The sequence below is a fragment of the Cryptomeria japonica genome, chromosome 1 (genome assembly GCF_030272615.1).
Source record: "Cryptomeria japonica chromosome 1, Sugi_1.0, whole genome shotgun sequence".
Taxonomy (NCBI): domain Eukaryota; kingdom Viridiplantae; phylum Streptophyta; class Pinopsida; order Cupressales; family Cupressaceae; genus Cryptomeria; species Cryptomeria japonica.
Window position 1 is genome coordinate 332201750 of NC_081405.1, and position 144179 is coordinate 332345928.

Below are 144179 nucleotides of genomic sequence, written 5' to 3' on the forward strand. Positions count from 1 at the left end.
GTAAAATATTATCAAGGATTATTCATCAAGATGATTATATCAGTTAATGACCACGAGAACATGTTAATGACATACAAGATTCAGTGTTTATATCTTGATTTTATTGCTAATCATGCACTCTATGTGACTCAAGGATGTCAATGACTAGAGAAGCTATGATGGGGCATGATTATTTTCTTTTGTTTGTTGTATGTGGTTTATCTCTTATTAAGGTATGTACTTGTCTAAATATATGATCGGCAAAAGATCGAGGAGGACGTTCTGAGTCATGCATGAAAGGGGATAATCCTTGTTTGTTCTGCAAGAAATACTCAGGTCAACTTGATTCATTATATCAAGTTGCTTGTATTAACTTGCTATACCAAAATCCATGTAAGAAATACACAGGCCATCTTGGATCTTTGTGTCAAGTTGCTTGTATTTTCTTACAACGTTTTAAAAATCTCAATGATGAAATCAAGCACTGTTACAAGACAACATATGAAGAATGACAATATCATTTTTAGTTAGATCATTTTAGATTAGCTCATTATTCATCTACATTATAAGCATTCATTGTTGGTTGCATTATAAGCATTTCATTTCATTCACAAATCAACGGTCATAAATAAAGATTGAGTATACTTGGACAAAAAAAAAAATTGCATTTGATCATTGTAGGTGCATTCATTTTTAGAATCATTTTAATCATCATCCATTTCATTTAGTTGCATTCAATCATTGCATTAGTTTACCTTCCATTAAGTGCATTTTATTAATCATGTAGTGTATCATCATTATTATTTGCATTATCATTGAAGTTCATTAAGATCATTTAGTTGCATTTTTGCACTTAGATTCATAATCATTGGAAGCATTACATATAAAAATAAAAAAACATATCATGTAGATCATTTGCATTTACACTATCCTTCGCATTAAAAAATAAATAAAATCAATCATTCATTTGCATTCCCTTATAGATCATTGCATTTGCATCATTTAAGTTAGTAATCATTTTCATTTGCATCCATGATCATCAAAATCAAAAAAATCAAAAGCATTCATCATCGCATCATATAGAACATCATCATCGTAAAAAGAAAAGAACATCATCCATGTAATTGATGCATATAGATCATCATCATATAGAGTAACATGCATCATAAAAGATAATCATATAGAGTTCATGTCTGCATATAGATCATCATAAAATAAGAAAATGTCCAAGTATATAATGATATCAGATCCTCATCAATATAAATCAAGTCAAGGATGTCCTGTACCACTACCACCTAACTCTGTATGTCTTTGTGGCTGTGGGCAAGAAGATCCTCCAGATGCCTATCTCACACGATCACCACTCCTCTAAGGAGGTCCCATGACTCCACCGCTGCTAGTATCCATCCTCACAGTGATATGATAGCTACTTGCCCTCTGGCTCTCTGTGACTAAATCCTCATATAATCATCGCCAGTGTGATGTCTCCTTCCTGGCTCGAAATAGTGGTCTAACGGTATCAACTGAGAGAGTGCTCAATCCAACCTGCTGAATGTGATCAAGGAGACCTTGAGTATCCTGAGTCTCCTAACAACCCCATCTCTCTTTGTCATGAGTGTTTGTACTTGTGCTCTAAGCTGCTCTATCTGTTCTCTGAGACTTTCCAAGGTCTCCTGCTCTGGCACATCCTGCTGAGGAACATGACCCTCAATTCCCTCATCTCCACCTCCCTGTCCACCTGCTGGAATCTCAGCCCGAGTAACTCTCAGAACCCGTCATCTAGTAAGTGGAACATGATCCTCTGGATCCTCCTACTCTCCACCATGAGCTGCAATAACCCTAGAGTCTGGCTGAATCTGACCAAAATCAATGCCTCTCCCGTAACCCCCATCTAGTCCAGTAATCCTACCTCCTCCTGTAGAGGGTAACCCTCTCACTAATCTCACGCCTGCTCTACCAGTATCCCTCCCAATCCATCCTTCATCTCTCCCACCCATGAGAAGTGGTCTCCCAATCCTGCCAACCGGTCCAAAAGGTCCTCCACGGACTCTCAATTGACCTCCTCTCCATCCGGGTCTCCTACCGCCTTTGCCTCCATCTCCTCCCTCATCTCCATCATCTTCGGCCTCCTGAGCATCTCTAAGCTCTCATCTCCATCTCCATCTCCTAATGATAGGATCATCTGAATCATCCTCCTCATCTCCTGAGCTGGGAGGAGGGTATGTTGGATCGGTAATACGAGGAAACGGGTGTGCAAGCATGTACTGAGCATAATCCACAGTCACCCCAGGATCTAGAATGTGTAATCTCAAATCATAAGCCACCCTAGGAGTAGCCAGAAACTCTGCGTGTGCTATCTCAAAAGACAAAGATGGTCCCCAATCTCGCCTATCCTTATACCGTCGTGCATATATCATGACACCAATAAGCATGTGCTGAATGATACCAAACTATCTCAAAATGCGACTAATCAAATGCCACTCGATAATGTATGGAGTCCAACCAATGAGATATCTACTCTGCATAATATATGATAATGTTCGTGCATCATCCATCCATGGCTCACAGTCGATATACAGTCTCCAAATAACACTATCCAGTGAATCCAAAACCCAATGCCAATACTTCATCTTACCAAGCTTATGCTGAGTAAGGATACTTGCATATAAATAGACATATGGCTGCCTCTCACCATGAACTCTATGGTGAACAGGGCGAGTAACAGTAATGTGCTCCCAACACTAAATCTGTAAAAGTGTGCATCCTATAGACAGACTAGCACTCTCATTGAAAACAACCTGATGAAGATCATGATACAAATGAGTGAGCATACAAACACCCCACACATATCAAGTCTGTTGCTGCATCATGCTCTGAAGAATCTCATCCCAACCAACAACAAAACCTCAAGATCTCCTGTCTGGACAAATGAATCTGCCAATCAAACTTGCAAGAATCACTGGGAGAGTCTCGTAATACATGATCATATCCTCCCATCATATCTCCCCTCTAGAAATGCTCTCATCACCAAATATGGCTCTGCAAGCCTCTGTCCCTCCACGATCCTAAAAATCATACTGGACTAACTCACCAATCACAAGGATGTGAAGAATCCTGTAGACATCGTCAAGCGTCACACTAATCTCATTAGTGGGCAGGTGGAAAGTGTTATGCTCGCTATGCCATCTCTCTATTAAGGCAGTCAACAATCCCCTATTATGGGTAATATTAGGCATATATTACAAATGGTGTAATCTGTAGGCATCTATGTGTCTAATCTCAGCCTATGTAAGCTCTGTCACTAAGTGGCACATGACCAAGAATTTCTTTCGACACTCGAGAACATCGAGTTTCTCCTGTTTAACAAGAGAATTTGATCTCTATCAATTATCACTCATCTATCTATCAAATCAAAGAGATCACTAATCTATCACATCAACAATTGTTACACTTTTTCAAATGAAGCAAATCAGGCTATCAAATCAATCTAAAACTATCAAATCATGGTTTTCTATCAATCAAATGAGTTCAATCAAACTCTGCAATGCTCTTCATCAGAAACTGCATCGGTTTCTTAGAGCTAATCTATCAATTTATCAATCAAATCAAATCAAAACAATCAATCGTTTATCTTATCAATCAAGATTATCAAATTTATATCAATCAATACATTAAATCGAATACCTATCAATCACAAATGCGCATCACAGTACATCAATCATCATCAAAATGAATTTTAACATGAACAACACCAAACAAATTCATTTAAAACAAACGCGCTAATCTTTTTAATGAAAGTGCTATTCTATTAAACACAGGCCTTGAAACATACATATGTGTGAACCTTTTTCCCAGAAGCGCTAACCCTTGGAACAAAAGCGTGAAACAGTCAAATGCGCTACCCTTTTTAACATACGTGCGAACACTCAAAGTATAAGCACTGACTTAACAAAAGCGCTAACATAAATCATAAAGGTGTGAACAAAACAAACGAATGCGCTAAATCAATCAAAAGCGTTAACATCCAATGCAAAAGCGCTAACATACAAAACAAAAGCGTTAAAACATAAAGCCGAAAATTAAAAAAATTCAAAATAGCCTCACACGCGCTGAAAAACATGGAAAATCGTACGACAAGTTGCAAAATAGCTCGGGATAAGGTACATACTGGATAACCATAGTCAAGAGGTCACTAATATCGTCTAACACACTCAAATCGATGGTTCTCGAATGAGATCACCATTTTGCCACCTCACCAAAGACAATTCTCTTCACAAGCTGACAAGGATGCAAATGAAATTAAAATTACCTTTGGCTAATTTTATATTTACCATTTGGAAAGGTAATCGATGCTTTTAAATGGGGAAATTTTATTTATTTTTCATAAATGAATTTAATTGAAGGACTTTTTCAATTATCATGAGATCAATCGCTTATCCAAATTTTTCAATAATTTCATGATATCTCCCAAGGGGGCACACAATCAGGATTTTTATCTCTATCAGGCACACTCGAGACTTGATTTAATCTTTGAAACAATGTTGTCTTGACATCATTTCAAAGAGGGACAAAATGTATACACATAAAAATGGCTATGAGCAATTAAATAAATATTTTATATTTGTTTAATAATTATTCTTCTATTAAATAGTTATTTGAAAATATTAATTTATTCAATCCATTTCATGTATTTCTATTAATTAATTTAATTGAAATATTTTATTAATTAAATATCTAATATTTAATTATTCCTCTAATCAATTAATTAAATATCTAATATTTAATTATTCCTCTAATCAATTAATTAAATATCTAGTATTTAATTATTTCTCTAATCAATTAATTAAATGTCCAATATTTAATTATTTCTCAATCAATTAAATATCTAATATTTAATGGTTATTCTTCTATCCTATAGTCTCAAATATTAAATGATTTCTTAAATTATTTAATTTCATTTCCGACTCATCCTTCCATCTCCACTTCATCTTTTCTTTGCTAACTCATCCATCATGTGGCTAAATTAATTTAACAAAATCTAAATAAATAAACATTTATTAGCCACTTATCTCTAGCTTCCAAAATAAATGAAATATTGTGTACGTACACATATTTCTTAACCTTCTTCTATATTCTCTCCAACATCCCTATATCTTAGGAAGGACTTTAGTCCACTTGTCCTCTCATGCCTAAATCTTCTCCAACCATCTCTAGATTTCCTCAGTCAACAACCCAGTCAAGGTGAGATGAGTGACACTTGTCTTCTCCTTCCCCCTTTCTCTCAACCTTCACCTTTGATCACAGCCATCCAAATCTATAGATTTGATCATGACTGTTGATCTAGGCCACATCATCTTATCCTCTCAAAGTCTATAAATGTGCGAGTTTGAGTCGAGAAAGAGTTAGTCTTCAAGTGAATTTTCAAGTTAACAATTTGTGAAAACTTATGCATCCGTGAGTTCTATCTTGAAGTGATTAGCAATTAGCAATTTAGCATAATCATTTAACATTTCTCATTTAGCTTTTCATATCATAGTATCGGTTATCAGTCCATTCTTCATATGCCATCTTGAAAGCTATCAGTGTTTTTTTGAGAGCACATCATCTGCAACCAGGAACAGTGGAGTTAGGACACAATGAGACTTAAATCACGAAGGTAAAAATAGTTTTTATTTTTATTTTAATATTCATTTCATGTAGTTTCATTGGTTGAGTTTGGATTTCTTGTAGTATTTCCTTTGTATTTTGTGAAACTAACATGTTGTGGGTAGTACTCTGATGATGAAATTCAAGTCGACACATTTCTATGATATATTATGGACAACTAGTTGAAGTCTCAGGAGCTTTCCTTAGTACAAAGTTTTACCTACCTCCATCTCATTAGAGAACATATTCTATCTTGAAGGAAGCATGCAAGATTTTCCAATATCTTGTACAATTTGATTGCAACAATGATAATCTTAATGAATACAAATAGTGTGATGATACTAAATTGCATAAAGAAAAGCCCAAGCTAATTTATAGCTCTATGAACAAAACCATCGACATGACCATACACCAAAACAGATGTCGAAATAATGAATTTTTTGATAAAGAATGGACAAAAATCTTTAAATTTCTTTGGTCCAATGTGTTAGAACCTAAAAAGGCTTGTTTTAAATTGTTGCTTATGTTGCAAAATCTACTTTGTTCTCTGTCCTCTTCTATTTTAAATCTACGTGTTATATTTAGGACACTTGAAATTATTAAACACATTTTTTTTATCGCTTTTATGCTAGAGAAATTTGAAACTTGTTTTGTTCAGACCTAGGGGGTTGGGGGGACGAGTATAGAATTGGGGATAAGTATAGACTTAATTGGTAGGAATTTTTATTTGGCCATGTGAATAAATTGATTAAACCTTTTAATTTATTTTGTCTTGTGTTATCTACTAAAATTTTGTGATTCTTATAGAAAGCTATGAATGAGGATTGGTTCTAGGACAAAAGGAGAGTACTTAACAAGTCTGATAGAGGACTCATTTATCATGACTTCTCTATACAAGTTATCATTACTTTGGACATCTCCAAAGAGAAATTTCAGAAGCTATTGGATATTGGGCAAGCGAACATCAATAAATCAAACATCAAATATGTAAGATATTCATCATTCAATAAAATAAATAACGAGCCTTTTTTGAGAGGCTATCTAGAGTTCCAAATAATATACAACAATAAATATGTATTTGAAACCCAACATAAATATTTTGGTTTTTAGGGAAGAGTGGTATATACTACAAACCAAGGGGAAGATCTTACAACGGAGATAGTAAGATCAAATGATGACATGTCAGAGATCAATCCACCAATTGGGTGGAGTGACTTAGATTACAATGAAAGTATTCATTTTTGAAAGTTCTAATTTGGATATTGTATATACGTGAAAACTATGTATATGATATATTGTGTTGAACTTATACAATTCCTTTTAATGACCTTGCATGGCCTGGTTGGTTTTGTTTCATAATATGTAGGAATTGCACATTGCCGAAACTTTGGTTTAGATTTCTAATGTGGATATCCTTTTTGTGGCCTTGCATGGTCAAGTTGGTTTGGACCTAACATGGCCAATACAACTTATCCAGTCATGATGTCTTTTTTGGTGACCTTGCGTGGTTTGCTAGTTTGGATTGTAATCACATCGACATCTTTGTCTTTATCAATGATGGATACTAAAAATATTACTCTTTTGCTATTGGTAAGATATACTCCATAGATTTTTTTTTTATTCAAGCTCATATATCAAACTTTTATCTTTCTCTCATTTTTCTAGTTATTTATTTATTTATTTATTTATTTTAAGGTAAGTGCTATCATTAGTGGGGATAGCTCCCTATATTGCAGAAATTTTAGAAAAATTACATACTTTTTCCTACATTAGAGAAGACTAGCCTTGTCTACCTTACACTCCCTGCACATTTACATCATACTGATAGCCATTAACATCACACTGATACAACCCACAATTACATTTGTCCACCAATAGCTTGGTATATCACTGCTGCATATTCACCAATGTTGATAACATTACGAGTGGAGTTCTCAGGGAGCCACCAGTCATCTGATTCAATCAATCTTCGGAAAGGCTCCATGTTTCCATTAAATACCACACATCTAAGCACTTCCCATGCATTCTCCCCAAATATCTTCAAACGCTCTCGTTCCTCCTTCCAAACCTCCCTTCTAGCCATTTCGCGTATGACGTCACTGTCGACAGAGCCACCACTGTCCTCATCTTCAGAATCCACATCTGTCTCTAAGGGTAGGTAGTTTTCGAATTGAAAATATACCTTAAATATGCTTACTTTGACAACCTCCTCCAGATTTAATATGACATTAGCAACGTTGTCCGCAATGAATGGCTTCACAAATCCAGCAAAGAGTTCAATTGCGTGTTTCCCAAAATCAATGATATCAACCAGAGGCAAGCAGACTGCATCACACTAATGTCTCTCGAAGTTGAGAATGATGCCCCCGAGCCTGTGAATTGCATCATAAACATGGTCTTTTGTGATGAACAGGTTCCTCAATTGCCCTCCCAGCATGCCTTTACAGTTGACACAACTGATCATTCCAAAATGAGCCATCGGACCCAACTTTGTCTCTGCAACACTACCAAAATGGCACTTACGACCACTGAGTAAAACATCTTTTGGAGAGTCTTTATAGAGGGACGCGGCTTGTAGATAGTAATCATTCCTGCTCTACTCATATCTAGTAGGATCTACCTCTGAACTGAAGCACATCCGATGTGATGATGTATTCCAGGCAACATAATGAACTACTCAGGGGCAAGCCACGACCTACCCATGTGATTCTACCGCCAAAATGGATGTATTGTCTGATCAAATATATCTCCCATCCTAATAGTCAGAGTCGTACTCATCCAAGGCTTACATCGGTGCCACCACCACGCCCAAGTAGATACGTAGATCCAAATGTTGTAGGCATGCTACCCGATACCAACTTGTCATGGCGATCTTTGGCAATCCATTGCACATTGTCCTTTGATATCCTCTGTAGTCGATGCTTGGCTAAAATAAACAGGGTCATCATTCCTTCCAACCCCAAGATTCACAAGGTAATCGGCCACTCGATTGCCTTCTCTATAAACATGCCCAATCTTGAAGCACTCGATTGTTCTTAGATGGTCATTTATCATTGGTAACCATTTATTAAGTTTCCAGTTATGCAAACTCGACCGAATGATCCCATTTATTATAATCTGCGAATTGCCTTCTATTATGATTCGAGAGAGTCCCTGCATAATACAGAGACGAAGTCCTGCCTCAAGTGCATAGATCTTAGCTTCATTGTTTGTGGCAACTCCAATGCCACCAAACATACCATAAAGGATATTACCCTAGTCGTCTCAGATTATGGCACCAATACCGGATTCACTAGGATTCCCCTTACTGGCACCATCAAAAATTAATTTTGTCCAATCCTTTGGAGGGGCCATCCATCTGATTGCGTTTCTATCTACATGCTTTTTCAGTGGAACATATGATTGAGGTTCTTTAAGAGCCCACTATTTTTCCATTAATGCATCCCAATTATTGTATATTTTAGGCCTACCTTTAAGTTTCTTTCCATTTAATACTTCCTCTATTGCAGTTTTTATTCTTTCCACCAGCATGAGATTTGATAGTGATGCTTCTTTGAAAATTCTTCTGTTCCTTTCCTTCCAAATGTGCCATACTATTATGGATGGTCCAATCGTCCATAGATCACTCCATTTTGACTTCTGTTTGTTTGGCCAAGAAAGAATGAAGTCAAAAAGTCTTTTGTTTTTTACTATACCCCAATTTATTCTTTAAAGGAACCAGTTCCAATAATATTCTGCCACCAAACAACTAAATAGAAGATGATTTGTCGATTCTTCATCCACACAACACATAGCACAACGATTGGGGCTCGAGATGCCAATAGTTTTGAGTCTATCACCCGTTAGGATTCTACTATGAAGAGCAATCCGCAAAAAAACCCCAGCTTTTGGAAGTATTTTGTGATTCCAGCATAGTTTATGCGACCAAGTATTGTTGGAGCCCCTTTGTCTTTGAACTTCATACCCAAGTTTGGAGCTGTACACCCTCGATTTCGATGCACACCAAATTATGTTGTCTTCTTCGACAGATTCCAGTATTTTCCCATCTTTTATTGCTTTCCACAACTTTTCACATAATGAGGGATTTCCAACATTGATTTTATTCCATATTCTCAGACCATTCTTATCAATTTGGTTTTCCATGTAGTTGCACACATGTTGCCCTATGCAATTTTCCACCATGTCTACCCACCCCTTATCTTCAAAGGATTCCGATAGAGCTGGAAACCCGTCCCATGAGTCTCTCCAAAACAACGTAGTGCTACTATTGCCAATTTTCCATGAGATATGGTCTATGATAATATGTCTGCAATCCCATAAGAAGTTCCACCTAGCCGAGCCCTTTTCAGTATTTGCCATAGTGAGAATTCGGTTAGTGTCTTCTGAATCTAGATACTTATTTTGGAACACCCTGCACCACATTTTTTGAGCCTCCTTACACATTTTCCAGGACAACTTTGCACCAAGAGAAGAGTTTTGTAATTCCATTTTCCTAAGGCCAACACCCCCATCTTGCTTAATAAGGCATAGAGTGTCCCAATTGATAAGCGAAATTTTCCTACTGTCTTTAGCTCCTTCCCACACAAATTTCTTTAGTAAATTATTCAGACTTTTTCCAGCAATGAATGACATTTTGAAACATGACATGCTGTATATTGGAATGGCCGATAAGACTGATTAGATCATGGTAAGTTTGCTTGCTTGAATCAACCATTTGTTTTTCCAATTTTCTGATTTAGATTGGCACGATTTAATAACATCTTCCTAGATTTGGGATTGCCTGCACCCTTTGTTAATACAAACCCCTAAGTACTTGATCGGGAGCTCTGCAATGTTTATGTCCATGAGTTGTGCAATTCTGCCCTGGGCCTGCCTATTGGTGTTAAATAAAAACAACTGGGATTTGCCTTTATTCATAACTTGGTCCGAGGCCATTGTGTACTCCTGAAGTGTGCTCTTAATGCCTGTAGCTTCCCAGATGGAAGCTTCACCAAATATGATGGTGTCATCAACAAATTGGGAATGTGTAATTGCCTCAAATTGCTCATGAACTTTGATTCCTTTCCAAATGCCTTCATTATGCCTCTTTTTTATTAGTCTCCCCAACACTTCCGCCATGAGAACAAATAATGAAGGGGATAAAGGATCCCCTTGTTGTAAGCCATTTGTGGCTCCAAAAAACCCACTTAAGTTTCCATTAATAAGTATTGAAAATTTAACAGTGCTAATGCAAAATTTCGTGCATTCAATCCATTTTTCTGGAAAACCAAATCTGACAAGGACATGGCAAAGAAAATTCCAAATCACCTTATCATAAGCTTTGGCAACATCAAGTTTAATAATCACACCTTTTAGTTTTTCTTTGTGGAGTGAGTGTATGACTTCCGATACCAGGATGATGCTATCCACAATTTCCCTACCCGGAGTAAATCCATTTTGATTTTCAGAGACTAGCTTTGGAAGCAATACCTTCAATCTTTCAGCCATTGCCTTGGATATTATTTTGTAGGTGGTGTTGCATAATGATATTGGGCGATAATCAAACATGGTGTCGCAATCCAGTTTTTTGGGAATAAGATAGATAATGGTGTGGTTAATCTCTTTCACAAACTTATATTTTTTCCGAAATTCTTCAACCACATTCCATATATCCTTTCCCATGAAATCCCAACATTTTTAAAAGAGCTCTGCCGTAATGCCATCAGGTCCAGGTGCCTTGTGTGGATGTAGTGTGAAGGTGGCCTTTTTAATTTCATCCAAAGAATAAGGAGCCAAGAGCATGTCGCATTCAGAGCAGGAAATTAGGGGGTTAATGACTTCCTCAATAATTGGAATTGTGCCCCTATTTTCTTCCACAGAGCTGCCCAAGATTTCCTCATAGTACTTAAAGAGCAATTCAATCCAAATCAGTGTCCGAGGTTTTTAAATTCCCATTCTCATCCTTAATTGAGCATATCTTATTATTGATCCTTCTAGTTTTTGACGAAGCATGAATTTTTTTGGTATTGAGATCCCCCTCGGCAAAAGTTCCCTAGATTCGTCTTTCCAATATAGTTCTTCCCTCTTCAAAATTTCCAAATACTGTGCTTTCAGTGATTTCTCTAATTCGAACTCCACATTGGTCATGCCAAATTACATTACCTTATTACCGATCTCTTCTAGTTTTTCCTCGATTCTGCCTTTCTTAGCAAAGATATTTTTGAATGAGTTCTTATTCCAGCCCTTAATTTTGTTTTTTAGGAACTGAATTCTTTTGATAAACTTAAAGCTAGGGGAGCTAGAGTATATGTTGCCTTCCTGCCACCAGTTTTTTAGATTGAGAAGGAATGTTTTATCCCTCCACCACATGCTTAAGAATTTGAAGTAGTTCTTATGATTCTGATTTTCTTGAGCAATGGATAATGACAGTGGTAGATGATCCGAGCCAAATTGGGGCACAATTTTAGTTTCTAGAGAGTAGTCACCATTTATCCACCATTCCCCCACTAGGAAGCGATCAAGCCTTTCTGATATATTGGCAAAGTTTAGTCTTCTGTTGGTCCAAGTGAATCTTCCATTCTTCGGTATGATATCTACCAGTTTGCAATTAGAGACAAATTCTCGAAAATCATCCATCACTTTTGAAGGCTTCCAAAGACCTCCCACCTTCTCATCAATGTCCAAAAGAGCATTGAAGTCACCCGTAGTAATAACCTTACCACAATCCAACTGGCTAGCTTGATTGAATACCTCATTCCAAACTTTAAGTTTTTCCTCCATTTTACTGGGACCATAAATGTTAAACAACGAATAGGAGATATTGGATTGCTTGCAGACAATGATGCACACCATCCAGTGATCAAATGAGGCAATGGGATGCACATCTATTTTGGAGGAGTTCCACATGATTCCCAAGCCCCCAGCCGAGCCCCTGACATCGTGAAAAATACCTTCCTACTTATAACAATATTTGATGAATTCGGCCGCCTTTTCCTTACTCAATTTTGTTTCATGTAGAATATAAACCTCTAAATCTAGCTTGGCTAAAGTTCTTTTGACCAGGCATTTTTTGTCAGGAGCTGAGAGGCCCCTGACATTTCATGAAGTAAGCCTCATCTTCCCCCAAGGGAGAGCTTGCCTCCCTTGACCGGATTCAAGAATTTCATCATACTAACAATGCCCTTCTCATTTGCCCTATGCTCCCTAACCGTTTTGTGACTTTTCCTCCCTCTCGTGCCTTTTGCTCTTCTAAGGATGATATTTGCAGATTGGCTGATGTATCTTGGATCCATAATATTTAACCCATCATCATCACTACCCGACTTAGCAGTATCCGAATCCGACTCCTGCAAAACTTCCTCCGCAATGGGATCTTCAATTGGATACACCACTGTGTCGTTGTTTGGGATTAGGTTACCATCCAATGGGATGTCTTGATTGGGAGTTTCCGAGCTTACATCTTGATTAACACCATTTTTAATGAATTTAGGACCTTCTAAGAGTAGGGTTTCAGGTTCCTGAGTTTTTTCTTTAGCCTTCCATACTCGTTTTGGTTTTCTGTGTGGGTGCTTAAAGGCCTTTCTTACAGACAATCTACATTTGTCAGTGCTGTGAAATTTGCTTCCATATCAAGAGCAAACACCAATTTCTTTTTCAATTTCTATGTGCTGTTTCCAACCCCCATCCGCAGTGAGTAGCATAACCGAAGAGGGTATTGTCTTTATGGCTGCTAGTTTGAGTCTAGCGTATGTGTATAAATCTCCCTCTACAATCTCTTTGTCATTTTCCAATAACGTGCCAAGGGATCTTCCGATCATTTCCAAACACGCCTCGCTCCAATATTCTATCGGAAGGTTGTATAATCGGATCCATACTGGTTTATCATACACCGCCATTGATGTGGGGTCAAAGTTCGGGGTCCACGACTGAATATATAAGGGAAGCTCATCCCGGAACCAGTTTTGAAGGTTAATGACGTGGTCTCTATCACCTTCATTGGGAAATATGACAACAAAGAAGCCCTTGGGTAGGAATTTTATCATTATGTGCCTCCCCCAATGTTCCACTACCCAGGCATGAATTTTTTTTCTTGATAGTTTTGGCCCTAAAAATTTAGCAATAATCGCATGTTGGTCGAAGATCAACTTCTCATTTTCGATACTTTCAGTTAGGTCAATTTCGATACCACCTGTAAAAGAGCCCTTTCCTACATCCATGCAACGGTTCAAATTTCCGCCGATGTTAACATTGGTTTCTTCAGATTCAGCCTGTTTAATGCCATATTCATCCCAATCGACTTCCAGTGTTCGCCATTTGACAGGTTTTCTCGGGCTCGCATCCTCTGCAACAGCCTTCTGCTTATCGCAGGTGGCCTTCTGCGTATCACTTTCCATATCCTGCTTTTGTATGTAGTTTGTGTATATTCCCTCTCACTTCTCTAGTTATTATTGCTGTTGGTTGTTATTCATTATCACTGTCCTTTAATAGATTGTGTCTATTTAAACTACCTATCATCATGATTTTGGAATTTTATTTTCTTAATTCAATAAAAAACTTATTTCTCTCTCTAATTTTTTAATTAAATTTTTCCCCATTACAAACTATTCACACATTTTATATTTAAATATTTTTCTTTATAACATTCAATTTTTATTATGCTCATATAAAGGTGTGAATATAACATATTCTATGGGGCTTTTATTCTCAAGTTTTGACACCTAAATTCAACTTGTTATAGGATCCATTATTTGATGGTTGTATTATTTATTTGAGATAAATTCCCTCATGCCATTCTTGATATTGAAAACATTAAATATATTTGAGGAGCACATCAAGAAATCTACAAGGATAATTTCTTACGTGTATCAACACAAAAAGTATAAAGGAAAACATTTAAATGTAAATGCTATTCATGTAGGATCAATTACTATTTTGAATTACTTAAGAACAACGAGAAACACATTTTCATGTTTAATGTAATTAAGAAAGCGGTTAAAAAAAAAACAAAAAACATACATCAACTAGTTTATAAATTATACTCTTGATTTTTTCTAACTATTTTTTATAGTTTCAACTGTGTAAAAAATATTATCACTATCATATTATTTCACACAACTAATTATAACATAATTTCTTAATATTTAAAAAATTAAAAATAATTTTTTTTCTAAATTATATTTCTTATAAATAATAAATTGAATATAAATATTTATAATTTTCTTATAAATATAAATATAAATAATAAATTGAATATAAATATTTATTATAATCTTCTTGAAAATATAAATATAGAGTACTTAGCTGATAATACTATAAATATTTGTACTTTATATTTGATGCATAATTTTTTGAATGCTCCCCTCCATGAAACCGTTAGTTAGACAATTTCCTCCATGGCTACCCAATGGGATAATCGATAACTTGATCGCAGGTCTTGAACCCAATATCGTTTCAAGCCTGCAGTAATATGCATGTCCCTTTGAATGGCGCCACATAGGATGGTTGGAGTTCGGAACCGCAATGCCACGTCAGACACTGATGGTACGAGAGAGTTTCGTCTTTAGGCAGCTCCGGGGAAAAATTGTCGTCATATTTACATCTTTCATCTGAGACTTTTTTTTCAGACTATCCTTCTTTTCTTCTCTCTGCACATTCTGCGAGGCTTCACAGAGTAACCCACTGCAGATGCGAATAGTTCGCGAAACTCGGATGTTTGTTATCAGGCAAGCATTTTAGAGCAAGGCTCTATGTTTTCTTTTGCTTTGATTTGCACCGCCATATTTGTTTTCCTGTTGTAAATGTCCATGAATTTAACCTACATTGTAATTAGAATGCTATTAATAGCATAATTGGAGGTTGGGCTAAAAATTATCTTTTAATTGTACGCCCAATTGAATTTTAACTGTAGAAACCAATGATGCGGAGCTCCACATTGCAGCAAATTAGAGTGCCCAAGTGCAAGAGGAGTGCGAGGGTGAAGCGGCGAAGACAATATGCGGGCTTCAGTTGGATTAGCTTTGGCTCTGATCTACTTCGACGAGGTTTGCTTTATTTGTTTAAACATCCTTTTTGCTGTTGGGATTTGTTTGCTAGGGTTTTATTATTTTTTCTGTGAATTTTGTCGTCGTATCTGTTATAAGTGCATGCAATTATATTGTAATTTGGTATCTGATTTGGAGACTTATTCCCTTTCCTCTTCATGGGAGATTTTGGAACAAATGAGGAGCCTAAGCTGAAGTTATCAAGATCCTATGATCGTTAATGACCTGTGCCTAACCTCTACCAGAGAATACCCCTACAGCCATGCTTTGATCTTGAACCTGTCTGTGCTTGATAGGTGGAAGGTGTATGTTTGGTCTATCCAAGAAACTGGAAATTATTAGTACCATTGTTGCAAGTCAGTATGAATGGATGTCCTGGCAGCAGGGCTTAATTCCTGCCAGTGTCTAGTTCAATTCCAATGGAATTATCAAATGGCTGATTTAGATTCTTGTTCATTTTGTTAAATTGGGTACAATCCTTCATTATCTCCATTTAGGTCAGGTTTGACTCTGGTAATTAGCACCTTCATTGCTTCATCCAACATCATGTCAGCTTTTACTAGTTTGCTGATTCAGGTTAGCAGCCATACTAAATCTGCCTCTTCTCTGTAAAGTCCAGCTCGAGTGAAGGAGACCATTTGGGGGTGCAGGATTCAATCTGTTGACCTCTAACTGACAAGCATTCAGTGGCTGCCAATCAGTCTACTGGCCACATCCTTGATTTAGATTATTTTCTGAAAGGATTTATAAGGACAAATATGTTGAAAAGGCCACCAATATTCTCCAAGGTCAATTGTTGCTTTCAGATCAATGACTCTGGACAAACAGATTGCTTTTGGACAAGGGACTGCATAAATTGAGCTGTTGATTTGAAGCGAATAGTTGGCCTCTAGGCCAAGGAGTGTAGTGGCCTGTTGGAAATATCATGAAATAATAATTAGGGTTGATGCAGGTACATTGTGAGGCATAACACAGGCAATTAACCATTTGTCTTGGCATAATAGTACATTTTTTCTCAAAGTGATATGTCACTTCAATGCTTCATTGTGAGTTGAAATATCAAATAGTGAAGTATAAGTTGAGATATATTACTTAATACAAATTACATCAACAGGTTTAATAGTGTTTAGGCTGCAGATGCGTTTAGGCTGCAGATGTGCAAATGTCATCCTTTATTAAGATGTTCAATTCTTAAAACATGGGATGAGGACAATCAGTACGATTGCTGTTGGATTTCATAAGTATTATCTTATCCATCAATGATATTTACATAATTATTTCTTTGATTATCATTTGGGAACCCTTGTACACATATTTTTGTTTTTGATAAATGAAAGTGTGATCAAATGGGGGGCATGCCCAAGAACAAAGAACAAAGCCTCAACCGCACGACCAAGACAATGATGGCTGCATAGACCATCCAAACTCATCGCCCTGGATCCCAAACCTTCCGATCAAATGGCACCCAGCACGAAGACAAGTCATACAACTAGATCTCTACATCCATGTCAATGGCACGATTTGCTAGTTTATTAGTCTCCTGGTTACATTCTTGTAGCACATGGAAGATTCTGACATCTTTGAAATTTGAGATCTTTCCCAGATTCTTGAAGTGCAATTCTTGAACTTCCAGTTGGGGTAATCCTTCTATCTGAGTGCATTGATGACAATTTGTGTGTCGCCCTCTAGATGGATTTCGTCATAACCACCTGCTTTACAGGCTTGAACACCTAACCAAGCAACTTGGAATTCCGCAATGTTGTTTGTAGTCTCCCTAGGTTAATGGCTCCAAGATTTAGGATCTTACTATTCGAATCCTTGATGATGCAATCATGCGACTTGCCTCTGAAGGGTCAGGGTTGCTGTTGTGACCATTTCACAACATCACCCCATCAAAATGGGGACCCAATCTTTGCTTCAAGCTTTGATGTCTTGTAGCATTCCATCTCTTGTAATTGAGTGACCAGGGTTAACATGTGATGATTGCTCCAATTGATCAAAACCTAAGATGGCGAAAAGGTGTCAAATGGTGTCAATTTGAATAGGGCAGGTAAAGAAGTTTGAGGGCAAGTCACTTGGGCAAAATTTGACTAAGTATAGAATAACTTCCTTTGCCCTCTCAAAAGTCTGATTTCCTTCCTTTGCCCTCTCAAAAGTCTAATTGTCTTCCTTTGATACTTAAAAAGTCTGAAAAACTTCTATTGACTCTTGAAAAGTCCGAAATATTACCTTTGCTTTCCATGGATTGCAAGTTATTTTCTTTGCTGAGTGATGTCTTCCAATCATTAACCTGGCCTAGAATATATTTTGACGCCTTAGAGGTCTGATTTGGACACAAAGAGTTGTTTTGAAATGGAAGAATTTGAGCAAATGGAGCAAGAATCTTGAGCATTGCTTGTGCCTTGTCACACATACAACCTTTCCTTGCTCATTGACATGGATGATTGGCACAAGGATTGAAAACAAAGATCGAATTAAGGAAGATTTGATGGGAATGAGCTGGAAGATAGCTATTTAAAGATGACTTCCATTGCCATTCAAGAAGTCCAATGCACTTCCATTGCCATCCAAGAAGTCCGATGCACTTCCATTGCCTCCCAAATAGTCTGAAATTTTTCTTTTGCCACTTCAAAAGTCCGATGCACTTCCTTTGCCCTCTCAAAAGTACAAAATACTTCCTTTGCTATGTAAAAATTCTGGTTTTTTTTCCTTGTGATCACGTCAAACGACAATAAGAATGAACATCATTAGCGCCAAGGGTTTAACTTTAAAAGGAAATTGTTAAAAAATGCAACTAAGTCGGCTTCTTAAAGGACAAAAAGTTTTATTCAAAATGCAATCAAGTTGGCCTAAATGGGGAAGAGATGCACCCCTTCCCTTAGAAGCCTATAAAGGGGCATTTGAATCATATCATTTGATCACAATAAGCAAAGCGGATTTTATCTTAAGCAGTAGAGCAGCGATCTAAACCCCATTGAGCAGCGAATTTGATCAGCAGTAAGGCGATTTCATTCATTCATCTTCAGCATTCACCGAATATACTCAGTCATCTCCCTTGTTAGATGCATCAATATGTTGATTGTAACTAGGTAGGATGCGGATTCCAATTGCCTTAAGGCAACATTGGAATCCAGCAAGGGCTGGGCCCTTCTCTCCCCTCTCACACACCACTCAAAGGGAAACGTGTTCCCCCTAATATGGCCGACCCTATAACCCAAAATACATATCGCACAAAAAGGGATAAAATAAATAAAAGAATTGGTGCCAAGCCGACCCCAAATAGGTCCCGTGCCACATATAAAAGAAGAACAACTTGACCTCATTAATCACATAACATCTTCCCTCACAAATGCGAATTAGCTCTGAAGTTGAAGCGAATTTAGTCAGTTATTTGCTGTGCATGAATGCAAACTACATCTGCTGCCAAGGTATAAACATTAGGTGTGGATATCTCCATTGAAAGGGGCGAACTGCTGTCAAGAATAAGGTGTCAAAAGTGCAGACCAGGTTGCTGGTTGATGAAGACAAAAGTGCAGATCTGAGGTGCAGACCTGATACTAATTAGCCTTCTACATCAGCCCTAAGTGTGGTCATATCAGACCTCCTAAAGAGATAAGTGTTGTAATCAGAATATTGTGTATAATTCATAATCAGATTTGAGGATCTCTTCTTGCTGGGTTTTTCCTCCTAGGAGGTTTTCTCAGGGTAATGCTGTCTTGTCTCATTTTGTTTGCTTTCTGTCATTCACTAAGTTGAAAACTCTAACAGAAAATAATCTAATTCTAGTTACTAAATCTATTTTCTGAGTTTACTGTTAATCTGAAAGTAAAACTAACATAGTATCAGAGCCCTAGGTTATATATATTAACTTTCAGATTTCAGTAGTCTTTTATTCCAGTTGCTGTTTAATTTTCTGTCTGGACAATGACAGGACTGAAAGTTGAAGATAGGCTTGAAGGGGCACTTAACTTTGCTGCCTGGAAGGTCCGCATTTTACTTGCTCTTGACGAAGATGATCTCCTTCAATTTGTGCAAGACAAAGAGCTGACTGTGCCCATAGATCAAGAAGAACTAAAGCAATTTAAAAGAAATGCCCTCAAAGCCAGAAAGCTCATCATTGACTCAGTTAGAGATCACCTTGTCACCTCTATCTCCAAGTTCACTACAACCAGAGAGATATTCAAACATCTAGAAGGTATTTATGAGATCAATAACCTCAGTAGAGCAATTGCATTAAGACAACAATTACTTCACATTAAAATGGCAAAGGAAGATTCAGTTATGTCTTACTTCATGAAGATCTTTGAACTAAAGGATCAACTAGGCACAATTGGTCATGACATAGAAGACAAGGACATTGTCATGATCTCATTGAATGGTTTCCCAGACTTGTGGGATTCCTTCATTCAATCCATAAGTGGGAGATCTGAATTCCCAACCTTTGATCGTCTTCGGAACGATTGCCTTCATGAGGAATCTCGCCTTGCCACACGAGGAAAACTCAAGAGTTCTCAAGTGGATGATCAACATATGCTTGCAACCCAATGCAAGAAAGGTGGTAATTGGAAGAAGAATAATCCTAAGAGGAATAAAGAATTCAGACCACCCAGTTCTTAGAATTCTTGGAAGAAGCCAAGATATCTCTCTCGTGTTCGATGTTTTAGATGTGACAAATTTGGTCACTATGCGAAAGAATGTCAGAATGAACCTTCGCAAAGAGAAGCCAACCTAAATGAGGTCCCAGAACAAAATGAAGACTTATTCATTTCTGCCTTGTCAAACAGCATACCCTCAGATAGTAACACATGGTTGATTTACAGTGGTGCTTCCAGACACATCACAGGCTATCGTGAGCATCTTTCAGACTTAGTAGAAAAGGATACCAGTTTACATGTGGTAATTGGTGATGATGCTCGATATTCGGTAAGAGGTTCTGGCACTACCACTTTAGATTTAAATTCTGGTATTTCACTTCACCTTAGTGATATCTTATTTGTTCCTGGAATTAAAAGAAACATAATTTCTATTTCTGCTCTAGAAGATAAAGGTTATCAAGTAGCATTTTCTGAGGGTAAAGTACTTGCTTGGCCTAAGAAATCTAGTTTTAAATCTGCTCGAGTTATTGGAAATAGATATGATAGTTTGTATAAGCTCTCCACTAACCCTGTTGAAGCCCTCATTAATGAGGCCCCTGAATCCTGTGAGCTATGGCATCGAAGGCTTGGACACTTACACTTTCAAGCTCTTTCTTCCCTCGGAAGGATAGTTAAAGGTATGCCTAAATTCAATCAATTTCATGATGATACTTGTAAAGGTTGTGCTATGGGTAAAAATGTTAAAAGTTCTTTTCATAGAAGTGAAAGTAGAGCTAAAGAAAAATTAGAATTTGTTCATTCTGATTTATGTGGACCTATGTCTGTAGCTTCTCCTAGTGGATGTCTCTACTATGTAATATTCATAGATGATTTCTCTAGGAAAACTTGGATTTATTTCTTAAAGACTAGAGAATCTGATGAAGTCTTAAGTAGATTTAAAGAATTTAAGGCATTGGCTGAAAACATTTCTGGTAAAAGAATTAAATGTTTAAGGTTTGACAATGGAGGTGAGTATACCTCTGGCAGTTTTTATGACTTCTGTGTTGAGTTAGGAATTAAGAGGGAGTTTTGTGTTCCCTACAATCCTCAGCAAAATGGAGTTGCTGAAAGAAAGAATAGGACTATTGTTGAGGCTGCAAAGGCTATGATCCATGATCAAGACTTGCAGACTTTTCTTTGGGTTGAGGCTTCTAGAACAACAGTATATATTCAGAATAGATGTCCTCACTGTGTTCTAAAGAATATGACTCTTGAAGAAGCCTTCACAAGATCCAAACCTGACATCAGCCACTTGAGAATTTTTGGAAGTCCTGTATATGTTCATGTGCTTAAAGAAAAGCGAACTAAGTTGGAGCCTTCTGGAAAGAAGGGGATGCTAGCTGGATACAATGAATCCTCCAAAGCCTTCAGGATTTACATTTCAGGTCAAAGGTATGTTGAGGTAAGTAGGGATGTTATGTTGGAAGAAGATATTGCGTTTAAGAAATCAAAAGGTTCACTTGTTGTCGATGAGGTTAATAATAATCAAGATATGAATATTGATACTAACCTTGAGATTCAGAGGGAGTCTATTGAGCCTCCACCTCAAGAAGAGCATAATGATTCACCTAAGCCCATGAATCCCACTGATATACCTAGTGACATTGTTGTTAGCAAAAAGAGGCCACTTTGGGTGAGAAACACCATTCAAGAAGCTGAAAGCTTTGCAGCTCCTAGTGGCACCTTCAAAGAAAGCAAGAGACCTCAAGTATTCTCCAACTATGTTGCATTGATGAGCAATCTCATTGAGTCTGAGCCATGCAATGTTGAAGAAGCCTTGAACCTTCATGCCTAGAAGCTAGCTATGGATGAAGAATATCAGTCAATCATCAAGAATGATGTTTGGGACACAGTGCCTAGACCCAAAGGTAAATCTGTTGTTTCCTCTTAATGTTTATTTAAAATTAAACATACCGCTGATGGTAGTATTGATAAATATAAAGCTAGATTTGTAGCTCGTGGTTTTTCTCAAAAGGAAGGCATAGATTATGAAGAAATATTTGCTCCTGTTGCTAGATACACCTCTATTAGAACTATAATAGCTATTGCTGCAGCTAGAGGTTGGAAGCTACATCAAATGGATGTTAAGACTGCCTTTCTTAATGGTGTCATTGAGGAAGAAGTCTATATTGAACAACCTGAGGGTTATGAGATTCATGAAAGAGATACTCATGTGTGCAGATTGAAGAATGCTCTATATGGCCTCAAACAGGCCCCTCGTGCTTGGTATGAAAGAATTGATTAGGATTTTATAAGAATGATGCTAACATTTATTTCAAAATATCTAATGATGAAATGCTAATTCTGGTTTTATATGTGGATGATTTATTTCTTACTGGTAAAGTTGAACTTATCATTAGATGTAAGAAAGAATTAGCTTTAGAATTTGAAATGAAAGATTTAGGTCTAATGCATTATTTTCTAGGACTAGAAGTATGGCAAAGATCTAATGAAATTTTCTTAAGTCAAGGAAAGTATTCTATTGATATTTTGAAAAGATTTAGAATGATGGATTGTAAACCCATGTCTACTTCTATGGAATCTAACTTAAAGAAGTTGAGGGTTTCTGCAGCTAACTCCGATTTTGCAGATCCATCTGAGTACAGACAATTGATTGGATCCCTGATGTATCTAGTTAACACTAGACCAAATATATGCTATGCAGTGAATGCTCTCAGCCAGTTCATGAGCATGCCTAAACATGTTCATCTTGTTGTAGCCAAACACATCCTAAGATACTTGCAAGGCACAGTTGGTTATGGGCTGAAGTATCCACTTAACACTCCAATAACCTTGGAAGGTTACTCAGATGCAGATTGGGTAGGAAGTGTCAAGGACAGGAAAAACACTTCTGACATTTTTTTTAGCTTAGGATCCACAGTGATCTCTTGGGCTTGCAAAAAACAGTCCTCAGTAGCACTAAGTACAACTAAAGCTGAGTACATTGCAGCAAGTGTTGCTTCTAGAGAAGCGGTGTGGCTTTGTAAGCTCCTTGCTGGGTTGTTTGGACAACCTTGGGAGCTTACAGTTATTCATTGTGATAATTAGAGTTGTATAAAGATGTTTGTCAATCCGGTGTTTCATGACAGGTCAAAACATGTGGAGACTCATTATCACTTCATTCGAGATATGGTGCAAAGAGGCGCCATTCAGCTGAAGTATGTCAGTACTGATGATCAGACTGCAGATATTCTTACCAAGCCCCTGTCAAGAGTGAAGTTTGTGTACTTGAGAGATAGACTTGGTGTTGTGGAAAATGAAACATTGGTTGAGAAGAAGTCTCAACCTCAGTGATACATTGTGTTGTATCAACCACCCTCTGCGGGCAATGCAAGGTGGTATTGTATTCTTCTCAGGGAGAAGAGCAAATGTAACCATCCTCTGCGGGCAATGTAAGATGGTAGAAAAGATCCTCTCCACCCTCTGCGGGCAATGTAAGATGGATCCATTCTATGCTTGTGTGCAAGATGGAAGATTATGTTATGTAATTCCAATCTATGCTTGTGTGCAAGATGGAAGATTATGATATTCTGATTATGTAATTATTTCCTCCCTAGTTAAGAGGGAAGTGTTGATTGTAATTAGGTAGGATGCATATTCCAATTGCCTTAAGGCAACATTGGAATCCGGCAAGGGCTGGGCCCTTCTTTCCCCTCTCACACGCCACTCTAAGGGAAACGTGTTCCCCCTAATAGGGCCGACCCTATAACCCAAAAGACATATCGCACAAAAAGGGATAAAATAAATAAAAGAATTGGCGCCAAGCCGACCTCAAATAGGTCCCGTGCCACATATAAAAGAAGAACAACTTGACCTCATTAATCACATAACATCTTCCCTCACAAATGCAAATTAGCTCTGAAGTTGAAGCGAATTTAGTCAGTTATCTGCTGTGCATGAATGCGAACTACATTTGCTGCCAAGGTGTAAACATTAGGTGTAGATATCTCCATTGAAAGGGGCGAACTGCTGTCAAGAATAAGGTGTCAAAAGTGCAGACCAGGTTGCTGGTTGATGAAGACAAAAGTGCAGATCTGAGGTGTAGACCTGATACTGATTAGCCTTCTACATCAGCCCTAAGTGTGGTCACATCAGACCTCCTAAAGAGATAAGTGTTGTAATCAGAATATTGTGTATAATTCATAATCAGATCTGAGGATCTCTTCTTGCTGGGTTTTTCCTCCTAGGAGGTTTTCCCAGGTTAATGCTGTCTTGTCTCATTTTGTTTGCTTTCTGTCATTCACTAAGTTGAAAACTCTAACAGAAAATAATCTAATTCTAGTTACTAAATCTATTTTCTGAGTTTACTGTTAATTTGAAAGTAAAACTAACACAATATAGGGTCAAAGTTATCAAATTCAGAGGTATACTTGATATTTAGACTGGTGAAAGGTTTGTCCAGACCTGATAAATAGTAGTCTTTGATCATTTTAGTGAAATTAGACCCTCTTAGCATCATGAATCTAGAATGAAGTTGCAGATAGCATACTGAAAATAAAAAAATTTATTGGCATTTAAGTGATTTTTCCAGATTTGCTTGAGTTTAGATTGTGTTTTAGTCAAAGGTATAGCTATTTATTATTGATTCTAATACCTCATAGGCATTGAATCAGTTATTTAGGTGCTTTTCACACCATGATTCTAACTTAGACAACTCTTTTAGGTGAAGCATGGCAGCACCAAAGGCTGGAGCAGGCACATGTCAAATCCTCATCAAAGAAGATTTGAAAGGTGAAGTGCTGGAAACTAAGATTACTTCCTATTGGAGCAACGTGGGAGATACTGATCTTGGGCGATTTGATGTGAAGAGATTTCATAGTTCACTATACGCAAGCAAACCTTCAGCGACAACTAAGAAGATAACGAAGAGCAGAATTATCAAGGCTGCTGGTTTTCCTCCGGCTATACAATATTACAAACTGATGGTTGAGTGCGCTAAACACTATGATTCCCACACAAGGACGATAGTGGCACCCGATGGAAGATACTTGCTTATCTATTTGAGGCGGCCATTAGTGAAGCTTTCCACATACATGAGCCGAGAGATATGATTTATAGAAGCACAGAAGGAGCTAAAGCATTCTATGATGATGACCCTGAGACATGTCTAGGAATCATTAATAAATATTGGATATTGAAGAGTCGACCTGACAAAAGCAAACTTTCTGGAAGACTACATAGAGTTGATTTTAAGGAGGAATTTGGTGATCTAATCACCTTACTCAACCGAGTCACAGGTGCTCCTCAAGCATTCTACTTTGAGAATTGGATGTTCTTCATAGAATCAATCACAAGGGAAAGATATGATCAATTGGGCAAGGATCATCAACAATAGCCTTGATATACAATTGAGGAGGTTCATCCGTACTAAGACATTTTAAATGGGCTCATATATCATATACTCTCTTGCCCGAAATTATGAGTATGCTGGATTGATGTATAGAGGTATAGTTGGAAGAGGATTTGGAGAAATAAGAGTGTGTGAATCATACACACAGTTGCAACATCCTAGTAAGCCACATTATAGAAGAGTCAATGATGCCTTCACTATGCATATCAAAAGAACCTTACAAGGCGGAATTCATCAAAGATTATCTCCGGAAGCATAGGAATTGGTCAAACAATTTGTTGCTTGGTTCATTCAATTCCCAAAGTTAACATATAGAAGAATTCAAGGGTGCTCTTGCCCACCCTACATGTTGCCATGCTATCCTACGGATAAGATAGTGTTACTATAAGTGGTAAGGCAGTTGGTGGCGTATGATAAGGTGCAAAGGAATAGACACAAGACTGGCATTGCTTTTCCTATTTCACTTGGAGAGTCCATAGAAGTCTGCCCCTCTCTACAAGCAGCTGACAACGCCGAAGAAGAATTGTCATCCTACTTCCTCACACAGTATGTTTCTAGAGATAATTTTGTTCCTCATGGAAACATAAGAAAGGCCGATGGGAAAAAGCATAAACACAAATGGCAATTGGAGGATTATTGGATAAATGCTCAAGATGATTTCAAAGTAAGAAGGATGCACTCTAGGTTACCCATTGACGTCATTCGGAGATGTAAAATCTTCAATATTGTTGATCAAGCACAAGGCAACGGTAAATGTCTCTGGCCTACCTACGAAGAAGAGAAGGACAAGGAAGTAAAGGTCAATTGGATCGATGTAGAAATCACAGATTTGAAAGATTTGATGAAGCCAGTCTTAACTTACACTTGTAAATGGGTAGATATCCAACATCAAAAGTTGAAAGAACAAAATGTGCAATTAACTTTTGACTTAGTGGGAAGAGTAGACTTGTCAGATGACAATGAAGAAGGTACAAGTGCAAGTGGAAGTGTCCCCTGATCAACCCATTCCAAAGGTTCCAAGAGAAAGGAGAGTCACGAAGAAAGAGGATCATCAAGAGGCATAAATCAAATTCCAGTCATCCGTCAACTAGTACCTCTTTCAGGCACAAAGCAGAGATGAATCCAAAAGGAGGCTATGAAAACCAAAGATTCATAGGAGACTTGACTTGTGGAGTGAATGAATCAATGGAATCTACAATTCAAAATGACAGAATTGAGAAACAAAACAAAGGGAAGCAGCCACAAGATCAAGATAATCCCGTTCCCCATATCCAAGTAAAAAATGAGGATGAAGGAGAAGATAGTGATGAGGCAACCTCTCCTCCTAGAGATGAACAATTGCCTGAAGAAACACAAGTAGGAGAAGGAAGATCCTCTATCCCGACATGGCTCAAAGGGAGGCTCGCAAAAGAAGTAATAGCAATGGATGAAGAACCATTAGCCAATTTGGATAGTCTTCTAAATCAAACTCAAGAAATCACTGAAAGGAAGAAAGCAACAAAGATGTCTGAAGTGATAAGAGATAATACAGGTTCTCGAGTCATACAAATTGCCACCCCAAGGGTAGTGTTGATGTGTGTTTTATGCACATGCAATCAACATAATAAAATACCAAAGTACTTTACCCTGTCTTGAACAAAATCACCTCAGATGCTAAGGGTAAGATCAACTAAAATGATTCCAAGGTTTCTAGTTTCTATAGTCAGGTCTTGATGAGTGGGTAACTCAATGGTCAATGTGAATTGTTGTTTTCACTTGGGGATGTACACAATTGTTCATGTCAACTTTGCTTATTCTGAATATGGAATAGGTGTGCTGATGACTTAGGATTTGACAATGAAGCTCTTGAAACTATTCTAACAAGAATTTCTAAAAAAAAAGGCAAAAAGGGAATAGGGTTAAGGAATTCTATTCTAAAGCCTAGAATGCAAGAAGTGGTGAACAAACTCAGTTGAATTGAACTAGGCAAGGTCTCACCATCAAGTCGAACAAATTTTGACACTAGCTTAGTGCAATCATCTAAGGTATATCTCAAAGATGTTCAAGTTATTACCGTCAAACATTGATACCATTCAAGTTAATGCATAACAATGGACGTATACTAATTGAAGTTAAGCTCCTATAAATTTCTAGTTGACCATGCAAGGCACACTTACAATCAACAAGAGGCTAGTGGTATGGATAAATGGATTCCACACAAATACATTCAACAAATTCTTTCTTTCAATCTAACAATACTTGAAAGAAAATTCTAATCTAATTTGGAGGAATTCAGAACTTTGAATGCAAGACAACACTTAAACAAAAATCACCATCAATTCGAACAATGATTTATATTCAAATTTGTAGCATCTACCAACAATTCTCAAAAATCTCTCTTATAAATGAGAGGAAATGGGGTTTTTATAAAGTCTCAAACAAAATGGATGGCCAAGATTAAATCAAAATCAAGGGCCAAGATCATGCCAACACAACCCTAAAGTTGCCCTAATTAGGGTTTACATAAAAAATGGAGCCACCAACATATGGCCCAATAGAAAGACACCTAATTCTTAAATAGGGAATCTTCTAGAAGATTCTGTCTTGCATCTCTTTCTCTCATAGCATAATCCAAGAATCTAGCTACTACAGAATCTAATTCCTCCATGGAAATGCTAGGTAAGGCATCCTGCTACAAATCAATCACATCCAACGCATTCGAGCAAGCGTCCAAGGTGTTCTCCCAATCTGACATGAGCTTTTGCCAATTGTGGACATGGATCAACTATGAAACCAAATTATCCATCTGACTCTTCTTCAAAGATTCCAACTGATTGTAGTACATGAACTTCATCTTGTCTCTAAATTCTTCTAAGTGTAAACCATTGGCTTTGCTGACATTCACTCCCAATAATTCCTCAATTGAGGCAAGGATCCTCCATTGAATATCGTGAATTGATCCTTCCATCTCTGCACAATCCTTTTGTGCGTTCTCATAAGTTGATTTCTTCATGGCTAATGAACAATACTAGCCATGGAAATCATATCTATCTCCATTATGCACAATATTCTCCCTGATCAATGTGGACATAGGAATTCTCTTCAATATTCTGAGGCGTGGAATAGTCTTTTCCTGAATAGGTCGGAATTCCTCCCAAACTCCCTCAAGATAGTGTATCTTGAATTTGAGCGCCGTTTTCCTGTCAAAAGCCTAGACAAAGTAAGGAAATCATCTACCTGTCTCTTTGTATCTTCAGTCCATTTCTCCAATTTTGAGAGTGTCTCTCTCACTGTATTGTAATTTGTATGTAGTCCTTGATCAATTGCAACAGGGGAAATAAGGGTGGGATTCTCACACCTTATCCCTGCAATGTACTCTCTTGATCAATTGCAACAGGGGAAATAAGGGTGGGATTCTCACACCTTATCCCTGCAATGTACTCTCTAAGTCCGATATTTTGTTCCTTATACTCCTCTTTCTTCGCTATCTCCCTATCCAACCTTGCATTGATCGCCTTGAGGGTATCACCAACTTCTTGGATTTCCTGCTCCTTTGTAGTATGACCGAGGGCAATTGAAGTAATCTGGATATCCATAGGAGTAGCAACATCTTTCGTCACATCTCCAACTGGAACAGCCACCTATGCAATCCGCATGCCAGTTTCATCTCTAGTTATACGTGACAAAATCTCAGCCTTGTTTGGTTCTTTTTCCTTGTTGCTCTTGGCTAAGTAGTCATCAATGTCATCAATTGGTTGTGCCTCTACCATCTTCTTACTTTCTCCATACTCTTCATTAGCCAATTAAGAATAGCGGCCACCTCCATACCATCATCGAGACACATCTCTCGATCAAGTTCCCTCAATGCCGAGATAATATCATCATCGTCATTGGGATTATCCCTAGTCAAATCATATACATTCTTTCCCAAACTAACTTCCAAAGGGATGGTAGGAGATCTCGACTGATCATCATCTTCATTAGGTGGAGTAGATGTAGCTATGGCATACAAGTCCTGAACACTCTCTGGTAATATCACCGTGTTGGAACATTGTTCAATCTCTTTGTTCTGTTCTGGCACTTCAATCTCCTTGATTGATGAGACACTAAGGGTAGGTGAAGGAATGATACACTTTTGCTTCTTCGTCTTAACCTCCTCAATCTTCTTCCCTCTAGCCATGACTTCTCTTGGTGTGTTCTTCCTTCGCTTGGGGGCTTGACTTTCCTCATCCGCATGAATCCTTATGTCGCTGATAGTTCTTTGATCATCTTCGGAAGAGGATTCCTCCTGTTTCATCTTTTCATATGTGAAGGTAACACCCATAACAACTAACTTGTTCATCTGATTGACCACCCATCCTCGAGAGAAACTCAAGACCTCTCTCATCAATACACTCAAATCTGTCACTTCTTGTTCTGACCAATTAGGCAATAGAATCCCTTTCTTCATTTCATTCTCATATTGTGGATGCGTATGATCCTTGTCATCCAATATCTGATCAGGGTTGAGGAAAAGTTCACACTTCCTCATGAAATCCATGGACATTGTGGACCACATTCGTCTTTTTACTGCTTGCTCATCCATTGGGTTGGCCCAATAATCTTCTATGTCCACCTTGTGTACGAACTTATCTCCCCCGATCCTTCCAACTTTCTTATGTGGATCAAATCTTTCTCTTCTTTTGTATGTCACAAGGTGATAGAATGCAAGTTCCTCAATAACTGTGTTAGCTACAGCGGTGGAATGGCAAACCTCCAATGTCTTCCCTACCGAAATAGGAAATGTCATCCCTGTTCCATGTTTGTCCTTCTGGATAGAATTAACTCCAGAAGTTGTCTCACCACCTCAAGTAATATCATTCTGTTCGTAGGATACCTAGGAAGCCTGTAAGGTTTGGATTGAAATCCATGAATCCTTAGGTATTTGAAGGTGGGAAACTGTATGTACCTGATCCATACTGCTCAATCAACTCTGTTGCCTCCTTGGACAACCTCTTGTGGATTCCGTCTTGCAACATCCAAGTGATATACATAGTGAATGCATCATTCACTCTCTTATAATCTTCAATTTGATACATGTTTAGCTATGGATAGCATTCGTAATTCCTGTATTGTCCTTGTCCATTCCCGACTTCACCTCTGCATATCAATCCTTTGTAAGCGACAAATCGTGCAAGTATATACACGAGGTAGGAAGTCATGGCAAATGATTTGGATCTCTCCACATTCCTTAGCTGAAAATCCAGATTGTCACTTGTGATTTTTGACCAATTGATCAATGTTCCCCTTAGACAATCCTGGATAAAATAAAACATCCATCCATGATATAATGCACCTTGCAACATCCCCATCACCCGGTTAAGCAGGAATACTAAGTCACGATATTCCCCTTTCAAATCTGTGCACATGAGTGTCTTGGGAGCCTTGGAATGATGAGCCCTTGGTTTGATCTTCCACTTCTTGTTTACTATGGTTTTACACATCCATTTTCTTCTTGTATTTTTCTTCATATTCATCCTTTGTCCTATCTTTCATGTCTGGTCCACGTGGAATTCCAAACACCTCAACAATAGCATCCTCAGCCAGGAAAGCAATGGTAACACCCTTAGGAGTCTTGATCATTCGGGAGCGAGGATCATAACATCGTGCACACTTTGGGATTAGCTCGCTGCACTGTATGGACTGTGAAAATACGGCGGCCTGGTATTTACCACTCTTCATAATGTTTACATAAGTAGGAGAAGGAATCTGGCTTCCAACTCCGAATATCCGCTGCCGCATATGGTCCATATTCAGGAAATGCATGTTCGTGTCTGTAATCTTCTTACATCTGGATGACATCTTGGATTCCAGATAGAATCCTGTCTCAACTATCCTCTGTTGTTCCTTTCGAACACTGATTCCAGATTTTGACATTGTACCTATACGAAGCTAGAAGTTCGAAAAATTTATCCTGATAACTATTTTCAGAATTGAATAAATTCTGATTTCTTGATGATTTAGACAATTTTAGGGATGAAAATCAGAAATTTTATCCATATTCTCAATGAATTCTGAAAATAGAATGAAAATATGACAAGATTAGGGTACGAAACCCTCATGAAATTCATAAAAATCATAAATTTTCAGACTTAGCAAAGTCTGAAGACACCTCTTTATACTTATAAATTTTATCAAAATTAGAGTGCAAAGGAGTATACCCTATCGGGAAATGAACTAGGAAAGGTGTGAAAAGTAGGATTTTCACTCAAAAATTGTTTGAGAACACCTTCCCAAGATCAACAATGGCTGCCAATAAGTCTGAAGACAACCTGCAACTCTACAAATTACTCACTCAAATCATGTTGCAATCACCAAAAATATACAAGTTTGACGAAAACAATTTTCCCATGGTGAAAACAATCAATTCCGGGTATGTATGTATGGCTGGTAAAAGGAAAGTTTTTTGAAGACAAGTCTGAAAATGTGTATTTCAGACTTACTAGCACTTTGCAAAGTGATAAGAAACCCTGGAAATGATCCCAGAATGGTGGAAAAATGACCTCCAAGTGAAATCACCAAAGTTGGGAAGTGGCTGGAAATGAAGTTTTCCGAGACAGCCCCTAGCAATGGTGTCTCAGATCTGCAACAGCGATAAAAGCTCTGAAAGTGCACCTGAAACTCCTCCAAACAACCCCCTAGACAAAATTGCCCAAGGTAGCAATGAAGTGTAGTTTTGAAAATTGAACTCCCAGCCAACAATGGAGGTAAAAAATCTTCAGCAACGAAGAAAAATATGCAGATATGAAGGCAACAACAGCAAGCTCCCAGCAATGGTGCCAGTAATGATGAAGGAAATGCACCAAAAATGGAGGAAAATGACCTCCCAAAGAAAATTGCCCAACTCCACAAATGGCGCGACCCCAATAAAATCGCCAAAATTTGAAAAAAGTCTTCCAAGCACACTCCAATTGCAGCCCAAAAATATTGCCCAACTAGGAATAGGCAGAAAATGAACAACAAAGCTAATTTTTAGCCCCAATGGTGTCAAAAAGACACTTCACCAAAATCGCCCAAGTGGAGAAATTTGCCCAAATCAGCAACTTAGCAATCACACTCAGCAAATATATTAATAATATATTGCTGGCCTCCTCTTCTTAAAGTAGTTTTTCACCTCAAGTTTTCACCACACAAGCAATCTGGGCTAAAACTTTGGTACTTATACTTGCTTGGGGAAAATCGTTTTGCTTCTAGAATGTAAAAATCATTTAATGTTTATTGCAAATCATTAAATAATTGTTTTTTATTTTTTAAATAATCGTCAACACTTGTAAAAACAATTAAATTTGGGTCAATTTATTTAAAAGTTTTTAAAATTTGGATCAAAATTGACCTTTAGGGGAAAATCGTCCCACATTGGGATAAAAATCCCAATGAATTTTTTTATTAAAATAATTAAAATGCCATTTGGGGGAAAATAGACCCTTATTGGGATAAAAATCCCAACAAAATTTCATCAAACCTTGCACAAAAAGCCTCCATGGGAAAATCGATCTCAGTCGGGAGTCAAGAATCAACTTACTTCGCCATTTAAGTTCAAAAAAATCACTTAGGGGAAAATCGACCCCTATCAGGATAATTTTCCAGATCAAAAATCATCAATACTTGCAACGGTGGAAATTCGCCTCATGTCAGGAATCATTATCTGCATTAAAATCCTTGAAATCTTGTCATGAAAAGGTCTGGTGGAAAAATGTGGGTCATCAGGAGGATTTTCCAACGCACAGTCAAAATTTTACCTCCCTGGTGGAAAATCGCCCCATCTCTGGATAATGAGTGGGGGAAAATCATGGGTCATTGGAAATGTGAGGGGAAAAGCACCTCCCATCAGGAATTTTGACATTTTGACCCTTAAAACGTGGATTTTCATCAGGAATTTAACATTTTAACCACTCAAAATCATTTGAACACTTAGAATTGTCAATAAAACGCATTAGGATTTAGGCAAACTTGCCAAAATTTGAGCGTAACAAAAGGAAACTTATTGGGATAATTCGCAAAATCAACTTGAATAACTTCCTAGGAGTGAGAAAACGACTCCTAAAGGTCCTAAAACACTTAGGAACTTAAATATCATCGACGAAGATGTTCAAAACCACGTTAACACTCAAAAGGGTCTACACTTAGACAAAATTAGGATCATTTAAAATCTGAACTTTTACGCACTTGATCCTATAACTTAAAACCCTAAAGATACTCAGGCATGATCACAATTTTGAGACTCGGGCATAAGAACTTAAAATTGCCCACTATGCTGCCAAAACCCTAAACTAACCAACACAGAAAGCAGGAGAGAGGGGGTCCCCATTTGCAACGGGGCGATGTGTGAAAAGGTCACAACAGTTAGATAAATTTGAAGGTGAGATCACTGCAGAAGAGTATGATTTGGAAACTATTGATTTGGGTCCACCTACCACTGAGCAAGCATTGGGTGATATGAATGATTCAGTGAAAAGAGTCCATGATATGCTTAGGATGGAAGTAGAAAAGAATAGAAAGTTGGAGAGAGAAGTAAGTGCATGGAGAAATTACTTATAGCAATTCAAGGGGCCATTAAGGCAACATGATCCATCAGCTACACTACCACCGCTACTTCCTCCAGAATTAGTGGATCACACAAAGAAAGTAATAAATTCAGCGCATCTAATGGATGCTTGGGTAAATAAATCCCTCAAGAAGGCTAACAAATTTGTAAGAGATATATGAATATATTTGATAGAGCTTGTTGTGACCATTTCACACATTGCCCCATTGCAAATGGGGACCCCTACTTTTTGCTTTCTAGGGTTTGGTTTCTAGGTCTTTTAGGGTTTTGTCTGTTAGCCTTTAGCTTTCGAGTGTCGCCAAGGGGATCACCTGGATAGCAAGTTCTGCTTGAGTTAGGTCAAGTTGGTGAGTGGCTAAGTCTGGAAAGTCCTGATCTTGAAATTTGGCTAAGTCTGGAAAGTCCTGATTCTGAAATTTGGCTAAGTCTGAAAGTCCCAATCCTGAAATTTGGCTAAGTCTGAAAGTCCTGATCCTGAAATTTGGCTAAGTCTGGAATGTCCTGATCCTGAAATTTGACTAAGTCTGGAAACTGAAAAACCTCCAAAAACTAGATCTTGCAATATAACTCCTGGAGATTTGAAACCACTCTCAAACATCCTGAAAGTATATATGGAATATAACTTAAAGTATAAGAACTTATATTTAAATGTTATATTCCATAAAATTATCCTGACGGACAGTTCAAAAGGTCAAATTTCGTTCTTGACCCTTCCTGAGGGTCCAAAGCGAATTTCGCTCTTGACCCTCTCAGGAGGTCCAAAGCGAATCTCGCACCTTACCCTTGCTGAGGGTCCAGGGCGAAAATCAATCTAGGACTCATTTCTTGCCTTATTTGACCAAATTTTGACTTGCAAGGCATTTTGAAGGAAAAGTTGGAAATGATTGAAAACCTTGAAGAAAATGATGAATTTTGGCCAAGATTAAGAATTTCGCTCCTGATCCTTGTTGAGGGTCCAGGGCGAACTTTATCCTATGTGCAATTTCTTGTTTTTGATGGACTTGCTAACTGGTTCCTGGCCTTGAAAATGACCCGACTTTGCCTTGTGAAGTGGTTTGAGACTTAAATTTTGAGCCATCTAGCATAAAAAGAGGATTTCGCTCTTGACCCTTGCTGAGGGTCCAGGGCGAAAATATTGTCAAGTCATATTTGTCACTAACTTTTCTAAATTGTTGTGCAGGGTCTCCCGGAAGGATGATTGGACGTCACTTAAGGCGATTGAAATTTTGAAGACAAGAAAGGTGATGAATTTTGGAGACTAAAGGGAAAATCGCTCCTAACCCTGGCTGAGGGTCCAGGGCGAAATTTTGATTTCCCTCATTTTGCAGTGAAAAGAAACCAAGCTTTGAGCATGAAAGGGAAATGAATGACTTTCTCCACCCACCTGAAGGAGTTTTGACTTGAAATGATGGAAGACCTTGTTGAAAATAGGAAAATCGCTCTTGACCCTTGCTAAGGGTCCAGGGCGAAAAATCTTATGGAGATCATTTCTAGCCTTGTTTGGTCGATTTGAGATGTCAAAGGCATGGTGGAGGATGAAGTGAGCATGTTAAAGTATCCAGACTTGATGAGATGAAGGAGTTTTGCCCAAGAAAGGTAAATTCGCTCCTGACACTCTCTGAGGGTCCAGAGCGAAATTATTTATATACACATTTTTTGGACTTTTCTTGGACATGAATTTTTATTCATAGCATGAAACAAGATGAAACCCTCCTTAGCAAAAAGTTTCAAGGTGAAAAGTGGAGCATTTTGGTCTAATTTGCAAAAATCGCTCTTGACCCTCTCTGAAGGCCTAGAGCGAAATTTTCAAAAGGCACATTTTCTTGCAAAGTCAAAATGGTTTTTATGGTTGGAATGGATGTAAGGAAGTGTGTTTTGCCCATTGAATATAACTTGGACGATCAACGAGGAAGCAATCAAGCTAAGTTTGAAAAATCGCTCCTGACCCTCTCTGAGGGCCCAAGGCGAAAAACCTAATGTTGGACATTTTTCTCCAAGTTTGAACGAATCTAAGCCTAGACACAAGCTTGAAATGATGTTTAATTTGCCTTGAAGTGAAAAGGGATCGTTGAAAGTGAGGATTTTGAAGGCAATTATAAAAATTGCTCCTAACCCTCTTTGAGGGTCCAGGGCGAAAAAACTTGAAAAGGGATTTTCTTGCTTATTTTGGAGGCATTAACACGATCTAGCTAGTTGAGAAGGTGTCTTGATAAGGAAATGAGGATTTGTAGTCAGTCAAAAATGAAAAAATCGCTCCTGACCCTTGCTAAGGGTCCAGGGCAAAAAACCTCAAAATCACACCTTTTCTCCAAAATTTGATGGAGCTAAGTTTGCAAGTCAGTGAGAAGGCCTAGTTGGAATGTCTGGAAAAGATTTAGAACGTTGAAAAATGCTAATTTTGAGCAAAATTGGGAAAATCGCTCCTGACCCTTGCTGAGGGTCCAGGGCGAAATTCCTCCAAAATACATTTTTGCCTTCAAGATTTTTGATGAATTTACTCAATTGTGCAAGGAAATTGATCTTGGAAATAACGATGAGGGTTCAACAATCAAATTTAGGTGGATTATAAGCCTAAAATGGAAAATCGCTCCTGACCCTCTCTGAGGGTCCAGGGCGAAATCATCATGAAGTTTCATTAAGCCTTGTTTTAAAAAGTGATATTCTCCAATTTGCATTAGATCGCCAAAATTGCTAAAGTTGAAGCATTTGGAAAATTAAAATTAAATTCGCATTAAATTAAAAGCATTTTGGCATTTAATAAATTAATTTTAAGCCTTGAGAAAATCGAAATTTTACTTCGGAGGCATTTAAAATTAATTTTTTATTAAATTAAAATTCATTGGTGAGTGCTCAAGGCATTATTTTGCTTTTATTTTACAAGTCGGCCCCCCTTTTTGGAGATTTTATTTATTTTTTAACCTCCTTTTTGCCAAGTCGGCCTAGGGCAAGCAAGGGGTGAAGCGCTCTATATATTGGAGGAGTTTTTCACATTTCAAATCATTCAATCATTCCTTTAAGTGCAAAACTGGAGGGCAAATTGGAGGTGCGAAATATAGTTTGCTTGGAGTAAATTTCTTCTAAGTGTTGAAGGCTAAGGAAGGTGGAATTTATTCTTTTGAAGACTAATGGAGGCGTAATTCATCCAAGGGAAGACTATAATCTAAACCTTGTCTAGCAAAATCCAGTTTTTCTTTCATCATTGTCAAGTTTTTTGAATACTCAAGAGGAGGTATGGCGAAATTATCCTAATATCCTTGTTCAAGACTTGATTTTTGGGCACTTTTTTTTAGAAAAGTCTAAGTGTTGATTAGTTAATTAGGAAATGATAACTCTAGATTTATCATGAAGTTTCCTAATTAATATCTTAAATCCTTCTTTTTGAGTCTTAATTTCTACCCTTTAATGATCAAGGACTAACTTTAATATTTTGTGTAGGCATCAAATGGAGGCCCCGGAGTTGGAAAATCAAGCCAGATCAAGGACGGTCTCCTCCAAGAAGATCAAGCAAAGATAAGGGCGACCTCCTCCAGTCTAGCATCGACAAGGATGGCCTTCTTCGGACAAACATCATCAGGAATAACTTCTTCCAATCCAGCATTCCAAGGCGAGGTACATCAATCATCCTGCACATCAAAGACAAAAGAAGTTAGAGCAAGGGTTCGTTGAAGAAGCAGATAGGTTCAGAAGAGTTAATTAAAGCTAGCTTCTCAACAACATCAAATTGGCATCAACCAAGTGTCGGACGAGGTGGCATCCCAGTCATCACTTCTCCAGTCGGTGTGGTCCACCTCAGCATGTCCAGATTCAATGTACCTAACTCATGGGAGATGGCACAAACTTCGATGTACCTACCCGAGCTATCCATTGGTCGAATTTTCCAGAGAAGACATGTGTCCAATTAATACAATTATTTCATTGGTCAGAATTAAGTTTGTTGTAACAAACCCTAATTAGGGTTTTCATTGTAGAATCTTGGCCATTGATCTCAAATTGATCTTAGCCATTGAATTGCATTAAGGGTACTATATAAGCCTCGACTCTTCATTTGTAAAGGCTAATAGGAGAGAGAGAGTAGTTAGAAGGTGAATAGTTAGCTAATAGTGGATAGTCAGTTGATAGAATAGCAATTAGAGTAGAATAGAAAGAGAAGGCAAAGATTGTTGCCAAGACGTTGTTGTAAAAGACTTGTAGAACTTCATTGAAGAAATGGTGAAATTTATGGGTCGATTCAACAATTTGCATGGTCTCTATACTTCTCATATTTGATTTCATGTTATTAGATGAGTGGAAGAAATGTGTTTGATTGATGGTGAAATTCGTATATCCATACTACTAGCAGTTTGTTGATTGCAGACTTGCCTTGTGTAGTCAACTGGAATCATTCAGCTTAAGCTTAACTTCAATTGTCGCTTCTTCATTGATATGCATCAGCCTGATGGTGCCTATGCCTATAGTGATGATCTGAACATCATAAAGCTTTCCTTCGAAGATCGCACTAACCTTGTGGAGATGGTCCTGGGATGTCAAAACAAGACTTAGTTAGAATTTCATCAAAGATCATTCATTGCTCCTACATTCTTAGTGTTAGGATTAGATCCTTTCCTCGCTCTCGTCTTTTTTCCTTTTTTTTTTTTCAGATCTAAGCCGGTAAAATCTTGTGATTCCAGCAAATCAGATGTTTAGGTTGTCAAGTGTAAGTCCCCTTGTGATTCCAGCAAATCACATCATACCACATAGAGCTTATCCACATGTAGAGATCCTACAATAAAGAACCTTGAAGTCCATCCTGATTGATCCTTTTCGCGATATCTTCAGCATTCGGAGACTTTATTCAAGAGAGGATAAGATACCTCTGGGTATTTTATTCTGTGTTTGGTCGTGTACAAAATACACATCAACAGAGCTGTGAGAATCCTTGGAAGAACTCAAACTCTCATGGCAGCATTTGACACTTTTGTCTATACTAGGGGCTTCACTATCCCTATTTTGGAAGAAATAAGGAAAACGCCTAAGCAGATTTTGGTGAAAGAAGGAATATTGAAAGATGGACAGTCACGGGACTTCACTATCCCTATTTTGCAAGAAATAAGGAAAACACCTAAGCAGATTTTGGTGAAAGAAGGAATATTGAAAGATGGACAGTCACCGGACTTTCTGCATTGGAGCAACTTGCTTCGCATGAGGAAGGTTATCTTTGGAGATATCAACAATGGGTGCAATCAACTTGATGAGGCAATCCATCTGATCCATGACAAGATCGTGGAAGTAGCACAAATCATTCTTGAAAAGAAGATAGATTCCGGGACGCACATAGATATCAATGAGTTGGAAGAAAGAGTGAAAGTCATCTTCCATGGAACTGATGGGTTGATAACAGAAAAGCAACTAGATGACATTCATGCACTCATGGTACTTGTTAGCAAAACAAGAGATTTCGGGCTAGGATGGGAGACTACTTGTTACTTGAAGAACTTGCCAGCAGCTCTTGTAACTGAAATTGAATGCATAACGACCAGGTTCATTGAATTTGCAAAAAGGGAAAAAGAAAAAGGGAACAAGATTCTAGATGACAATTTGTTATAGTCCTATGTGGCAATTAATTTTCTTATTGGGGGATTCCTCCTCATAATTTGTGCCAAATGGATGTCACATTCCCATTGGCTGATGTTTTGATGATGTTTATCTAGATATGTTTTGATTGTAGTAAACCCTAATTAGGGTTTAGGTGGCGAAATCTTGGCCCTTGATCTTCATTCAATCTTGGCCATTCATCATAATTGGGAGCACTATATAAACCCCACTCATTTTCATTTGTAAGAGATTAGACTTGAAGAATTGTTGCTATGTTGCTGTTGGATTAATAAAGACATTGAAGTGTGGCGTTTCTATTCAATCCTTGAAGCATTTGCATGATTATTCTTCTCAATTCAAGCTTAAAATTTTGTTTAAGTATTTAAGTTGAATGATAGAACGTTGCGTATAATTCATGGTGAAACTCCTAATCCATACCACTGGCAGTTTGTTGATTGCAAATTCGCCTTGCGTGGTCAATTGGAATTCTTGAATGAGCTTAACTTCAATTGTTATTCAATCATTGATATGCATTCAATTAATGGTGTCTATGCTTGGTAATAATTTGTAAATCATCTATTTTCCTTAGAAGATTGCATTAACCTTTGTGGAGTTGTTCTTGTATGTCTAAGCAAAGACTAATAGAGTTTCATTAGAATCATCCTTCCTCCTTGCATTCTTAGGAGTAGTCTAGTATCTTTCAACCCTCAAATTTTGCATTTTCTTTATCAAACTTCTAGTAATAATAGGAAGTAAGAGAGCTATATTGCATATCATTCGAAAAGCATTCCTTGAAATTGGGACATCTATCTCTTAAGAAGTATGTAAGGCCCCTTGGATTAATAGCAATCACAACAACCAATTGGCTTATCCACATGTCATGACCTGACCATAGAAACCTTGGAGTTGTCTTGGTTGATCACATAATTTAGAAGCCAAGAGATTTTGATCAAGAGAGGATAGAATACTTTTGATATTTTATTTCGTGTTCGATTGTGCATAAAAGCACATCAACAGTTGCCTTGGCAAGCACCATCAAATTAACGTTGGTCCACCCATTGTTAGGAGGCACCCATTGAGTATCTGCTCTCTGCTTAGCCTTCAGTGTAGGCTGATTGATTTCATACACAAAAGGGATCACCAATCCTAGCTAATTCCAAGTCATTTGATCATCCCATCTTGTAAACGTGCTTTTGGAGAGGGATTGATTACGAGTAGTATTATGTACTACTTCTTTGATAGCATTCTCAATTTTAGCATCAATGTTTCTATAGGCAATTCCTTATTTTGAAAGAGATGACGGTTTCTTTCTTTCCAAATTTCCCAAATAACAATTGACGGGCTGATTGTCCAAAGGCTTCCAAAGATTGACCCTCTATTCAATGTTGGCCAGTAATTGAACATGGCTAGAAGGTCTTGGGGTAAGGGCGCTGACCATTCTAGCTTTTTTGTGACTTTCTTTGAGTAGTGATTAGCAACCTCACTAAGTAACAAAAGGTGGTCAACTGTTTCAATTTGGTTCTTACACAACGGGCAGTGAAACTGGCCTTGAAAGCCGAGTTTGCTCAGCCTATCTCTAGTGAGAATTCGCTTTTGTAATGTTGCTTGTGAAAAGACCCCAACCTTTGGTAGGCATGCCTTATTCCATATTAAATGTGTGGGCCAATCTTCCTTATTACTTCCTCTTTCAGTTTGATTCCATCTTAACTTTATAATTTCCGGATTTGTCGGGACACCACTAAAGTTGATCCTCCCTTTCTTCCCAAACAATCTTCCTACTAGCCAGAATCCTTTCAAGAGCCTCAACTTGCTCCCTAGGGGCATTAATCTCCCTTGTAAAGAATGCTAATGCTTTTCCCCAAATTCATCACGCTCTCAGACTTCTACACAATCAACCACTTGATGGCCCCAGTGGTTAGAAATCTAATCTTTGATTGCAGCAAGGTTTTGATAATTGGCAAGAGTCGGGGAGCCTTCCCATGAGTCCAACCAGAAGTTTGCCGTCTCCCCATTTCCAATATCCCAGGTAACATTATTGGCAATGTATCCCTACATGCACAAATGAAGTTCCAAGTTTTCGAACTTGAGATAGGGTTCTCAATCGAGAAAATCCGAGTGGGATCTTGGGAGTTTAGGTACTTACTTTATAGTATCTTGGCCCATTTTTGGTCTGATTTACTATATAAAGTTGACACCAATTTAGCCCCAAGGGCTAAGTTCATAAGTGTCCACTGCTTGAGTACCACCACACTAGCCTCTTTTGGACGACAAATCTTCTTCCAAGCAACCAAAGGTATTTAATGTTGGTCCTTGCTGCCATTCCAAAAAAAGGATCGCATCCTTTGGTCTAACTGATCACAGATACTTTGGGGTAGTTTCATACAAGACCTTGCATGAATAGGAATAGCTTAAACCAATGTTTTGAGCAACATGATTCCACTGGCCGAAAAGAGCCATTTCCCTTTCCACGGATCCATTTTCAACTTGCAATTGTAAAGAATACCATCCCAAAGATTAATTTTACTTGCATCAACAAATAGAGGAAGCCCCAAAAACTTACTTGGGAGCTTACCAATCTTGAATCCCAACATGTTGGCAGTGTACCTCTGCTTCCGAATGTCTGTATTAGAAAAGAAGATATCCAACCTTTTTCAATTAATGTTTTGCTCAGGAATGCTGCAATATTTGTCTAGAGTGGTCTTAATACTTCGGGCCTCTCTTCGGCTAGCCTTCCTAAAAAGCATCGTGTCATCTGCAAACTGTAAATGAGTGAGGGGCTCAACCCTAGGAGCCACTTTGATTCCCTTCCATCGAAGCGATAGTTGTGCCGTTCAGATGCTTCTGCCTAGAGCCTCTACCATGATAATAAAGAGGAAGGGGGAGAGGGGTTCCCATTGTCGTATACCTCGGGATGAGGGGAAGAAGCCTTGTGGACTTCCATTGATTAAAATTGAGAAGTGGGGCCTTGAGATGCAGCTCCTGATCCATTGGGTCCATTCCTTACTAAAGCCAAATCGCTCCATAACCTCCAAGAGGAATCTCCGATCCACCTGATTATAGCTTTGCTAATGTCAAGTTTCAAAATCCTCCTCTCTACCTTTGCTTTCTTCATAGTGTGAATTGCCTCATGAGCCAAAATAATCCCTTTAGCGATTGATCTCCCAAGAGCAAATCCGCTTTTCTCTTCCGAGATGATTAAGGGAATAACCATTTTTAACCTGTTTGCCATGACCTTGGTTACAATTTTATATACTATGTTGCATAATGAGATAGGGTGGAAATCCCCCATCACTTCCACTTTCGCGTTCTTTAGAATGAGGGCAATAAAGGTATTAGTCAAGTCCTTCAACATAGATTCGTCGAGTCTCGATTCCTCTACTACTGCAATAATATCCCCATTGATTAGGCACCAAAAGTGTTGGAAAAAACGTGTAGGAAATCCATCCGGCTTGGGGCCTTGTTTGGGCCAAGTTGGAATGTTGCTGTCTTGACTTTGCTCTCCAAGATTGGATGCATAAGCTGTTCATTTAGACCATTATCAATTAGTGGATGTTGCCAAGAACCTTGCTCTCACAACATCATCAACTGCAACTTACCTAGTTAAAAGAAATTGAAAGAAAATGACGGCCTCATTACCAATCTCTTTTGTCAACAACTAAGGGAACTCCATTTTCATCCTTAATTTCAGCAATCCGATTTTGCAATATTGTTTAATTGAGGACCAAACTGCAGACATTCTTACTAAAAATAACTGGACTTATATCTGATGATTTTTTCTTTCATCTCTAGTTTCTTGTTTCTTATCTAGTGTTTTGAGCATATTTGGAATTTGAGTTTCATTCTTTTTAATCCTGAACTCTATATGTAATAGGCCACCCCCTATCTGAAAAAAGAATTGTGAATTTTTTTCCCTCTGCTGTTTTTTTTTTATTGTTTCTGATTTTTGTGATTTTAGATTTTTGCTGATTTTTTTGGGTTTTCTTGTTTTTTCTGAATTTTTTGTTTTTTTGCTTGAGTTTTGGCAATGAGATGAAGAACTATAATAAAGTATGATCGAAATAAATAGAGCAACAAATACACACAACCAATGATGAAAATTTTATAAACTTTATTGAGAAGAATTTGCCAAGTACATACACCACAACTGGTATAAGTCTGATTTGATGACTGATCTGTGTTTTCAGACTGTTATCAGGTCTGATCTGCTGCAAACAGTGGCTGTAAACCCTATGCCTCAAGTTGAGAATGCTGCAAATGGTTCCAGGAAAGTACGGTCAGCTATGGGTGTTCACAAAGTGCTGGTAAATGATGCCACAATCCCCAGATCTGCTCCTTGGACTGGTTTTTTGATGTTGAAACCCTTCTCTATTAGCTGATGCAACCTGATTATGGTTCTTCCCTGTTGATTGTTACTGAATTAAATAAGAGATCAGACCCTTGGGTGGTATTGCACTCCTGCAGGCCTCCAAAATTGTGAAGAATTTCGTCTCCACAACCTGCAAATCTGCCCTGGATATCAGAGCTCTCCAATTCCCCAATCTTTCCCTGTTAAAATGAAGCCTAAAAGATGCCAAAAGCAGCCTCCAATGTCACTTTATTGGTCTCAAACCCTAATTGAGCTTTTTAGGGTTGTGTTGACGTGTTTTTTATGCACATGCGAACACAGAATAAAATACCTAAAGGTACCTTATCCTCTCTTGAATAAAGCCTCCGCATGCTGAAGATGTCGCGAAAAGGATCAATCGGGATGACTTCAAGGTTCTTTGCTGTAGGATCTCTACTTGTGGATAAGCTCTCTGTGGTATGATGTGATTTGCTGGGATCACAAGGGGACTTACACTTGACGACCTAAACGTCTGATTTGCTGGAATCACAAGATTTTACCGGCTTAGATCTGAAAAAAAAAAAAGGAAAAAAGACGAGGGCGAGGAAAGGATCTAATCCTAACACTAAGAATGTAGGAGCAATGAATGATCTTTGATGAAATTCTAACTAAGTCTTGTTTTGACATCCCAGGACCATATCCACAAGGTTAGTGCGATCTTCGAAGGAAAGCTTTATGATGTTCAGATCATCACTACAGGCATAGACACCATCAGGCTGATGCATATCAATGAAGAAGCGACAATTGAAGTTAAGCTTAAGTTGAATGATTCCAGTTGACTACACAAGGCAAGTCTGCAATCAACAAACTGCTAGTAGTATGGATATACGAATTTCACCATCAATCAAATACATTTCTTCCACTCATCTAATAACATGAAATCAAATATGAGAAGTATAGAGACCATGCAAATTGTTGAATCAACCCATAAATTTCACCATTTCTTCAATGAAGTCTTACAAGTCTTTTACAACAACATCTTGGCAACAATCTTTGCCTTCTCTTTCTATTCTACTCTAATTGCTATTCTATCAACTGACTATCTACTATTAGCTAACTATTCACCTTCTAACTACTCTCTCTTTTTATTCGCTTTACAAATGAGGAGTCGGGGCTTATATAGTGCCCTTAATACAATTCAATGGCTAAGATCAATTTGAGATCAATGGCCAAGATTCTACAATGAAAACCCTAATTAGGGTTTGTTACACAAACTCAATTCTGACCAATGAAATAATTGTATTAATTGGACACATGTCTTCTCTGGAATATTCGACCAATGGATAGCTGGGGTAGGTACATCGAAGTTTGTGCCACCTTTAATGAGTCAGGTACATTGAATCTGGACATGCTGAGGTGGGCCAACCCGACTGGAGGAGTGATGACTGGGATGCCACCTCGCCTGACACTTGTAACTTGGTAGATATTCAACTTGATGTTGCTGAGAAGCTAGCTTTAATTAACTCTTCTGAAACTATTTGCTTCCCCAACGAACCCTTGCTCTGACTTCTTTTGTCTTTGATGTGCAGGATGATGATGTACCTCGCCTTGGAATACTAGATTGGAAGAGGTTATTCCTGATGACGCTTGACCGAAGAAGGCCGTCCTTGTCGATGCTAGACGGGAGGAGGTCGTCCTTGTCCTTGCCTTGATCTTCTCTGATGAGGGTCCGCAAAGTGGTCGATCTTCCAACTCCGGGGTCTCCATTTGATGCCTACACAAAATATTAAAGTTAGTCCTTGAGCATCAAACCTTAAAGCATGAAATTTAAGACCCTTCAAGGGTATAACTTAAGATATTAATTTGAAAAAGACATGATAAATCAAGAATTACACATTTTCAAATTAATTATGAATGGAAATTGGATTTTCAAGACTTAGATTTTACAAAATTGCAATGAGATCACAACAAGTCTTGAATAAGAACTTCAAAATGATTCTTCATACCTCTCCCTTGAATGCTTAACTATAAAACCTTTAAAAAATGATGAAAGAAGACCGGATTTTGCTAGACAAGGTTTAGATTATAGTCTTCCCTTGGATGAATTACGCCTCCATTAGTCTTCAAAAGAGCTCCACCTTCCACTAGCTTCTTCAAAATCTGGAAATTCGCCTTCAAATACCTTCCAAAATATGGAAATTATCCTCCAATCTAGCAAGAAATTCGCCTCTCCAATTTGCTCCTCAAATTCGCACTTAGAAGGATGAATGAATGATTTGAAACTTAAAGCAATACTCCCCCATTATATAGAGCGCTCACCCTAATCAACCATGAGGCCGACCTAGCAAATAAACCTTAAAATAAAATAAAAACCACTAAAAAGGAGGCCGACTTGACAAATAAAGGCAAATAACAAATATTGAGCGCCCAACTTAACTTTTTTCATTTTCAAAATTAATTTCAATGCCTCCAAGGGGAATTTTTCATTTATTTCAATGCCTAAAAATTAATTTATTAAATTGCCAATGCCTTTAATTTAATGCGAATTTGATTTAATCTTTTCAAATGCTTCGAAGTTAGCAATTTTGGGGGATTTGAGGAATATCAATGTTTGATTAAGGCCGCAATGAAGATTGACAATAATTTCACCCTGGACTCTCAGCAAGGGTCAGGAGCGATTTTCCAAATTAGGCCTTGAATATCCTATTTTCGCAAATCCAAAATATCACCAAGGCACTCCAAATGGCATCTTTTACTGGAGTTTGGGTTTGATTTCACTTGAATTTTGGAAGAAAAGTGCATTTAGGATTTTTTCGCCCTAGACCCTCAGCAAGGGTAAGGAGCGATTTTTCAAATTTGCTCTTACTCCTCCATCATTTTAACCCCAATCTACCTCACAAGGTTAGGCAATGATCCCTTTCATTCATCTCATCCAAATTTGCTTTGTTTCTGCAAGGTGAAATAAGAGTTTTTCAAATTTTTGCCCTCGGCCTTCAGCAAGGGTCAGGAGCGACTTTTGCAATTTTGACTAAAATCTTCATTTTTCCAACTTGAAAACTCCTTTGCAAGGTAGGTTCTCATCTTTCATCATGCTTTTGACACTTCATTTCAACCAAACCAAGCAAGAAAGCCTCCTTCTAAGCCTTTTCGCTCTAGACCCTCAGCAAGGGTCAGGAGCGAATTTTGCAATCTAGACTCAAAATGTTTCATTTTTCACCTTGAAACCTCTTTGACATTCCAAAACTAAGCAAAAACATCCCCCATAAAATTTTCGCCCTGGACCCTCAGCAAGGGTCAGGAGCGAATTTTAAGTTTTCAACAAAATCCTTCACGTTTTCAAGTTGACACTTTCTCAGGTGGGTAAAGGGAGATGTCCTTGTTTCATCTATGTCCAAAACTTGACTTTTTTCATTGCAAGATGAGAGCTATTCAAAATTTCGCTCTGGACCCTCAGCAAGGGTCAGGAGTGAATTTGCCTTTGTTGCCTAAAATTCATCAATTTTCATGCCTTCAAACCCTCAATTGCATCAAGTGACGTCCAATCTTCCTTCCGGGAGACCCTGCACAAAACAAGTTAGCCAAAATTAGTGACAAATAAACTCAAATACAATTTTCGCCCTAGACCCTCAGCAAGGGTCAGGGGCGAAATCTCCATTCCAGGCTAAACTGCTCAATTTTCAAGTTTGAAATCATTTCACAGGGCAAGGTAAGATCGTTTTCAAGGCCAGGAACAAGGTTTCAAGCTCAAACAAGGTGGCAAATGAAGTTTATAATGAATTTCGCTCTGGACCCTCTGGAAGGGTTAGGGGCGAGATTCCTCTTCCAGACTAAAATCCATCATTTTCTTCAATGTTTTCAATCAATTCCAAAGTCCAAACAAAATGCTTTGCAAATCGAAATTTGGTCAAATAAGGCAAGGAATGAGTCCTAGGTTGATTTTCGCCTTGGACCCTCTGGAAGGGTCAGGAGCGAAATTCGCTTTGGACCTCCTGAGAGGGTTAGGAGCGAAATTCGCTTTGGACCCTCAGGAAGGGTCATGAGCGAAATTTGACTTTTTGAACTCTCCGTCAGGATAATTTTATGGAATATAACATTTAAGTATAAGAAAGAAAGCTGAGTTACCGGTACTTCCTAGTTTGCTCCCAAATCCGGATACGATACGTACCGGATTCGGATTCGCCATGGAATCCCTGTGGATTCGAATAGGGTACTGTTTTTTTTAACCTGAAACGTATCCGCGTTTTTAGACACGAACCCCGACGCATCCGATGTAAACGTGGCGATTCCGTAGGGTTTTTTTGCCGAATCTGCACGTGCAAAAATGTCGAAGGTTTTTTCACATCGTTTTAAACCCGAAAGTTAAAAAAAAAAGAAGAAACATCCCACGAAAGCGCAGGAGGAGGGCACGGGAGCCACGAAAACATAGGAGGCCGCCACGGGTTGCACAGAAGGAGGAGGCCGCCGCCACGGGTTGCACAGAAGGAGGCCGCCACGGGTTGCGGGTTGCACAGGAGGAGGAGGCCGCCACGGGTTGCGGGTTGCACAGGAGGAGGCCGCCACGGGTTGCGGGTTGCACAGGAGGAGCCACGACAGAGGACGCGCGAAGGAGCCACGGCAGAGGACGCGCGAAGGAGCCAAGACGGGAGGCGCCATTTCGAGCTTGCAGGTAGGTTGTTAATTTCGAAATTTTTATAATAGTTTGTTAAATTTTTTATTTTTATTATAGTTTGAATTTATTAATTTTAAATCAATTAATAGTTTGTTAAATTAAAAGTTAAAAAAAAAACCTAATATAAATTAAAAATTACAATTTTCGATTTTTAATATTAAATAATAAAAGACTAAAAACTATAAAACTATTTTAATGGTTAATAATTTATTAATTATTATTATTTTAAATATGAATTATTCATATTTAAAATAATAATAATTAATAAATTATGAACCTATTAAAATAGTTTTATAACTTTTATTATTTAAAATTAAAAATCGAAAATTGTAATTTTTAATTTATATTAGGTTTGTTTTTTTAACTTTTAATTTAACAAACTATTAAGTGATTTAAAATAAACAAAGTTCAAACTATAATAATAAATTATAAAACTATTTTGCTAAATGTTAAATATATAATATTAAATATTAATATATTTTTTTTTAATTTGTTGTAGAAATCATAATGGCAACGACTAGTAGCTCTACTCCTCAACGGACTTTCAAAACTGACCCAAATTCACCTTTATGGAAATATGTCAAAATAATAGACCAAGTAAAAGGTGGTGGAACATTTTTATGGATATGCAACTTCTGTAGTACGAAAAAAACTAGCTCCTACAGTCGTGTCAAAGCCCATTTTTGTGCCATTCCCCAACAAGGAATCAAACCATGTCTAGGAAAGAATGGAAATGGGATGTCACCTCAAGAAATAGCAGGATATATTAGAGAGCAAGAGGAAGCAGATGCAAGAGTTGGTCGTGCCTCAAACCATCCTTTGTTGACAGGAAGAGGAAGTAAATCAAAGAGGCCCCCTACTTCTCCATCTTATAGCGATTTTCCTGATATCGTGGTAGAGAGCCACCCATTCTTGGACCCAATTAGTGAAGACCCTGTTATTGTGAAGAGAAGCAAGGGACCATTAGAGAGAGCATTTAAGAATGATGCTAGAGAGATTGCAGATCAATCCGTTGGAAGATGTCTATATGCAAACGGTTTGTCATTTAATGTGGTACGATCACCATATTGGCAGGATATGTTGAAAAAGGTAAATGAGGCTCCACAAGGGTACACAGGGCCAGGTTATGAGAAGGTGCGTAGCACCTTACTAGCAAAGGAGGTAAAAAACATAGACAATGCATTGGCTCCCATTAGAAATTCATGGAAACAAACAGGGGTGTCCATCATTTCAGATGGATGGAAGGATACCAAAAATCGGCCATTAATTAATGTAATTGCAGTGTGCCCTAAAGGGGCAATGTTTCTGAAAGCTGTGGATTGTGAGGGACAGGTGAAGGATGCACAATTTATTGCTAACATCCTTATACAATGCATTCAGGATGTGGGACCTCAAAATGTTGTCCAAGTAATAACGGACAATGCAAAGAATTGTAGAGCTGCAGGTATGTTGATTGAGACACGGTTTGAACACATATTTTGGACACCTTGTGCTGTCCACTCTCTCAACCTCATGCTACAAAAGATAGGCAGGAAAATAGATTGGATCAAACAAATTTATGTTGAGGCTGAAGAGATCCAAATGTTCATCACAAACCATAACATGTCACAGGCCATTTTCAGATCATTTTCACAGTTGGAGTTGCTAAAGGTAATTGAAACACTTCAATTTTTAAAATCTACATTTCACTTTGATGGTTACTTAATTTTTATTTTTTTATCATGTCTTCTTTGTATTCTAATTTTTATTTTTAATTTTTGAATAGGTTGCCGAGACCCGATTTGCATCCAACACAATCGTCTTGAGGCGACTTGTGAAGGTGCGACAGCCACTTGCTAGCATGGTAATTAGTCAAAGTTGGTCCCTATGGAGGCAATCCAATACTGAAAGGGCAGCAAATGTAAAGCGCATGATCCTAGATGACATTTGGTGGGATCGAGTGGAATATCTTTTGAGTTTCACTGAGCCCATCATGAGTATGATCCGTTATACTGACATGGATCACCCATGTTTGGGAGAGGTATATGATGGCATTGACTCGATGATTGAGAAAATGAAAGCCATCATCAATGCAAAAGAGCAAGATCCCGAAGAAACTTTCTTCAAAGAGGTTCAATCAATTTGTGTTGAGCGGTGGAACAAAATGACCACCCCACTACATCTTCTTGCATTTGCATTGACTCCCAAATTTTATAGTGATGAAATGCTTGCTAAGCCATCAAGGGTACCACCATATAGAGATTCAGAAGTCAGTGAAGGGTGTAGGACAGCACTTACTAAACTCTTCCCAGATTCTGAAATGGAGGATTTAATGACAAGTGAGTTTGCTGATTTTGTAGCCTCCAATGGTCAAAGTGTTTCCGCTCTCCGTGACAAGTATAGAAAGGATTCTCATGCTTGGTGGTACCTCAATGGCCATACATCACCAAACCTTCAAACTCTTGCAATCAAAGTTTTATCGCAAGTAAGTTTCTTAATTTTTATTGCTCTCTAAATTTAGATTTTTTACTATTTTATAATTGTCACCCTCTCACTTTGTGTCAATTATTCAATAGGTTGCTAGTTCCTCTTCATCTAAGCGAAATTGGAGCACATACTCCTTTATCCACTCAGTGAAACGCAACCGACTGGCAGCAAGTAAGGCAGAAGAGCTCGTTTATGTGCATTCAAACTTGCGCCTTCTTACTCATAAACAAAATGAGTATAAGGATGGGAGCACAAAGTTTTGGGATGTAGATCCAGAGCGAACTGATTTGGATTTTTCAGCTGCCACACAATCTTTACTTTCTGGGGAGTCTGATAGCCAATGTGCTGCTAGTGCAAGTGGCAGTGAGGCTGCATGTGGTTCCAGTACTCTACCTACATCATCTAATGTCAATGATGATGTTGATCTTGATCTTCCTAGTGACCCATATGATGCTATTGCTGATTATTAGTTGTGTTATTTTATTGTTGAACGGTTGAGCCAGTGAACAATGAATTCGATATCTATCATAACATTCAAAGTTTGTAATTTTGTTATAGACTTATAGTTATATCAATATGAATCATATATGATAGTTCCAAGTTTTGTTTAGCATATGGATGATATGTGGGATTCTAAATTTAATTTTTGTTTCTACTTATTAGAGTGTATATATGTATATATTTATGATTTTTACATTTTTTTGTACGGACGTACCCGGACGTACCCAGGCCCCCCCTAAAAAAAAAGCCGTACCAGCGTACCGTACCCACGTACCCGTACCCGTACCGGCAACTTAGAAAGAAAGTTATATTCCATATATACTTTCAGGGTGTTTGAGAGTGGTTTTAGACCTCCAGGAGCTATATTGCAAAATCTAGTTTTTGGAGGATTTTCAGTTTCCAGACTTAGTCAAATTTCAGGATCAGGACATTCCAGACTTAGTCAAATTTCAGGATCAGGACATTCCAGACTTAGCCAAATTTCAGGATCAGGACATTCCAGACTTACCCAAATTTCTCACCAACTTGACCTAACTCAAGGAGAACCTGCTATCCAGGTGATCCCCTTGGCGACACTCGAAAGCTAAAGGCTAACAGACAAAACCCTAAAAGACCTAAAAAGACAAACCCTAGAAAGCAAAAAGCAGGGGTCCCCATTTGCAACTGGGCGATGTGTGAAATGGTCACAACAGGTTGCATCATGTAATACTTTATTAAATAAATAAAATGCAATTGCCTCCAAGACTGATCGAACCCCCTTCAAGGCCTATTATTTCATAATTCTTATGCCCCCTCTTTTAAAACAATGTTGTCCCTACTAGGGACATACTCTTAGGGGGGTCTTTTATTAAATCACTTTATTAAAATATTATAAAGTGACCTTCTAAGTGAATAATCACTTTATTCTATTCAATTAAATATTAAAGTTAACACTTTAATTATTTTTAGTCCATCACCTACCACTTCTGACTTAAACTTAAGCTATACACATGGTCCCTCAGTGATGTCCATAATTGGTAGGCCCATTGCCAATCCCTTTCTAAAAAATAAGGATCCTTCCTAAAAATAGGAGACTGTCTCTGATCAATTGGAAATGCTCATAAGGCCTCCTACTATGCTCCACAAGCTTCGGGTGGTCAACAAGTTAACTGTCAGTCCCCTCTTAAAAAATAGGAACCCCTCCTAAAAAATAGGAGACTGGCCCTGAACTCCTGAAATGCCTCCCAAAACTCCCAAAAGGGTCACAAGACCCCTAAATGGGCTCCCTAACCACTGTATTAGCCTACGGGAACCTTGATCGGCCAATCCTTACTAGGAGCAACTGCTCTTAGGAAGGGGACATTACACTATACATTCTCTAATCCACCAGTCAGTGTAGATGCCAATGTGCACATTAGGATACAGAGAGTGAGCATCGTCGTACCCAAATAATCAATCTTGGGCATATCAGCAGGTTCAGGAAGTGGGATGGGCCAGCCATCTAGTCCATATTAAGTATTATTAACGGCTACCATTCAATCAATTAGGAATCTGCACATTTTGTATGTCCTGCTATCTTGGAAAAGAAACACCCTTAGAAACAATGTTCTTGACAACTTTTGGATTCTTCCTCATTTGATGGCTGACCTGCAAGGAAATCAGCGAAAGGCTAACTTTGGAGAGTCTAGCAAGCTCCTTCTTTCCTCTTTGAAGATACTCTTTGTTTCTTCCAAGCCAAATAAACCACAAATTTTCAGTAGAGAACATCATTTAAAGTTTGTTTTGGAGCTTTGAAAGTTTGATAGAACAAGAAATGACATTAAACAGAATATCCCACCATACAATGCCTTTATCTTTGTAGTTGATCCAAATTGAAAGGAAAAAATTCCAGACAAGTTAAAGCAAAAGGACATTGAAATAACACATATTGACAGAATCAATCTAACCATGGACAAGACACACAAGGACTTTAGACAAGACAATTAAGTTTTGAGAAAGCAACCTTTTCAACTTGGGAAAACAATAGCCTTTGGTAGAGTTTCCATATTCCAAATCCAATGGATGTGGTCCTCTTTGTGGAGCTATTCCTTGCTTGTAATATGCGGTTTTTATCTCCATTTGATTGTGTGGTTCATGAATTATAGCTGCTCCAAATGTGCTACTCTACCTCTTTGTTAGACAGTGAGGATATTCTTGAGTTGAATGAGTGCTGGGTTATCATTTCAAAAGACTTTCCAAGTCCTAGTATTGATTCGGTCTTTCAAAATTTCTCTCTGCAGTTCCTCATGTGAGGTTATATAGCTGCAACAATAGCTTCATCTTTCATGAAGGGGCCAGTCACCCCAATGTCTTTTCTCCCATTTCCTGTGTTCCACATCCACTGGACAAGCTCATAGATTTCACAAATGAAGTTCTAGATTGCAGATCCTTGTAGGAAATTCATGGCTGGCAATCATTTTTTATCCTTATGATTGTCAATGTATTTGGAGCATAAGACTGGAGCCCACAAGCTGTCCTTTTCTGTAAACATCTTCCTGTGTGGTTTTGGTCTCTGATCTTCTTTAAATATTCTGCATTTGACCAAACCCAACCTGCTATGGCTCTTATTGATACATATGATATTCCAGGTGATCAACAAAAACTTATTTTGTTCCATGTTTCCTTGCCAAAGCAAATTGCGAGGGATGTGTTGTATGGGCATAGTTTGGGTAATTGCCTTGAGAAGTCAAACTTTTCCTTCCCAGGATAGAAGTTTTCTCCCATCCCCTATGGCATGCATTGGATCCAGCTTTGCCTTGGCTTTCAGGGATACATACAACATTCTAGTTGGCTAGCAGAAACTTATTTTCGTCCATGGTGCCTTCCCAAAGTAGAGTGTGTTGGAGCTTATTTAATTGCTTTGCTTGCTTTAAAGGGAATTAAAATGAAGGATAGGAGATATGATCATATATTGTTATAGGGATATATATTGGGTAAGTAGCTTGAAAAGCTTAAGCTTCCGTCCCCAGTATAAAAGGCTGCATCTTTTTTGACATGGTTTGTTTCAGAGATGCTTTCTTACCTTCTTGGGCAATCACTTTGAAAAACTAAAGTTTTCCATCCCAGGATAGAAGCTGTCTTCTTTCTTGACATGTTTTGTTTAAGAGATGCTTTCTTACTGCCTATTACCATTTTCTCTGGTAGTTCCCACCTTCGTTCTCTTGGAACAAATTCTCTTCCATGGTTTCCTCTGTGATGTGTTCATTCTTGAGACTGAGGTTGCCCCTTTATCCTTGTGGTTGATATCATTTTCCTTCTCATTCTCCTATTCCTATCCCTGAGTCATTGAGCCAAAGATTAAGCGCTGTTGAGCCATGGAAGCGGTCCCCAACATCTCTTCCAATGATTCCTTAAATTCTTTTGTTTTTGCAGATTCCCGACCATTTTGCCCAGAAGCCATGAGTGTGTCATGCCATGGAGATTCTGGCTGGTCATAACACTTTGGTCCTCTTAGAGTGTCCAAAAGAATTTTGCTGATCATGAAGTGATTACCTCTGCATTTCTGGGTACTAAACCCTTCTGCATCCTTTTGCTGTTTTTGAGGGGGTTGTAGCAGTGCCTCGTGGAGCTATCAATAGGCACTGGTGCCAAGTGTCTGTGATAAATGTTGTTTCTACATCTGAATGATAGACACTCAAGGTCTATCTCTTGAGCTGAAAGCTTATCTAGGCCATTGCAAAATTTGATTTTCTAAGGAAGAGCTCTAATGAGGTTCATCTGAATGCATATAGAGGCACATGAGATGAAGAACTGTTTCTTGGTTCGTGTTCACCACACAAACATGCTTCGCAGAGGCTTCCATATCTTCTCCAGCAGTTGTTCAATCCAAAAGTTGAGGTGGGAGTTTCTTCATCCAAACACAGATTGGTATGTTGTGGGCACATTTATGCGAGTGTTAAGGTCTTCTTTGTAGTAGTACTTAATGAAAAATCCATGGTTCCCAAAGAAACAGGAACCTCCTTCAAAGTTGCTTTTCCTTTATCCTTCAGATAAAAATCTTACCAAAAAAAAATCCACTGGGGCTGAATTTGATCTCTTTGATCTGAATAGGTATTGGACCATTTGCCATAGGCCTATAAACCTGCAGCTCATAATCGAATGTTGTAAAGGACCAGAAACCATCTCTTCTTTTGTAAGGATGAAAGACAACCTCGCTGTCAGAGGAGACTTTAAGTAAACGGTGATCTGCAGTTAGGCCACTAAATAGTTTTGGGCCATTTTATTAAAAAGGAGCTAGGATGCAGATCCTTACCTGAGATACAATTTTCTGTTTTGTCACCCATATTTGCAAAATATGCATAGAAAATAACATAATATCATTGGAATGTGTAGCTATAGTCTCAAAATCACTCAATTGGACAAGGTACAACTAGTCTACAAAGAGTGGGAAAAATGAATGACATTACAATACAGAATGAGAAGATCATTACTGGAATGAATAATGTTACCAGAAATGAATACATGTTTGTCAATATCAACAAAGAAACTTGAATTATAACTGTAGAAAATTATAATCAAATAATAAAGTGTCAACATTCACTATAGAGCAGAAAGTAGTGTAACAGAAACTACATTTATAGCTATATTCTTACAACATTTACAGAATTTAGCAACATGGCAACTGAAATCCATAAAAAAAAATCTACACAATATGGTTATCTGTCCTGATGACATCAATCTAAAAGGCATGGGTATACATATCTACAAAACCAATTAAATTGTCTAATGTATTGAAGTCTTGAAATAAAAAGCTGAATTTACTTAAAATATGGAAAATGAGATTTGCTAAGAGAAATATAAGGCGAGTTTTTGAGCTCCAACAGCAAAAGAGCTAATCATCTTTCACTACAAGATGCAGGAAAAAGCCTATTCCAGTACAATGAATATACAGAACAGCCAAAATCCTGAAATGAGCCACCCTTTTGTGAAGGACAGACTAATCTTAAATGCATTAAATGTTTGGCCAGCAAGATTACACACTTTAATTATGAGTCAGGACAGTGTGTATTACAATAAGTCTAGTGATTATATAGACCTGAAAGTCCTCTTCTATATTTAGACATTCTTTTAAGAAAGAGTTCCTCCAAGCAACCGTATCCTTGCTTTATCCACCTAAAACAATATTTAGCTTCATCATGAGTTTATTTGTTTCATTGTTCTAAAGCAATCTCTAACCTTTGCACGGAGTATTTATTTATTGTATTTCCCTAGAATTAACCTGTACATAACTCACTTTCTATGTTTCTGGAATAAAATATTCTTTAATCACATTCAACATCTTGTGTCAAGAGCCCATCTGGTGGAAGATTTGGCTCATTACGAATCTGATCCTTTTGTCCCAATCAATATAATTATGCAAGCAATGAAGGATGCAGGAGTGTGTTAGGTTTCTCCAGTCTTTTTGTTGCACCATTTGTTGTGTAAGATCAGAACTTCTTAGCCTCTCCTATTTTTATCTGGATCCCAATCGTCCTCAAGATAGAAACTAGATTGCTTTCAAACGAACTGGTTTATGCTTCATGTACTTTTCTAATTACATGGAAAAGAATGCTATTAGATTTTTGATTACAAATTTCTCTGTTAGAATCAGTGTTTTGGTAGTTTCAAACATAGGGATGATGGCACCCACCTTGTACATTAGATTTGTTCCTATAATGACATCAAATCCTTGCACTCTTGAACATTTAAATATATATATACATGTTCCTCAGGTGCCTCTGTTCTTTTGAACTCCTGATTGTAGAGTTCTCTCCCTTTTCAATTGTGACCTCAAATTTTAAAATTGAGATGAAATTTGCTGTTTTGGATTCCATATCTGTCTACATTGCTAAAGCAACATTGACAACTTCCTTGTTAAGTGTTAATGTGAACTCTTTAGTTGTAATTACTGTTGGTTGGAGATCAGACAAAAGAATGTAGTTTCACCTGGAAATTGTTGTTTTCTTGGTTTCCAATTGATAAACTTCCTTCAAAGTTACTTTTATGCCAGTTCCTGATGATAAGCTTTCCCTTCTTTCTAGATCTCCAAGACTCTTATCATTTCTTATTATGTGACCAGATAAGATTTGGAAATCTTTCTAAGTGGATTTTAATTAAAATTCCTAGCCTCATTTTTTGTATTTTTTTGTATTTTTTTGCCTTGGAGGAGGAGACCATTTTTGAATGAAGTCTCTCTTTTGGGTCTACTTGGATGACCATACAGCATTTTGTCTCTTTATGATGAGCGGTGAGGTGAAGAAACTTGTTGCTTATGTTGAGTTGTAGTTCTTGCTTGATTGTTTAATGATTAATCTTTCTCAAATTCCAGCTCATACCATTTTAAAGATAGAGTTCCTCCAAAAGGATCCTATCCATGTTTTATTCTTCTTAAACAATCTTTAGTCTTTACATAGCTTTATTTACTGTATTTTATATCACTCAATTAGGATCGTGTTTTATTATCTTTCTATTTTCTTGGAGGATTTATTCTATGTGCATATTCACAACATTTTTTTATGTCAAGATTCCTTCTCCTAAAGGAATGTGTTAATCGGATTACAATGAAATTGTTATTGGATCCTGAAGAATTTATTGTGTAAGTATCGAAAAAGGATGGAAATAGTTCAGTGCAGGGGGATTTTGGAAAAGATCTAGACCTTAGTGACAGCTTTCATGAACATTTGTGTAAAAGAAAATTTATGGCTGAAAGCATATTCAATTGTTGTGGTCAATATCATCTTGCAGTTTCTGTAGTTGGACAAGCCCTAGAAAAATGGCTCTGAAAAAGAACAGGGAAAAGGATTGATAAATGTTACCTATCCTCCTATTGCAGTAAGATTGACATGGAAATGGGAAGATGCAATGATTATATTCTGCTGGTAAATTCTGGTTCCACGGGTGGGGGAAGTTTTACTCCATTTGCAACTTTTCCATTTTCTACACCTAAAATTTGCCTTGAAGTTGAATGGTAATGTCTAGAGTTGCAAGCAAACTTGGTGACAAAAAGGTGTTAAATTTGGTGATCAGATTAGATAGACAATAATTCAACACAATTGCACAATGTATACCCTGGGAAAACCTTCCTCTTGAAGGTGAAAAACCCAGCAACTAAAGTCTTGTATTATATTAGACAAAATAGTAATATGTCTTTACAAATAATCCTTCACACTTTGAAGCTAGAATATCAATAGATGCAGTCCAGACTTCCAAAGAATGATACAGGTTAGATCTGCCTTTATGTGAGATTCCAACTTGCTGATGAAGAACCCGATATGCAGAAGGTAGCACACGTTTTGCTGAAGAAGGATACACGATCTGCTGTAGATGATAATCAATGGACTGCTGAGAGAATAATGGGTACAGCTGAAGGTTATATCTACTTTGATCTGCTTGTTGTATGACTATGTATCGATTAATTGCCAAGGAAGGGAGAGATACTCTCCCTTTATACCCGCCAATTCTGGTTCCACAGGTGGGGGAAGTTTTACTACATTTGCAACTTTTCCATTGGTTAAATCTACACCTAAAATTTGCCTTGAAGTTGAATGGTAATGTCTAGAGTTGCAAGCAAACTTGGTGACAAAAAGGTGTTAAATTTGGTGATCAGATTAGATAGACAATAATTCAACACAATTGCACATTGTATACCCTGGGAAAACCTTCCTCTTGAAGGTGAAAAACCCAGCAACTAAAGTCTTGTATTATATTAGACAAAATAGTAATATGTCTTTACAAATAATGCTTCACACTTTGAAGCTAGAATATTAATAGATGCAGTCCAGACTTCCAAAGAATGATACAGGTTAGATCTGCCTTTATGTGAGATTCCAACTTGCTGATGAAGAACCCGATATGCAGAAGGTAGCACACGTTTTGCTGAAGAAGGATACACGATCTGCTGTAGATGATAATCAATGGACTGCTGAGAGAATAATGGGAACAGCTGAAGGTTATATCTACTTTGATCTGCTTGTTGTATGACTATGTATCGATTAATTGCCAAGGAAGGGAGATATACTCTCCCTTTATACCCGCCAATGAAGCCCTTCTCCAAGGGTCGGATTTCTTCAAGAAAGAACACGTCTTCTCATTGTACATTGTATTCATTCATCAAGGATGGTGGAGATCTAAGTCGATTTAATATGTGTTAATTATACTTAACAAGTCGTGTTGCTTAATTGACATTTTTAATTGTTCCTTTTGCATTTATTTAATACCAATATTAAATCGGTATACATGTCCTAATATGGATCGATACCATAAAATGTCTAAGGCCGAATAGGCCATTAGACATTTGATTTGCTCTGTCAGCCCATAGAAGGATATCGACTGACGCTATACATCAACAAAAGGTTCTTCACAAAACACAATATAGGCATTAGAAGCATTTGCTTAAGTAAACATCGGAGCTCTTAATTATTTTCCAAGGATAAATCTTGTCAAAACACTAAAAATATTTGTAGGTGTTGGTCAAGTTTGATGGATGGTCTTAATCCAATCCAAGTAAATCCAAAGTTCTTTCTAAATTGTTCCAACTTAAAAAACTGAAAAAGGGATGTTGAGGGTACAATTAAGGAAACATTAGTATTAATAAATGCAGTGGGTGATAATCTAGTACAATTATCTTTTTATGAGGTGAAATTGGGAGAAGTTTCTTCTCAGCTATGTGGTCAAGGGACATGGAAGAAAAATATGGAAAGCTCATATAGGTCTATACAAGATATGCTCTTTTTGCCATTTATGCTAACCAATCTTTTCAATTATTGTCTTTGGCCATATGCTCTTTGGACAAGATTTGAAGAAGTTCATGAAGTTGTTGAAAGGTTGCAAAATAGTCTGACATTCAGCACTCATTTTCCTTTGCAGAAAAAAGCAATTGAAGAGGACAATTTTGTAATTAGTCCAATGCGTTATGGTTGTAGACTCTGGACATAAGAGGGTGTTCAGTGAACAAAGAATAAGTTTGTGTTCAGTGAACAAAGAATAAGTTTATTATATGTGAACGAAGATTTAAATATAGGAACTGGAAGTGAATGAAACATAAGTCTATTATAGTGATAAAAAATAAAATAAAATAAAGCTATGCAAAGGGTAAAAATTGCTTTAGAGCAATAAAGCAAATAAAGCCATAGGAAGGTTAAAGACTGCTTTATGAGAAAAAAGTAAAGAGTTTTTTTAGGAGGGTTCTATATTTAGATTCAAGAAGTATGCCCAAATAGTAAATACAGGAGAGAGATTTCTTGCCTTAAAAGGATGGCTATACTTATTGTAATAGATAATCTCTTCTTAATGCAACATTGTGTAGTTTATCTGGACCAACATTTAAGACATTGAAAGATTTTGTTGTCATCAATATTGGAGCCCATTAAAGACTTCTGGCTGTTCTGTCTATTGGTTAGACAAGAAAAGAGTTATGTTGCTTGCTATGGTGGAAGTTCATCTTTTTCAGTTTGAGTTTTAAACATTAATATTTCAGATTATTTTGAAGGCAATTTCTATTTCAAGAATTATCAGATTTCACCATGGAGCTCATTGATCAGGTTTTGGTTTGAATTTTTTTTGTTTTTAGATTTTGGATCATTTTTGTGGTATTAAAGCATTTTGGTTTATACCAGAGGCAGTTTAAACTGTAAATGCATATTTCAAAGTTTCAAATTATATTTTAGATTATAGCTGCAGAGTTTTCCTGGCTATAACAGCAACTTACATGTTCCTATGAGGGACGCTAGGTTGAAAACTTTGCATGTAGTCTGCTGAAATACACCACTTTAAAACTTGTTCAGCAATGTCCCTAAAGATATTAAACTGAGATTCGGTTGTTCTAAGTGACAGATTAAGGTTTTGGAAGTATGGATGCATAGAATAAATTAGGTCAACTTATACAAAAGAATGAATTAGAGGGAAAGCAGCACATCCAGAAAGATAAAGTTACTGAATTCCAGCTACAGAAAAAAAGGGAAACAACGATTCACAGGATAGGATGATGATGCTGGAGGTCAGTAATCTGTGAATAAATTGAGAATGATAAAGATCATGATGATGTTTCCAGTAACTTTGATGACATAACACTTAACAGTCCTTGCATTAGAAAGGGTATGCTAGTACAAATCAAATTCCTAAATACCAATGTAGATTTTGTAAATGCTTAAAGGATGGAGGAAGGACATGCAAGCCAGGAGGAAGACTGGAATTACTTGAGGCTGAAGAAGATGGTTTGAGAAGACAAATAACTGACTAGGATAAGTTGGCTAGTAGATCCTGAAATTGTGCTAGCTGAAATATCATGTTTTGTAAAGAGCAAATGAACATGATTTTATGAATAGAGTTTTAGGCCTCAGAGAAAAGCATTAGAGCATAAATAGCACTGATGAGAGAGAAGGATGTTTGTGTCTTTGGGTGGTTAGAGATTATGCATACTTGTGGGATTTTGAAGATCTTCGCAGATTGCTTGAGAGAGTGGTGTAAGTCAATCTTGTGTAGTATATTCTGATTTCTAATTATATTGATATCCTTTTGATGCATTTTTATCTGAGATTCTTGTATGTCATATTTGAACATATGATCATAAATTTTTTCATGTGAAAAATGGATTAACTAAAGGTCAAGACTAAAAAGGTGAGTTGATTTTGTATTTTGTGTATATGCTTCTTGAAAATTAATTGTGATTTGTTATTTGTGATGGCATAGAAATATTGCTGACTAGGATGATAATTGGAAACCATGCATAATATGATAATTATTAATATTGCTTTAGTCATATTTGGTTCTACTAGCAAATTTTGCTATTTTTTTTTTCATTTATAATTTTATTATTATATCTGTTTGATATTACCAGGTGACATGTCTCAGTGTTCAAGTAGCAAGGACAACTCACGTAGTATTTTTGCCAGAAAAACCAATCTGTTTTATGAAATACCAATTTCAGAGCATCAGAGGAGAGGACATAACATATCCCGGGATGAGAATATGATATTTCTGGAGAGAGAGAACAAGGAAAATGTTTGTAAAAGATTAGAGAGGTCGTGTAGAGAGTTAGAATCAGCCACTCAGAGTACAATTTCAGATTCCACAGAAGACAGGTTCGTAAAAGATTATTGATTAAAAGATATTTGTCTTTACCTAGTATTTTTCTATCTTGTACAAATTTTCCAATTAGTTAAAATGATTTTGCCCAGTTTTTTCTTTCAACAAATTTGTTCAAGATCTCACCTGCCATTTTTTACATAGGAAAGGTTATAATACAAATTTAGAGTCTTGAATCCTTGTATATCAAGATATTACCTACTTATGTTTCCTGTGCTGTTTTTTCTGTCTCAAGGAACAGAGTATAAGATGAATTTTTAATCTGGTAGACCATCAACTGTCTCATATTTTGAAATTGAACTGCAGTTAGTCTGACAGCAACTTCAGCTATTGATGCTAGACTTAATGTTAAAGAGGAAATTATGTTCTGTAGTTAAAATTTAAGTAACATTATATAGATCCTAACTTTTAACCAAAGCCAGGGAAGAATATGGTTGACGGTTGGGCAATGTAAGTCAACTGTATAATATACTGCATAAATAGTTATAAGTTCTATTGTGTATAGTGATATACTAGTAAAATTACACTTGGCAAAAAGATAGAATATGCCAGCATTGCTTTTTCAAGAAATATACTAGCAAACTAAGTAGCTGGCTAATCAATCAAGAATTGCTAGACTCTTTCCTGTTGCTTGAACTTGACTCTAGACCTACCTGTCTATGGTTAAATAGTAAAGAATAAAAGATACAAATCTTGCCTAACCCTATGCTACTGACGTTTTAACAAATTTCACAACAAGTTCCCTGATTCAGAAATGTCCAGACAAAAAGTTATGGATATTATAAACCAGATGGGATTGTTATATGCATATATGACCAATGCTTATTGTTTGTGTCTAATTCTCAGTCAAATCCTCACTTTATAACTTATCAGGTATTGTGAGTCATCTCAGATCTATTGCCCCATAGCATACTATAAGTATAGAGTATCTTATGCTGTTAGAATTTAGTCAGCAAATGATTGCCGTATATGTGACTTTTGTCATGAATTTTACCATGTTCCACCAAGTTTCCAGAATAGTTATGGCAGGAAATGGGGGGATTGTCATGCCCCCGCCATGAAAAGATGTCAATAATCAAGAAAATCATCTTATTCATAAGACTTCACGATTTTCTATCTGAATTAATATATTAAAACAGTGATTGACTTCTTGAGAAAGATAATAAAAGTCGCGATTCTATCTTTTTAGAAGGAAACTAAGTTAAGCAGCAGCAATGACTAGTGTAAGGACAAAACAACAGACATATTATGTGTTAAGCAGTGACTAACAAATACAGCAATTAAAATATTCAAAAGCACCTAAAAACAGCAATTAAGAAATAACCAAGGCAGTGATGGGTTTTGAAGAGATAAAAATTAGAAATCGGGCTTGAAGAGGCATCATTATGAAATGGTATGACCCCTCTTATGGGTCAGCGATCTTCCCAAGAGTTTTCTCTCTTTATAGAGACATTATGGTATAAAATGAAGACCACATCAAAGGAGAGCATCAAGGAAGTTCATCGAAGAACAAAGAATGAAAAGATAAATCAGTAATTGAGAAAGAGATCTACAAATTAGAATACAACCTTGTTTGGATCTAATAAATATTGTGGTATGCATGAGTACATCTTTGATATGTATGCTTAGTGTATGCAATATGGATGTATATTATCATATATTATATAATGCTCTTTAAATATCTCTTACCAAGATATTAATAATCTAATTATGCTTCTTTATTTAATAATTAAATTATCTATCCACAAGCAATCATGGCAGGAATGGAGGGAAATACATTAGGGAGAGGTGGTAGACATGGGTTCCCCCGAATTAAGTAGGCTACCCCAAGGGATGGAATCATTAAGGATGGATGTTCGTGTTGCTTGTGGGCCAAGCGGCGAGTTGTCTTGGTTAGCGTTGCATGCTCTTGGGCTTAATTGGGCTGAACAAATCCTCCTCAATGATCCGGATTCCCTTAAATTAAGTAGGCCACCCCAAGGGATGGAATCATTAAGGATGGATGTTTCTGTCGCTTGTGGGCCAAGGGGCGTGTTGTATTGGTTAGGTGCTATGGGCTCTTGGGCTTAATTGGGCTGAACAATAACCAGACACCCCTTTATGGCTTTCCTTTTCAAACCCTATAATGGTTGATTAAGGGAAATGTAACTATTGGTGCTTAGTTTCTAAGATCAACAAGTTGCATTGTTTACCTAAGTAGGCTAAGATGATTATTGACATATTTATGTTTGTTGTTGAATCCCTAATCCTAATAGAAATGAATGATCTTATGAATTATATTTCAAGTATCGTCTAACATGGTTGTAGGACCTAAACTAGAATTTATGTTGATAACTATTTTACATTCTTCATTTGAACTGAATTTTTGATTTTAGGGCAAGATCTAGGATCATCCCAATAGGGGACAATAGAATTGGTATTAGAGCATCGTTCCACCTAGCCTAATGGACGAAAGATAGTTGATGCAACTTAGCCAAAGGGCTCAAAGAGCATTGGAAAAAGAAAAGAAGAAACTTGCATCAACCAATAACCCCATTCAAAACAATACAATGAGCAAACAAGTGGGAAACGAATTGAGGGTCTTCATGGAGTGCAACGAACAAACAACTCAAACTCTTGCAGAGCAAAATGAGAGAACAACACAACTACTTCTCCATGCCATCCAAAATATGAACAACAATAATCCTAAACCCAACCAAATCAATGGGAGAGATGCCAACTCTAATCACTTTGAAAATAATAGAACCCCACTAAGGTCAACTCCAAGGGTAACTAGACCCCCCATTATACCTAGAGAAGGGCCAACTAGAGAAGAAGAAGAAATTAATGAACGAAATCATAACTTAGAGGAGCTTGCTGAATCATATTCAAGACTTGACTTGGGAAACTAGGAGAAACATTCCATTAAAAGAATTTTGTGAGGCAATGTCAAGAATTAATCCTAGAAGGGTAAGGGGTTAACCTAACAGGGTCTTACTTCACAAAGTACTCAAAATAACTCTTCCAAATTTTGATGGGTTAGGAAAGGTTTTTGCTCGCACATGGATTCAAAAATTAGATACATACCTATCTCTTAACCCCATGATGGAAGAGGATGCCATCAAATTCACCATACTACATTTATAAGGGGTTGCTCAGGACTGGTGGCACCATGGTTTGGTTACACAAGGCCATCAAAACATAACGTCCTATGATGACTTCACCAACAAACTCATTGAAAGATTTGACCAAAAGCATTCAGAGAGGTATTTCAAAGAATTCACCCAATTAAGGCAAGAAGGAACCGTGGAGGACTATGTGACAAAATTCCAAAAGCTCTCCATCATGGTCCCCAGAATAACCAAAAAGAGATTCACATACTTGTTCTTTGAGGGACTATCGAAATCTATTCGGGGCCTAGTAAGTGCCTTTGATCCTTTTACTCTCCAAGATGCAATCCTAAAAGCCATACGACTAGATGCCACCAAAACAAAGGAAATAGGTTACTCTAAAAAAGCGACATCAAAAGATAAACACTTCTATGGACGGGATGGGTGTAAAAGAACATTTCTTTCTAAAGATGATCTAAAAAGAGATTCAAAAGAAAAATCTATGCTTCTATTGTAAGGGAAAATGGGAATGCGGACATGTTTGTAAACAAGAAGACAATCGAGAAAAAAGGTTGTGTTTCAAGTGCAAAGATACATGGGATCGTGGACATTTGTGGCCAAAAAGACCTTAAGAGGAAAAACTTGTGTTATAGGTGCCAAGAAAAGTGAGAACCAGGTCATATATGTGGGAAAACAAGCCAAGCATGTAATATGGAGGCACCTTCCGATGAAGAAGAATGAGAGGAAAATCTTAATAAGAGAAGGAAGTGCGATGAAGAAGAACAAGGAACCATAGCCGCTATCTCAAGGGTATCCAAACACCAACCCTTTCGAATCAAAAGTAATTGAGGAGGACAAAAGGTAACCACCCTTGTGGATTGTGGAGCAACCCATAACTTTATTGACGAAAATCTGGTTACACAAATGAAAATAGAAACAACAGATTTTAAGGGCTTTAAGGTAGCCTGGGTTAATGGATCCACTGCTCAATGCACCAAGAAGATCCCACAACAAAAGATCACCTTGGGAAAACATCCCATCAAAGAAGATTTCTATGTTGTAAAATTGGTTGCCGATGTGATCTTGGACCATTGTTGCACTCCTTGGGGTGCTTCTACCTAGACTTCCCAAAATTGGAATTACGTTTCAAACACAATGGGCAAGAAGCCCTTTTACGAGGACTATTTGATGGCTCACCAAGAATGGTTTCATCCAAGAAGATGGAAAGGATCTTTAGGCATGGTCAAAGGGAATGGGCTGCCCAATGCATGATTCTTGACAAATCCTCTTCCCAAGGCAAAATTATTCACATTGATATCCAACCAATCTGAAAGAAACATAAGAAGGTATTTGACAACATTCCTCAAGGTCTTCTTCCAAATAGAGGCTTTGAGCACACCATTGAATTAGAGGAAGAGGCAAAACCTGTTATTACCACACCCTACCGTCATCCACAAAAATATAAAAAAGAAATTGAGCAAGCTATAAAAGAGTTGTTAATGGGACATATCCAACCAAGCTCTAGTCCATTTGCCTTTTCAGTTATGCTAGCAAAAAAGAAAGATGGCACCCTGAGAGTATGCATTGACTATAGCGCACTTAACAAAAAGACCATAAAAAATCAATACCCCATTCCTAGGGTTGATGAGCTGATCAACAAAGTTCATGGAGCAGTATATTTATCAAAAACTGACCTATATTCGGGTTACCATCAAATTAGGGTAAGAAAATGTCCCTAAAACAATCTTTAGATGCGATTTTGGACACTTATTTCTTATCTTACCATTTGGCCTAACAAATGCCCCTACTACCTTCCAATCATTTATGAACCACATTTTTAGAAAATAACTAAGGAAATTTTTTTTAGTCTTCTTTGATGATATTATGATCTATATCAAAACTTGGGAAGAACATTTAAAACATAGACGAAGTACTGGAGATACTTGAACAACAATCTTTATTTGCCAAACTATTCAAGTGTGAATTTGGGTTGGAATAAATTTTATACCCGAGACACAAAAGTAGTGCTCAAGGAGTCAGCGTTGATGAGTAAAAGATTGAAGCTATAAGAAGCTGGTCAAAGCCAAAGACCTTAACACACCTAAGGGGCTTTATGGGAGTCTGTAGCTACTGCTGAAGATTCGTGAAGGGTTTTTCAAAGTTAACAGCCCCATTGACTGATTTGACCAAGAAGGGTGCTTTCACTTGGAATGAGAAGGCACAACAAGCTTTTGAGAAACTAAAGGAAGTCATGAGCTCTTGTCCTGTCTTAGCAAGCCCAGACTTTTCTTTACCATTTGAGTTAGAATGTGATGCTTCTGAGGAAGGCATTGGAGTCGTATTAATGCAAAACAAACATCCCAAAGCCTTTGAAAGCAAAAAACTAAAGGAAACCAAAAGAAGGTACTCCATACATGACAAGGAGATGCTAGCGATCATGCATTCCTTAGCCAAATTCAAGCAATACCTAGTTTGTGGGAGATCCATTGTAAAAACCGATCATAATAGTCTAAGTTTTTTCCTAAACCAAAGAGATTTAAATGATAGACAACATAAATGGAGATACAAGCTTACGACTTTCATATTAAATACATGAAGGGGAGAAACAATGTTGTAGGTGATGCCCTTTCACGACGACCCCATCTATGCTCCATGACAAGCATCTCCGCAGTTGGAAGAATGGCATTATTGCCGAGTACGACAAGGATCCACAAGCCGGTGACATCCTAGAAGGGAATACGCAAAGTGAAGAATACAATGTAGCGGAAGAACTTATCCTATACAAGAATAGGGTATTTCTTGTACCAAGCTCAAAAATGAAGGACAAGATCCTTAGAGAATACCATGACAATCCTTTAGCGGGCCACCAAAGGTACTACAAAACTTATAATCAAATAAGAGAAAACTACTCTTGGAAGGGCCTTAAGAAAGATGTCGTTAGACATGTCCAAGAATGTATAACTAGCCAAAGGAATAAAGTAGAAAAAACCCATCCAATAGATCTCCGACAACCACTACCTGTTCCTAACCAAAAATGGGAGAGTGTTTCTATAGACTTCATAACCAGACTTCAAAAAGCGCAAGGGAAAGATTGCATATACATAGTGGTGGATCACCTTACCAAATACACACACTTGATTTTAATATCCACCGATTATAGGGATCCTCAAGTAGCCGATGTCTTCTTCAAAGAATTTTTTAGGCTACATGGCCTCCTCAAAAACATCGTTAGTGATAGAGATAGTCGATTCCTTAGCTTGTTTTGACAAGAACTCTTTTGTCTTGCAGGGATCGAACTCACTCCAAGCACAAGCTATCATCCCCAAATTGATGGACAAACAAAGACTGTAAACAAATGGGTAGAGGGATACCTAAGGAATTGTGTAACAAGACAAAAAAATAAATGGATCAAGTGGCTACACCTTGGGGAGTATTGTTATAATACCACCCATCATATGTCAGTAAGGATGAGCCAATTCAAGGCCTTGTATGGATATGAGGCAACCTCATTTGGAAGTTTGATCCTCCAAGATAGTCGTGTACCAAGGACAAGGACTCAGTGTAGCAAAGCATGGATATTATGAACACACTTAAGGACAATATACACCACGCATAGAACCAACAAAATATTTATGCTACTGGAACAAAACCAAAAGGACATGTGGAATTGGGACTTGGTTTTCTTACGATTACAACCATACAAGCAATCTTCAATCAAGGTCAGTGGAGCCGAGAAACTCAAACCCCAATTCTATGGGCCATACAAGATTTTGAGAAGGATAGGTGAGGTAGCCTATGAATTGGAATTACCAACAAACAACAGGATCCATAGTATATTTCATGTATCTTAACTCAAAAAGGTGCTAGGACATGTTACCCCATGTTTGGAACTACCCCCACTTGATGATGAGGGCAAGTTAATTTTGGAACCTGAAACTGTTCTTGCTGTGCGAGAAAAGAGAGTGAGGAATGAAACCATCTCTGACTACTTGGTTAAGTGGAAGGGCCTACCTACAGAAGATGCTACTTGGGAAGGAGTTGAAATCTTCGATCATCCAAATTTGAATTTGCTTGAGGACAAGCATATTAGATTAATATTTGCTTATCTTGTTTAATGGTCAATAATGTATTATAGGTAGATTGGATTCTTTCTAATTTAGTCTTCAGTTATCGAATGTTTCTTTAGGAAACTTCGACAATGTAATTGCCTATATATGTACATTCCATTCCTTTAATAAATTATGCAATTAGCATTGTTTAACATGGTATTAGAGCGAGACAATAAGAAAACTTTGAAGACTTTGTAATTCTAATTTTTTTTTCTTTTGAAAATGTTTTAGTGAAATTTTTCCTAGCTTTGAATTTTTTTTCTTTGAGTGTTTTTCCCGCGTTGTGTTTGGACTTTGTGCAAGCCCGTGGGGTTTCCGTGTGCGTGTCTGGCACTTGTTCATGTTTTGGACAGCGCCATTCATGTTCGAAGGGTTCTTTTGGAATTTTTCGTGACGTTTTTTCATCCTTCTATTTGTGGCAACATTTTCTTACTTCGATTTTTCGTGGTTGTGTTGTCTCTTGCTTGTGTGACTTCGGCTCTCCCAACCCGTGCGTTGCTTTTTTTGTGCGTTCTGTTTAAACCTGTGCGCGGCCTTTTTTGAGCGACATTTTTTCGTGTTTCACGGGTTTTTGTCCGCATCTACAAACCCTCGGCCTCTTCTACAACCTGCGTCCTTTGTAACTTCGGTCCTTAACGCTTTCTATTCTGCGTGATTTTCAAAAGTTGCAGTTGGAATTTTTTTACAAACTGCAATTTTTTTTGGGTTCCTGAAATGGGCACGGTTTTTGATTTTTTGCAAACGCGATTTTTAAATTGTTGGTAATGCTTTGCGGCTAAGTTATTTTTATTTTTATTTTTGTAAACATCAAAGTCTGTTATTTTTCAGACGTGGCTAGGCTTTTGGCAACAAAATTGCTATAAATCTGACCTAGGGTTTGCTGTGGTTTCTCTTTTTTGAAATATGGGTGTTTTTTTGTGTGGCTAGGGTTTTTACCAATCCAAACAAACATCAAATCTTTTGTTCTCAACACTTAGGGTTTTGGGTTTCTGCTATTTTTGCCTTGGAATTCGCGCTTTAGAATATGTCTCTATTTTTTGTGCATTGGGATATATGCCTCGGGTTTCATGTAATCAGATTTTAATCAAATTTTTGCTTCTTTTGTTTACCTTGTTTTCAATGCCTTAGAAAGCATGAAAGATGGCATCTTTGACCAACATTATGTTGGAAGGTAGTTAGAGGTTTGATGGTCGCAACTACAACACTTGGAAGTAGCGAATTATGACCATATTTGAATATCGCCGCCTTGATGCACTCGTTCTGGGTTCGGAAACTCGTCCTACAATAGCTGGACATGACCAGACAAAGTTGATGAGCGCAATCGGGAAGCCGTGATAATTATCAAACTTTAAGATACTGATGATTAACTACCTCAAGTGCCATCAGGCAAGACAACTGTAGTGATCTGGACTCATCTGAAGGATGTCCATGAAACATCAGACAAGAGCCGTGCGTTCTTTTTGAAGAACTAGTTGTTCTCTATAATTATGGCTGAAAAGATGTCTTTGCAGGAGCATCTCACGAGCATCAAGGACATTTGTGATCAATTGGAGGTGATTGGTCGAAAGATGGAGGAAGAAGACATGGTATTCATCACTCTGAAAAGTCTACCAAAGTCTTATGAGCACTTTATTGAGATGCTCAACATTACTTCAACTAATGTTGACTTGAAGTTTCCAAAGCTTTGCAACAAAATTCTGCAGCAAGATTGTTGGAAACAACAGTTTGGTAGCAGTGCTAGTTTGTCCTCCACAGAACAAGCCTTCCCAGCTAAATCATTTGCTAAGGAGAAAGGGAAAAGTTAGTCCTCTCGACAGATTGGCTCAAGTTAATCCTAGGAGAGCTCCAAGAAAAAGAACATTTAGTGTAATTGTTGTCTTAAGTCCGGTCACATGAAGAAAGACTGTAGGCAACACTTGACTTCTGAACAAAAGAAGCAGGGAAGGGTCCTAGTTGAAGGCTAATGTTGTAGAGCACACTGAGCAGAAGAAATTTGCCTTTTCCTCCTTTATGGCTAAAAGACCTGCAAATCATGTTAAGTCCTCTGCTTGATACATCGATTCAAGTGCTTCTCGACACTCCACTCATCGGAGGGATTGGTTCACAGAATATATGCCGTTCACTGATTCGGTGATCTTTGGAGGAGGGGAAGAGTATATTGTTGTCAGAAAGGGCAACGCACAGATTCAATCTGGTGGGAGGAATTTAATTTTCCTCAATGTATACTATGTTCCAGGCATGGAATTTAAGATTCTCTCTGTCAGTCAGATTATGAGACACTCTCTCCGGTTGGATGTGGTATTCAGTTCACACAAATGCAGTATTGTTGATCGGGAGACTCATGCTACATTTGCTATGGGTATTGAGGATCATGATCTTTATAGACTTGTTGACACTGGTGATTCTCAGGAGCACGCCATGGCAGCCAAAAGTTTTTCTATCAGCAATCTTTGACATCAGTGGTATGTGCATTTGAATATACATTACCTCTATTAGCTATTTTGGGTTGGCCTATCGGAGATTCAAACTCAGAATCATGGAGTTTGCGGAGCTTGTTAGGCTGGAAAGCAACATCGAACTCCATTTTCAGATGTTGATTCTCAACGAGCTTCCAAGGTATTACAGTTGGTTCATGGTGATATTTATGGACCAATGAATAATTCTTTAGTTACTGGGTCCAGGCATTTTCTGTTATTTGTTGATGATTTTAGTCACAAAATGTGGGTGTATTTTCTTAAACAAAAATCAAAGGTGTTTAGCATGTTTCAGAAGTTTAAGGCCTTGGTAGAAAAAGAGTCTGGTCAGCAAATAATAACTCTTAGGTCAGACAATTGGGGGGGAGGGGAAATTTTGTTCCTCTGATTTCTCCAACTTTTGTTCACATCATGGCATTACGCGTCAACTTACCACACCTTACACCCCTCAGCAGAATGGTGTTGTTGAGCGGAGAAACTGCACAATAACTGAGATGGCTTGGTCTATGTTGGAACATAGAAGTGTCCCAAAGAAATTTTTGGTAGAAGCAGTTTACACAACTGTCTATCTTTTGAACTAGTCTTCCACACAGGTCGTGAAGAAGACTCCAGAGGAAGCCTGGTTTGGAAGGATGCCGAAAATCAGTCACCTAAAAGTCTTTTTCTCTACAGCTTATGTTTGGATTCTAGATGCTAATTGCACAAAGCTGGATTCTTAGAGTCCGAAACTCATGTTCACCTAGTATAGTGATAATCATAAAGCTTACCAATCGATTGATGTAGACATTGATCGTTTTATATTCTGTCGGGATGTTTTTGATGAAGAACGAGGGCCTTTTCAGCTCTCTTCTCTTGTTTTGAGCCCTGAGGATCAGCCTCTGAAGGCTAAGGATTTGGGTGTTTGTCTTCCCTTAGGTCCACTTGATGGGAGGGATACAACAAACTCTGACTTTGAAGTTGTGGAGTCTCCTCGACATGTTGTTGCACCACCCGACTTTCCTCAGGAGATTCTTGAGCAGCATCTTGATGACTTTGTTATTGACATTCTTGGGGATGTTGATCCACCTGTTTTAGATGTTGGTACTTCTACTCTTCGGCCTAAGTGGTAGGCCAAGACTATTGGTGATCTTCACGAGGATGAGCTCATTGAGTGTAGATTGTCTAGAAACAAGTGCAAACAATAACATACAATTAATTTTGCTCTCATGGCCAACATTCACAGTGTTTATGAGCCTCAAACATATGTAGAGGCAAAAGGTATACCTGAGTGGGAACAGGCTATGGAAGTTGAACACCATAGTCTTTTGAACAACAACACTTGGGTCCTTTTGATCTTCCACGTGGGATAAAGCCCATTGGCTGCAAATTGGTGTATAAAGTTAAGTGTAAGGTTGATGGAACCCTTGACAAGTACAAGGCTTGGGTAGTTGCTAGAGGGTTCTCACAGAAAGAAGGCATTGACTATGAGGAGATCTTTGCTCCTATAGCCAAAATGAGTACAATTCGGCTTGTCGTTGCCATGTCATCCCAGTTTGGTTGGAAAGTTAAATAAATGGATGCCAAGAGTGCATTCCTCAATGGTGAGTTGTAGGAAGAAGTCTATACTGCGCAACCTCCAGGATTCAAGGTTGCCGGTAAAGAGCACCAGGTATGCAGACTGGTGAAAGCACTCTATGGCCTGAAACAAGCTCCTTGGGCTTGGTACATAAAAATTGAAAAGTCCCTCAGTGATCAAGGTTTTTCAGAGGAGTCCTTTCGATTCCAATCTATATGTCAAAAATACTAGTGGTGATATTCTTGTGCTTGTCATCTATGTTGATGATCCGATTATTACTGGTAGTTCGACACTTGATCAAGTAGATCAAACAAAGTTTGTGCTAGTCCTTTGACATGACAGACTTGGGACTTTTGCATTATTGTTTAGGTGTTGGTTTGGCAGACCGATGGTAGTATCTTTATCTCTCAGTCGAAGTATGCCAGGAGTTTACTCGATAAGTTTTAGATGTAGGATTGCAAACGTGCCTCTACACCTATGGAAAAAGGGCTGAAGTGGTTAGCCAATTCAGATTTACGTGTGGTGTATGAATCCTCATTCAGGCAACTAGTGGGTAGTCTCATTTATCTCACCGCCAGTAGACTTGACCTCAGTTATGTAGTGAGCTACATCTCTCGCTTCTTGACAACTCCTAAAGCTGAACACTAGGTTGTAGCGAAGCATTTGCTGAGATATGTGAAGGGCACTTCTGACTTTGCATTCTGTATGGCAGAAGCAAAGATCCTACACTTATTGGTTTCATAGACTCAGATTGGGCAGGTTTTGTTGATGACAGGGAGTCTACATCTGGGTATGTCTTTAGTTTGGGAACAGATGCAATCACATGGACCAGCAAGAAGTAGTAGGCAGTAGCTCTTTCCTCGATTGAAGCAGAATATTGGGGAACTGTTAAAGCAACTTGTGAGGCAGTTTGGCTTTGAAGAATGCTTTTTGACATGCAAATGTCTCAATCAGGGCCTTCACCCCTCTTTTGTGACAATCAGGGGGTGCTCAAATTTGCCAAAATCCCAATCTTCCATGAACGAACCAATCATGTTGAGCTTCACTATCATTTCATCCGATAGCTTGTCGAAGACAGATCAGTTCAGTTGTAGTATGTTTGAACCGAGCATCAGACTGCAAACATCCTCACCAAGTCTTTGAGCTCGGACAAGTTTGTAAAATTTAGGGGGCAACTTGTTGTAGTTGATAGATTGGCCATTAAGGGAGGGTATTAGATTAATATTTGCTCATCTTATTTAATGGTCAATAATGTATTATAGGTAGATTAGATTCTTTCTAATTTAGTCTTCAGTTATCGAATGTTTCTTTAGGAAACTTCAACAATGTAATTGCTTATTTATGTACATTCCATTCCTTTAATAAATTATGCAAATACCATTGTTTAACAAAGCAATCTCAGGAAGGGCGGAGTGTCATGCCCTCGACATGAAAAGATGTCAATAATCAAGAAAATCGTCTTATTCATAAGACTTCATGATTTTCTATCCGAATGCATATATTAAAACAGTGATCGATTTCATAAGAAAGATTTTAAAAGAAGCGGTTCTATCTTTTTGAAAGGCAACTAAAACAAGCAGCAGTGATGATTAGTGTAAGGACAAAACAACACACGTATTATGTGTTAAGCAGTGATTAACAAATACAGCAATTAAAATAGTCAAAAAGCACACAAAAACAGCGATTAAGAAATAACCAAGGCAGTGATGGGTTTTGAAGAGATAACAATTAGAAATTAGGCTTGAAGAGGCATCATTATGAAAGGGTATGACCACCCTTAAGGGTCAGCGATCTTCCCAAGGGTTGTCTCTCTTCATAGAGACATTAAGGTAGAAAATGAAGAAGACCACATCAAAAGAGAGCATCAAGGAAGCTGATCGAAGAACAAAGAAGATAAAAGACATATTGGTAATTAAGAAAGAGATCTGCAAATCAGAATACAGCCTTGTTTGGATCTAAAATATATTGTGGTATGCATGAGTACATGTTATATAATGCTCTTTAATTAGTTCTTACCAAGATATTAATAAATTTGATTATGCTTCTTTATTTAATAAATAAATTATCTATTCTTAATTCCCACAAACTATCATGGTGGGAGTGGAGGGAATTACGTTAGGGAAAGGTGGTGGACATGGGTTCCCCTGAATTAAGTTGGCCACCCCAAGGGATGGAATCATCAAGTATGGATGTTCCTGCCGCTTGTGTTAGGCATTGCGTGCTCTTGGGCTTAACTGGGCTGAGCAAGTCTTCCTCAATGACCTGAGTTCCCTTGAATTAAATATCAAAGATGGATGTTCCCGTTGCTTGTTGGCCAAGGGGCGAGTTGTCTTGGTTAGGCGCTGTGTACTCTTGGGCTTAATTGGGCTAAACAATAACCAGGCACCCCTTTATGGCTTTCCTCTTTGTTGTTGTGTTTTTTATGACTACGTCTAACACAAAATAAAGTTGCCCAACGGTCACTTTACTCTCTCTTGATCAAAGTTCAATTGTATGCTAAGATTGTAGTAGGTTCAAATGACTGACTCCAAGGTTTCGGTTATGCAGTGGATGTGACTCAGTTGGCTTGATGTGATATGCTGGTAATCCAAGGGGACTTACGTTTGAATCATTCTTTCACTTCTTTGCTGTGGCTGGAACTTCATCATCGGATGTGGCAATTCTGCGATGCTTCTTCTTCAAATGAACTGAACTGGAATGGATTGAAATTAAAAGGGAAAGGGTTTAGAAGGATCTAAATCTACTCCTAAGGGTAGTGATATCAATAGATAGTGCTCTAGTGGACGGATTCCAAATAAAGCAAATTCTGCTTCGCCAAGATTAACTACAAGTCCACAAGAACTGGTGCAATCTTCCAAGGATGTTGAAGAATTTTCAAATCGAGAAAGTGCATTTGAATACCCAAAATGGTGCAATCCAAATGACTATCCACAATCGAACTTAGCACAAATTTAGTGGCTCAGGCTATCGTTACATTGCAACTTATAATCAACAAGAAGCAAAAAGTATGAGCCATGGAAATTCGTCAAACACCATTACATTCTCCATTGAAATCAAAGCACTACTCTACTTCTACTCTAAGTGACGAAGGTGAAGCCATGCAAGTTATGAAATATAACTTAAGTGAACACCATTAGAGAACAAAACTTATCGCAACAATTTCATACGAATCTCCCTACTTTTTCAAATGAAGGGGTCACCCCTTTTATATAGGCCTCAAGCCATGATTACATGCAAAACCCTAATTAGGGTTTGCCCTAAAAGATTCTCCACACATGATGCAACAAGGTGGGAATATTCATTAAATGCCCATCAAACCCACTAACAATAAATTCTTGCATGCCAAAAATGGCGTCCACTTGTGCATTAAATGCATCATCATCCATCAAGCTCGCCCAATAAATCATAAATGCCATAAATATGCCCATATTGCTCTGAATGCTCCACCATCTCCAAAATTGGCCACATGCAATATATGTTCCATTATCTCGCCATGCATTGACTCAACCACCATTTGGTTAATATTCCAGCAATGAATGCGCCACCATGCTGCCATGCGTTCAATTGATTCTCGCCATGCAAGTGGACCCCGCTGTCATAGGAACTATAATTTTTTGGGTTGTGCTTCATGAATATGGAATATTCTCTTTGCATGTTACCAACCCATCCTTGACAAGAATCTTTCCATTCCGGGCTCACAGAAGACATTTTGAAAGATTTTCTTGCCTTGGAAGAAATTTAACAAATTTATCTGCTCTTGTAGGAATCCTTCACATCTGGAATTCTTGGAGAGAGAAAATTTTATCTTGAAAGAATTTTCTTGTGTTTTTGTGTTTGTCTTGTCTTGAAGGAGGTTTTTGATCAATTTGTCACTTTTCCTATTTTTTAGGAATTTTTTCATTTCTGAGTTTCGTAATCCAAGAGAGAGAATTCTCTCCCTTGACCAATTTTTTACCTTGCCTCAAAATTTCTTCATCCTGGGCAAATTTTCTTCTCTAAGAAAGAATTTTGCAATTTCTTCCTTGATTGGGATTTCCATGCTTCTCTTCCAATGTCAATTTCATGTTGTGGAGGAATTCTTCATTCGGAAAGAAATTTCTTCCTTACACCCATCCAACACTTCATCTCCAACTTGGGTGCTAAAAACACACGGTGAAGGAATTTTGGCGGTGGAGGAAAATTCCTCCATACACCCATTTTGGCACGCCCTTCTTCATGCCTGGGTGCTGATTTGCTAAGGTACAGGAATTTTGGGGGTGGAGGAAAATTCCTCCACACCCCCATTTTAGCACCCAACTCCCAACATGAGCGCCATTCAGACCAATTGCAGGAATTTGGTCTTGGAAGGAAAATTCCTCCAAGACCCCGTTTGGTGCCCACCTTCCTTTGGATGCACTTCTTTGGAATTGAAGTGGATTTTCTCTACCTTAGAGGATTTCTCGATGCCTTCCATTTCTGGAATGAATTTAGACAACCATTTTTTGATCAATTGCTTGCTTTTTCAAACTTTCCGGATTTAGAAATGTTTAGGAATGCTTAGTCTTCAGTGCTAGGAGCCCTGCCTGTTGATGAACCTGCCAAGAATAGACTTACTATAAATAGTAAGTATTTCAAAATGTTAAGATTAGGGCAAAACAGGACGAGACGACACTTACTAAAAATAGTAAGTTTGATTTTTGGCAAAATAAAGACAATCCGGGAGGCAATGAAATCCCTAAAAAATAGGAAAATTTTAAAAATAGAAAGTTGCTCAGAATTTGTTCAAATTTCACTAGTGGGTTTTTTAAAGGGTCTCGATTCCAATGCAATGTTCAGTTTTTCCAAAACCCTAAAGGAAAGGCCTTGAATCCAAGTCTAAAGGGCAGAACCCTAAAATGGACAAAACATGTTACAAACTTGGCCAAATTTACTCTAACGACTTCAGACTTAATCATATTGACCCCCAAACACTTGCCAACCGAGAGGACTGACGAGATTGCCGCGAAAAGATCCAACAAACAAAAGCCAAAAGACCAAGAGGACCTAAAAAGTAGGGGTCCCCATTTGCAATGGGGCGATGTGTGAAAATGTCACAACACTTTCCAAACCCTATAATGGTTGATTAATGGAAATGGAATTATTGGTGCTTAGTTTCTAAGATCAACAAGTTGCATGGTTTACCTAAGTAGGTTAAGATGATTATTGACATATATGTATATGTATTTATATTTGTTGTTGAATCCCTAACCCTAATAGAAATGAATGATCTTATGAATTATATTTCAGGTATTATCTAACATGGTTGTAGGACCTAAACTAGGATTAATTTTGATAACTATATTACATTCCTTATTTCAATTGAACTTGTGATTTTAGGGCAAGATCTAGGATTATCCCAAAAGGGGACATTACATAGATGTGTTTCTAGGAGCATGGGGAATATAAAAAGTAGGCAAAATTTAAAAATATAGGAAATTTCAAATATTTTTTGATAAAGCATTTGCCAGATTATGAAACATTATAGCTGAATTGAAAATTTATAAGTTGACAACTTGGCATACAAATTAACAAAATTCTAGTGTCTAATCATTTGAATTTTTATTACCAATGTGTATATACGACAAAATGAAAAGGCCTAAAGGCTACAACTACAAACTGACAAAAAGTAGGCAGCTAACATCTATAATCTCTTCCTAAAAATCCAATTGGGATGTGTTTAAGCAGATTTAAGCTACATATTTTAGCATCCACTAACCCCTTTGGTCTATTGTGCTTTATTATTTTTTGAAGTTGTGGATGACCAAATCTAAATAATATTCTTCTAATCACCTCCACCTTTATGTACAGCCTACCTTCATTACTTTTTTTATTATTATTCTTGTTTTCATTCTATGCTGAATCTTAATCACATTCATAGGCCAACATGCACAATTCTAAAATGTATCAATTACTCATTTGTTCTATTTTTGTATCAATAGCAATATATCACATGCTACAGTTTGATCCAAATCTCACTGTTGTTTGTGCAACACCTCTTATAAGTCAAGAGACAGCAGTGCTGCTGTGAAATTTTCTGAGCATTTCTGCTGCTTTCTTTCATAGCTGAAATGTAGGTGATTATAGTGAGCACATTGCTAATGAGCTGTGTGAAATGATTCTGTTTCTGCTTAGATTGACCAGTACTTTCTCATTTACACCTTCAAACCCTTATACAAATGAAGGGAAAAATGAGCAACTGTGTTTTACAGCAGTTTTCTGGTTGGGATGGCTGGATATCTGTGCAGTTTCCTGCAATTTCCAAACCATTTCTGGATGGCCTGGGGATGTTTCAGAGGTGTCCTTGAAGAGACCTGGCATGGAGACACTTGGAAAAGTCCTAGGGACATGTCCCCCAGGAACATAGAAATTTTAGTTTATGAGGAACATAGAAGTTTTAGCTTTACCTTCAAAATAAAAAATTGGTAATGAAGGCTCATAACCTAGAATCAAGGTTAAGCATGTTGATATCAAAATTAACAGCAAACTAAAATTTTAGGAAATATTTATTTATGTCACTATATTTGTTTCAATATGTAAATATTATTCATCCATCTTTATTGCAAATGTTTTCCATGGAGCAGGATTTTTGTAGAGTTTATTGTGGTTGGATATAACCTTTTTGACATATGTTCCCAAAACCAGACGCTAAAATAAAACTTGGAATTCTACATTGAATTGGGTGTGCTTTACTTTACGCTGAGCATATTTTCTTTCAATTTGGAAAGAGAATCCAGCACTTAGATAGTAGAAGGATCTAGATTATGAACAAGTTAGTTTCAATTTTCTAAGAGTGGGTGGACATGCTATTGTCAGGTGTGCGGAGGAAATGGCACGTGACACATTAAATCAATATCACTTTGTAGAAATACCCAGAAGTTTCACTGGCTCTGATGCTGCTGATAGTTATAGTTTGCATGAGAAGAAATCTGGTTTGGGCTGTTTTGAAAAGCAGAAACATTTGTCACCCAAAACTGTTCAGCGTGCTCAATTTTCATGGTGGCCTGCAGAGGTAAGTGCTTTACCTTGATGTTTTCTCTGTACAGCACTATCAACTTGTAAGGCCTTAACTTTATTAAGATAAGCACTTTATCTTGCCAAAATTTAAATTCAGCAACATTTGTATTACCTTCAATTGTTTTGCAGAGCTTTGGGGAAAAAAGATGTACTCCAAGATTGGATTTTCATAATGCTCTGGAAGAGGTACTCCTTGTCCATTTTCTTTCTAATCAAATAAAATCATTTGTTTCTTATTAATTTTCTGGTGAGCTGCTTGGATATGTAAGTATAGGTAGTAAGATTTCTACGATGCACACTACTTATCTGGCTATGCAATTGATAAAGAGTAGGCGCTTGTTCATGTTATCTTGACTTTGTTCCATTTGTTTTGGTGTATGTATGATAGAACTACAGTCTTCTCACAAGCTACTGGGTCAAGGTGTTTATCTATTCTTATTTTGTGCTTTGCAGGCTTCAAGTAAAAGATCTTCAAATCATCATGGGCACTATGATGGAAGATATCAAAGTCCTATTGTATCTCGACATAACCCATCTTATGGTTGGTTCTTTTATTTTTTATTTTTTATTATTGCCTTGTTCTTTTGATTTTGATTGCTTGTCACGTGACCTTTCTTTTTCTCTTTCTTTTCATGATATTTGGAAAAAAATTGTGTATAGATGTTCAAGATGCATCACATTGCTGAAAAAGTACACTTAAATATAGCTTCTTGATTTTATCTTTCTCAGATTAAGGCTTATATGGCTAAACTGATATCATCGATCAATCTTCATCTACGATTCATACACATTTTTGAAGTAATTTTTGTTTGAAAACCACCATATTTTATCAAAATCCTGGATTCTAAGAGTTGCTGAGACATTTTTTTTATTGATTAAAATCTGCATCTTATATTACACATTGAATTGATTAAAGCAGGAAGGGGTAAAACAGGTTATAGTATATCTGTAATAAATAGGCGCCTAACATATCAACCTCCAATTCAACATCCAGGAATTTAATCTTTCCCAAACATTTTTTTGGCTATAATTTAGCCAGCTATATCCACGTTGAAATAGCAAAACTCTTCCATATATAGATCACTAGCATTACTGTTATGAAGCCTTTCAGGGAGGTGCCCTTGTGTTAAGCATCAATATTTCTATATATTTGTGCGGGAATAAATCATTTATGCAGAAATGCTAGTGATGTAGGAACAAATCAGTTATGTGGAAATATGCCAGCCACATCATGATGCATTTGTCAGTTACTCATTTGGTTGTGCAGGCATTTTTCATCAGTTATACAGATCCATTGTTTGGAATACATATGTTATGACCCGTTGTGACCTAATTCACACATCGCCCCATCACAGATGGGGACGCCCCTATTTTCACTTTTTTTTAGGTTTTGTCTTAGCTCTGCATTTTCATAAACCTTCACTTTGAAAGAGTTAAGAGTTAAGAGTTAGAGTTTTGAGGTCATTCCGAGCCAGATTGAGAATTTATGCTCAAAATTGAATTTAAGTGTTGTCAAAGTGTTCAAAAGGTCCTAAGGACGAGGATTGCAATTGCTTTGGGTCATTTCTGATAGCGTGCTATTTTTATAAATTTTTGCTTTTTCTGGTTTTTTGAAATTGGCATCTGGGTTTTGTTCTTTGAGCAATTTTATTACTACCCATTTTGTCGGAATTTGAAAATCTAGCCTCTAGATATAAAAAGCAGGGCTTCAATTTTTTTTTTTCTTCTGAGATTAGGGTTTTGTTCTTTAGGTCATTTTGATCTTGCCCATGTCTTCAGATTCGAATTTTTTTGCTTCGAAGTGTAAATAACAAGGGTTTGAATTTTTTTGCTTTTTTCGAGATTAGGGTTTTGATCCCCATGCCAAATTATACCTACCCATGTTCTTAGATTTTGAAAATTATGTCTTTAAGGGTAAAAAGCAAAATGCAAACCCTAATTAGGGTTTTGTTCTAGAAGATCAGCTATAATATCAGCACCCACGTTCTCAGATTTCAGAAATAAGGTCTCCAAGTGCAAAAAGCAAAATGGAAATCCAGATTAAGGTTTTTGTACAGATGAACCAGCAAGGTATGAACATGGCATGAACACTGTTGACAATGTCAAAAGAAGGCAAGATAAATGACATTAAAAATTTCGCCTAGGTTGAAGAAATAAAAAAAAAAATGGTCAGTCAAAATCATCCAAGTATGAAAGATGTTTAAGCACAATCAATGTTTGCCAAGGCATTGGAGAGTTGTCCAAGAAAAATTGTTCGACGAGTGTCCAAGGGTTACTTAACTCTTGCCTAAGGTTAGCTTATTCAGACACAAAAATGTTTGACAATTTTCAAAGTGCACCTCATGTCCAAGAAAAATTGTCCGACAGATGGCAAACTCCCACCGAAGGTTAACTAACTCATGGCAAAGGTTAACAAACCCCTGCTTTAAGGTTAAGCAAACAAGAAACCATGGTGTAAAAATGGCCAAGTATGTGCAATTTTTACCATGTCCCACTTTCAAAGTTCACCTTAAAATTATGGCATGAAATAAAGATGGCAAATATTTGTCCAAGGCATAAACAAACATGTCAAAGAATTTTCAAGGCCCCCCCTTGTCCATCACACTTTCAAAATACGCCTAGGCAAGAAAAATAAATGGCACAAGAAAGATGTGCAAAGTTCGCCAAAGCTTGAAGAAGAATGTAGGGTCCACTTAGGTGAAGTGGAAGATGACATGGCATTCCAAGGAGTTGAAGATGGCAAGTATGATGACTGGACAATTAAAGACAACAAAAAAATACATGTCAAGATCATATTCTAGAAAGAAAATAAACTTCTAGAATAAAGCAATTACAACTTGCTAAAATTTGATGGAAGCCTCCAAGGAGAAATTCAAACTTCTAGAGGAAAGCATTAAAACTTCCTAAATTTATTTCCTTGTGTGACAAGCAAGAGGATAAGATAAAGATTGTAGAAGTCTCCAAGAAAATAATAAAACAAGGTTTTATTTCATTTAAGACTTAAGTATTTGCCTAGCAAGGAGAAGTTCGATCTTCTAGAAGAAGGCAAAAGGGTTTTGAATTTCCTAAAGATAGATAAAACAATAAAACTTCTAGAAGCAACTCAAGAATCTATAAAGACAAGATTTTAACAACACTTCTCTCTGCCAAATCCAAGAAGCAAGTTCGAATTTCTCCAAGAGAGATTAAAGTAAGCAGCTTTCAAGCATAAAGATTATCAGATTCATGCCAAAATCTGATCATATTATTAGATTACCTTTGCAAAAGTAAAGCAAATTCAAGGATTTGAAGAAAAATTCGAATTCTTCAAAGGAAGCAGATCCAAAATCCAATTAGATTATCAAATTTTCAGAAGAATTTGGATGAGAAATAAAGCAAATCAAGGGTTTGAAGGAAATAAGTTCGATATTCTCCTCAAGTTCACCATTGACAGCAGTTTGAAGGTGTAAATTTCACCTTGATACTCCCCAAAATTCGCCTAAGGGATAAAAACAAAACCAAGGGTTTGAAAGAGATATTCAAGAAGTGTAGTATATCCTCAAATTTGCCATTAACAGCAGATTGAAGGTTTGATGATAAGAAAATAAAGCTCTTTATATCTTATCATATTCAGAAAGATTCACCATTGTTCATCCTTGAATCTGCTTAAGGAGAGAAAGATCAATCAAATCTGCACATGGCCTTTTTAAAAATCTTCCAAATCTGCACTACACCTTGTCCAGAAGACTATCAAATCTGCACTACACCTTGTCCAGAAAACTATCAAATCTGTCTTTGATGAGAAAACAAGACAAATCGGAGGAAGATATATATCAAAAACTCATCCAAAATAATTCAAGACAGCAAATTGAAAGTGGACTTGCCTAAGGAAGAATAAATTAGAAATTGACCTGAATTCACATTGTCCAACTGTTGCTATCATGATCAGCAAGGAAATTTTTAAACATCTCCAAACCCTCCTTGGAAGAGAAAGATTGTTCGAATCTGATATACATGTGATAACCTTCCAAGTTTGAAATAAAGCATGAATTGAAATTTGTCCAAAGATGTGGAAAGTCTGCCCTTCCATATCCAAGGAAGAAAGCCTTCCAAAAAATAAATAAAAATTGCTAAGGAATGAAACATGTCCAAAGAAACTAAGCACAAAATTTGTCTAATAAATTGAGAACTTCGCCTTGTCAAGAGGAAGACATATAAGCATGAAAATTTTTCCATAAAAATTTGACACCATCCAAGTCTGCCTAGGATTGGACAAATAAAGCATCACATACAAGATGGAATAAACTTTGCCAAAAAGATGTGACAAAAAGACAAACTGTCTGATTCATCCTGAAATTCACCATGGATAGCAAACACAACAACTCCCAAAATTCACTAAGTATAAAAAGAATAGTTCAAGACAAAAGAGATGCATGATTGTCCAAGCTCATCAAGACATGAAGATTCACCTAAAGATGACCAAAAGTTCTTCCAAAATCAAGACGTCAAGACAGAGATAAAATTGTCTGAACTTTTCAGACCCTAAGACATGAAGAAATTGTACAAACCCTTGCAAGTTTGTCAAACACAAGTTCAAATCCATTCCAATTAGACATAAATGGAACATGTGAAGATACCCAGGCAGAGTCCTGAAATTTGAGGACAAATTCACCATGCCAGGAAAAAAAGATTCTGATCACAATTCACATGAAATCAGACTAGCAAGTTGGAAGATAATTTTATTTTCCAAAATTTTCAAAATTGAAAATTTCTAGAAAGTTCTAGTAGATTCTTGGATAAAATCGAATTTTTGAAAGAAGAAATAAAACTTTCCATTTTGGAAAGATTAAAAAAACAAAAAACAAAAAAAAAAACAATAAAAATTTATTAAAAAAAAAACAAAACAATAAAACAAATAAAAAAAACTTCTAAATTTAAGAACCCTAAACTCTATATTTTCAACCAATTTACTTTCACAATTCATCATTCAGGTTGAAAATTTTGGAGGGCTTTGAAGAGAAGTTTTCTCTTAAAGTTCTAAAGAATTGTCCATAAGTGAAAATTCTCTGATTTTAGGACAGATTTTCAGAATCAGAGGTAAATTTCAGTCATAAAGAGGATTCAAAACCTCAATTTGACTGAATTTCCACACCCTTCCGTCTTAATTTTATCAATTTCTTGGCCAAACCCTTCACTTTCAATTTGCTTTTTCAAAAATCTTAACCCTTTTTCAAGCTGAAAGTGAAAATTTTAGGAAGGAGAATTAAAAATCAGAATTAAATTCTGGAAATAATGTTAAGTTCCATGTGTTTTACAGATAGCAATGTAGTTCGCTAGCAATTATGTGCAACAAGAATCTAAAATCAAATCCAAATGGAAGAATATCACCGACATAGATCTTGGGCATGTTGATATGGAGGAATTCAAGAGAAGGATGTATGGATATGATGGACACATTCCTACACAGATTGCTCGCAAGATGATGCAGAATGGAATTGTCCAGGCAACTGGGTTTCCACCAGCCAAGGAATGTACTGAATTAATAATTGAATGTGCTTTGCACTATAAAGCACAGTCGAGAGAAATTATTGCACCAGATGGAAGAGTCCTGGCTAATCTTTCAGAAGTGTCAATCCAAGAGACCTTTGGCATACCAAAGCATAGTAAAACCACCTATAAGACTAAGGAGCAAGCCCATAGGGTTTATGATAGTCAGTTCGAACTTTGTGCTGCAAATGTGAATAAGTTTTGGCTGGAGAAGAAGAGACCTTAAGGAAAAAAGTACCTAAGTATTTGCTGCGTCCATTCTTCAAGGAAGAATATGGAGATCTCATCCTATTGCTGAATCGAATAATGGGCAGCTCTAAGGGTCAATTGTTTCAAACATGGATGTATTATTTCATAGACAAGATAACTGCAGGAACCAAGTTGTTCAATTGGTCACGTATAATTAGTGACAATCCTCATGAGCAGTTGATCAACTTGGATAGGATGAAGGCATTCCACATGAGTTTATACATAATCTATCTATTGGCTGCAACCTACAGATATTTGGGACTGATTTGTAAGGGTATAGTAGGGAGTGGGGAGAATGAGTTCAAGTCATATGATTGTTATCCTCAGCTGCAGCATAAGGATAAGAGTTTCCGACCCCATGATGCATTTCTAATGTACGTCACCAGAACGTTGCAAGTAGGTATTTATAACAAACTTTCTCATGAATCGAAAAGTTTAATCAACAAGTACGGATCTTGGTTTATCCAGTTATATCAAAATCCAAGGTTTCATTGGCCGTCCTTACCGATTGCCAATCAACCCAACCAACAGGATGGTCCTGCTAGAAGTTCTCAGACAATTGGAGACATATCAGAGCTTCAAAAGAACAAGGCAAAAGGCAGTTGTATCATTTCCATTCTTTATTGGAAATATGGAAGAATCTTGTTCAGCGTAGGCAGCTGAAAGTGCCAGGCTAGAGATGCAATGGTACCCTTTTACCTTCTACCAATCCAGAGCTAATTTTGATCCTCACCACAACATTAGATCAACAAAGGAGGAAAGATTCAGACATATAGTGGATATAAAAGACTATTGGGCAAATGCGGAAGATGAATTTGATATCAGAAAAAGAATGTGTTCCAGGCTGTCAGTAAATTTCATCAGGTTGACCGGACCTTTCCTTGTGCTCGATCAGCTAGAAGATGACGAAGAACATACTCACTTGTCTTTGATGAGCATACAACCCTTCCTCATATCAAATGGTCAGAGCCAGATCATGCAGACTTAACCATCCTAATGAGATCAGTCATGAAATATACCAGGTGGTGGGTTGGTCAGCAATGTCAAAGGTTGAATATAAAAAAATGTAACTTTGACTTATAATCTTATGGGAGTAGCAGAAGGATATTCTTCAAATGAAGAAGCAACACAAAATGCCAGACCAAACGAGAATGCCAAAAGGAAGGGAAAGACAATTGAAATTGAAGAACTTGTTCAGAAAACGTAGAGGATAGAACCATCTCGTTCAGCCACATCAAGGAATGAGAAATACATATTAAATATTGATGAATCATTGGTTGAAATAGAAATTCCTTCTTTAGTTCATGAGGAAAATGCAGAATTAGTTCATCAAGAAGATGAACAACCACCATCACCTACTGGCACATAAATCCTAGAATCAGAGCATGATACATATATTAAAGCAGAAGGAGAGTTTCAAGAAGGAATGATTTCCGCTCTCCGGGGAATTGCATGTGACCAAGAAACAAAAGATGACCAAGAAGTGGAAGGCGTTGAGCAGCCTACTGTTCCTGCATGGCTGAGGGAGAGATTAAAAATGAACACACAAGCAGTGGAAGAGCCAGAAGAGGATGACATGGCTAATTTCTTAGCCAGATTAGAATGAATTGCTGTGAAGAAGCCGGCCAAAAGATTTTCTACTATCCAAAGAGATGAGACAGGCAATCATACAGTACAGATTGCAGTGCCTAAAGTAGACTAGGCAAAAGGGAACATTGGTCCACATGAGTATGAAATTACCACCTTTGACCTAGGACCAACTACAAAGGTTCATCGAATATCAGAAGAAGGGGGTGCAATCCTAAAAGATAGCATCTCGTGCCACTTGTCTTATGTGCAATTAATCATAGATTTTATTCTGAGAAACCCTAATTAGGGTTGTGTTGTTTAGACCTTGACCGTTGATCTTAAATCGATCTCAATCATTTATTTTTCTTTCAAAACTCTATATAAACCTCTCTCATTCTCTCATTTCAGTGTTGTGGAGAGTTTTATGAGATTGTTGCACAAAGCTATTTGAGTAATAAAATATTCATTATCAGTATTGTTTTGAAATCGTTTTATTGCTAAATGGTTGCATGGTTACACTCTCTTCAACAATTAGATCAGATTTGCTTAAGTAATTTGTTTCAAGTTGTTAGATGAATGATAGATTTGATAGTTTAGATAGGTGAAATCTCGCTCATACTTTTGTTGAATGAATGATTTTCGTTTAACGTGCAAAGTTAGTCTGAGCTTTTATGTGGATGTTTAACTTAGAATAATATTGTTCAATTGTTGTCCAAGGGGTTGAGCTTAACTAGTTAAAACACTGGGTTCTCACTATGGAGACCCAAGTTCAATTCCCAATAGGGACATGTGAAGTGGAATTCTAAGCTGTGACTCTTGGCCTTCCATAGGATGGGGAAGGTCTTGGGGTCAATCTAATCAAACGTAATAATAATAATATTTCAAAGATATGTAATGGGGATGGGGCCCCCTACTGTGTCCCCACTGGTTCATAGCTCCAATCAAAAGCTATTCAGGCTTCGGCCAATTACCGATCAAAAAAAAATATTGTTCAATTGTTGGTATTATTCGAAAGTGTAAAAATTATAAGTACAACCTTAGAAGATTGCACCCGCTCTGCGTACTTGTCCAAGCGTGGCGAAACAAAGTGTTGTTACTAAATTTCACCTAATCTATACCGTCTCTTGAGTTCATAGGAATAGCTTAGAAGTAGTATAGAATCCCCGAACCTTCATCCTTTTTATTTTTTTTGAAGTCCTAAACCAGAAAATTCAAAAACATAGAGCATAAGTTGTTAAATCTGCTTAAGTTCAGCCTGTGAAAGATATTGGTTAACAAACGTAAGTCCCCCTTGAGATTTTCGGCACACACTACCCAAGCAGCTATCCCACTAAAGTCGCTCGTTCGCACATATAGACCTTGGAGTTGCCTTGTGGTCTTCTCGCAATCTTGGCACAAGTAGTGATTTTGTTCAGGAGAGGATAGAATATCCTCATGGTATTTTATTCTAAGTGTTCCGTAGATGATAAAATGTCCACCAACATGACCCTACATGAAGCCTTATAAAAGAGGGATTAATTCAAGCCTGTATTTCCATTTACCAGCTCAAACAAAACCTTAACGGAGAAGGAGAAAAATGCCATGTGAAACAAAGGTACTGAGTTAAGGCAATGGGAATCTGAAAACAGTCACACTAAGGCATTTGAGTGCACATAAGTTATGAAAGGCCTATAAGTCCCAGGTAAAAGGGCATCTTTTGGCTAAAAAAATATTGAGTGGGGACTTGAAAGAATCTTTATGGTTGACTGCAGCATCCATACTGCTTTTGGTTTGAGCCTTAGTTGGCACCTACACCTTCGCCAGAAAAAATGTTTTGTTGTTTTGCTTGTGTGTTTTTTGGCACCTTTTTAATGAATGAATTAAGTATGGCCTTGTGCCGATGTTTACATAACACTTCAGTTTTGCCCAAATGGTTGGTTTTCTGATATTTCAGGATTTAGTTTTCAAGGAAAAATAGAAATTAGAAATCTTTTCCAGAATTTTGACCTTTTTTAGTATTTTTGTCTATAAGGCCAAGTTAAGGCCTTCGAGACCACACAGACTTTTATGGTGCATGCCTTTTTTTCATAATTTTATCATTATATTTTCTTTGACACCAAAGCAGAATCCTCGTTATTTTTGACCAAATCGTCATTCTTCAAAGTACTAATGGTGAAACTGGGGAATCTGATTTGTCTAAATGATGAGGGCCCTGCAGTTGAAGACATGAATATCATCATCCTTGAATATTTTTATTTATTTTTTTCTCTGTGTTTAGAAACTCCTTACAACAATCAGCAGAAACGAAGACTCATGAAATCTGTTACTCCCCGTTACACTCAACAATTCTAATTGAAAATTTCAAATTTGGGGATTTTGGGTCAATCTAGTTTGATTCTGATATGATTTGACCTGTTTTGTCCTGTTAGGGCCAACCTACATTGAAAATAATGCCATTTTATATTGGTATAAACGGCTTAAATCATTGGTTTTTCTTTCCTCATTCTCATTAATGATCAGCAAATAAAAGCAGTGTTTGAGGAACATGTCTAGTAGACAAGGATGGCTGAGTTGATCGAAGGACTGAGCTGTTTCTAAATTAGATTGTGTGAAGTTTTTGGCGTCAACGTTTCGGATCACACTCCTCCGTGATCCATCATCAGGATGTTAGAGAGCAAACAGAATTGAAAAGTAGCCAATTAGCAGACCAGGATGGCTAGAAAGAGGGAGGGAGGAGGCACAAAGAACAAGGATAGATGGCTGACAAGAAAAGAAAATAACAAAAAAAAGAAAAAAGGATAAAAAATTAAAAATAAATCAAGAATGTAAAGAACAACCAGTAAGCCAATTGTAGAAAATAATCTTTTTCCCTCTATCCTCTAAAGAAAAGCCTTTGTTGTCTTTCAGGAGGAGCCTAAATTAGTTAAGAAAACAAAAAAGAGTTCCTTTGAGAATAAGGGTCATAAAAACTCAAAAGGAAAAGCTGCTGTTAATGAGAAAGAGAATTTGGGTGGTAGCAGGTTTGCAAGGTTGGCCAAGGTCTGTGGCAAACTTATGTTTAATAAGAAAGGTATAAATGTGGAGATGGATAATGAAGGGGAGTTTTATGAGGAAAAAGAGGAAGAAGAGGACTGTGCCTCTGGGGATGTGGAGAAGTCTAAATCGGGGGGAGAAGATTCCATTAATGAGGATGACTAGGAGGAGAGTGAGAGGACTGAGCAGAGGGGACAGCTAGAGGAAGATGAGTAGATTAAGCAGCACGTAGAACCTTTGGTTTTATTTAATGCTGAAATTGAAGCTTTCAGAAATAGTGAATGACATGGAAAGGAACAATGACAATAATTGGGATAACTTATATAGCACCCTTAGTTTATACCAAAACAGAGTGATGAAGATAGAAAAAGCTTCTCCCGATTTGGTTAAAATTCCAAATGGTCTGATGAAAAAATCTATGATAGGGTTAGTGATTAGATAGTCGAGGATCAAGAGACAAAAGAAGAACCTGGGCATTGTGGACGACTGGCAGAAGATTGCCAAGAATAAGAAAAAGACTAGAAGATCTCTGGAGGCTGCTGGATGGGGGGAGTCAATGGACTCCCTGGCTAAAGACTGGAGCTATCTCTGTTAGCTTGTTTGCTGTTTTGTGTTGTCTCTTTGCTGTAGGTAGGTTTGTTGCTGTCTCCAGGTGGCCAGTTTTACTTTTTTTGGTTGGTTCCTCTATTCTGCTATGATTATCTTTTTGTAATGGATTCAGGGCCCTTCCTTGCTTAATATAATAAAAAACATTTAACATGAAAATTCATAAAGTTGTCATTTAAGAATGAAACATTGAATGTTCAATGCAAATAGTGGGAACAAATGAATTTGTGGAGTCTTAACTTAAAGGCTTGATTAATGCTTTGAAAGATTGATTGATGAAGAAGATTGAAGTCTTCCTATTCCTCGTGCTCAATGCAATGACAAATTGTTGATGGTGATTCTGATTGAGGGTGAACATGTATATGTATAGGTTTTTAAAGGGTTTGGTGTATGGGTGATGACCATTAACTTTTGGGTTAGGGTTAGTGCGTTAGATTTAAAAAAAAATTCTTTTAAAAAGAGCATCATTGCTGCCCAAATTTGAGGGACTTTGTGGTATTCTTGAGACATATGGGGTACTTCTAGAAGTCTGTAGGCCACCCTGAGGACATTTGGGTGACCCCCCATCATCTCCAGCAGGGTGGATGTTTTGGAGACATACCTTGTTTTTGCAAGATATCTTAGAAATGTCCCCACTTTGTTGGTGGCACCAGGAGACTGGTGGAGGGATGTCTCATTTGTGTCCCCTGTTGATGTATATATCTGCAAGAGTCTCCTTGGGAACCGATTCCGCCAAATATACAATTGGCCTTCGGCCTTCCATATTTCATGTTGCCCGATAATTATCTAAGACATAGTTTAAAAACTTGTGGACTTGCGAGTCCAGTGGCGCCATGAGTCGACTCGCCACAAACTCGCAAGGCAAGTCCTGGTGATTCTTTTTGAAAGACTCGCGAGTCTTTCTAATTGACTCGCGCGAGTCTTTCGCTTGGACTCGTGAGTCTTTTGACTAGACTCGTGCAACCTAGAAAACATGTCAAAAAATTATCTAAATATTTTTTTTTCAAGTCAGTCTCATTCTCTTCATCAGAATATATACATGAAATATAACATTTAAGTATAAGAAAGGAACTTACACTTTAAGTTATATTTCATGTATATATTGGCAGGATGTTTGAGAGTGGTTTTAGATCTCTAGGAATTATAATGCAAATTCTAGGTTTTAGAAGATCTTTTAAATTTTCAGACTTAGTCAAATTTCAGTAATCAGTAGGCTCATATTAGCATTCTCTCGCCCTCTCTATCTCACTCACTTGATCTGCCCCGAATTTTAGACCTATCTATCTCCCTATCACTGTTCCTCTATCCCCTCTCTCTACCACTCTCAATCTCAGTCTCTCCTCTCTCCCCCAAGATCTAGACCTATCATTATATGTAATTTTGTAAACATTTTATAAACTTATGCTGCTATTATATATTTTAAAGTTTGAAACTATGAGTATGAATGATGAAATTTCAAATATTGAGTGTTTGGAGATCATATGACATGTGTAATGTTTCAATTATGGCTCTTATGTTCTCTAAATGCATTAATTTCTTTATGTTTTTTTGTTAAACTACTGTTTTTTTTTTGCCGAGTCCTCGCCGAGTCTTTGGCAAGTCTTTCACGAGTCTGAGTCCGAGTCCATGGCTTAAAAATTTGATCTAAGATGTGTGATTTCTTAATTGTGTGCAAAATAAATATAATAAATATATTTATTAAGGGGGCCGTCTTCTGGGAAAGTCCTCCACCCTTAATGGAAGGATACTTTGCTTTGTATGGATTCAATCTAAGGGAGCCGACTCTTCATGGAGAGTCACCTTGCACGGGTATAAAGGGAGATCGATTGATTTCTCCTTGGCATTCGAATTACACACCAAGCAGACCGAATAAGATACACAGCAGATCAGACTTCTAAGGCAGATCATATATATTCATCAGCAATTTGTATATCCTCTTTAGCAGTCCGTGTATTATCTTGTGATCATCAAACAGCACATTCAGATCAGACTGTGTGTTATCAAGTGTTTGCTTCTAGCTTTAAGGAGTGAAGCGAATCTATTGTAAAGTCAACTTGCTTTCTGATAAATATAATAAGAGACATTTTGTTGCTGGGTTTTTCACCTTCAAGTTGGAAGGTTTCCCCAGGGTATATGCTGTGCAAACTTGTGTAAATTGTCTTATATCTGCATTGTTCTAAATCTGATCATAAAAATAACAACCCCAAGTTCCCAAAATGTTTTCACACTTGGTTTTTAAGTGGGGGATGGGTCCCCATGGAAATATGATTTTTTGTTTCCTCTCGAATGCAAATTTTTTATTTGAATTTTCTGGTTCATATTCAGTTGATCACATAATTTTATGCAGTTATCTATATGTTTTTTTATGACTCTTTGATATTCTGTTAAGACTACATTTGTCTTAGAACTCAATTTGATTAGAAAGAGAACTCTTAATTGGGATTGAAGCAACCACTATTCTTTGTGTTAGTTTACAACATTGAAGGATTGTGACAGGTAATTAATATATTATTTTGGTTAAAACTCCTCTATAACTTCATGAACTAGTTGATCCTATGTTCATACTGTGTCTTCTGGTGGTTGTAAGCAGTCAATTGTGTGCTGGGATAGGGTTTCCCATTTCTCCTTAACTGCCATTCAAGCAAAAGCCTTCAGATTCTTTTGGCACAGAGGTTGGTAGGAGGGCTTCTGTTAGTGATTAGCGTTGGGAAAGGATCCTCTATAAAGTCTCTTGTGCCTTGTTTGTATCATGATGAAGTGCAGACTAGGGCATCTGTTGCATCCAATTTTTTTTTTAAGTTCTACTTGGATGGTGAGACTCCACACAAGACAATTGCAGAGTTAGGGAGGGATGCTGATGTTCTATGTCTTCTTAAAAATCAAATTCTATTCCTGCAATCAATATGGATTCTGAAGTTGCTGAGCGTGAATATCATCTTTTGGAGCATGCAGTCATATGCAAATTTACGAATTTGTCGGCCATTTTGACCAAATTAGATGAGTAGGTTTCAGATAAATAATAGAAGTATATGAAATATGAATTTTATGCTTACCCTCGTGCTCATGGCTTTTATTTTGATTTTTTGGAGTCTAATTTGTTAAGGAGCCGGTGTTGAAATTTGGTCCTTGGGACTTCAAGAACGATTCTTGTGCATCAAACCTTAGTCCCCAACCTTTGATCCTTAATGAAGACTTTTTTGTCTGCTCTTATTTGGTTAAGACTTCCTTAGTTGCCTTTGCAATACTGCAAAAATTCAGCACTAGAGTCAATTGGGAACACTCTTGGGAAATTTTACTGTTTATCTAATGAGATAGGCAAAAGAGCTTGCATTACCTTTGCTTGGTTTTGTGTAGAAAGACATTGCTAATGGACTTCTAGATGAAATTACTATTAAAAGTGGAGATGGAAGATGGAGACAAATGATAGACTATGAAAATAATTGCTTGCAGATGCAGATGGTGTTTCTCCCTTGGGCTTCCAACCCCTTGGTGCAGCAAACCATGTTTCAAGTGTGTTGCTTCTAACCAGGGAAGAAATAGTTTCTAAAGATTTAAGAAGCTCACTTGGTGGGATATTGCAGCTCCTCATTATCATTTGAATTTGTCCAAATGAGCTGGCTGAGGTTGATTTTCATTAAACCAACCACTAAGGGTCTCCCTCTTCTGGTCCATCTCTACAACAATCTCAACCTGAGATGTCTAATGTTGCTTCAGATTTTCAAGGTTTCCTTTCCAAAATATCAGTAGACAAATGTAATGTCCCTTTTTAGGTCCATTTCAACATCCTTGGAACCCTGAACTTTCTTGGAGAGTGCCAACGTTATTGGAAAGGTATTTTGACAATGGCAGAGACTTCTTGGAGCCAAGATGAGTGCTATGGTACTTTCCATTTGTAGATTTGACATTCTGGGGGAACTCCGCACTTCTTGGAGAAGTCTATCATTTTGGGAGAGTGCCCATTTTCATAAAGATGGATATCTTATGCATCTAAGATATTAGTGGTGTGATCAGAATTCATATTTTGGGCTATTTAAATATTTTCCATAGCTTTGGTGGTTGTGTGGAAAATAATTGAATAATTAAATGGTTAAATATTAATGTTGTTGAAAATGTAAAATTAAATAATAACTTATATGCAATTATTTAATAAGATGTTTTAAGGGTGTAGATAAAGTGTCGTTGGGCTCAAGGTAAAGAAAAAGTGGTCAGAAAGGTACTTATATAATTTTATCAAGGGAAAATACTTTTTCAAAAAAGCAATAAAAAGAAAAAATTGTTTTTTAGAAAAGTGACAAAATGTTTTTTTAAAACAACAAAAAAGTGCGCTTTTAAAAAAAAACAAAAAAGTGCTTTTCAAAAAAGCAATAGAAAAGTTTTTTTTTGAAAAACAACAAAAAAGCAACAAAAAGAAAACATTTATTTTCTAAAATAGCTATAAAAAGGTTATAAAAATAGGTTGGGTTTGAGAAGGAGGGTTTCTGAGATATTTTTCCTTTTCGTTTGCTTTGAGCAAGAACCTGAGTTCATATTTCTTGAGGATGAAAACCCTCTCAGAATACCAGTTTCGGGGATGAAAACCCTCTTACCTGGATATGGTGGTTTTACCTTGAGATCACATTGGTGTTGCAAGCTGAGTTCTCTCCATATGTTCAGTAAAATGGAAATATTTGATGTCTTTTGAGGAAGTTTTGATTGCCAAATGTTATTGATGTAATTTTGTTGAAGATTATAACATGTTCCAGGAGGATGTTTGAGGTTTTGTGGGCTGTACCTACTGTAACAGCAGCATGAATCTCTGTTTCAGACCTACAGCTGTTTATTATGTCTTACGAGTCTGATCTCTGTTGATTATGAGGAGAAATAAGAATGTTTCAGGAGTATTTCAGTTCGGTTGTGTTGGTGTGCATCCGGGTAGTGGTTACTGTTGTATGGGTGGTGTTTCAATTGTAATGTCCCCTTCTGAAATGATGTATATAATAAACTATAATGTAAATTAAAATTTAATTAAGTTTGATGAATGGTCAGAAGGCATGAAATAAAGAGTTATGACTATTGAAGGATTAAAGGAAACAGAAGGGAAATCATTTCTTGCAGACAAGGTAGGAAGAGGAGAGAATGGAGTATATGAATTAAGAAAGGATTAATGAAAGAAGAAAGACATGGGAAGAAGAAAAAGTTGTGTCTCTTTTAAAGGGCAGAAATGACGAAGAGTTGTACACTTTCAAAGGATGGTAATTGTGAAAGGATGCACCTCTTGCAAAGGGCAGACATGATGGAGAGCTGTGACTTCTCCCTCACATTGGAAGATATAGAAGGGGAGAAGGTTTCACTTGAGGAGGACATCCAAGGGGGATCCATTTGAAAAATAATTAATTATTCTCAAAAGGCTGCAATGAAAGGTGGTGACCCTTTCGCCATTAAAGTATAAAGGAGAAATCATTCCAAGCATTCAAAAGGCAGCAAAGAAAGGTGGTGACCCTTTCACCAATAAAGTATGAAGGATAAATCATTCCAAACATTCAAGGATCACTTATCAATCATCTCTCATGAATCTACAGAAGCAATCATCAATGATCAAATCAAGCAAACAATCAATCAGCAAATCACTCTATCAAATCAGCATTCATTCAATTATCATTCACCAAGATATCAAACTAGCATTCATTACATCATTACTCATCAATCATTTAATCAACAATCACTTAATCATCACTTACCAATTCCTCAAATCATACAATCAAAGGAATTCAATCAATCAATCAATCAATCATTCATTCATACAAATATCAATCATTCAACAATCCATCAATCGAGTGAAATGGAATGACCAAGTTTGATTGGAGTATAATTTAGAAAAATTACAACAATCTATAATATTTAGGAAAGTGATTGGTATGTAATATGATTGTATTTATTATTTATTTATTTATGAATTTGTTAGGAAGATGCAGCAGCTCTGGTCTTCCCTCATCAAGTATGTCAACCCCGAGTTGGATGGACTAAAGGTCCTGCCATGCGTGTGGGCCAAGGGGCTGGATGACTTAGAGGCTCATTCCGTGCCCTTGGGCTTGGTTGAGGAAGATAGTCTCCCAGCGTCCAAACAAGAAACATAAGATTAGTAATTATTTATCTAATTTCCATCACCAATCATATCTGGAATCAATGTGAAATGATTGGCAGGGAGATGCAGCAGTACTGGTTCCCTCATCAAGTATCCCACCCCAAGTTGGTTTGATTGTGGGCCAAGGGGCCGAATGACTAGGAGGCCCATTCTGTGCCCTTGGGCTTGGTCGAGGACAGTTTCCCAGTGTCCTATGAAGCTTTTCCATCAGATTCCTAATATGGTTGGAGATTGGAAACAAGCTATGAATTGGATACAAATGAATTTAGGTTATTTTGATTTCAATAGTGATTATTTTTATAAGATCGTAGATCTTTGATATTAATGCTTTGATGTTAGTTAATTAAGATTTTCTCTAAATTAAATTGCAAATGTGTAATTTTACAGTAGAATACTATTTGTAAATAAATTGCATTTGTTGGAAATGTTTTTTCTGGGCAAAATCAGGTATATCCCCAAAAGGGGACATTACATCAATTGTGCTATCACTTATCAGCAGTGTATCAGTCTGATTTTTATGACAGCTGTGTTCTGATTAGCATATATTCATCTTTGTTTGACATTGAAGAGTTCCTTTGACCATTGCGAGCTTCTATTACCTTGTTATATGGTTTTATGAACTAATTCAATGTGATGCAATGGCGTTTATTTATGATCAGACCTGATAATATAGTTGATTACAACAATTTTTTATCTTTGTCATATTGTAATGTATTTCCTAATGACTTTGTAAACTTTGGATGAAAATACCGCTGAAGTGTTATCATTTGCATGCATTTCATATTGTAGGATTGGTCAGTTTATTGCTAATTATTATAGCATTATCATACAGTCCATTTTGGCATTGAACAAGTTGGCATTATCGACCATTTTGGTTTGAGTCATACTTAGACATTTTGCTAGTGGCTTGAATTACATTCATGTAGTTTGGCAAAGAGGTGTTGATTAGGCTAGCTTAGCCACCTGCGTATTCTGGTCAGCTTGCTATCTTATTCTTGCGTACATCGTAGATAGTGTGTGGTTGAAGCACTATATGCTCTCACCTTGCCGACTTTGGGATATGGGCAATCAGAAAGTGTGTTGGCATTGCATATGCATTTTTATGTTGCAAAAAAAAAGGGTGGGTGGTTATAGAAATTTTTTATGATGTCCAATGTTGGTGGAAAATTTTGTACACTTAGGGGAAATATACAAAATTGTGGTTTCAACCACAGCACACGAGTAAAAACTCTCCTAATTAAGGGAAGGCTCCCCCTATCTAACTAAAACTGAAATAAAAATAGGATGGGACAGCAGTCTTCCTTCTTTCTTCAAGAAAGACAATATCCTTTTCTCTTCACAGAAAAGGATAGCGATTGAATATGAACAGCAGTAATTACTTTCAAGTGAAATGAGAGAAAGGAAATGAAGTTTCCTGAAAGCGCAAAGACTTCCGTCACTTCCTTCGGGACGGGACAGCAATATCAAGCTCAAAGACTTGACTATTGGAAGTCCTATCTACCCTTTGCTATACTAAAATTTACAATGAATAAAAGATAACAGCTCAAAGACTGAAATAATCTATTCTTTCAACATAAAGACAAGAAATAATGCGAGCTCAAAGACTTGCTGCTATTTCTTATCAAACAATAATTTTCCTCAAGAATGGACGCAAGCTCAAAGACTTGCTGTTCCTTCAAGAGAGTTTCCTATTCTAATTAATCTTCTCTACTTGCAGCTCAAAGACTTCAAATCAGATTGGACTAAGCTCCTTTAGAAACACTTTGCATAGAAGAAATAAAAAGATTCAAACTCAAACATGTAGCTCAAAGACTCAAAACTTGAGTAATCCTTCTTTATTATTCTTCCAAAACCTTCAATTCACATTCATAAGCTCAAAGACTTCTTGCTGTAAATTTGGCAGAGTTTTTGCTTGCTTTCCAAAAAGATAAAAATTACAATGGACCTCTCAAGTATTTATAGAATAGGAGCCTTGAGAAAAAGGTGGGAGGATCCTAACTAACTTGAGAGATTCTCTCAACCACCAAGACTTATTCAATAAATAACTGAGACTTCATTAACTAACTAAGAGTTACTCTAACTAACTACAGTCCTAATCGGACACAACTTGTTGTTAACTTACATGTAATTACAAAAGTACAAGTAATGTGTAACTTGCATTTTACATAAACTACTTTTACATGTATCTTGTTAAAACAAAATTACAACTAAGAAATTACAAAAAGAGAGAAGATTCAACTAAGTGCTGAAAAACACTTAAGTTGAATTTTGTGAAGACATGAATCCTTGAAACTTCTGGATGCTTGCTTGTAGTTCCTCGGGATTCGGTTCATGAGTGTTCTTAGCAACTACCATAGTCTTCACAATAGTGTCGTGGCAGCGGAGAAGCGCGGAATTGTCTTTATCCAAGATGGACTGAATCTCATGTAAGAAGGCTTGGTGTTTCATCAATGTTTGAATTGAAACTGCTGAGAATTGTTCACTTCTCCATTCACTGTGAATCCTCATCTGTAAATCTGCAAGAACCTCTTCTTCTGGAATTAGCTCTCCATCCTGACTTACTATGTTGCAAGAGACCCTTTCACAATGTGAAACAATACCTTGATAAATTTCATCTCGGAATTTCCTTGCATCGCTGATCTCTTCGATGAGGGATTTAAGAACAAGAGTTTTATTTTCCATGAGTTCCTCGAATTCCAAGTACATGACCCTGGAAGAAATGATGGCGTGATCCTGCAGGATATTGAGCTGTTGTTGGGGCATGGTACGCCAGATTGCTAGACTTTTCTCAACACTTTCCAGATTCTTTTTGAAAGTGTTAGAAGTCTGATCCAATTTCTCCTCAATGGTTTCCAGCTTAGACATTATTTGAAAAATGTCTTTTATAACTTGCACGCATTGATCATGAAGCTGATCAACCCAGGAATCCAGTGCTTGTACTTTCTGAGCAGCTCTTTCCACTCCACGAATCGATTCTTGGGAACCAGAAGAACCAATAGAGTTACTCCCTTCGGCAGCAGGTTTTGTGATTCTATGGATGGCTGTCATGAGCTGTCGATTTTCTTCTTCTAGCTTGTTTTTCTTAGCAAGAAGATCGTCACATCTTTGCACTAGTGAAGCAACAGAAAACTGGACATCATGTTTAATAACCTCATGTGTTTGCTTGCCCAATTCTACCTTTGTAACCCTATAATCAGCAGCTGACATTTCCTCAAGTGGTTTATCCGCAATAGGTTCCACAATTTCAGCTACCTTCATCTTGTTGCTATCAACAGTTACCCTGGAAATAGTCTTCGCCTTCTTAGCAACTTTGGATCTGGACTGTTTGAGTTGCTGGTAGTCGAAGGCATCAGGTGAGATCTCTTGCTTCTTTCTTTTCGGGGTGAAAGAACTAAGCCATGGAGGCAAAGTCATCAACTCACTTCCTGTAGCAGCTGTAGGCAAAGGAGAAGCAGTTTCTGTTTGAATCACTGTGGTCACCCTGGGAGGAATATCTGTTTGAATAGCAACTATGTTTTGCTCAGTTACCAACGGACATGAAGATTGCCTCATGAATTCTTCAAAACCAGAAGTGGAAGTGTCAATTTCTGATAACTGAATGCAAATGGGAATATCTTCAGGAACTTTCAACATACTTTCTCGCTGTTGATCAGGAGAAGGCTCGTATGCTGAAATGGGAACTGCATTCTGAGGAGACTCATCAATGAGCAAATCAGGAGGAGAAAGAGGCGTCTCAATGGAAACTGGAGGAATGACCTCGTGAGGCGTGTCTAGAACTGGAGACCTAGGCGCATCATCAGATTGCTGCCCCTCTTCTGGATTATCCAGATCAACCACCTGAACATGGAACCGCGATTTCTCCTTCCCACGAGTAGTTGTTTCTTCAGGTGGAAGCACTACTGCACGACTAACTCGTAATTTGATCCTTGTGCTTGAAGATGAAGCACCCTCCTTATTATCAATCTGAATCTCAGACTTTCGTCCAAGAGGCCCTGTAGAATCATCTTCCTTCCCAACCTTGATTTTGATAAGTCTAACAGCATTGCTTTTCAACCATGCGTTAGTGTTGGCCAAGATAGGCTGAAATCTGTCAAGAATGGAGACGCACTCTTTATGTGACCATTGAATCAAAGGAAGTGGAGCTTCCTCAACCCTCCGTGAAACGTATTCAGGATCAAGTATACGCCCGTCATCAATCATCCCTTGTGGGATATCTGCCAAGTTCAAGTCAACAATTTGCTCAACAGTGAGCCTGCAGTAATCCATCTTCAGGACTTCAGCTTCTGTGCGGAGATCTGCCCAGATGTCTTCAATGCGATGAACATGTACAAAGGATTTCTTGATCTTTTCCTTCATACCTCTATAATCAAAATCAGCTCTAGGTTTGAACCTCTTAAGCTTGATTTCTTGCAATTCAACCTCCATGGCCTTAGCCTTCACAGATGTGACAAGGGAGTATCGACCAATTTTCAATGGGTTTGTGCTGGAGATTCCCATTCCAACCTTGTGTCTAGCAGACTGAAGAGTATGAACAGCCATAATCTGTCTTCCCAACTCCATAAGAATTATCCTATCGGTCGGGTATCTTGGAAGCATGTATGGTTGTCCATCATAGCACCCAATCCTCATGTAGGTGAAGGTGGGAAATTGCAGGAATAAGCAGCCATACTCAGATACCTTGACCCATGCTTCATCTGATACTCGTTTATTTCTGAGATCCATGTCAAACTGACACATAAAATATCCAAAGAATGCGTCTTGGACTCTTCTGAAATGCAGTCTGCTAGGTTTCAAGGGCAGCTGGTCATAATATTCCCAAACTGGTATGAGCGAGCGATCACCCTTGGTAGAAAGACTTGGAAAGTGTCTAAGTGATGCTGCTAAATATACCAAATAAGAATTCATAAAGAAGGTCATAGTGGTAGGAACTGCTGCAAGTTGTTCGCACAAAGCATCGCTGATGATTTCACCCCATGAAATGTGATGCGACTGCCGTATGAACATGATGAATTGATACATCCATGGCTCAAAGACATTAGAGTGCTCAAGGCCTAACATTCTGCTGAGAAGAGTGATGGTGTCTTCTATCTCCCACTTGAAATCACAACGGTACAACTTTGCCCATCTTGAGAAGGAAGGACGTGGCTCATGAATCCACTTATTGATGTGGCGCTTGCAATCTTTTTCTCTTTTCACATAATACTCTGCTGCACTTTCTTTGGTGATTTCCATATAAACAGGTGCAGGAGGTATTTTGAAGACCTTCTCGATCGTATCCGCATCAAGACGAATTATGGCTTCACCATCATCATTTTTTATGACTCTTGACTCTTTGTCAAAATGATGGGCGCATGCAAGAATAAATTCAGGTTCTAGGGCAGCCACTGGGAAAGAAGATGCATGATGGATATGGCTGTCCAACAGCCGCTGCAAGTTGTTATCCTGTGGATCTTCTACCCTGTGAATGAATTCCGCCGTATCAACGTGCCCTATTTCTGTATCCCTGATACGATCCAATGGAGAAGATACCTGGGAAGGTGCAATCTCATTCTGGTATTTGTCATATTTGTATTTCATTTTCTTTGGAGTTGGCGATGCCGGCAAATCTGACATTGATTGCGAACCTGGAATGCTGTGATGAAGACTTAAAAGGGTTAAGGTCACATCATAATCAGCTGCAAATATCATTTTTTCTTTTTTCAAATGGGTAAAACTTTGATCTCTGAATTTCACGGTTTTGTGAGAAGAAGAGGGAAGACATGTAGAAATGGGAAAATCTTGACTTTGACCAATTTCGGATCTTGAGGGAATTTTCGCAAGTATACAAGTTGGAAATTACATACATGCAATCGGGATTTTAAAACCCGAATACAAGTATACTTGTAAATTCGAAAATGGAGAAACGGATGGAAAATGGGGTTTTGACTTGCGGGAAATGATGGAAATGAAAAGTGCGGATATGGGGAACGTGGATGGATAGAAATGGGAATATCCGGGATAGTCATTTTCATGAAAATGGGAAGATCTTTTCAACATGTAATCCGGTTTTCAAAATCCGAATTTGCAAGAGAGAGGTATTTCACATTTTTCAAGCTTGGAAATTTAACCAAAAATGATTAATTTTCTCAACCGTAAGGGAAGAACAAGAATTTCCAGCGAACTTGCAATCGAGATTAAAAATCTCGAATACAAGTTAAGATGGAATTTTGAGAAGAATAGTGCAATTTAACAATTTCATTTTAGAGGGAAGATTTGTTTCATGAAAACCAATTTTAAGGGAAGAACAACACATGCGAAGAACGCAACAAGAAACGAAAAATGAAGAAGACATGAAAATAATAAAAAGAAGAGAAGAAAGGAAGAACATACCTTGATTGGAAAATCAAAATGCTTCTCCAACAATGCAATACTTCTTGAGATGAAGAAGCAAAACTGAACTATTAAACCCTTATCACGTTTTTGTGAAAATGCCCCCAAAAATGGCAGCAATCTTAAACTTGCAAGAGTAAAATGCCAATGAAAGTGTTCCTTCCGGGTTTGTTGAAGCAAAATGATCAAGGTATTTGCTGGAATAATAACACCAAAGGTGTTTGAAGAGATATTAATGCCAAAGGATCAAACACGCAGCCAAGAGAGAGTCACGTTTTTGTAAAAACGTGGCATTCATCGCATATTGCACATTCAATGCACCATTAAATGGTGCGAAACCTTTCTTACCCTCCACGCCTTAGGAAGAAAGGCCAAAACGATTTAGGAGTGTGGGCAACATTGAAGATTTAACCGCTCAAATCGTGGCATTCATGAGGCACGTTAAAAAAAAAACGCAGTTGCTGTTTCTTAGGGTAAAAACCAGCGGATTTGTCTTTGAAATGGCATGATAGATGTCAAAAAATGCAAGAAGATAGGATGCAAACTCAAAACGCCCCCATCATCCAACGATTCATCCACGAATTTCGCCTTGAAAAAGTCCAAAATCGCTTCATTCTTGCATTTCGGGTTTTGAAAAATGAATGACAAGTTCGATTTTCCTCAAAAGGAAGCAAATCGGGTTTTAAACATAAAATGACAAGTTCGATTTTCTCCTTTTTCCTTTTCATGCTCAAAATCGGGTTTTAAATATAAAACAACAAGTTTAAAATTTCACTTTTTCACTCATTAAGCCAAAATCGGGTTTTTTTGGACAAATGACAAGTTTAAAAATTGTCAAAAATGAACTTTATGCTAAAATCGGGTTTTGAAAGACAAACTGCAAGTTTAAAATTCCTTGTAAGGGGGAAATAAAATCCCTACAACAAGTATTAAACACTTGCACACATGTAATGGGGATTTAAAATCCCTATTACATGTAAAACCCATTAAAGTAGGGGTTTTTTGGACAAACTGCATGTTTACTTGCAGTTGAGCTAAAAAACCCCTATTTTAACTAAAAATGACCAAAAAACAATAAAAAGATAAAAACATTAAATGGGAAACTTAAAATAAATTACAAGTGACATATTTGAAATAAAAAAATGCACATGTAAGTGATCAAAAATTCCCCTACAAAGACCACAACAATGAATATCATTAAAACTTGCAGTTTGAAGAAAATTCTCCACCTGCAGTCTGGGTTTTAAAACCCGAATTTGAAGGAAAGGCATAGCAAACGAACTCAGAATTAGACGAAATTCGAAACGTAGTTCGAGAACGGACTGAGGATTAAGCCAGTCCAAGGATTAGTCATAATTCCGCCTCGGGAAGCGTGCCATAGAGTAATAATTTTTATTTTTTCATAAAAATTTCCTCGTAGTGGTCCTTCATTTTTGGAAACAAAAATGAGGACAACATCCAAATAGACTGAATTGAAGCCTCAAAAGAACCAAATTAAAACAATTAGTCCTTTTCATATGTCTCTTAGATCCTTTAAGGTTAAGAGGCTGTATTCATCTGTTGAAGGATGAAGTTTTTTGTATGTAATTATGCTCCCCTGTTAAGGTTCTGAAGCAGAAAATTTAAGTTAATATTTTGAATTTTAAGTTAAAAGGGAGTGGGCCCCTTGCTCTACGTTCACTAACCCAAAATAAATAAAGAAAAGGATTGCATGACTGTTTTTATCTTTGCTAACCTAATACTCAAGGAGATGACTCTGAACAGTGTTCTCATTTGTTGCACATCAAAACCACAGTACTCTGTTGATTAAAGATATATCAAACCAATATTGTAGCAGACAACCATACATTAGGTGGTTTTAGGAAAGAGGAGGAACAGGTTCAAATAGCTAATTTTTTTCATTGCTTAGATTGAATGAGATGTTATCAACATAATTTTTACTGATTGTGACCACTTCAAATACAAAAGTTTGTAAAAGCGAAGGCAACATGAGATTGTCATTTGCATGACTCTTCAAATATGTAGTTTCATTTCCAACCCTACATATGATAAATTGTCAAGACAATTAAGATTCTTCAAAGTCAGAAAGATAATATTCTTTTTTTATGTCTACAATATATGTCTTAGTGGGTGGAAGATTCTGCTGAAACCAATCATTCTTACACTACAAGATTTACTAAAGTTTTTCTAACCCAACTTATGATAAACGGTCAAGACAATTAAGATTCTTCAAAGCCAAAAAAATTAATTCTTTCTTAAGTCTACAATATGTCTTGGTGGGAGCGTGTGGAAGATTCTGCTGAAACCAATTATTCTTTACACTACAAGATTTACTCAAGTTTGTATATAGGTGCAATATTTGGGATCAATTGGTGGAGGGCTCATTGAAATTTTGAATGCTAATTTTACCCTTGGTATTACCTAGCTTGATAGAAAACACAGTACCTTTTGTGCATAATTATATATTGAATCAATATTCAAGTATTTCTAAAGTCCATGTACTTTATCGGAATTCAGGAAAACATAATAGGGTTTCTCGAGATTGTCCAGATGTTACAGTTCAAGTTTGCGCAATCCAAGCTTCTGAGTTCATAGATAAAATCAATTCAATCTATTTGTCTTGTGATGTATGATGGTGGTCTTTAATCTGATTGTTGATTTGTTTGTCTTTTAGAGTATATTAGTGTGCTTGATTGATGAAGAGATCTTAATTTGTGACTGCATGTAAATGATTTTTATGCATGTTCATCATTGCATTGTTTTTCTACATGAATTGCAGAAAATTCAAAGCTTAAATTGCCATCTTTGTTTGTTTGATGCTCATATGAATCAGATGAGGCTGCATGGAAGGCATCTAATTCAAACAGAGTGAAGGGTGATGAAACTGAGTATGGAAGGGGCAAAAGAAAGCGCAAACCAAAAGTACACTTTGATGTAAGCTAAAACTTTATTTTGATTCCCTAGACTCCGTTAAAAAGACTTTTCAGCATAGTTTTTAATTTTCCATTGAATTTTGAATTTGATGTTCATGAATTCTACTTATTTCTGTAGGAAGAGGTGTCACTTTCAGTAAAGTCGCTATGGCGAATGCGTCGGTTGAGAATAATGCGCCATCTTGGTCTGGTCGCTCCACCTGGTTCTCCATTCGTTATTAATCCTCCTGTAAGGAGTGCTGCTTAGATACATGGTTGATTGCCCTGTATCAGAGTTAGATCTGTTTAAATGTAGCTTGCCTCGCCTTTCTCTTGACAACATGGTGGGCAATGCATAAAAATATACCCAACAAAGGTATGTTTACAATTTGCAGTAATTCATTCATTAATGTTGTAACAGTTTTTTGGTTGTCAAGTCAATATGTTGTTTGCTGTCCTATTTCTTCTTCACCCGAAGAAGAAGATTTTGCTAGATGGCTATAGCTTATAGCATGACATGGCACTTATTTGACCATGGTCCTTGATGTTTAGATAGGAATTTATTGATAATTATTCATATAAGTATATGAACCTTCCATCTAGTGACACTGTGTACAATGTAAATTATTTAGAACAGGTTGAATGTTTTAAGGCCTAAAGCGTGCATTTAGCTAAAAGTTTAATGTGAAATTCAAGTTTTTCAAATGATATATCCCCTTGATAAATTTCTCATTTGTTGTAAATTCTGTATTGTCATTCGCCTTAATCTACATCATTCAATGAGGACAAAGTGTTCCACTCTGTGTTTGAAATGAAGCTTATTATAATGGGCTTCCAACGGCATTCAAATTAGTTTGGTGACTAGATAAGGAGATTTATTGTGAATTATATCTGTAGTTTTTTCCCCAATTCTTGGAGATGCAGTTGGATGGAAGGATGTGTTTTATGGATGACAATTTTTTTCCTCTGGATTTTGCGGATTATTGGTGGGTGGGTATCAAAATAATACATAAAAATTTAATATTTAAAATTTTAAAATACAAATGAATTTGAACTACCAAAAATAACTTAGAAAAAGCTAAAAGAAGCTGAATTTTTTAATAAAAAACATTTGAATAAATCTGCAAAAACTGTAAAAATGATTTCATATAGTGTCAATTAAACGGATTTGATGATGTTGGTTAATTTAACTTGTTTGGTTTGGGTTTTATCCATTCTTTGGAAACATGTTGAAGACATTGTTTAACAAAAAATATGTTTGAACGTTTGAATGTATTTCCTATAGGATAACAATCTCTTCTTGACACTTGTTGACAATTACACATGCTTTAGTAGTTTAATGCTAACTTAACCAATAACCCTCATCTAGAACAAGGCTCTCAATTTGCATTTAAGTTAATTGGTCACCAATAAATGAAATCACAATTTTTTTTTCCATTCAACAGGTCTCTTCGATTTATGCTTGTGTGTTTTATAATCTATTCCTTGTTTCTTACCAACAATGCCCTCTCGTTTACATTCTTTCTTTTGTATTGCAAAATGGATGTCAAAGAGTCGATGTTTAAAATTTTTGTTTTTTAAAAAACTGACTTGTTTTTTAAAACTGACTTGTTTTGGGTTGTTGGGGATGACCCAATGTTTCTAGGGTGGGTGAGGGACTCCTAGATGTCGGCCTTAGCCATCTTTGGGATGTTAAGGCATCCTTAAACACATACCCACCAAAAGGGAGGTGTCTTTAGGGACAACCCCCTATTGGGGCTTGAGCACTTGAGATGCCAGGGTGACAATGCTTTCCTAGGACATTTGGGATGTTAAACTTGAGGCTTGGGAGGTGTCCCCATGGAACCTTGATTATAAGAGATCTTGGATGCGAGGCTATGCTTTTCTTCTGTTAATTACCTCAAACTTTTTATTTGTCAGTAGTGGCCTTTAATCATTTCTTCATTTAAGATACAAAATGCTTCCATTGTTGTAGATGTAACCCTTATAAATATCAGAGCCCACAATTTGTCATCTTAGACATCATAGGCTCTTGGATGCTTAGCTAGCTTTGCATATGGGGAAATTAAAGCATTTTTTTTTGAGTCTTCTCAATGTTGAACAATGAATTCCTATCAATTTATTATGGTCCAACTATGATCATTTTAGATTGCATGGGAGCAACAAATGCAACCCTAGGATTTTAAAATGCATTCTATGCATATGTATGCACATTATGGTATGCATAATGCTATACTCATTATCTACTGATTGTATTGGGATATATGTAATTGACTTGTGGTTAGCATATGTAATTGAATTATATGAGCATTTATATAGTCTTATATAGGCAGTTAAGGTTGTGTTGTCAAGCATGTATCTCTTACAATTTTGAGTTTTTTTTGAAGTGTGGGAGGTTAATCAAGGACACAGTGAAGCAACCGTCGTCCTAATTTGAGGTTATTTGGAGTTATTGCAAAATCAAGTATTTCATCAAATTCATTCCGAAGGCTAAAAAATGTTTTTTTTTTTGGAATTATGGAGTATTGATTAAGGGCATATTGAATCACATATGGTTTGATTTGAAGTCATTTGGAGCTGTTTTGAGTAAGTTATTGCTTTTTTATAAAATTCATTTTAATGGTTGCAATGTTGGAAATTATGAAATTTATCTACTTTTTTTGAAATCTTGCAAAAATACCATTAGGGGTTTTGCTTTTTAAAATCTTAAATTTGTAGCTAACAAAGTTTTGAAATCATTTGGTCAACAAAAAATAGATTTTGCATTGTGAAGCTTTAGCATAGTAGGACAAGATATTAGAGGTTAGGGCAAGAATTCCTACACACCATGAAAGCTTGGATAAAGTGGGGCCTTGGTTATAACTCCCTCCCTATTGGATGACAAAATGAGAAGATGGAGGATGATATGCACCACATGCAAGGAATTTGGCTATTATGAAAGGAGTTTTGGCCATCATAGAGGGGAATTTGACCGAAGTGCAAGGAGATACATCTGGCATCATTAACAAATTGCAATTTATCAACGATTATGTTAGGAATTAATTAGGCTTACAATTAAATGTTTAGGTTAATCAAGGTGGATTGTCCAAGCCAACCAATCTTGATTCAAATGCTAGCAAAAATGCAAGATCTTGGAACTTCTTATCAAAGGTGGATATGACAAGTTTGATGACAAGGATCCACTTCCTCGATAAATCAAATGGAAATTTTTTAATGGCTTCCTTATATTTAGATATTGAGCAATTCATTTAATACTGATCAATATGTGTTCAAAGGAAGAAAAAGATTCTTATAGCAACCTAGTCACTTTTTATGGAGGAGCTATAGTCTAACAATTGTGTATTAAAGAATTATTTTAACTAGCTAGATAAATTGTGACAAGCAAATAAAGGATTATATTCAATTTTTGCGTAGAGACAATTATAGAGAACTCAAATGATTTGTTTCTTGGTGGGCCCAAGGATCACATCCAACATAAGGCATGCATTCTTAGTTCTATGTTTGAATCTTTTGGCCTAGCATATAAGGCAAATGCTTTTTTTAGCTCCTAGAAGGCAAGAGTTCAATGGCATAAGGCGAGAGATTTTTAGGATAACCATTCTCTCATACCATTAGATTGACTCAATAGTTTGAATGAAATGAGGCAAAAGGGTCATGTTTCAATTGTGATAGCAAATATAGTGAGGACATGCATGCACTATGAATAAATTGTTCTACATTGAAGGGTCAAGTGATGAAGAAGAAGAAATATTAGAGTTTGGTAACGAGTAAGAGGAGGAATCAACAAACACCCAACTGATCATTTCTTGTCTCACACTTTTTGACATTAGCACTCCACAAACTCTCAAGGTAGTAGTTTTCTTGAAAAAAGAGAGTAACAACAGTGGTAGACTCAAGAAGTACTCACTTCAATAAGAAGTTTTGTTGCTCATTTGAATTATTTTACCTATCTAGCTCCAAAATTTCAAATTATGATTATAGATGGTGGCACTATTAGTTGTTTGAGGAATCACCATATCATTAAATTGTACATGTGATAATGCTGACTTGATTGCGCTATGCTTGTTTTCTCCAAGGGTGCAACAAACATTGTGTTGGGGGTCTAGCAAAACAATTGAACTTAGAGAGTTGCATGCAAAGTCTTTGTAGATCTTGAGATCTCATAAAATGAAAAAAGATGCTTAACAATGGGGTAGGTATGATTGTGGCCCACTTGTTTTCATTAGAAGCCTATTGATCAAAGGTTTCCATGCTGCTTGATTTGCAAGCAGGTATAGAGATATGCCAAAAGGATTGGCTTCTAAAAAATATCATGATCATGCCATTCCATTAGTCTCGAGGAGTCAATTTTCCAACATCAAATCATGCAATTACCCATATGTATAGAAACGTGATATCAAGATGACACAAGAAATGCTAGAGCTAGGTGTTATCAAGCATGTCAAAGTGCTTAGTCCTTTAGTGGTAATGGTGCACATGATAGATGGCACATGGTGGATGTATCTTGATTATAGAGAGTTCAACAAATATGCTATAAAAGATAAGTTTCTAATTCTACTAATTAGTGATTTGTGAGAGAAGCTTAATGGAACTTGATCTTCATTCTAGCTATCATCAAATTTGTAAGACAACTTTTTGAACCCGTGAGGGCCACTATGAATTTTAGGTGATGCTGGCCTCACAAATGCACCATCTACGTTTCTCAGTGTAATGAACTCTATCCTTAGGCCATTTTTGTAGAAATTTGTTTAGGTATTTTTTCATGACATCTTAATATAGAGGCAAACTTGAGAGGAACACTTGCAACATGTGAATTAGGTTTTGAACATTCTTGAACAACATCAACTTTAAGCCATCTAAATTTGATTTTGGATTCAAAGAGGTAAGAGTCCCTAGATATTATATTTTAACATGAGGGAGTCGAAACATATCCTTACAAAATTAAGGTTGTAATAGAATGGAAAATGCTTGGGATAGATAATAACCAACTCTCAATTACCAATTTTTTAATTTTTTGAATCATTTCATAAGAACTACCAACTTAATTGACGCAACATATTCCATCTAAATTAGAAGTTCCAACTTAATAAACTGTCCAACAATATTTGTGGCAATAACTCTGCACCACCATTCAACTACTCCAGTATAATGTTGTAAGCTCCCCATGTTAGGTTCATCCTTAGATTTCAACCAAATGCTCGAGGGTTCATTTGTGATGACTTTGCCTACAAATTTCTTGTGGGAATTAGAGGCTCCATAGTTCATATAGCAATGATAAGAGAGTTCATTGTCTCCTCTCGTGTGCAATCTCCTTTCTTAGATTTAAATCGTGATTATTCATTAAGTTGACACTTCCAAATTAGTCCAATAACAATAGATTGATAAAACACATCCCAATCAAGTGTGGTTCTACATCAATAATTAGTGTACAAATACACATAAACCCCATAGGGACCATATCATTTCAATGTCCAATGTTCACACAATGATTGAATCAAGCATTCATGATTTATACACAAGGTGACTAGCTCATACACATATCAATAGTGACTAGTTTAAGCATATATCACATATACAATGTGTAAATGATTCACATGTGCATCACATATAATTTATGCATGCATCGCATATACATAGTGTGATAGCTCATGCACCCATCACATATGCGATGTGAACAAGTTAAACATCACACATTCACATAAAAATCAACTAGAAAGTGGAAGTGGACGTGACTTACTACATGCATAATCCCACTATACAGTTCACTAAAACATAAGCTTGTAAGTAAATCCCATCTAAGAAAGAAATGTCGATGCATTCTATATTAGATTGTCGGTCCCTTCTTTTCCCAATCCACCTTCATCTATGATGATAATGAAATATCCCATACTAGTTATTACTAACAAGGGAATAAGTATAACAACATGCACAATACTTGAAATATCCCATACTAGTTATCATTGACAAGGGAATAAGTATAACAATATGCACAATACTTAAGGTCGTTTACAAAAAGTACAAAGTGTGACTAACAAATACGTAGTGACCAATTAAAAATAGGAACTGGACGAAACACTATTGAAAGCATCTTTCCACTACTTGGTTCAATAACACACCCTTTACATGCATTTTGTGCTACACTCTAGGTCCACTCCTTTTTTTTGAGTTTTTAGATTCGTCGTGATGATGGGTAAGCATCCCATACTAGCGATCATGATTGTATAAGTTGTAATTGTAATATAACACATCACATAGGGCCATTAATGAGATTCCTATAGCTCGTTCAACCAAAAATTGGGACTCAAATATCTATCATCTCTAGGCCACTAGTGGCAAGCATATCCAACTTGGTAGAGGATAGTACTTAGCACATATCACGGCATGGTCTTAGTGAAAAGCTGACTAACCCTTCATCTAATAGGTAGCTCCTAACATTTGTCACCTTTGTGCTCTTAGTGACAACTAGCTAGACCCTAAGATACAATGGTCAACTCTTAGCATTTGTCACATGTATGATGCCGGTGACAATCGACTAAACTACGCCTACATTATGTCATGGATAGCTCGAGGCATCCTTCTCCTTCATGTTTTTTTTGAAATTCGACTCTCCATAGGATATGCCAAATAACGCTTGACATTTGTCACCTGCACAATACCGTGATAGCTAGTTATTTGCACTTGCAAAAATGTTGGTTTCAATGTGTGGGTCATGGTATAACCAATTACAAATAATCCATATATTACAAGGGTTTACAAGTATTGGTCAAGTGAACAAAGATATTTGTAACATAATGTGATCTAGAAACCAATACATAAAGTTCTGTAGCGCTTGGGTCAAATTTTACACACATAAGAATCACATTGAACTCGTATAAGTTGATCTTATATGAACACATGCACATAACCAATACAACTTATAAGTAATTAGAGTCCATTCACTTTATTTAATTGTTACCTAGAAATAGTTTATTTATGGTCACTTTATTTATGTGCCATAAATTAATTCTACAATAGTAATATTAGATAGTACCCTACTAAACTATATTTGGTAAAACTTACAATTATTTCCTACAATCAGTATTGGTGGTCATATTGGTGGTCGTATTATTGAATGTCATTCCAAAATCAACATAAAATTAGACACACAACTAGAGGAACTAGACCGTTTGTACTCAATAAGAGTAAACATTGTTCATACCATTAAATCAAAATAGCTTAATTCTACATTGTCATTAGGTTCAAGTTATGAAGTTTCCTTAAGTCATCAATAGCCATATCATGACCAAGTTTATCATACCTTGTTTAAAGAAGAATATAGACCTCACTAGGTCTTGAGAACATCCTATACCCTCTCCTAGACTTGTCAATGATCTAAGACACAAGGTCATGGTGCTCAACACATAAAATTTGATTACTTCAATTCAAATATGATTTGAGGCATTCTCAGACATTCATATTGATATTAACCTGAAGATAGTAACTCTAAAAGTTCATTCAAGATTGGAGTAGATTTTGGAAAACCAAACATCACAAACCTTAGTGTGTATAGGTTTAACGATGATGGGTCTTCTTTCATTAACCGATATAGTGAAGATATTGTTGAAAAGATGATCTCAAAGCCATTTAATACAAATTTTCTCTCAAATTGAAGCATATCAAAAAGGGAGAAACAATCAAGCTTAGGAACAACACCAAACTTTGAAGTTGCCCTCAAAATCCTCCCTTGTAGACTTAGGGTATCCTTTGCCCAGACATTGTCTATCTACGTACTTCCATATGGGATCAAAGTCCCATACATTAGTTATTCTTACCTTAATCTCTTAGGGAACATAAACATAGGTTCTTATACCTAAGGTTTCATTACCACTCAAGTAACTTTACTTATGAAAATGATACATAAAGAATACTATAGGAGAGAAACCATAGAAGGGTTTAAGACCAAACAACGTAACAAAAAACCATTTGTGAATTCCCTTTCTAGGGCCATAATTCATAGAGTTTTTAGTGATTACTATTGCATATCTCAATAGAACTCCTTTAACGATTCCTAAAGACTAATAATTCTTAACTATAAGAGAAATCTATTGTGGCTTCACAACACATCCATTTTGCTTTGAGCTAAATAGGGACCCAACATTGGTTTTAGACTAATTGGAAGTAGTTGAGTAAGAAGAAGAGAGAAACTGAGAACAAATACACAACTGTATGGTAAAACACCCTTCAACGTCATAGTTATCTTCATGTAGACATTGTTGGTTTATTCACTCCGCAAGAGTTATTTAACTGTTGTCTCCTCGCAATATCTATTTTGTATTAAAATCCTTGCATGTGGGAGGATAAAGAAGAAGCAAAAATGAATGAATGAATGCTTTTAATGATGTCCACGAGGCTAAACAGCCTATGGGACCCACAAATAGCTAGCAAAATAAGGCATTCAAAGCCCACATAAACCCAAATGAGATTTTGTGACCGTTAAACCTCTTTCTCCTTTTGCATGTTGGATCTTCTACTATGTAACTTGATTAGGAAATCTGCAACTCTTGGTATCTTTTCTTCGTCAAATAGATTACTCAAGGTGTTTACATTTAGTGTCTCAACATAGTTAATCCGGATGTCACTGTAGGCTGGACACTTAATGATGTAATCCCATTTAGTCTTCACCACCCCTTGAGTGCAATATCTACATTTTCTATCTTGCCATTCCTCTTTGGGTATCATCCATCTCCCTGTTTTGCATCTGAGTTGAGGTGAGCTGGTCCTTATTTGAGCAATTAATATTTTTGCCTTCCATTATATGTCCATTCCTATGTTTCTTTTGTGTATGGTCATGTGTAGGATTGAAGTGTTTGATATAGCATTCCTTTTTCCTTCTTATTTGACTTGCCCACATGTTTTCTTTGAATTTTTCTTGTATGCATTTTTTTATTTCTCCATTGTTATTTGGGCAATCTTTTAGGTTAATACTCCATTTATTCATCTGTCTAATATTTTGTTTCAAACAAGTTCTTTTCCTTTTGTCTAGCTTGTCACCTGCTATAATTTTTGGCCAGCAATGTATCTCCATGTTTTCTAACCTCTTGAAGTAAATAGCAACTGGAACATAGCTGATGCCTCAATAGGGAAAGCCCCCGCCTCTGCTAGGACAATCTCATATGGGATATATGATTTAATCTTGAGACTAGTTGTAATTAAATGTTTTTGCAATCTCTCTATTTGTCTCCACTTCCTTGTTGAAGTGTTGCTGCCCAATATTTCACATACATATAATACCATTAGAACCACAAGAAGCCCAAAAAGAGTTTTCTTAGTTTTCCAATCCCATTTTTCCGCTCTGCAACATCTATTTTGGAGTGAGTATAAGGCTTTCGATCCCCGTTGGATCCTTTTTGCTCTACATGTTTCCCAATTGAGTTTATTGTGGAAATCTAGGCTAAGGTACTTGTATTCATTGATCATTTGTAAGGTGTTTCCCTCAAAGACAAATTCTCTATGGACCTTTTTTCTCTTCAAGGTAAAGATCATGACCTTGGTTTTTCTCATGTTCACTTGCATCCCCACCTCTTGGCAAAAATGTTCTAGTGCCTTCAAGTGTTCTTTGAAATCTTGTGTTGTTTTTGCCATTAAAATAAGGTCATCAACATATAAAAACAACTTTATTATATAGTTGGTCAGATGAACTCCCCTACCCCAAAACTTGTCTGCCCATTCCTCTAACTTTTCAATGCATAATCCAAATAGAGTAGGAGATAATGGGCAGCCTTGCTTGACCTCAATGTCACTTCTAAAGAATTCTGATAACCCCTATTTGGTTCGTATCTTAACCCAAACTTGGTCATACAATCTAAGAACAACAACTCTATATTGTATTGGAATTTCCAAATCTTCCAATCTGCTCCACAATTCGCTTCTAGGTACCGTGTTAGAAGCTTAATTGAAATCCACAAAACAACAAAAAGACTTCCCCTCCTTGTTTATCCCATATCTTCTCAATCAAATGTTTGAGTGTTATGCAATGATCAATGGTAGAATACTTTGGCCTAAAGCCCGCTTGCCCCTTTGCTCCCTTTCCCTCCTTTTCAACCCAAATACTGATTCACCTTTCTATCATGCTCCCAAAAAGTTTACTGAAGAGAGGATTGATCATTATAGTATGGTAATTTGAGGGGTTATTGATGTCACCAGTGTTGAGCAAGGGGATGACAACACTAGTTGACCAATTTCTTGGAAATCCATTTTGGACGACTCCATTGGATATTCTTTTGATGTGAGGTGTGAGGATTTCCATTCCCCATCTTAAATGTTTTGCTTGTATGCCATCTATGTCTCAAGCTTCACCCACTGCAAGCTTTCTAATTCTTTCTTTAATATTGTCTGAGGAGAAGAGTTTAATTCTTGATCTGATCATCGAAGGGCTCTCCTTGTCTTGATCTCTCTCATATAGATGCTTTGCATATTCTAGCCATTGAAGATCTGTGATATTATTATTTTTGTTTGTGTCTCTTTGCTGCAACTCTTATTATTTTTGCTCGTGTCTCTTTGCTGCAACTCTTTCCAAAAGCCTCTTGGATTGTGCCTTCCAAGTTCAATCAACTCTTTTCTTCTTGTTTGCATGTAATCCTCGTTTCATTCTCACTAGTTTTGTATATTCCTTGTTGTTACCCTGTATTTTGATAAATTTTTTGTTGCTTTACATTCTTCATCCTACCATGGGTTTGTCGGGAAGCTATCATCGCTGCCCCTTTTAGGTCTAGACCTTTTGCATGAGTTGAGGGCCTTGAGGATTATAGATTTCAACTTTACGCTACCTATCATTTCCTTGTTTGAATTGACCAACCCATTGACTCCCTCTTCCCGTAGCTGTATTTTGACCATTGTTCAAAATCTTTCTTGGTTTTCATGTGTCAAGAGTCCTTGAGTGACCTCTTTCTTTTCTAATTGTTGCACCTTCTTTTGGTGTTGATTGTCTTTTTGCATGCTAATCTTAACATATATTGGGCTGTGATCTGAATTTATTTCTATGAGACAATCCTTCACCTCAATATCTATTACACTTGTCACAAGCTTCTTTGAGCTTATAACATAGTCCACTACACTCTGACCATTATAAGTGTGGCATATAATGTTCCTTGAGCTTAGCCAAGCCTTTAAACTATTGCATATTATCATATCATACAAGCTGCAAACTCCTAGCAATTCTGCCCCACAATGTAAGATAGCTCCTTTTTCATCTTGAGACATTCTTTCCCATTTTTGGCTCCCTTCTTCCTCTAACCATAAAGGATTATCCCTTATTCCTTCAATATTAAGGAAAAGAGAATGGTTACTGGCTATTCTAGCATTAAAATCTCCAATTAAGATGATTTCACCTTTGTGGTTATATGCTGATATATATTTTTTCAAGGCTGCTTAAGTGTCCTCTTTGTCTAATTTCCTCTTCTTACAAAATTTTGAGCCATAAGGAGCAAAGTAGCATGCTGCAGGCTGATTGTGAACTTTTTATCCTCTATTTTTATCCATATGTACTATTTATTTGGAACTTCTTTTTCCACATGTATAATTCTTTCCCAAGAATCTCTTACTAAGATTGTTACTCCTCCATGGCCTTTTCCACTTTCAATTAGCTCATTCCATACTGATAACTTCATATATCCCTTAAAGTTTGGAACCTTACATCCTTCAAGGTCGTATGTTTCGAGGAGGACAATTACGTGCATCGCCACTGCAATGGGTCGTAAACTGGGCCCTCTCCTCCAAGGGCAACCTCTACTATTCTAGCTTACTATTGGGAGGTGTGCTTGGGGGGGGGGACGTCTTCTTATTTACTATGTGCTATTTTGTTGTTGAATTGAGATTTCCCTCTACGCATCTGTAGTGTCCTAAATTGTACACCCTTAATTGGGTGCCACAATTCCATGCTTAGGTTAGCACCCACCTTAGTGTGTTGCATCTTGCATTGTAAATTCCCTTTAAGCATTCAATTAATTAATTAAATTAAATCTAAGGTCCTCTTTCATCCTTCTACACATCATAAAATTGGGCCCTTAATCCTAAGTGTGCCACTTTTTATTCTATTTTTTCAATTAATTAATTTATCAAAAGCTCTAATTATGTCCTATTTTGACCTTCAAGGCCCAATTTCGCATATCTAAACGCATTGAATCGTCGCATCCACCTGGGCTTGATTTTATAATCACAATGCCTCACATCCCTAAAAAATTGGAAAAAATTGATCAGATCATGGTTCTCTTCGAATTTCGGGATCATGTTTTGGCAGTATTATAATGTTTAAATCTGACTTGGTGCGAAATTATATCATTTCTAGGTCAACATATGATCAAAAATAAAGTTAGGGTTTCATACATATAGCCTTTCCTTTCCTCATTTGAAGAATCCAATAATTCTAGCAATGGAAGGAGCCTCTTGTGAAGTGAAAGTGCAGGTTATGTGAAGTCTTCAATCAACAAATCAAGCATTCATCAAGTCTACATCAACCATTGTGGAGAAAATTATAACATTCATATGCAAGCATGTGTTTGTGATTAGGGTTTTGTCATGTTCATACCATTTCATCCAACATATGTGATTACATTTAAAAAGCAAAGCATCATTATCAGTCATTGCAAATATGAGGTATATCCTTCCATTATTTATTTCAGTATTTACAATATTTCAATCAAGGTTAATTCCTAAGGGTTTGACTTAGGCAAACCTCTATTCCCATCCTATTTCCCTTTCTTTTGGTGTGCAGGAAATAGGTACAAAGCTATACTCTTAATGATATGCATTATTTGCATAGACGAATCAACCCTCTTTGGCATGCAAAAAGTTAGGAGGACCAGGGCGACGAACGCCTTGGTCCCGACACTTTTGGAGCTTTTTTGGGGATCAAGTCTGAATCTGCATATATTGCTCAAATCCAGATTCGTGTGAAAATTTGACAACTATAGCTCATTGTTTCTACATTTTTACCTTCATTTTTAAAACTTTAACCTAATTTCAGCAATTCAACTCACAGAGGGCAAATCAATTCACACCCTTTTGAATCCAATTAGTATTCAATCCTTATCATCCTTGATTTGAGATTGGATCTATTGGATTCATCCCTCTTTTGAATGTAATGATTGGTTTTCATACATTTAATGGTGGAAACTCTAATTTTTTACCATTACATTTTAGTCAACCCAACTGCTTACACCCTTATTTCTGATTTATGTTCTCAGATCTAAGTGTTTATGTAATTTCAAATTCAAATTTACATTTACAAGTTTAATTTTCAATTGAATTTAAAAAATTTAGAGGTTAAATTCACACAAACCCTAATTTTTAATTCTAAAATTGAGCTTGCGAGTTGTCTAATTTGGATTGATTGTTTCAATCTTGCACTCATAGAGCTTATTTTAATAAAATAACATAAATTTAGAGGTTTAATTCACAAAAACCCTAATTTATTTTGGTTAATTTGATTTGCGGGTTGCATAATTTGTAACTTTCATTTTCAGGTTTGATTGTTATTACATATTTAAATACTTGCATTGCACATTGTTATTTATTTTGCATATGTTACCATTTGAAAAAAGGAAATTGTTGTCACAATGCATTTATTTCATAAATGTGATGATGGGTTAGCCAACCTTGTTTCACTTTATCCTTTTCTTAAAGATCCTCCTATCCATGAGGACATTTTAGCGCAAGTAAGAACCATTAAAATTTCTTTCTAAAGTCTCCCTTCCAAGGATGAAGATTTGAAGAATGATGTTGAGATTTCCCCTAAAATGTACCTCTCCCATGAGAGAATCTTAGAAGAAGAGGATGATATTATAAACACCTTTCTTAATGTTACCTTACCTTCCATAGATGGTACCTCTCCTAGAGAAAATATGTTGATGAACATTGAGTTATCCTATCCAAATTTGGTCCCACCAATGAAGGCACATTGGTGCAAAAAGAGGTTGTGAACACTTCTTTCAAAGATCTCCTTCCTAAGCATGAATCTGTAGTACCCCTACCCTAATCAGACTTTTTAAATCCAGTTGACCTTGGTTGACTTTTTAGTGGCTTACTTGGATGGTTGATATACCATGTTGTGATGTTAAATTCAGGGATTATGCTTAATGTGTGTATCGGTGAATGTTGATTACACATTAGTTCATATGTATGATTAGTTGTTAATTTGATTCATGTTATTGACCTCGAGCTAACACTTTTATTGAATATAACCCCTTCCTTGATCAATCTTAGTAGATTCATGCTTTGACTTCTGTTGACTTTTTTAGTGTATATTTTTCATGCAATATTTCCTTATTGATGTTAAATGTGATTTTTATTGGATTACTGTCATGGACTGACACATTTACTTTATACGTGCAATGCGTTATATTCATGTTTCGTGTTTTGTAAGTGTATGGGGTGTGAGGGGATGATTTTCCTTCACTCACTCGGGTGAGATAGGAATGTTACGATTCTCTTTCATTGGTGTGCGTGCCATGTCTTTTATATATGTCTATATGCACGTGTGGTTCTTCGATGCAGGATATTGAAGATACAAGTACCGGGTAGGTACGGGGTATCGACTCCACCTGGTTTCACAGGTTTGAGTGTACCTTATTTATCCGATGGGAGTGGAGGAGATAGTTGTTAGACCCTAAAATTGACCAACAGTTACGCTCATGTGAGTGTCGCAATCGGTCGTCATTTCCCGTTTGACTGGTATGCGAGTCTTGGTTCTTTGGCATTTTCATTTTGTGAGTCGTCGTGTGGTTATTTCTCGTTTTGCGTGCTTCCAGTTAGTTTGAGTGAATAGTATTATTTCATGTTGGTGTATTTTAATTAAATTAATATGCTTTTGTTATTTCATGTTGGTGTATTTAAATTAAATTAATATGACTTTGTGATTATTGATTTAGTTAAATAAATTGAGTTATTGAATTTAAATTGATAAGGTGCATGTTATACTTAAAAAAAAATTGTAATTAATTGAAAAAAGAAATAAAATTAAAAACTACGCTATTGGAATTTTTAAATTATACATTGAGTTATTTTCAATAAAAGAAAAAAGAAAATATCCTCATTGACTTTTTAAAGGAGATTAGACTTTTACTTTTTGGAAAATTTGCTATTGGTTGAATGAAACTTTAATTTAAAAGTTTTTTAGGTTAAATTTTTCATAGAATTACCTGAGAGTTCATAGGAAGAGAAAATGAAATTTTTGAAGCGAAGTTCTGAAACAAAATTGGAGGTTGGATTTTGGATTGAAGATTTTGGTGTGCAGGTTGAGGCTCATCCCAAATTTTCTTCCAAGAGTGCATTTACAGGTTGGATAGGTTTATCTTTCATTTTGTTAAAAAAATTAAATGGTTTGAAAACTTCCTGTGGGTGTTTGCAATTCATGAGATTTTTATTGGAAGCTTTAAATTTACTCTAAGTTGTTGGAATTGAGTGATTTTTATTTGAGTTAATCTCTTCCCAAATTAGTTTTGTTAATTATGAAGAAATTGAATTTTAGAACCATAAATTTAGTTTTTCTGTGTGTGTTTTCAAGTTTAGCAATTTGTTTAAAATCCATTCATTTCTAGTTTGGAAGTATAAGATTTATTTTCTGTTTGTATAGAGGTTTTCAAATTGTTAAAGAATAGAGGTTATGCTGGCCAAATTTTTACAAATTGACCTCCCTGTGTATGTTCTTGATTTTTTTTCTATTTGTAAAGAACAATGGAAATTTGAGTTAAACCCTCTCTATTTTGTTTAAGTTTGTCATGAACTTTGCCCAAATCATTTGATTTGGGTCTTATATGTATCTATTTATAAACAAAAAATTTAATTTAAAAATTTTCATTGAAAGGAAAATTTTTTGTTCATACTTTGTTTTTACAGAGTTATATTTTTGTGCAGTAAGAAATATGTTATCAGAAGTTCCAAAAAAAAAAAAAAAGTCCACATGGCAGGGGACCCACCTCTCCCCACCACGTGGGATGGTAGCTGCACTACCATAGGGTAGTAGCGCGCTACCACATGGTAGTAGAGCTACCATGTGGTAGCAACACTACCAAGCATAAAAACTAGAGTCTGCCTGTTTAAATGTTTTCGCCTGTGCTTTTTAGTGTTTGAAAATAATTGCGATTTCACCCAAATAATTATAATGCAGATTTAATTATATATATATATATATATATTATAAAAGTAGTTTTTTATTATGGTTGTTGTTGGAATTTAGCTTTATTCGTAAATTTAAGTTAATTTTAGATATGATAAATATGCATAATATGATATGTGTATATAAGTATATATTCGACGAATATATAATTATATACATATATTTATATTTTATATATATTTAATGTGATTTTTTATTATTTTTAGAAATTGCATTATTTGGGATATTAAATTAAATGATGCTTATGTGAAAGATGAATTATTTTTATATGGGATGTTTTATTCATTAAATTATTATGATTTTTGCTTGTTCAAAAATAAATGGGTGAAATTGGTTATTTGAGGTTAGTTTAAATTCTAGCCTTATTAGATTAATGAGGGCTTTAAATTTTTTTTATAAATGAGTGGTTGTGTTTTATTAAATCTTAAATATTGAATTGCAAGTATATAATGATTTTATTGTTTTCAAAAGATTGTTTGAATTATGATCTTAGTGAATTTGGTATTTCTTAGCAAAGAGCTCATTTCATTGCAATTCTTGTAAATGTCTAGTCGTCATGTTGTAGTGGTCGTTGTACCCTCTTGATCAGGTGTTGTTCTTATAACCTTGTTGATGTAAATCATGTTGTGTTATGTTCCATATGGTTAACCAAGGGTTAGTAAGTTTGTGTTTTCGTCACCTGTGTTTTGTAATGGTTATATGACCGTCAGTATTGCCATAGGGTTCTCGTAGAGAGATCGTGATTGTATAGTGTCCTATGGGAGAGCGACTTTCGAGTAGGGGCCGCTCCTGAAGTGGTGTTGGCTGGATAACCCCTCGAAAGTGAGTTAATAAGTGATAGCCTAATAATTGATTAGGGGGTGGGTAGTTCTAAACATTAAGCAAGATATTATATCCCGTGCATGGTTGAGTGCTCGTATAGACTCAAGATGTAGTGGGAAGGCCTGGAATGACAAATCGACCACCTTGTCTTCACGAAGGGTTGGTAGGGTCCGCATGAGTCTTGGATGGAACCGGGGGTTCAGGAAAGGTTACCAGAATAACCCAGGTTGGGGGTCGAGACCTATGGAGGCCTACCTAGGGTAACCATCACAAGCTATGCGATGACACTCTCTATTTAGGGTCACTAGTGTATCATGATGTTGAGTTCACTTGGAGTATTGTGGGTCATATCTGATTGTTTATGCTTTTTGTGAGTGCCTGATATTCATGTTAGATCATGTGATGCTTATGATGGAATGTGAGGATTTAGTTTCATTGGTGCTCCAATTTTTCTCTTGTATTTACTCCATATCACGTTTCAAATGGATCCTCTTTCTTCTTCTTGGATCATTCATGTATCTCTTGAACCCTATGTGGTCATATGTATCATTTGTTTTTGTTCGCCTTGATGGTAGAATGTTATTGATGTGAATCTTATGTATTTTTCACCTATTATTTTTTAGAACGGTCTTGCATTTGAAGCAGACCTGAAGATGTAGCCCATTAGGGGTGAACTCCGATATCAATTTTGGTGTTGTATGGTGTATGTGTTCATTTGGTTCCTTTTTATTTTGGATGTATGAATGACATTATGGTTAAAATGTATAATGTAATATAGGTGATATTAATCTTAATTGTATGTATGAGGTTATTAATTAAATGCAGTAATATGGATTATGATGGATGCAGCTTAGTGATGAAATGTAGCTAATGTCAGATGTATATATTCAATCATGTGAGTTTAATCTCTTATGGAATTTTATGGCTACGTTCATGTGGTAATCATTCTATCATGAGTAGGTTTAATCAATGTCTTTGTTAGTTGGATTAATACACCTTAATAATCTAGTAATCTTCGTTGGAAACCCTTTAGGTGTTAAAGTTAAGTCTTTCGCTTGTCCAAATGTTATTGCAATATTTAATTTAATGAATCGTTAAGTTCTTTAATGTTTTAAAAAAAATATTTGCACTCTATTCGAGAGTTTTAGTTGAATCCTTTAGTGTTTCTTGGCGGGACATTACATTTGGTATTAGAGCGAAATGTTGCAAACATTGGGATCTCTGGTGTAGCTTGTGCCCTTAGTTGGTGTGATGTGTATAGTGTTTACTTTGTATGCTTGTCCTCCTATCATATGCATGTGGTTGAGGCATAGGATCTTGAAGATCTTGAGAACTCGTGCTCTCTTCTTTTTGCTTATTCTTTCGGAAAACTCTAATTGTGTGTAACATGTGTGTTCACACCTTGCTTTCACCTTCTTGATGTTGTTGTTTATTGAGTGGTTTTATGTGCTTTGATTGCTTATTAGATATCTTGGTCTACGATTACTCTTATTACAGAGAGGATCATATGTATCTCCCAAATTGATGTTGTATTATCTAGGCTAACCCATTGGGTTGGACAATGCTTGTCTTGAATCTGAAAGTATGAAATGTGCTTGTATTGTGATTATGATATGGCCTAGTGTCGTGATCTTGAAGAAGTTGTATGGTAGATGTTGAGTGCATATGATGTAGTGAGTTGAATGTATATCATCCTTCCTCCTCTTTCTCTCTAGGAATTAAAATGTTTCTATGTGTATTTATCGCTTGTGTATGTTTTCTGATTGCGAGTGAATGATGTGACTTCATGAACCCTTGTGTGAGCCTAATGATTCTACTATGCATTTGGATAATAAGAGGGCTATGAATTATAAAAAAACATAATGGATATTGGGAGGAAATTGTATGTTTTTCATAAAGGAATTCACCATGTGTATTGTAGGAGTAACATAATGAATTTATTTCTTAGGCTCTGTGTGATAATGTATGTACAATTGATATGTGAAACTAACTTGTTTGTAATAAGATGTGTAAAAGGGATCATGTTATAGTGGCTAGGAGGGAATTGATGTGTTTTCATTAAAGATTTCATTATGTGTTTCCTAATACCAACTCAAATGATGACCTATTTGAACAATGCAAGTATGTACTTACGTTTGGATATATATAATTGACTTAGTATGGATAGAAGATGCAAATGAAACACATGTTTGATGTGCATGCATAATTATGTATTATTTAGTTGATAGCTCCCCTTCCACTATCTTGTACTTTGATATTCGATGAAAGGTTGCAGATAACGATGTATTTCGTATTAAGTAGGAGTGGTGAGTGTTTCACAAGAGTTCTTGCATGAAAGAAAAGATTGTCTGTCTTGATTTCCTTTTTTTGGAAAATTAGGACATTCAGTAGCATCCATGATATTTGGAAATATCATGATAGGCCAATTGGTATTCTTCTGGACGATAGTGAAATAAAAATCATACAATAAAGATGATAGGCATATAGAGAGGAGTTTAAGCATACTTTTGTGACCTTGTTGATTTATGTGCATATGTATGAAATGGGTCGATTATCAAACTCTCTTCCTCTTCTCTTTGCCTAGTTATAAGATTCTTTGAAATACTACTAAATAATGCATTGATTTGAATAGAAGTATTTAATTGCTTGTCAATAAATATCATAGGGAAATAATAAGGAATGTTTGATCAATTTTGCATTAAGAATCCAAAGTGTTACATCGCATATTAGGATATCATGAAAAGTACGTTTACAAGTAAGTCGAATACTTTTTGCATATATATTTTTAGTCATATGATTTTGTCGCTTAACATATCATGTTAGAGAACAAGTATTGATTGAGATATAATTATGCATGACGTGTAGAATGTGTATAAAGCATATGAAATTGTATTTTTGTGTATTGGCTTCATGTGGAAAGATGGAAGTCTTAAGCTTCGTAAAGAAAATTTGCATGGTTAGTAATGTGAATATGAATGTTGAGTGGAATTAGTGAAAGATATAGAAATGATGTTACTCCCTTATTTAATTTGAATTGTAAATAATGTGTTATTTAATGAAAATCCTAGTAGAGTGGATAAATGGTGACAAATATAGTGCGTCCAAGTGTTATTAATTTTATTGTGAGTATTGGAAATCATTAAATGATTTGGAATTTATGCTTAAGAGTGGCTTGAGAAGGGTAATGTTAGGAATGTGATTACTTTATAATTTGATACCATGAAGAATGAGATTTATATAATGAGTGTATTCTCTATTTGTGTACAATGACATATTATTACCTCCCGACATATGTATGCCTACATAAAGGATAGTTAGACGAACTTTCATGTGTATACAAGATTTAATTAATAAAGAAATATAGTTAGTGTAATAGTCTTAAATGTCTAAATTTTCACTCTCTATCGCACTCAGGACATGTGATCTTGGGATTTGTGTGGCGGTTACTCCCTAAGGTGTGACTAAAAATGGTCATTTTGTTTTGAGTTTTGATTGTGACAGTATTTTAACTGTCTTTTGACTAGTGTTATGTGACTATGGGGATAGCATTTTAATTTGAGATTTCTTAGTACAGAATGACCACTAATTCTCGTTTCTTTTTATTTTTAATTATGACACTTGTCATGTTTTCGATTTTGTTGAATTTTGAAATTGCAGACATCTTTCTTTATTCCATTGTGGATTTGGTAATTTTAATTTGGAATTAATATCGTTTGAGGTGTCAGGTGGTCATTTTGAATGTTTGAATTAGCTGGCCCTAGTTATGTGATCAGTGTTTATTCTATCATGTTCACTTGAACCTCTGATAGTGCATTAAGGGAGAACACCACGAAGAGTGGATTTAGGCATAACGAGGTAATCAATAGTGTTTATTAAATTAAAAAAATTAAGAGTGTTTTTCTATGATGAAACTCATTGTAATAATTTGTATCAAAGATTTATTAGATAGAAGTGTAAACTAGATTTAGTGAATTGTGCAATACGCCTTGGATAATTGCGAATGATTTGCAAATCATTGCTTTGACGAGTGTGTTGGAATGCCTACATAGATTCTATTTGAATTAAGTTGACATTAAGTGTCGTTCAATGTAAATTATATTCACTTACTCTCTTAGGGTGAGATTGTATTATGCCTTAATAGTTGATGTTGTGGTGTTACCATTGTTTTAGTTTTATACCATGAACCTTTATGCTTTCAATGTTTATACATTACAGACCCTTAAGGTAGTATGCTACCCTTTTAATGAACAAAATTTGTGTACTTGACCTTGAGTATGTTATGCTGCCCTAGTAATGTAGGAAGGAAAATACATGTGTAAGATGATATAGCAAATGTGAAATTATCATCATTATGATGAGTGTTGATGTGATAGGAGTGTTTTTCATGTTTGGGTAGAGTAAGTTATGATGTTTGTACTCTGTGTTATATGCTTTGGATAAGAATTTCAATAGATATTGTATGACTTATGCGAATACTTAATGAAATTATGGTTCCTACCAGTTGAATAAATAATTGGCATGTGTAACCTAGATGGTGAAAGATGATGTGACTGTTGTCATGCTTGTGTAGCGTATTTCTTTTTAGTAATTAAAGATTGTGCAGGGAAATTTGTTGAAAACCTATTAAGTTAGAAAAGGATTGAAATAATTTTGTTAAGATGGTTGATTTGAATGTTGTTCTCGGTAAGTTAGTAGGCCATTTTTGTAGATTGCATCTTCCTAAAAGATAGTCAAGATTTTGGCTTATATAATGTGAGTTCTATGACTTATTATGTCCCTGAGTTTCTATTCTAGCCTTGCGACTTCCAGGAGTAAGTCAAACCCTAGGGGGGGAGGATGTAGTACCCTTGCCCTAATCAAACTTTTAAAACCCAGTTGACCTTGGTTGACTTTTTAGTGGCTTACTTGGATGGTTGAGATACCATGTTGTGATGTTAAATTAAGGTATTATGAATAATGTGTGTATCGGTGAATGTTGATTACACATTAATTCATATGTATGCTTAGTTGTTAATTTGATTCGTGTTATTGACCTTGGGCTAACACTTTTATTGAATATAACCCCTTCTTTGATCAGTCTTAGTAGATTCATGCTTTGACTTCTATTGACTTTTTCAGTGTTTATTTTTCATGCAGTATTTCCTTATTAATGTTAAATGTGATTTTTATTGGATTACTATCATGGATTGACACGTTTACTTTATACATGCAATGTGTTACATTCATGTTTCGTGTTTTGTAAGTGTATGGGGTGGGAGGGAATGATTTTCCTTCACTCACTCCGGTGAGACAAAGAACATCACTATTCTCCTTCATTGGTGTGCGCGCCATGTCTTTTATATATGTCTATATGCACGTGTGGTTCTTTGATGTAGGACATTGTAAGTACAAGTACCGGGTAGGTACGAGGTATCGACTCCACCTGGTTTCACAGGTTTGAGTGTACCTTATTTGTTCGATGGGAGTGGAGGAGATAGTTGTTAAACCCTAAAATTGACCCGCAGTTACACTCATGTGAGTGTCGTCAGTCGGTCATCATTTTTCATTTGACCGGTATGCAAGTCTTGGTTCTTTGGCGTTTTCATTTTGTGAGTCGTCGTGTGGTTATTTCTTGTTTTGCGTGCTTCCAGTTAGTTAGAAAAGTTAGTTTGAGTGAATAGTATTATTTCATGTTGGTGTATTTAAATTAAATTAATATGCCTTTGTTATTTCAAGTTGGTGTATTTAAATTAAATTAATATGCCTTTGTTATTTCAAGTTGGTGTATTTAAATTAAATTAATATGCCTTTGTGATTATTGATTTAGTTAAATAAATTGAGTTATTGAATTTAAATTGATAAAATGTATGTTATATTTAAAAAGAAATAGTATATAATTGAAAAAGGAAATAAAGTTAAAAAGTATGCTATTGGAATTTTTAAATTATATGTTGAGTTATTTTCAATAAAAGGAAAAAAAAAATCTTCATTGACTTTTTAGAGGAGATTAGATTTTTATTTTTTGAAAAATTTGCTATTGGTTGAATGAAACTTTAACCTAAAAGTTTTTAGGTTAATTTTTTCATATAATTACCTAAGAGTTCACGAGATGAGAAAAAGAAATTTTTGAAGCCAAGTTCTAAAACAAAATTGGACGTTGGATTTTGGATTGAAGATTTTGGTGTGCATGTTGAGGCTCATCCCAAATTTTCTTCTAAGAGTGTATTTACAGGTTAGATAGGTTTATCTTTCATTTTGTTAAAAAAATTAAATGGTTTGAAAACTTCCTGTGTGTGTTTTGAATTCATGAGATTTTTATTGGAAGCTTTAAATTTAATCTAAGTTGTGGGAATTGAGTGATTTTTATTTGAGTTAATCTCTTCCCAAATTAGTTTTATTAATTTTGAAGAAATTGAATTTTAGAACCAGAAATTTAGTTTTTCTGTTTGTGTTTTCAAGTAGACCAATTAAGTTTAAAATCTTTTCATTTCTAGTTTGGAAGTAAAAGATTTATTTTCTGTTTGTATGGAGGTTTTCAAATTGTTAAAGAACAGAGGTTATGCTGGCCAAATTTTTACAAATTGACCTCCCTGTGTGTGTTCTTGATTTTTTTTCCATTTGTGATGAACAATGGAGATTTGAATTAAACCATCTCTATTTTGTTTAAATTTGTCATGAATTTTGCCCAAATCATTTGATTTGGGTTTTATATATATGTATTTGTAAACATAAAATTTAATTAAAATTTTTTATTCAAAGGAAAAATTTCTGTTCATACTTTGTTTTTACAGAGTTATATTTTTGTGCAGTAAGAAATATGTTATCAGAAGTTTTTAATTTTTTTTTATTTATTATAAAATATAACTCACGTGGTAGGGAGACCCACCTCCCCCCACCACGTGGGATGGTAGCTGCACTACCATAGGGTAGCAACGCGCTACCATATGGTAGGAGCTACTACCACATGGTAGTAGAGCTACCAATGGTAGTCGCTCCTACCATATGGTAGTAGCACTACCAAACATAAAAACTGCAATCCGCTAGTTTAAATGTTTTCACGTGTGCTTTTCAGCGTTTGAAAAATAATTGCGATTTCGTCCAAATTATTATAATGCAGATTATATATATATATATATATATATATATATATATATATATATATATATATATATATATATATATATATATATATATATATATATATATATATATATATATATATATATATATATATATATATATATATATAAGTAGTTTTTTATTATGATTGCTGTTGGAATTTAGCTTTATTTATAAATTTAAGTTAATTTTGGATATGATAAATATACATAATATGATATGTGTATATAAGTATATATTCAATGAATATATAATTATATACATATATTTATATTTTATATATATTTAATGTGATTTTTTATTATTTTTAGAAATTGCATTATTTGGGATATTAAATTAAATGATGCTTATGTGAAAGATGAATTGTTTTTATATGGGATGTTTTATTCATTAAATTATTATGATTTTTGCTTGTTCAAAAATAAATGGGGGAAATTGGTTATTTGAGGTGAGTTTAAATTCTAGCCTTATTAGATAAATAAGGGCTTTGAATTTTTTTTATAAATGAGTGGTTGTGTTTTATTAAATCTTAAATATTGAATTGCAAGTATATAATGATTTTATTATTTTCAAAAGATTGTTTGAATTATGATCTTAGTGAATTTGGTATTTCTTAGCAAAAAGCTTATTTCATTGCAATTCTTGTAAATGTTTAGTCATCATGTTGTAGTGGTTGTTGTGCCCTCTTGATCAAGTGTTGTCCTTATAACCTTGTTGATGTAAACCATGTTGTGTTATGTTCCATATGGTTAACCAAGGGTTAGTAAGTTTGTGTTTTTGTCACCTGTGTTTTGTAATGGTTATATGGCTATCAATATCGCCATAGGGTTCTCGTAGAGAGACTATGATTGTATAGTGTCCTATGGGAGAGTGGCTTTCGAATGGGGGCCGCACTCGAAGTGGTTGGCTAGATAACCCCTCGAAAGTGAGTTAATAAGTGATAACCTAATAATTGATTAGGGGGTGGGTAGTTGTAAACATTAATAAAGATATTGTACCCTGCACATGGTTGAGTGCTCGTATAGACTCAAGATGCAGTGGGAAGGCCTGGAATGGCAAACTGACCACCTTGTCTTCACGAAAGGTTGGTAGGGTCCGCATGAGTCTTTGACGAAACTGGGGGTTTGGAAAAGGTTACTGGGATAACCCAGGTTGGGGGCTGGGACCTATGGAGGCCTAACCATCACAAGCTATGTGATGACACTCTCTCTTTAGGGTCACTAGTGTATCGTGACGTTGAGTTCACTTGGATTATTGTGGGAGTCATATCTAGTTGTTTATGCTTTTTGTGAGTACTTGATATTCATGTTAGATCATGTGACACTTATGATGGAATGCTAGGATTTAGTTTCACTAGTGCTCCAATTGTTCTCTTGTATTTACTCCATATCATGTTTCAAATGGATCCTCTTTCTTCTTCTTGGATCATTCATGTATCTGTTGGACTCTATGTGGTCATATGCATCATTTAATTTTATGCACTTTGATGGGAGGATGTAATTGATGTGAACCTTATGTATTTTTCACCTATTATTTATTAGAAGGGTCTTGCATTTAAAGCAGACCTGGAGATGTAGCCCATTAAGGGTGAACTCTGATATCAATTTTGGTGTTGTATGGTGTATGTGTTCATTTGGTTCCTTTTTATTTTGGATGTATGAATGACATTATGGTTAAAATATATAATGCAATATAGGTGATATTAATATTAATTGTATGTATGAGGTTATTAATTAAATGCAGTAATGTGGATTATGATGGATGCAACTTAGTGATGAAATGTAGCTAATGTCAGATGTATATATTCAATCACGCAAGTTTAATCTCTTATGGAATTTTATGGCTATCTTCATGTGGTAATCATTCTATCATGAGTAGGTTTAATCAATCTCTTTGTTAGTTGGATAATACACCTTAATGTTCATTGGATTAATTTAGTAATCTTCGTTGGAAACCCTTTAGGTGTTTCAGTTAAGTCTTCCGCTTGTGCAAATGCTATTGCAATATTTAATTTAATGCATCTTTAAGTTCTTTAATGTTTAAAAAAAAAGTATTTGCACTCTATTCGAGAGTTTTAGTTGAATCTTTTAGGGTTTCTTGGCGGGGAATTACAAAATATCCTAAAGCTTGTCTTACCCATTAAGATACCTTGGAGAAATAAGATGAAATTATTAAAAATTCCCTTGATGCTCTCCCTTATGAAGATATATCCTTAGAGAGAAAATAACCTAATTAAGTCAATACCATTCATGCTTCTAGTTATGAGAAGCCTAGAGCTAAAAAACCTCCTAATATCCTACGAGCTACAAAATACATATGTGAATGAAGTAATATGGAAAGGCAACTAGAACAAAAATATGGTTTTGAACTATATCACTCATTTAATACTTGTACCAAAAAGAAAGATCCCAATGTCATTTTCACCTCCCTTTCTTCCCCCCCCCATTCTAAGAAACATGTTGATAGGGAACCTGATCTTGTTGATAATCTTCACAATATCTTAGCTAAGATTTCCCTTTGGGACTTTATTTAAACTTCACCTTCATATCATAAGTTGATCCAAGAAGCCTTACAAAGGGTGCTTCCTCATCCTTCTTCTAAACCAAATGATATCACATTCTCACAAGATGAATTGCCTTCTATAGAGGTTACAAATAGAGATGACCCCCTTATGATTACTCCTTGCATTTATGAACAAAAGATAAGAGGTACTTTAATTGATAATGGGTCAACTCTTAACATTGTTGTGTAGAATTATTAGATAAGATAAATTGGGATTATTCTTCTATTCAAATCGATCCTCTTTGTGTGCGTAGCTTTGATATTGTTCCTAGAGAGTCACTTGGTATAGTCATATTACCTATTAAAGTAGGACCCCTGACTTTGTCTACTCCTATTCATGTCATTCCCAACCGCCTTAATTATAACCTTCTTCTAGGTAGACTGTGGATTCATGCTATGAAAGAAATCCCTTCTACCCTTCATCGCACAATCAAATTCATATATAACAATTAACTTCACTCAATAAAGGTTGATTCTAATTCTTATAATTTCACTCATGATGAAGTGGGATATATTTCCTCCTTTAGTACCATGATTTATTCAACAACACCATCTCACACCAATGATGCTTCTCTAGCAAGGAATTGGGGTACAAGAGACTTTACACCCTCCTCCAATGGGTATAAGATCCCTTAATTTAAGAATGAAGCCTTCACCGAGCCATTTGTGTCTTATATCCAAGCTTCTAAATCAATTCCCACTTCTCCTTCCAACACATGTCTCAATGATAAGGGCTCTTTATATTTTGATACTAAGAATGAACCCTCTTTTCTAGACATTTCAACATCTACACATGGATACAATGGACATGGTTAAGGATGTGTGAAACAAAGTCTTGAAACTCATGATAAATTAGACTTTTCTAGTGAAAAGCTAGGTTTCCAACCTCTTCCTTTGTCAACATCCCCTTCTCCATTGTCTAGTGGATTTACATCTTCTCATTCCCATATGACATCCTAGCAAGTCAATGTCTTGTCCAATCCTCTGCATGAGAACTCCATTTCACTTCTATGTTAAAAATTTTAAATCTGGTACCCAGGGACTAGGGTGCTTAGTACCCCTATCCTCCTCAGGACCAGGGCACCCAATGCTCTGGTCCTTAGGACCAAGGCACCCAACACTTTGGTCCTCAGGACCAAGGCATCCAACGCCCTGGTCCTCTTCAGGACCAAGGCGTCCAACGCCCTGGTCCTCTTCAGGACCAAGGTGCACATTACTCAGGTCCTCCTAGTTCAGATCCAATTTTTTCAATTTCCCTTCCATATTATTTCACAATCTAGATTCCCAATTTTTTGCTCTGAAGACCATAAGAATAACATAAAATTAATAGGTGATGACGGATGGCATATTTTTTGTGATCATTTCAAATAGCATTCAAGTTCCTATTATGTTGCTCCTCACTATTTGACATTGTTAGCTTTTTTATTGGGGACTCATTGTCATTCATGGTGGAACAATTTTAGGTACAATCATACTTAGTGAGAAACATAATAGTTTATTCATTCTTATCTCTATGCTTGGGGTCAAGAATATTGTCCCATGTTCTTTCATGGTTTCACTATTTCCTTTGAGGGTTGTAGTTTTTGATGTCCTTTCTTGAATGAAATTATATATATTTTATGATTAATATCTCCTTAAGGGATTTTGTGATCCTTCTTCATCCTCTCTCATTCTCTCTTTGAATATTACCTCTTCTTTAGATTTACAATTCACATAAATTAATGTCTTTTCCTGCATTGAATGTTCATTCATGTGAGTATATTGTGCATTTTATTCTATTCTTTCAATTAATTAATTCATCAAAAGCCATAATTATGTCCTGATTTCGCATATCTAAACACCTTGAATCGTCACATCCACCAGGGGTTGACTTTAGAATCATGATACCTCACATCCCTAAAAATTAGGAAAAAAAGTTGATCATGGTCCCAAAATTTTGTCCCCGAATTTTGAGATCATGTTTTGGCAGTATTATAATATTTAAATCTGACTTGGTGCAAAATCATATTATTTCTCAGCTGGCCTATGATAAAAAAATAAAGCTAGGGTTTCATATATAACCTTTCCTTTCCTCATTTGAAGGATCCAATAACTCTAGCAATTGAAGGAGCCTCTTGTGAAGTGAAAGTGCAAGTTATGTAAAGTCTTCGATCATCAAATCAAGCATTCATCAAGTCTACATCAACTATTGTGGAGAAAATTACAACATACATATGCAAGCATGCATGTGTGATTAGGGTTTTGTCATGTTCATGCCATTTCATACATATGTGATTACATTCAAGAAGCAAAACATCATTATCAATTATTGCAAATCTGAGGTATATCCTTCCATTATTTATTTTAGTATTTGCAATATTTCAATCAAGGTTAATTCCTAAACTAGAGTTTGACTTAGGAAAACCCCTATTCCCAACCTATTTTCCCTTCTTTCTGTGTGCAAGAAACAGGTATGAATCTATACTCTTCAAGATAGGCATTATTTGCAGAGATGAATCAACCCTCTTTGGTGTGCAAAAATCTAGGAGGAGCAGGGCGATGGGCGCCTCAGTCTCGACACTTTTGTAGATTTTTTGGGGATCAGGTCCGAATATACATTACTGCTCAGATGTAGGTGCGTGTGAAAATTTAACGACTGTAGCTCACTTTTTCAACATTTTTACCTTCATTTTCAACACTTTAACCTAATTTCAGCAATTCAACTCACAAAAGATTAGGGCAAATCAATTCACACCCCCTTGAATCCAATTAGTATTAAGTTCTTATCATCCTTGATTTGGGATTGGATCTACTGGATTCATACCTCTTTTGAATGTAATGGTAAATTAGTGGTTTTCATACATCTAATGGTGGAAACCCTAATTTTTCACCATTGCAACATCCATGCTTCATTACCTGTACTTCTTTCTACTATGACTTTTTCCCATTGTTTCCTTCTCTCTTCTAATTGTAAAGGGGTTAAATCTTCATTTATGAAAAATCATGTGCCTTTGAGAAACCTTTTGTTCCTCAAAATTTTGTTCTTATCCTCAATACTTTTCAATATTACTCTTTCATTTCTATTTCTACCTTCTCATGACACACTCCCACTTCTACTTACTTGATGAATATGCCTTGTCCAGTCTAGCTTGCCTGCTAGAAAGTCTTTTATTAACCTGTCGGTATACTCATCTTCCCCATAATAATTCAAACCTTTTATTATTATATTTGCTGCCCTAAGTTTTTGTTGTCTTTCTTCCCCTATTTGCACTCTAATCTGCTTCTCTATGAGTTCCTTTTGAGTCTCTGTTGAACCTTTTGTTACTTGTGCCTATGATTTTGCCTCTTCTAGTTGATCCTTTAGCTTAGCTTCTTTTATCTCTAAGTTTTCTATTGTTGATTGGAGATCTTGTAGGTGTGGGGTGTCTCTTTCCTCCGTTGTTGTAGGAAAATTTCCATTTTTTATTTTCTTTAGTTCCTCCTTCACGGACATGATTTCTTGCTTCCCTGTTTTCAGATTAGCTTGTAGTTTGATGATTTCCTCTTTAAGTAAATTGTTTTATTGAGTTATTTTATGATTGGTTTCCATAACCTCTTGCCATTTTTTATACTTTGAAGTTGTTCAAATGCTTCCAGACCTTTGAGCCTCCTCTTTAATCCCATCAATTCGTTATCGTATAGGTCCGAGGACCAAGTTAGAGGTGTTGAATTAGGGTTGTATTGGTCCATCTTACTATCATCTTCCATCTTCTCTCCAATTTTTGCCTTTTGTTCTTCTTTTCCATCAATGCACTTGAGTTGATGCTCTTGTTGGCGTGCTCTTCTAGCCTAAACTTCATGATCCACTTGCATTCCATCCTTGTATTTACTTTCTCTTTTTACACCTTATGAATAACTGTTGTTTGGTAAAGTTTACTATCCTTGGCAAGATAGTGATAATCTTGGTATGCCCTAGGCAACTTAACCTCCTCGCTATTTTAGCTTGCCTTCACTGTAAAGTTTTCTCATATTGCTTGGCATTAACAAATGAAGTACTTTTACATTTGGGACTTTGTCTTGCCCACATGCATGAGATTCTAGACTCCTTGTTGAGATATTTGTAGTATATAGCATCATATTGCCTATCTGAAGCACACTCTTATGATCATTCCCAATCCTCTTCTCATAAATTTTCTCTAGCTCTTCCAATGAGACAATGTGTTCACCTCCTTTTTATTATGAGAAATCTATTAGTAGCTCCACCTCCTACTTTGTGGTGTTTTCCACCATATTGTCTGATTTTGATTTTTATGGGTTTATCTCCACAGTTGCCATAGTTTGTCTATTTTTATTTTCATTTTTGTTTGTGTTGTTGTTGCCCAGAATTGAAATGATATGATTTGAAAAAAGGTGCATATGAACAAACTCAGATATTGACAAAATCCACCACTAGAAAGGAAATATGTCAAAAACTTACCTCCAATTCTCTTATCTGGATCCCACTTTGAATCCTTGTCTATTTTGGACCTACAAATTTTAACCTACCTGGGTGCTTGGGTGGAGAGTCCCGTGTTTTTAAGAAGATAAAATAATTTTTTTTTTTGATATTTTATTGGGTTTTTTAGGTTGTGGTTTGGTCCCACAACCCACTCCCCCTTTTGCCCCACTTTGAAATGAAAGTTCTCTTTTAGAACCAAAGGCTTTTTGATATTAATTCTCCACTTTTCTCTAGACCCAATCATAATATTAATCACATTTGAAAATTTTACGGATATTCGACAACCAAATGGAAACCAACAAAAAAGGAAATTCCTTTTCTAGTCATTTTATCCGTATTTATGAATGCACAATAAATGCCTGTAGTCGTGAGAAATATGGGTATGGATGGAAAGAAAAATCCATTACTCAAATTTGATGATTCGAATGCACCCAAATGGCCCACATAAAATGAAAAAAATATGTCATCATTGCATTTGATGACTACCTCGCAATTGTGAGAAATCAATGCCCCTTTTTCTTTGGAGAAGGTTAACATAGATTTGGAAAATAAAAACCTTGTCGAAAGATGATTTTTATTTGTCGAACTAGCCTCTTTTCTTTACAATAATGAGAAATTTGAACCCATATGAGAGAGTTAAACTCATGTTTTTTGTGAAGCAACTATGCAATGCCAAGTGGTACGGTAACATGAACTAAGAACTTAATGTTGCATTGATGGATGTCTAAGCAAGTGTATTGAATGTTAAACATTTTGACAGTTGAGTGCACGACCTAAGTATCTCTTCACATTAATTATCATTTTTTTTGATGGCATGAGTTTTTTGAAAAACATTTGCAATCACCCTGTGTAAGTTTTGAAATTTCAAGACATTAGTGCATGAGTCCGTCTAAGAAAATAGAGTTGAAATTTAACTATGCATTTCTCTTAGCTTCAGTTTGTTTTCGAGTATCCTTTGCTAGGTATATGGTTTTGTCAACTTTTTTGTGCACAATGCATGTTTCAGAGTAGGGAAAATTGATCATTTTTGAGATTTAAAGATAGCTTAACCCTAATTTTTGTAAAATTTACATTCAATAGGGTAAGTGAGTAAAAGAGTAAAATATGCATTTTCTGTCATAAGATAATATTGTGTGTTTCAAAATAGGAAAAATGAGCCGCCATAGATTGAATGCCATGAAAGTGAAATTTCAAGGAGTTTCTCAGATATGAAAAAACAAACTATGGACACATTTCAGACACCAATTTGGGGCATGAGAGTATGGCTGATTTTCATGCACGGATAATGTCACTCGATGTGTCCTCGACTACAAAGAAATTGATTCTTAATGGATTACTCAGAGTTGAAGGTATTAGCAAAGAATCATAATTAATTATGAAATGCATTCACACTTATGATGTAGGGTAGAGAAAGGTGACAAAAGAAGCTAGAGCCTATGCAGACCTAGCTATTGAGGGTATACTTGGACCTTCGCTTTTCCAATACATTTTTAGGATTCCCAAAGATATTGAGAGGGGGGGGGGGAATCAGTATATGACCGGTATAATAATTTTCTTAACTTATAACATGAAAAACATATTAAAACTTTGTACCGGTAAACTAGAAATAATGCAGCAAATAAGAACAACAACCACAACATGAAAAGCACACCATAACACAACATTTTAACGAGGAAACCCAGTGTGACAAAAAACTTGGTGAGATTTGTGACCCACAATATTCACTTACTGGCCAATAAGAGAATATTATTGCTTACAATAGGGGTCTGCACATGCAGGAAGGCCAAGTGCCTAGAGCTCACTGCTCAATTACTAAAGAAGTCACACTGACTTACAAAAATGGATTATACTAATCCAATGTCTTGTACTACTTTAGATCAGCATCTGCTATGCCAGATTTAGTACCAGTTTAAGCTCTGCAATATACATAAACCCTTATCCAATAATTCACATATTAGGTCTACTACCTTCTTTTTATACTTCACATTATTTCATATCATATATCATATCCTAAATGATCTACAATGATCTCATACATATATGAGTCATATTACAATCCACCATGTCGGCTTACAGAAGATTTTACAATTAATTACAAAATACATTTATACAAATTATTGTCGGCCAAGGTGTTGGTAACCTTCCTTTTCGGTGCCGGTGATCTGTATGCCGGTGTAGAGTTTGCCAGTGCCAGTGCCCGTGTCTGCCTACCAGTATCATATGATTGTAAGGTTGCCATCAATGACAATACCTTCAATCACCTACAATGTCTCATTGGAGTGTGCATTTGCCAACAATCTCCCCCGTTGGCATTGATGGCAACACTCATGAGAAAAATAAAAAAGTGTCCAAAAAGATGTCCAAAAAGAATCTACCAAAATTTGTCTTACCAAAACTATGTGCCCAAAAATGTATGCTCCCCCTGAGCTGATGATGTCCTATTCTAATCATTTTTCTCATCACACTACTCCCCCTTTGACACCATTGGCAAAGATTGTCATTCGCTATCAGTGGAGTGTGGTTCCAGCCTAGATTTTTGTAACTCGTGGGTTACAATCTGGAATATATCTGCCAAAACCAGATTTAAATTGTCATTGAATCTTTTTCTTTCATGTAATGCCTCTTGTGTTCTCTAAACTGTACCAGTTAGTATGTTCATTTTCTCTTCCGGTGTCTTAAGTCTGGGAACCAGAGCCTCAGAAATTTCTTTTCTCAAAGAAATGAGGTAGTCTAGTTTAGGACCAAGTTTACATTTTAAGCTCTTTGTCTTATCCTTTATTCTCTCTTTATTCTTCTCTAACTTCTCAATTTTCTCTTCAAGATCTGCAATTTTGTTTTCTATCTCCAAAAATGAATCCGATGTGCCTATTAGATTGTCAGCAATATTGTTTATTTCAGTTTGAGTTTTTCTGATCTCTGAATCTATATCCTGTGTCAAGATGTCTGTTTTGCAGGTATCCTTATACATTTTCTTAAAATCCAAAATTGTTTTTCCTAGTTCTGGTAATAAGGTGTCTATTTTCTCCTTGTTCTTCTTCACAATTTCCTCAAATAATTTCTCTTTCTCCTTATTCATCCTTTCTTTGAATGTGTCTTCATTGATTTGATCAACTACCAAAATGTTGCCGATGATGAACTTAGACAATGTGTCTAGTTGACCTAAAGAATTTTTGTTATCCACAATTCATTTGGGTGCTACCAATTTGAGAATAGGAATTGTGTCATCGATAGGCTTACAGGCTTGTGCATTACACTCTGTGATTTTCTTTATTGAGTCCAGTAAGACCTTTGTCACATTTGTAGGCCGGAATTCAGATGTCTGTCCAACTATTTTCATAATATCCATGCTGCTGGTTGTAGTGATAACCTTGCTTGTTTCGACCTCTGTTAGGTTAGTTTGTGTTTGCATTTCTATTAGCAAAGGTTTGGGATTTTCAGTTTTAGTTGGTGACACTGTCTCGGTTTGAACCTGTGTCTCAACCTGTTTCTGTTCCAGTTTCTCCATCTGTGTCTTAGAAGGTTTTTCTGAGCTCTCAACAGCTGGTTTCTTAGATGTAGTCTCTGTATGCACTTTCAGTTTCTTAATTTGTACCTCTACACTATCCATTTCCGGTTCTCCTGATTGTTTTTTAGTTTTATCTATCAGTTCTTGTAATGGTTTACCGGTGGTGTCCTCTATCGATTGCTCTGTCTGAGTAGGTTTTTCTATGCTTATGTTTACAGTATCATTAACCTCAACCTCAACATCTACAACCAGTGTCTTAGTAGCCACATCTTTCCTTTTATCCTTAGTGGTTTCTCTGTCAACCACAACTTTTACTTCCTGTGTGTCTATATTTACAGTGTATTAAAATTTCGGACTCAGGATTAGTATCCTCTAGAGGAGTCTCCATACTCTCAGTAGCCAGTTGATTGTCTGTAGTTTCTACCGGTGGAGTATCCGAAGGAGGTGGGGTTAAGTTATCAGTTATCTTTAGGCTTGGAGGTCCACCTACCTTACCTTTTCCCTTATCCTTGTCCTTTTGGTATACCCTGATGGTTTTAGGTCTTAGTAGCTCTTCTTGTTTCTCTTTTTTGACAAAGAATATGTCCCATTGGTCTGCAGTTTCTTCTGTTACCTCATTCACTCTTCCTACCATTAGTGCTACATGCCGGTGAGCAGTGGAAAATATTGTCCAATTTGCTTCAATGATTAGTTTGTCTATCTCATCAGGTGAGTTTACTAGATGCACTGCAAGTAATTTTTCAATTTTTATCTTCTTATCCAGCTCAACAATGGCTACTGTGATGCTAAAAATATTGTTAGTATAAGAGGCATACACATATAATGAGACAATATAATATAATTGAAAAGCTTAATTTCAAAACTAAATCAAAGATGCAAACCATAAGCCTTCCTTGAAATGTCCCATTTTCCTCTATTCTTGAGGACCTTGAAGGTGTTGGATTGATGGGCTCTCAGCGGAGCAATGACCTCCAAAATGACAACTCGAGAGTTGAGTATCTATTTGATCATGATTGAGTATGGAGATGATATGAAATGCATGATTTGAGAACCTAGATTAACATGCTATGATTAATCTAAAATCTAATTACTAGATAATTGAAATGCAAATTGCCTATAGTAATGATGCCTAAATTGATATGAGATGGGATCCTTATTGCTCCAAAATGGGGGATATTTATAGGAATTCCAAGGCCAAAGCTGAGGTGGCAAAAATCGACGGTCTAGATTTGATCTGAAGATATCAAGGGCCAAGATTGAGGAAGTTGGAGAAGAGGATGGAGGAAGAGACACTTGTCATCTCTGTGGTGACAAGTGTTAAGGCACTTTGCTCATGAGAGGGCAAGTGTCCAAGGGAGGAGACATGTGGAAAAAGTGCCATGTGTCTCAAGAAGAGAAAATCCACACCATGGGAGGTTAGGATAAGGAGGTTAGGATGTGCAAGATTGGATAGGGTTAGTTAGACCCAAGATTAGATTGAATGGGTTAAGTGTGTAGGGGAAAAAGCGAGACTAGGTTAACATGCCCTAATCCTACCTTTTGACACACATTATGGAATACGAAAGAGCCCAGAGATATCGCACAATTGGCTACTTCTTTTTGTGAAAGAGAGAGCCACGGGATATCTATTAGGATTTCTATTCCCTTGTTGAAATTGTAAGATCAAGTAATGCAAGTTCAAACCCTAATCCCAAAATGCAAGTATGAACTAATAACAAGATTGCAGAATTGAGATTAAACAATGAACAGCTGTAAATACAAGGATGAAATAAGAATGCAGATGTGTACCCGGAGTTAAAATCGGACTGAAAATGTTCGGGACGGGGGCGCGGGCGCCACTGTCCTGAAAACTGCACCGGAAACTGCTGTTCTGCACTCTGGAACACTATCGGAAAGCTGTCTGAAAGTTGTCTGTCCGGAGGACCAGGGCGCCCAGCGCCTCTGTCCCAGGGACTAGGGCGCCCAGTGCCCCTGTCCTGGCAGGACCAGGGCGCCCAGCGCCCCTGTCCCAGTCTTCTGCTCTGCAATTTGATGCAGAGTGCTGTCTCGTCCTGTTCTCTCCGGATCTGTATCTTGCGGCGTCGTCTGATTCCCGAAACCTGCAATGATATCTGAAAAAGGGTGTATGGGCGGCTATATAGGGTTTTGCCTTAGTCAAACCC

The 144179-nt window shown here is 36.6% G+C and overlaps 1 protein-coding gene across 1 annotated transcript; it reads left to right on the forward strand.

Moving 5' to 3' along the window:
- Nucleotides 1-14950: 14950 nt before the first annotated feature.
- On the forward strand, nt 14951-108129 carry LOC131043594 (uncharacterized). Its single transcript, XM_057976826.2, has 8 exons — nt 14951-15326; nt 15512-15644; nt 62554-62797; nt 80860-81055; nt 81190-81246; nt 81514-81601; nt 107346-107446; nt 107564-108129. Exons 2-8 carry the CDS (start codon nt 15518-15520, stop codon nt 107690-107692), a joined length of 942 nt encoding a protein of 313 aa, XP_057832809.2. The 5' UTR covers nt 14951-15326; nt 15512-15517; the 3' UTR covers nt 107693-108129.
- Nucleotides 108130-144179: the final 36050 nt, after the last annotated feature.

Coding starts and splice junctions, on each gene's coding strand:
- LOC131043594 (XM_057976826.2), top strand. CDS start 15,518: ATGATGCGGAGCTCCACATTGCAGCAAATTAGAGTGCCCAAGTGCAAG. Junction 15,645..62,553: donor CTCTGATCTACTTCGACGAG/GTTTGCTTTATT, acceptor TGATATTACCAG/GTGACATGTCTCAGTGTTCA. Junction 81,247..81,513: donor TTCATAATGCTCTGGAAGAG/GTACTCCTTGTC, acceptor TGTGCTTTGCAG/GCTTCAAGTAAAAGATCTTC.